This window comes from Astatotilapia calliptera, chromosome 1 (genome assembly GCF_964374335.1).
Source record: "Astatotilapia calliptera chromosome 1, fAstCal68.1, whole genome shotgun sequence".
Taxonomy (NCBI): domain Eukaryota; kingdom Metazoa; phylum Chordata; class Actinopteri; order Cichliformes; family Cichlidae; genus Astatotilapia; species Astatotilapia calliptera.
In genome coordinates, this window is record NC_137422.1 from 9758820 (window position 1) to 9878904 (window position 120085).

A 120085-nucleotide genomic window follows, 5' to 3' on the forward strand; every position below is an offset into this window, starting at 1 on the left:
TTTGACTACATGCCAACACATTGCATTACTTTTTTTCCCCTCTCAGTTCTTAATATAAACTTGCTTGCAACCTATGAGAAGAGCTAATATATATATTTTTTATCCTTACCTTTTTCTTCTCTTATGCTCTCTTGCAACATGTGTCACAAAACTCACTTTTATGATTGGCCTGTTGCTTCTTATAACACACTTTGAAAGACCTGTGGCTTCAGATATTTATGCATTTAAGTGCTAAGGTGTCTTAGAAAGAAATGACAAACTCAAATCTGATGGCACCGTATTTTATTTTAAACCTTGTTTTTTATTCAGCTTTTCTTTAAATTTTTTAATCGAATTAAAAAACACTCAACACCAAAGGATCTAATTTAAAAAAATTGGGGGTTTTGTGGCCCAGCATCCAAAGGTCAAAATGACCATTATACATACCATGTCCCATTTTCATGGGAAAAAAAATTATAAATAAAATGTGAACAGGCTATTCTGTCTGACCTACATACTGATAATATTGGAGCCTTTATGAACCATAAAAAAGCAGAACTCATTTTTTTTTTTTTTAAACTTAGAGTATTTCACTTGCATACTAGATACAATAACCATTGTCTTTATTGACTGGGCACTAACTTGAATCAACCTAATTTTGACATTGGTTTCCTCAAGATTGCTTGACCTTATATTAAAACTGGATGTACCTTTGTTGCCCCCAGGAGCTGCTGACGCTGGCAGCTTTCTATTCACTTTAGAGTTCATTTACATTTACAGTCTGCACACTCATTTCACCAGCTGATTTTTTTTATTCTCCTTCCACAAAGGGGCTTTAGTGTAATATGCATGCACAGAAATGCCACTTTAATTATCTGGAACTGCTGTAATGGTCCATTAAGGTTCATCCTCCTACACTGCTCACTGTGATCACTGAATACTAACAAAATAAAATGAAATAAATAAAGCAGAATGCCTTGGAGGTTTTATTTCTGGGGAGTTTTTACTGAGTCGCATGACAAAAAAAGTCAAAGAAGAAAGGCAAGGCTCACCGCTGGACACCAGTCTTAACAACCTTAACCACTGCATTTATAATACAGGTAATATTATACTAAAACCAGAGAGTAAAACAAAAGTAAGTCTGCGTGTTCCTCAGGATCACACTGGCTGTTTCTGTTCATCCAAAGGACACATTTTTGTTGTGTTACAATTTCCTCAAAAGTAATTATCACATACGTATAAAGTTGACCCCTGAAATTCGCAGCAAAAATTAAACAGCAAAAGATAACAAAATGAAAAACAAAGAAGGCTAGGTGAGATAGCTACACAGTTTGTAAACAGCAAAGAATGCTGGACTGCATCTGCTGGAGATCCAAGAAGGAAAGATGAATAATGTTCTCGGATTGGCTACTTTGAAACTTCCCGCCTTGAGTGCAGGAGTATCACGTTTTCCTCCATGTTTGCTTTGTGTTCTCTCTACAGTGCTAAAAAATGTATACATATTATATTTTATATGGAATATTTAGCTGAATTTACATTAATATTTATTAAGTACATTTAAATTTGTAATTTATTTATGAATAATATTGTTCTTAATAATTTAGTGTTAAAATTCATGGAAATTTATATATTGCCACAAAAAAGCTATAAAACAATTACAGAGGATATTTGCCGTTTCCGCAAAGTTCCTGGAGCTACTCAGGAACAATTATTAGAACAATTATTAGTCTAGGTTCTAAAGAAAATTCAAACTTTCAACTGCGACTTTGCGGGAGTGGAAAAAGTTGAATTAAACCATTAACCCCACCACAAAGAAGTAATGGTACTTAAATCATTTTTAAACTACTGTTTGGTCAAATATTTGTAATTGACCTTGTTTGTGTTTTTGACATTTTTTTTTACCACTTTTGCAGGTTTGCAGCTTTTAAGACGACGAGGTGGTTACTTAGCATTCGAATGCCTTGTTCCTCCCTCACACAGTGTTGTGCATCTTGATTGGTGCTAGTATCCAAAAAAGCAACACTGCAGGTGACACACTTTTAACATCTGGCCTCCAGGAGGCTGCCACCATGGGTCATGTTTGCTGTGCCAAGAGATTTTGAGGCACTACAAAGTCACAAACTATGCAGATTTCTGAAAATATGATGGAAACAACAATGTAAAGGATTTATTAGGAAACGACTTAAAACTGGTTGATGTCATGAGACAGCAAGTCTCAGAGTTTTTCCTTTTTACCCTTATTTTCAGGCTTATTGTAATACCTCCCTTAGTTTATTTGCTTTTAAATAAAATACCTGACATTTGTTCTTGGTAAACACTAAAATTACAGACTAGCCTAGTGACATGTATCCCCAAATTGTTCTACAGGAAATTACTCTTTTTGACTTTTTGACAGAAAAAAACAAAAATTGCTCACTGCACTGAGAAAATGCTCATCACATCGATAAGGGCCATAATATTAGTATAATGAATACTTGTGCATTTTTTAAACTAATACATTTTGTTGTAATTTCCTTAAGAATTAGTATGCAAGACTTGAGTCAATGACTTTCTTTTCTTTTTAAAAGATATGAGCTAGCATCGCTGCCATCCCTAAGGTGATTGGCTATTAACTGAGTGCCACAGTAGGTGTGTGGGTTTTCACCAGCTGCTCCTGTTTCCTCCCACAGTCTAAAGATGTGTTAGTTGAAATAGTGATTCTAAATTGCCCCCAGGTGTAGATGTGAATGTGAGTGGTTGCCTATAGCTCACAACCAGAGATTTGGACACCACAATATAACCCTGGATGGATGGATGGATGGATGGATGGATGGTCAGATGGTCACTTCATTCTTTATCATGTGATGGTGTTTTTCACAACATATTCAGATGTGTGGTGTAATCAGAAAGCTCTACGACACCCCAAAAGGCAGATACCTCACTGAAACATGGCTGATTCTTTGTGTCAGTCTCCTTGTACGCCTGGGGACCACTACAAAGGTTCTTACTACTCCCTGTTCAGATCATTTGCAAGTGTGCACAGCACCACCTCCATTGTGTCAAAACAGCCTTGAGATCCTTTAATGTGAACCTGTAGTTGTTGGGCACCAGACCTGGCATTTATGGAGAGCAGCAAGCTGTCTTTTTCAGTTTGGGGCTTTTTATCTGACATAACTTGATCTTATATTTGTTAGCAACCTTGGCTAAAATTAAAGTGAAATAAAGTTATTGTGCTGTCAACACTGAGTGTGAGGAGAATCTTTAGACTTTCCTGTTCATGTCACAAAGTCCCACCAGACTATTCTGACCAGGTCAACCCCTCAAAGAAAATACCAGGGACTTCAGTTTGCACGAATGAGCAGAGAGGGCTTTTCCTGTCTGTTGGGATACAGGTAGCATGCTCTACTTGATGCTAATAAGGCAGTCCCTGAGCCTGTCTTTAATAGAATTTAGTCTATACGTGACAAGAATTTGTCACTCTTCAAAGTCATGCATTTAGTTGCAAAGATAGTCTCCTGTTCATCAACTGCTATGGCAGAGATGCAAAAAAGTCAAGCACACTCAGCCTTTGCTCTCTGCGTGGGCTTCATCTTGTGGATATCTGTCTCTTTGGGGGCGGCCATTTTAATATTCAAACCAAGCAGAGAGAACAAGTGCAGAGGGACAGCGGCCATTTGAATAATTGAAGAGGCTCCGTAGAGCTAGAGGATCCTCTCTCTCTTTCTTTCTCTTTCTCTCACCATATTTCCCCTTCCGTGTTTTTTTCTTCCAGCCCAGCTTCTTGAAGTTTGTCCCAGAAAGCAGTCTGGGACTTGTGCTACCACAGCAGCCGAGCCAACATCCCAATAGACTGATGGGAAAAGATAGAAAGGAAGGAAGATGAGGGAAAAAAAGAGATGTCTCACAGAGGGAAAGAAATATAGAGGCCAAACTTGTTTTGACAGATAAGTGGCTATGGACCAAAATGAGGGATAAAAAGAATCAACTAAAGCCATCTCTGCCCATAATTTGTTAAACACTTTCACATAGCTTTTCCCATCTGTGTCCTTCAATTTGTCTGACAGACTTTAAAGCCAGTATCTCTAAATAAGCCAGTGAGCAGTATCCTCTTTCTCTTCCCCCAAAAAAGAAAGAAAGAAAAAGTCTCTGTGAAGCTCTACGAAGCACATTTAGATTCTTACTGTCCTTTATCGTTTCATCATATCTCAAGCAGAAACTCGGAAATTTCATTCAACTAAATTGTTCTCTCAATTATGTGTTTGTAGCAAAAGGGCTGTCAGGATTACCTTCAGAAGCAATTTTTATTTATTTATTACTGGATGAAGCTCCACATTTAAAATATGTGTCACACATCTTTTTCTGTGTTAGACAAGAGCTTTCCATGACTTTAACCAAGTGCTGTGACTGACTAAAAAGGTCCATAAAAAGGCACCGAAGGAAGATATACTGTATAATCAGATATTTTAGTTGAAAGAAACTGCACATTACAACTTGTCAAATACCTGAATGTAAGTATTTAATGGGACTCTGTGCAATGCCTATTTATTCAAAAGCTTTTAGAACCACCTTTAGCACCAATCATTTTAAGCAATCATTTTCTGTATGATTTATTAGTCTCTCACATCAGTGTGGAGGAATTTTGGAGTCGTCTTCTTTACAATTTTGATTCAGTCCATTTAGATTTCTATGCATTCATTCATACACAGTTCTCTTAAGGTTCTGCCATAGCCTGTCAACTGGGTTGAGGATTGGACTTTGACTGGTGCTAGTGCAACAACTATATTCTTTTATTTTTTAGTACTGATTTGCTGCTGTGCTTGATTGTTGTCCTGCTGCATGGCACATTTTTGACCAAGCTTCAGCTGTCAGATCCGTGGCTTCACATTTGAATACTTTGGAATACAGAGGGATTCATGGAAGACTGAAAATCATCCCAAAGCATTACCTCTCCACCACCATGGTTGACAGGTGCTATTTTTGCTGATAAACTTTGATTTTCATCAGATGTGACCCTATGCATTATGACCAAACATCTCCACTTTGATCTCATCGGTCTAAATGACATTGCTCCAGAAGTCTTGTGTTTTATTCTGATGCAACATTACAATCCTACACTGTGCTGCCATTTTCTCTTCAGAGAGAAACAAATCATACTTCATCTATTTTCTTCTTTCTGAAATCAGGGTTGTTAGCTGCCATAAGGTGAGAGGCAGATGAGAGCTTCTTTTTTTCCAACTGGACTGTCATGACATTTAACATGCTAACTGAGGCTTATAAAGTGTGACTTGTAGCTTTTGGGTTTTTTGCAGCTTCTCCGAGCACTGACGGTCCGACCTTGGTTTGAATTTGCTGGATCGTTAATTCCTGCCTGGAAAGATTATGGCACTGTATTAACATATACCCGAATGCTCCAGACCAGCAAACTGCCAAAACTTCTGCTTTTTTAGTGGCGATCACACTAGCTGATGATCACTTAATCAAGAGCATTTGATTAGCAGCACTCGGTTGTACTTACCCTCTGAACTCTTACGGGAGCAGCTATGGTGTGTTTTTCATAGAACTGCAGAGAGTTGCATAAAGACTTCGTTTTTCATATGGCTGCAATTATCAAAGTGTCCAATACATAATTATGGAAAGTTTGATAATTATTTTCATAGAAATAATTAGATAATTAGCTGCAAAGAAGTTATATTTATATGAGAGACAGGGTTGTACTTTACATTAATACTGTTTCAAATGCCAGAAAAATGATACCTATTGTGATATTGTGTAAGTAAGAGCCCTTTTGGAATGAATATGTTACATTTTGAAAGCTACAGATTATAGAACGCTCAAATTACATGTACTGACATATAGTATCCCAGCTGTTTTAGGCTGATTAGTTTGTCTGAAAAAAGGCTAAAAGAAGGATGACAGATTTACATTTCTTTAAATCCTTCAGAAAAATATAAAGGCACATACACCTGGTCTCAGAAGTCTCCAACCATGCCTTTTGCATGGAAAATAGAAGTAAGAGAAGCTGTCAAACTGTCAAATAGGCTTCTAACGCAGTATGTTGATTTACCACCCAGAAGCCATTTGTGGGCTGAAAGTCTTTGGCACTGACACTAAGTATTGCTGTTGTTCAGATTTAAATAAGACATACAGTATATTTATATTGTCCTTGTATGAAAAACATTCTAATGAGGGAGTACATAGTTAAGGCAGCATGTGGTTGACATTGATTTGATTGTACAGATCTGCTGAGGTTTTGTTTTTAGCAACAAAGGTTGTGCACCCCACCTCCCCACCCCAGTTCCCTCCACCTTTATTTTTAATTTTTTCTGCTCAAGAGAGCTCAAGGAATTAAAATTCATATTTCATCAAAGCATGAACAAAATGCTGATAACAGAAAATATTTCTGAATGCATCTTTAGTTAGAAGACTGAAATGTCTCTGAGTTTTATGATTGTTGCCAGTTTGGTATTACTGCAGTGCTGTGTAGGAGAATTATACTAAAGTAAGTCGCAATTGTGGCTCAGTATATGTAATGCGAAACTAAAAGGTCCAGTTTTGTGCACCTGGATCTGACTTTACATGAGGCTATGAAAATGAACTAAGGTAAGAGTCCCACTAATTTAGCTCCTCAGAACAGGATTATGTTTAATCAAAGTGAAATTGGCATGTGTTCTAACAAGCTACCGTTTTAGTTATGCATGAAGAGGCAAGTTCTGACTTTCACAGATGTGGAAACTAAAATGTTTTATGAGAGTGCTGAAAATGTTTCTGGTTCACCGACTAAAGTCAGATAGATGTTAACAGATTCAAAAATAGCGCATATGGAACCAGTAATTTTAAATTGTTTTCTAAATTAAGACTTACTGTGGCTAATTATGTCTGACACATTCATTCATGGTTACCGTGTACACTGATGGCTGCTAGATAATTGTTTCCAGCCCTTTTCAGTCACATAAGAAATAAAAGATGTAGTATGATTTAGCTAACACAACTAGTACATGACAAATTAGCTAAATTACAAGATTCCAAAGGTTATAAAAATCATGGATCCAACAAGATGTATGAATAAGGTGCTGGGTACTATGATCCAGTGTTATGAAATGACTCGGTTATCACTGGCATAGACTGTAGAAGTAAAAAAATATGCTGGTTATGCTGGTTAGTCCAACATTTAGACTGAAACATCTTAACATTTAATGGACTGTCATGAATATTTTACAGATATTGAGGTTCCAAAGATGATAGATTGATCTGACTTTGGTGATTCACTGTCTTTTCCTGTAGCAGCACGCAGTGTTACAGTGCAGGATGGACTGCATCAGCAGCTGTTGGATGGATCGCCATATAAGTAAGTAAGATAACCTTTATTAGTCCCACACGTGGGAAATTTGTTTTGTCACAGCAGGAAGTGGACAGTGCAAAAGTATATATATATATATATATATATACTCTGGTGCAGAAATGTCCAATACCCCAATCTGATTATAGCACCATTATCAGCTCAAACTTTTAATGTGTCTAATTTCTTGGTTCATCTAACAGTTTATTTTTCTTCACAAGCGCTAACACACCATCACAGAACCTTAATGACGATATTGCAGAAATGCAAGCAGTTCACCTGCTCTGACTGGATTTTTTAAAAATATTTTCAAGAATCGAAATCATTATGTTCAGGTTTGAACTGGACAAGTGGTTTGATTAATCAATAAAGAACTGAGTATTTATCAATAAGGAAGCTGAACTCATAGAGTGCAACTGTGACTTGTATAATAGCAGTTGAGAGCAATGCCTAAAATACCAGTCCAAAATCCCTTTTAGTTACTCTTTTGATGTGCTGACAGTGAAGACCGTAGCACACAATTCACCTCATTTTCATACCCATCAAGCCGTTCAGTTATGCTTTATGAAAGTGTCACTGTTTTGTGTTTCTTTAAAAATGCATCCATGTTTTTCCCCCGCAACCACCACCACCACCTCTCTGTAGATAAGCTGTCACTATTTACTTTAAACATAGATTCTCTCACAGCTCTCATTCGATTTGTTGTGTGATCAAAACAACATGTAATACAATACCATTATGACTAATTTATATTCATCTTTGTTCTTTCTCCCTCTCTCTCTCTCTCTCTCCCTGTCTTTCTCAATCTCATAAAACAGCCTGGCTTCAGTGACCAGGAGCCGCTCTGTCACGTAGCTGACTTGTGGTTCATTATGTCATCTAATGAGACAGGCGGTTCATCTCAGATCAAATGAAACCACACTCACTTCTGTCTGTCTGTAGGTCTGAAAGTCACTAAAGCTCCTTGCCTACTATCCTAGCCTATATTTCATCTTATCACTATTGGCAGTTAGGACTCAGTAAATCAGTAAGAAGATGACATTGATGGGAATGATGAAAAGATATATATGTGTGTGTGTAGATATGTGTACTGACTTTAACATGGTGGTCAATTCAGATTCTTTCTGCACTTTTTATGTGGAAGAAAGCTGGTAGGATGTGCACATGTTGAACGGTTGAATGTGGGTTTATTTGTGGATGCAGACCGTTTTGGATGACTGAATAGAGCATAACGCCTGTAGGTGGCAACCATAGGCTACCTCATCAACAACTGAATCACACGTGCGCGCGTACCGACGCACACACACACACACACACACACACACACACACACGCAGAGACACACAAACACACACACGTACACGGAGACATTAGACCTGGGCTTGCGTTAATGCTATTGATCCCTGATAATTAACGACCGCTGTGTGATTTAAATGGGCAGATGGACGCGCAGGCAAAGTGGTCAAAGTTAAAGTGGTCCCTAGGCGATTTTTGGGAACACGCTCTCGCCCACACGTGCCCGCACCTGCATACACTTAGTAGCCTAGCTACACGCGCACACACGTGATTCGCTCACACGCACGCGCGCGAGCCAGATCTGTGCCTGGAGACCGTGATCTCAACGTGCTCACTATTCCAGTCATGGACTGCAGCGAGCGGGGGGACCATTAGGAGACGGTGGGCAAGAAAAAAAAGGCGCTTTATTTGCAACACACGGAGGATGTTGGTGCTGTCTCACCACCCGGATCGGACACATGCTCCCTGACAAGCGGAATTATTACTAATAGCTGCGCTTATGTAATCAATGCGCCGGGTTGCTGTGTGTGTGTATGTGGGGAGGGGGAAATAGCACCCTGTAGAATCTTCCCATTTGACTTAATAGAGAATACTGTATGCCATATGCTCTTAGAGGAGCCTATGACAACCCATTTGTCCTGATGCGACGCCTGTGATGGTCGCGGTGGGACGGATATCCTTAATTTTATCCAATAGGCGTCCTCAGGTTTTCTTTTTTCTTTTTTCTTTTTTTTTTTGTAGGACGGTTCTGCACCCCGTTCGTTCTGCGCTGACCTTATCAGCAACGCTTTAAATGGGTAATTGTTAACTGTCAGGTGTTTCCACTGGTTTTGTTCATCTTTATTAAAAATTCACAGCCAAACAGGCATATCTGTAAGAATCAGTCCACTTTTTTTCTTTTCTCTCTCTCTCTCTCTCTCTCTCTCTTTTGTGCGTTTCCCCCCCTTTCTCCCCCCTTCTCTCTCTCTTTTGGTCGAATTTGGTTTGGCGATTTTCAAAGAGGAAACCACCGGTGGGAGTCAGTTTTGGACTGTGACTCGTCTGGAGAGGAAGAGGGGGCCTATTCGGACTTGACCATCTAAAACTCTGCAGGATTTCCTCCTCTCAAGTCCAGAGGAATACCTTCAAGTCCAGGGGGCTACTGCTGGTCCTCTTGAGCGTTTTTCCCCCGCTCGCTCATTGGCGCTCGTTGCATCCGAGGGAATGGTAGCCGCACCGCAGATCCACGCAACTCTTTCTGAATGTTTGGCATTTTTCGCTGGCGAACATTTTGACTTGTGATCGAGAAAAGACGCGGACTGCAGCAGCCTCTAATCCCTTTCACATGGAGATTTGTGCCTCGGTCGTACTGCAAATCTTGAAAACGGGGACCAGGGCCCTGCTGCTTTTTCATTCGATCAACCTCAATTTCTTTTATTCGAGAAAATGCGTAAGTATTTCACTGAATTCACTCCAATACAGCCCGTTTGGTGTGATGTGGTGCTGTGCATCCCCATGTAGACTAATCTCCCATCGCCATTTAACCCGCAATTTGGTTTGCTGGCAGACTTCAATGTAAGGAAAGCTACTTTTTAAATATTCTTTCATACGTCCTTCTTTTCTTTCTTTCTCTATGGGTTACGGTAGCTGTCGCATTCTCTTTCGGGTGTGAGCGATTGTGTGCGTTCTGGATTTGTGTGTGTGTCTGTGTGTGTGAGACATATGGGCTATATAGAGAGAGGGATAAAGATAGATAGGAAAGGGGGTTGAGGAGATGTGGGGGTAACTGATGCACCAAATCGTGTGTTTGAGCGCTCGGTAGACACCGTGAGTCTGTGTAGTCTCCGTTGCCAATAGGACATTAAAGCTAGAAAAAGGCCGACGTCATATGGTAATTCAAATTCAGTTCAGGTATTCTCAGCATACACGTTTGCAGCAAAAAGGGCGCCGGATTGGCCAGGTGGGCTGGCTGGTCCAGTCGAAGGGCGCTTTGAGTTGGAGGTTTGAGTCATGCTTTATTGTATAAAATATGCTCGTTTATGTTTTTTGTTCTTTTCCCTGTGCTTATACTGGTGACCCAGTGTATCTCAAACCAAGCAACTCGTGAGTGATACAGCTCAAGCAGAAAATAGGTTTTGATTCTCCCCCTAACACAGCCTGAGCAGGTCAGAGAAAGTATAGAGCAGCATTTTAAAATCTAAGCTGTCAAATCTTGAAGGACTTGTTGGGTTTAAGTAGCTTTAGTAATGCAGTCTTCAAAGAGAAAGCAAATTGAATAGGAGCTGTCCATCAGTGGGAGGTGCTGAAAATGCCCTGATGCTGAAAATACATGTGTGTTGGTTGAAATAGGCACATGGAGCTGGCATTGTTGGTGCAGGCATCAGCTAAAAGCAGTCCACTTAAACCTGAACCGGTTCCCTCTCAACTACACTCATCCACATTCACTTCTGGCGATTTTACAGCATGCCTGTAAAATGAAGGACACGGGCTGAGTGTGAATGAGTCTGTGATTCAGGGTTGGTTAACACAAATTTGCATGCACATATAGGCAGAGCCTTCCCATTATACGATACCTCATATGTGCTGTTGTTTGATGTAACATTTTTCACGAGTAGACACTTAAATAGGCTTTTCTGGTAAGCACTGGTGCAGTTGTTCTTTATGATCAGTAGGTTGCTAAAGAGTCAGGTTGTTGCAAGTGTACTTCCCAGCATGTAGTTTATACAAACCTGCTTACCAGAAAGTTGACTCAGTGTTGAAGTATAAGCAAAAAGGAACACCTATACTTAGCATAAAGACAACATGTCATGTCTTGAAATCATTACAATGCAACTACCTCGTTGCAAGAAACATGGGTCAGGCAAATGTTAATTTTTTTTTCTGTCACCCCTTTTCTTAAAGTTACTAAAGTTTTGAAAGCAAAGTGTTTCTTTCTTTGTTGTATTTTTCCATTTCATAATTTGTTAGTTGTTTTCAGTGAGCCACAGGAATGCAGTTCGCCCTGTTTAGCACCTGGAATACAGAGCTGTGCAACTATTACATTTGAAGAATGGGGTTTGACATTGTATTGCTGAATTAAGCAAGAACTGTCCTAGAAGGCATATGTTGCTCTAACACCTGTATGTATCCTTCACTGCTAAAATGCATTTCCAGATGTGCACATTAACCATGCCATCGCAACTTGATTGTGATGGTATTTGTTCATTCAGTACAAGTTTTTTTTTCTTTGTAAATTCCAGTTTTAACTTGGCGTTGTAGATGAAACAACACCACATTCATCGACAGCATTTTTTTTTAATCTGAAATTTGAAATCTCTCCTGCCATTTTTAATATTTCTCAGTTTCAATATTTGACATGTCATGTTTTACTATTGCCAGTCAAATGGGGTTCAGATGATTTCCAAATCCCTCCTTTCTTTTCCCATCTGTTCTTCAAACAGCGTTCCCAACTATTTTGAAATCTGGGTTATTGTAGAGTATACAGTTTGCCCTCTATACTTTAAATATATATATACATACCGTACTCCTTTCTAAGTGATTTGCAACAGTTGTTTTACAGTTTTAAAATTCAAGTTCCTCCATGTGTAGTTCTGTTTGTGAAATCTGGAGATACCCTGTTATTGGAGTGTGCTGTAAGTGCTAAAATTAAGGCCACACACAAGTAAGTGTCTCAATAGGGCATTGGGCCACCTGAGGAGTAACAGCGAGCTCTTAGTTTCTGAAAAAAAAGGAAACCTGAAGCTCAGCTGGAGAGTTGTGAGTATTTCCCACCAGAAGTTCATATGAACCTTAAAGATGGTCAGCATCATTTTTATGGGAAAAGCTGTAGTGCTGTGTTTGGTTTCAGTGCTCGAAAGCAATGAATGGGGGGGGGGGGGGGAGTCTTAGGTTGTCCTGCAGATTTGGGTTTATCACCTTGTGTATTCCTCGGTTATGAGGCCAGAAACACCCAAAGCACGAGAAATATGATCACCCCGACAAGCATTGTCAGTTCTGGCATTTACCTGCCTACTAAGGGACCAAATGGACATAAAGCATGCCAAGACCAGTCACCAGAGCAGCTCTGACAGAAGCCTTCGCTGTAGGAAATAAGCACTTGGGTGAATAAATTTCTTTTCATGCATGTCACGCATGCATGAAACCACTGGTTCAAAACAGGGTGAACGGTGACTCATCTAACCACCTCAGATCTTTTTTTTTTCTCTCCTCGTTAAAGCGATGCATTTGTTCTCATCCAACCTGCTGCATAAAAGAGCTTGTTTGTAATAAGGAGTTTACGTGATTCAGATTCACCGTCACTTCCCTCCTTAAATATCGTTTTGCTAAGCTGCCTCCTTACTCCCCCAACAAACATTTGCAGCAGGTTGAATCATGTTGCCTCGCCTGTGTGGGGTTTTTTTTCTCTCCTTGCTTTTGGAAACGGTGGACACAGCGGAGGCACGCGTGTCTCTGTTTTGCTCAGGCGCTTGTGTTGTTTCACAGTTTTCTCTTTGCATTTTCCAATTTTCAAACTTCATTAAGTCAACTAATGTACATTACAGAAACTCCACAATCTATCCACTGATTAAATGTTTTTTTTCTTTAAGCCACAGGAACCAAAATAATGAGCAACTGGGTCTGCCCATGGTTGCTACACGCAGCACTAAGCATGGTAGGATGTTAATCACGGAGTAATTTGAAGGACCAGTCGCACACACCCAAAAACACACAAACACGTGTGGAATAAATGTCTTCTTTTTTTTTTCTCCAGTCTTTTAGATGTTAAATGTCCAGTCATCCAAACTAGGATTCCTAATTAATTCCCCCAAATCCTCAGGTTATGGGTCAACCCCACAAAGTTCAATCTGATTTCAGCATGACATTTTCAAGACATTTTCAAGACTCTGAAGCTGAAGCTACTGCGGTAGATTAATGCCTGTTTTTAAAGCCTTTTTCTTTCAACTCGACAACGGCAAGAAAATAAAAATAAAAAATTGCTGATTCATTTTCAAATGACTATCTTCTCCATTACACTTAAGCTTCTGGCAATTGATGGAGTCAGTCAGTGTTTTTGAGGAATACGTTTTGTTGTTTCATCAATTTATATCGTCGCCTTGCCCGTCTGCATATATCTCTGCTTGATATGGGAATCATTTATGGCTGAGCTCCTGTCTGGGTAAAGTGAAAAAAACACACACACAGCACAGTCCGCCCCAGGGCTTTGTGTTATATCTTAAATAATACAGAAGGATTGTTTGCTTTTCTATATGTATATTTAAAGCACGTATCCGTGTGACGTAAATATGTAAGTGGGTCGCGGCTGGAGATTAGAATGACTTCCAGCCAGCTCCATTTTGATAGATTGCACTCTGTATCTTTCCAGTAGTACCTCCACAAAACATGTGTTTGTGTCGAGTCAAGAGACAAGGCTGATCTGAGCGAGTTGGACTGCTCGGGTGTGAAAGAGTCCAACGCATGCCAGGCTGGAGAGAGACTTAGTATTCACTGTAGCAGCTTAAGTTATGCCTTTGTGCACCAGAAAGGGGATTATTCAGCGAATCCTGCTCTGTGTCATTCACAAGTCTGCATTTCTAAATCAACAAATATTAGTGTGGTGATGTATGAAGACGCTGCATCTGCGTGTGTGCCTGTAGAACTAACTGCCTGCTCATTACGGCTGCTTGTGGCTTATGTAGAACGGCGGCGTTGAGGCCTGCAAAAAATAAAAAAATAAAAAATCATAACTTATGGCACAAATGTTGTAATTGTTTTGACTGTGGCTGTCGGTGCCTTATTTCACCATCTGTGTTGTGTGCCATGTGTCTGCAGTGGCCTGCAGCAGGAGCCAGCCATCAACTCCATTGAGAGCCTCTGATAGAAAGAGTATGTTCGGGCTACGGGTACCATGTTTCTGCCTGCTAGCAGCAATGAGCCGCTTTCTCGAAATGACATAATGACCTTTACAAATTCTGCTACAGGTTTCTAACAATCTACATATATACAGGTAAAGCTTAAGTCAACATTGTTTTCTGTGATATGAGACGCAGCTGAATTCCACCTCCTGCTGCTGAAGAATACATAATCACCGTAAATAATGCCCTAAAGGCAATTATGGCTTTTATTCAGCTACTTTACTGCTTTATTTATTTATTCATTTAAAAAAAAAGTTTCATAAGTATATGTAATTCTGTACAAATCAAGTAAAGGCACATCACAGCAGCCTACAAGAAAGCACAGAACTCTGGAAGTCATTGGAGATGTTTATGGGAATTTGCAGCGATGTTCTCATTAGTGTGTTTATTTCACATCTAGTCCCAAGATGATGAAATTAACCAGTTCGTCAAATTAATTTTTTTTAATACTCTGTATTTTATTACACTACCAGTTAGCATAGCGTAAAACGTTTTATTGTTCAAACAGCTCTCCCTCAGCACACAGCAGGTAACTTTAAGACCAACCGTAGTCATTAAAATTTGAAAGAGAACCATACATCTAAGAAAATCCAGCTACATTTGGGCCAGTTTTGTTCAAGATATCTGGGCCTCTACAGACTTGAAAACTGCTGAATGAATACTTCATGTTATTTGTCTGGAAAACCTTGAGACTGTTGGAGTGTGATTTTATGTGTGTGTTTATGTCTCATAGTAAAGGTAACTTTATTTTACCTTTTTATTGCTGAAATTGAAACTGGTTATTAGATGTGATAATAGATTTAAAATAGTAATGAACTGCAAGAGTATTCAGAGGACACACCTTCTTCTAAAGATTACAAAGTTTTTGGCAATTTTAAGGAAAGTGATTGGATTTAGCACCAAATTCTAATGGGTGCTATTAAGGATGACCAAACTAAATCCAATCCAGAGAGCGTACACGTTAATGTTCCCAGCTTGTATGTTAAGTAAAAACATGTGCTAGAGTCTGTTTCTATGATGCTGATGCAATATTCAGTGTCGATCTTTTTAAAAATGAAATTAAAAAATGTAAACCTTCTAATAGTCTATAGTCATTCCAAATGGACTAAAATATTTCATTCTCATTTCAGTTTTACTTTTGATGATAAGGGCTACTAAAAATCAAAAATCCTCTATCTGGAATTATTAGAATATTTCCTAAAATCAACCACAGAAGGACTTACAAAACAGAAATGTCCACCTCGTAGAAACTATGCTCATTTATACTTGGTTGGGGTTCCTTTACCATGAGTTACTGCATCAGTGAGATGCAGCATTGAGGCAATCAGCTTGTGGCACTGCTGTGGCTCTACTGAAGCCCACTAGGCTGGCAAATCAAGCGCAATAACAACATGGTCAGCAAAACATTTTCGGCCCCGTGGGCAGCAGCAGAGTCCTGCAGGAAGAGGGAACCAGGCATCTTCATGAAGTTTATCAGCAGATGGAAGCATGAAGTGCTGCATTGACTTTGGACTTGAGAAAACACAGTGAACAACCACCACCAACACCAGCAGATGACATCGCGCCCCAACTCATCACAGACTGCGGAAACCTCCCACTGGACTTGAGACGCCTTGGATTCGGTTCCTCTCCATTCTTCCTACAGAATTCTAGGCCCTTCATTTCAAAATGAGACACAAAATTTACTTTTCATCTGACAAGAGGACTTCCTTTCTGTAACTATTTAACCCACGTAACGCACTTCTGATGTTGTCTCTTGTTCAGGAGTGGTACAGCAATCAGACTTTTGTCTCTTGAAGATACCAGTGCGTGGTGACTTTCAATGAACTGAACCTGTCACTCGTCATGACTCTCTCCCAGGTTCTTGAATTGACTTTTGTGACTGCGGTCACACCTCTTGTTTGTGCACGTTTTCCCACCACATTCAACTTTCCATTACTATGTTTTGATACAGCGCTCGCTGAACAGTCAACCTTTTCAGCCATGACCTTCTGTGACTTAACCTCCTTGTGGAGGGTGTTGGCGATCAGGACAACTCCCACATGAGTGTGGTTGCATGTATTGAAGTAGACAAATATTTTCAGAGAGGGAATTTTTGATTTTCTTGCGCTATGAGACACACTCATCAAAATTAAAATAAAAGCCTTTTTTAGGGCTTAAATATGATGTGCAACCCAACATAACCTGGCCACCCCACTGCTGTTTCCTCCATCAAGTTTCATTCATTTCAGCCGAGTAGTTTGCAAATAATCTTGCAGCCAGATGGAAAATCATCACATAATAAAATAAAATACAGTATTCAGAAAGAGAACAACTCATTTGTTAATGTGATTGAGGTGATGTAGTGTTGTAATCTGTTTAAATTGCTAGTGCTAATCTATAAAGAATTCATTAACTCCTTTGTCTTTTGAAGCTTTATTGGAAGCGGTTGAGCAAAAAAAAAAAAAAAATAAGGAGAAACACATCAGGACACCAGCTGAAAATTAAATCAGGGACTCTATGTTTTTGCTTATTTGACATGTGCCCTAAGGAGTTAACTGTTAGGTCAACCTAAAACCTATGTTCTGAATATTAAACACTATTCTAGGATGTGTTTGAAGGTAAGGCTTAGTAGAAGACAGCAACTGTAATTTGAAAAACTAGAGTCATGGGAGGGGGGAAAAGTGTGGAAATATTTAGAATCTTGTAAATTTTGGCCATATTTTTGGCAGTAAATGATGCTAAGAGGAGTCTGGAACATAGTGAGAATATGAAGTGCATGCACTGCATATTTCTGGCCTGAAGTGAAGCAAAAGCTTTTTCTATTACTACATGGTATCTATGAATACATGAAGTATGACTACATGAAGTATTGCACCAGTGAAGACCTTTGCCTCACTATCAGTCATTTTTCTCCCCAGTGTTCATCACACTGCAATCTGTATGTCAACACATTGTACAAAAAGCCAAACAATCACATATGTTGGTCCTAAAAGAAAAGTCTGAGTTTATTATGATTGAACCGCTGGAGATTATTAATGGTTATTCATCCTGATAGTTGCCAGGATCTTTCAGTCTCAGGCCAAAGTGATGCAGCCCAAAAAAATCTTCTGTGTTAAGCAAAGGTATTTAGTCAGAGCCCATCGTTTTATGTCATAAGAAATTTGTGGTTTGGCTCATAGTGCTAATTAGACTGAAAATCACAGAGGTCAGAGAAGACAGACTCAAGTCCCACGCACAAGTTTGTACCTGGATCCATGCTTCAAAACACAGCTAGATAGCAGAAGCCAAAGTAGACCAAAGCGAGCCGTTGGAGTATTCTGCCATTTGATGTATCAAGTTTAGACCAAGTGGAGGTGAAAGCAAGCCCTTGGAAGGGCTTTGCCTCAAAGTGCGGGCAAATCTCATTGTCTGCTTATCAGCCTCAAATTTACTCCGCCTTACTGAGATATTGCCTTGGAGAATTAGGGATAATAGCTGAAGTGATGACTGTCATGATGAGTCTCTATCTCTCTCATGTCTAATACACCCTCGTCTTTCCGGCTCCGTCTTTCAAACTTTCCCTTATTTATCTAATTCCCCACATATTAATATACATTTTATCTCCTGCCAGTTCTTTTGGCTCAGATGTACTTGATGAAAATAGCTGAGCGTTACTTAATTCATGCGTGCCTGGGTTTTCATGTTACAACTCACAAGGAGCAGACAGTGATTCATGATACAATAAGGGGGTGTAAGAATTAAATCAATATCTAGTTCATTAATGCTTTGGCAAAAGGCTCAGATTGTAGTTGCTGGAATACACTAGATTGGCTTAATTGGCAAAAATGAAACCCCAGTAACTGGCGCCAAGTCAAACACTACTAAACTGAGAAGGGAATCTTGTAGGGATGACAAGATTGCCTGTTTCGCTTGTGTCGCTTGGAGTTGCCTCTCCAACCCCTCCCCACCAATCCCACCACTTTTGTTTTTTACGACAACACTTCTTTTCACCAACACGGTTTTCCAGGGTTGAACAAAGCTGGGAGAACATCATGTTCCCTTGTTGCCTCGCACTAATGCATTATTGGTGAACCTCATTGTTTGCGACAAGAGCATTTTGTCCTTCACATTCAAAGGAAAGGAAAGAGAAAAGCCTCTCATGTTGCTTTTCTTTGTGTCTTGTATCCTCAATTATAACACAAAGTCTCTTTCATTTGTTATGAAATGTATTAAGACTTTGCTAAGTATCCAAAGGATACTTAGGATAAAGGATAGTTGTAAAACAATTTGATCTTTTCCTCGTTCCATGTGTCCTGTAATCTTTTTACATCAGTACAGATGGGGACATCCCAGTCATTTTTCTTGCTGTTTTTATTCCAATAGTGTGTTTCCAGTGTTCCTTTGACATTCAGCACAAGTGCATGCATAGCTCATATCAGCTCATATCGCTGCGCAATTGGTCAAATTTGTCATTAAATGTAGTAAATCTGCTTATTGTAACTATGCAATTAGTAAATATCTTTCATTTTCAACAAAAAAAACAAGTATCCTACAAATGTTTTGTATCACTTTCAGTGGAAAGAGAACTGACAGTCTGACCTTGACGTGGTTTAGAATTAAGCCCCTCCTTTGCTCCGGTTTGATTAAAATTTTCTCAGCACCAGCAGCAAGTAGCACCACTCTTGGTGACCACCTATAAATCACGGTGAAATATAGCACTGAGCAGTAAATGTATGCGCCAAAACCATAGCACAGGTGCTCTCAGAAATAATGTCACCGGCAGCTTTGGTTACTCCCTTAATCCAAATGAGTATTTTGTGTGAGCTGCTTCAGAAGGTGGTTGTCAGGCAGGTTGTTATGAGCAACTTTCCATGGTTCCTGTGTAGTGTTGGGCATGTCAGTTGTGTTTGCCTCTTCATGTAATCTCAAACTGACTCCATGTTGAGAGCGGGGCTCTGTGGGGGTAGTGCCATCTGTTGCAGGACTCCTTGGTCTTGTCAGTGAATGTTTAAAATGTGTATTTCTTTTAACATTATGGCTTTAATTTGGAGTTACCAGGACACCAAAATAAATTGGGACCTCACTGTATTCCTCCAATAAAAGAGGAATACAGGAAAAAAATCTCCGAAATATAATCATTGCTGACCGCTCTGAAAATACTGAGATTAGTGAAGGACATTTTGACAGCAACACTACGTGTGCACTCCTTCATGAGAGTCTACCTTAATTTTCTGCCTGTGTGTGGATGTAAAAGAACAAAAACCAAAATGCATGACAGATAAAATTAAAACTATCCACTCTCTATTTTTCAGGGCGATCACAGAGATCTCAAACACTGGCATCTTGTCAGCATTTAGGCGATATACAAAATGATGTGCACGGGTTATTACTACTTGGGTTAAGCGAAAACAGTATTCTTCATGTGAACCTTTTAGATACATTGCCAAGAATCTACTTCTAAGTGCTTCTCAGCTGCTTCTGTCGCTGCAAATGTGTGTTACACAGTTGAAGCAAAAACACTGCAAGCTCGCCCAACCAGCTCCCGCTGTACGGACTTTAATTATCCGTGCTGGAAAAATAGTGACACGAGCTGAGGTGGAGACCCGAGTCTTTATCGTTTTCACACCTCAGTTATGAATATGATCAACAACGCGAGCCAATTAATTTTGTAAAGGAAGAAGGCACTGCTTGACTACAGTACCTACCACATGTTTTGCAGTTATTTTACTTAACAAGTCCTCTTAGCCCCTGTGATATAAAGACTGGGATCGGCTCCAAGTCCCCCTCCTCATGACCCTGAGCTGGATAAGCGGTTAAGAAAATTGGTGGAAGGATGGCAGTCCTCTAATCTGATTGGGTAAAAATGCTTCTTTGCGCCAAGATACAATGTCTGTTCTGACACGAAAAGTAAGCAGAGTAAACAACTAGATCATCAAGTCAGGTCTGAAAATATCTGATCATGTTTTCTTGTAAATCAAAATCAAAAGGAATGCGAAGGTTGTGTAGGTTGGTTCACGCCATTAACTGAGTGAGCAGTTTCTGTGATAAATGCCAAAGGAGACTGAATTTCAGTTTCACGCGTTTCTTTGGGAACATATGGTAGTAAATTGAATGTTTTTCAGATAAAATAAGCAAACGGGCAAAGAAAAAGACAAAGCTCTAGTCTCTTAAATTTGCGTTTGGTAATTTCCACAATCCCATATTGCTATAAGTTTATCACACAGACAACTCGTATAATGACATATAATGACAGAAATGCACCAAGACCAAAACTAGGATGCAATTTACTTCACGGTAACTGTTGCTATGAGCCAGGCAAACTCTACCAGTATCCCCCATTCCTGTTTCTCATTCTTGTGTAGTGAGGATATGTAGACTATGTATCATGAGTCATTTAATATAGCGTAGAGCAGCTAGGCTAAGGGGCATATGGCCATGTTGGAGCACAGCCATCCGGCTTAAGGCGGGGTAAACGGATGGGCAGGGATTGCTGGTGCATTAGCATTTCAGCTCTGCATCGTGTTTCAGTGTTGTTTCTCCAGTGAGCTTGCTGTTTATCCAACAGCAGTAAATAAAACATTACAATCATATTTTTGCTCCGTGATCATCAAAGTTGGTGGTAAGGAATTGGGACTGTCACACACTGCAAAAGCCACTTGTCTGTGACTGCAGAGGAGACAGACAGAAAGGAGAGACAAATGGAGTGGGGAGAGTGCTTGCGTTCCTCTAAAATATCCCTGGTCGACAACGGATGCTGTGTTCACACGTTATTCGCGGACAGTTTGTACCAGCACTAACATTCTGCTGAAGCTGTGATCGGCCACGACTGGCCAAACGCGGTGGAGAAAATGCTTCCGCAGAGCTCGAGAGCCGACGACGGACTATGTGTGTGTCGACTGTTGATTATGGGGAGAGCCTGTGGTTCCATCTATTTCATATTCATGAGCCAAATGGTGCGCGTTGTAATATTCATGGACAAATTAGACGTTCAAAACACCAGTGTGAGCGAGGCCGTATGCAGAATGCTCTCACTTGAACTTCTTCCACCTTATCCTGACCCATCGATTTCCATTTCGCTCCTTTCCATCACCGATCCTGGTGCTGGGTGCTGGGTTCCTCTCAAGAACGTGCTGAACATATTCCATAGATTATTTTTATTGTAGTACAAAATTCCAGGCCGTTGTCTTCACAGAGATACGTTTCCATTGTCTACTAGCACTGGCGAAGCAAAACCACTCTTTTTCTTTTAAGGAATAATATATCCTGTTTACTGTACGATAGGTTGAGAGCGGACTGGCTTGTAAGAGACCAGCTTTGTTCTGCCTCTCTGATCAGCTGGCTTGCTAGCAGTTGGGAGGGAGCAACAGAAGTGTGTCCAATCAAGCTGAGCCCTGTTTTAAAAGGCCCTGCAGTCCTTCGGCAGAGGCCGCATTTATGACCCAAAATCGAGGAGACGAGCCTGGCCCTCTTCCAAGCCCCTCGAGCTCGTGTATATTGTTTGAGCATATCCAGAGGAAAGTGCAACACTGCAAGGAGGCCTCATGAGACACCTGTGCATGTGTAACTGGCTGTGCGTGTGTGTGCGTGTGCGTGTGTGGATAACGAATCTCAGTCTCAAACCTTATAACGATAGCAGTCACATCGCTAAAGTCTAATGATAAAAGCGGGTGAAGAGTGCAAATAGTACCAGGGTTCATTTTTTACCAAGAGCTATTTTACAAGGTCAAGAGAAAGGAAAAAAGTGCACATCCAAAGTGACAAGAAAAAAAAAACATTATTGCCATTCCCTAATAAATACAGTCTGCTCACTGTTGATAGAAATTGCATTTGACTTGACAATCAAATTAAAAAGCCACTCATTTGCATCAGCTTAATGGGAACCTACAGTCATTTTGTGATTACAGTCCAGTTAGTCTATTACTGTAATGGTGCGGATTTATAGCAGATTTTGCCCATTAGGTGATCAGAGCATTTCATACCACGGTGGGTCTCATCTAATTTAGGGCAGATCCCTAAACTGAGGGTCAAGATCACAACTCAGTTGATTGTGTGCCTGAAATCTATTTTCACTGACCTGTCTGTACATAGATTAGGTCAGTAGTGATTATAAACTTAACCATACTAACGGAGACCAGAAATAATACCTGAAGAGCACTTAGTGTCCTTAAAGTTCTAAATTTTACTCGAGAAATTCTTCTGCTTCACATCATCATTCCTCAAGATTCACCTTTTTAAACACGATACAAGAAATGCGGCTGCCAAAATAGCACAGATTTACCTAAAGTGTTTTTGTGTTGTGTGTGTCTGTGTGTGTGTTGTTGTACTGTAATAGTTTGTTTTCCTTAGGGTGGATTCATGCCAACGTGCCCCACAATTTTATCTTGCTCATGGTGATCAATAGGCATTAGCTTGAGACAAGTGTTTTCTCAAGCAGGTTGTTCACTGAGTGATTGGCATGTCTCTGCTCCTTCACCTACACATCATCATGAACCCTTCTACATCTGACTGAGCAAACACACTTCTCAACCTGAATGAATGAGCGTAACACTCACCGAGCTGTCAGTGCACTTTGCTTCTGGAGTTTAGACTCAAAAATCATTGCAGCTGTTCCGGAGCTTGAAAATTATCCATCAAGGTCTGCTTCTGGATCGGTCTGAGGTGGACTAAAAAGCCCCACTGTTACCTCGCAGGCACAAAGTCCTGGGATCAGTACTCCTAAATAGCAGAGATTAATCAAAGGTAGACTCACGCCCTCCAGAGATAAAGTTTCTGTAATGTGGTACTGCAGCAGCTCACAAAGTTTGGAATTTTCCAGAGTAGGATCAGGCTGTGATCAGTTTTATCCAATCCATACCAGCAACATATATTTGATAGCCTATACGTTTTTGCACCCTATTTTACTGGAGCTGCTTTATCTTTACAGACACATCATGGTCTGATTCATAAATGTGAGTTTATTAGCTCAACCTGTCAGTGTGACGTTCATAAAAGAAACTATACCAGGCAACAAAGAAACAGTTGCTGTAATTGTACTGTATTAACCTGAGAGAAGGTATTAAATATTTTTGCTAATAAAAAGAGCTGAGAAAAAGAGCTACTTTTAATATGAAATCCTAAGCTAACAGCACAGTTATATCAACAATCAGTTACCACAAACAATCTGTGGTTCTAACCCAGCCCAGTTTTGACATGCCTTGACTCACACCATTATGTAAACACAATTTTGCAGCATATCTGATGTTTGACACGTTAATCTGCTCATTGCATTCATCATTTTTGATGTGTTTTATAGAAATCCATTACCATTGCTCCATTATAGTCTGTGTGCTCCAGTCTTTTCTCTCTTCTCAATTGCCTGCCTTATCTTGGTTGGGCTGAGTTAGGTGTTTTTCAGTCTTAAATCTTTTAGCAAAAACTAGGACTGCAAGATAGAATCTGGCTTTGTGGAGCTAGATCAAATACTAGCTCGGGTGCTCTCAGTAACAAAGGTGTTTTTTGTCATTCTAAATACAGCATATGATGCAAATGCAGCTCTATCTGAAATTATTTTCTTTCATGCCTCTTTTGCCGTTTTCTTTTTGCAATGACATGTAATAAGTCTCAAACCAATTTGCACCCGTCTTTATCCTTAAGTCTCAAGCTACAGACTTTAATCAAACAAGCATATGCTGCCTATGCGGTTGCCTTTGCTGCATCAGATAGTAGAATAATTCAGTGATTCCCAACAAGGGGTACAAGGATCCCAAGAGCTACTGCTTCAGTAGCTGGGGAATACGTGGAAAGATAATTAATGATCTGAACAAGTTTGAGTGGAAAAGTTAACAATTAACAGAGAACCAAAAGGAAAGAAATGGCATTATTAGCTCCTAATAATGGTTGTTATTGTCAGATCATAGGATAGAGAATACATAATTTGTTGAATAAGCATAATATTTAATTGCTGAAATGCAGTATCTAGCTAAAATTCTGAATTTGCTACTTTGCTGGGGTTTTGTCAAAAATATGACCAACAGCTGAATTGTTAGCTAACAATGCAAATTATTAGCTAAATGTTAAATGGGTTCGCCAGTTTAAGTGTCTTGAAATAAGAAGCTGTTAAGAGCCTTGTAAAAACACTATGGCTGTAGAATGAGTAACCTGAAATCAGTGCAGATCCAGGATGAAAATGTATTCGGTTGAAACACGTGAACACGAAAGATAGCGGAAACATGAAAGATAGTTTGGGTGCGTTACATGAAATAAGGTTCAGAACCAATTTCACAATGGAAAACAACTCACTTAATGCATCCAATTTATTAAATTATAGAGTAGAGGCATTTTCATATGCATCTTTGAATGGACACAGTCTCTGAATTGCAAGATAGAGATGTTGTAAGATACAGCGAATTGGATTTTACACAACAAAGACCTAATCTATCATAGGCAGAGGATGTGGCAGTGGACTAAAAGATGTGCAACAGGAGGGATAATTCAATTATTGAAAATCTTGTGGGCTCTTCCCTCTGCTTTTCCCCACGGTGTTCAAGGTTAATTGTCATAAGTTCAGGCCGGTCTTCCACCAAAGCACGAGGGAGGGGACCAGAGGATAGACAGTAGACCAAAATTCAATTTTATTAGGACGATTGCGCATTCAAGCAATATTTTCCATTAGGCATTGATTGTTCAGTGCAGACTACCTCTAGGCAGCTTCAAAGAGTTTCTCCAATTTTCTACATAAGTTACTGCTTGTTCCCTCGTCTCGCTGACATCACAGCTAATAGGAAAACCAATGTGACACATTTACTGAAGAACTAAGCGTTAGTAAAAGGTTATATGAAATGTCTTCTGAACCTCAGCTTAGGCTTTTGGCTGTGAGATTAACAAAGGTGTTTGGCATTGCAAAGCCACTGTAGATAGATAAAGGCCATTTCAGACACATGCATGTTAGCTTGTCTCAGTCATTTAGAGGATTGCTTGTGTAATGCCATCTGTATTCTGGGGATGAACATCCACTTTTACACCACGATGGGGAGAGGAGCAATATCGACTTCGGCCAACATCTTTTGCTTTCCCTTTATCTTACATTCACTCACCCACTAGTTAGTTCAAATTATGACAGACGTCTGGGTACATTCATTGTAGAAACAGCGGACATACAGTAAAACAACATTAAGCATTTGTGAACGCAGAATGTCAACTGCTATAAAGCAGACAATAGCAGGCCGCAAACACTTTGTTTTTTCTCAGTTATGGACTGAGGTGTACAATTAAAGAAAAAAGAAGACAAATAAAAATAAATCCAAAATGCGTCAGTGCAATGTGTCAGGCAGAAACAGTACTTTAATTATTACATAACCCTAAAGCTGCTTTCACACAGGACGTGGCATGCCTTGCTCTGCTTTTGCTTGGTTCAGTGAGGAAGGCAATCAGAACCATGCAAAATAAGCAGCGTTTGCAAAACTTTCAGTGGGCTGTCATTCTGCTTTTTGTGCCTCTTTCCCTCAGTACTTTCAGAGCTTTAATATAGAGGAAGGTACTGTAAAGAACACATAACAAATCTAAGCTGCATTTATACAAACTGTCTGCTTTCAGCAAGTGATACGAGTGGCAAAACACCTGAAGTATCTACTTGGATGGAAACCTATTTCCGAGAAAGGTTTTTCCTTCTGAAGTCTTGATAGAAATTCAGGCTTATTTTGTTTATTACAGTAAGTTGCGACAGATGAAATTATCCTTTGTTTTATATTTGTGCTCCATTTTGCATTTTCTTCCTGCTGGAGTTTTGATGCTACCTTCTCTTGTCTGTGCATGCAGTCAAAACGATGGGCAGCAGTCCAGTACAGCTGTGTTGAGCTTTAGCAGTACAGCCCAAGAGCTGCTGAACTCTTGGAATACAAAAAGGTGAATTTTCTTCCTGAAACATTTTCTTAATCTAGTATGTTTTTTTTTTCTTAGACTTCAGACACGCAGAGACTGACTGGTTGGCAACCATGTACCAGTCACTATCACAAGGAAAAATTATATATTCTTTGACTGACTGGCGAATGGTTATTGGGGATTGCTTGATTGTAAAATTAATTGCAAAGACGTATATCGTGCAACACTAAATCCTCCTTGCAGTTGCTTTAGTCACTAGCAAAATGCCACAGTCCCCTGTAGTTTTCATGGAAGATGCCAACTATTCTCCCAGCAGTAGTGAAACTGTAAAAAGTCTGACACAAACCAAAAGCTGAAAGGAGTTAGCAAGTATTTTCAGGCAAGTAGTTGTCTTCCACACAAACTACAGGCAACTGCAGTAACCTGGTAGTGACCAAAGCAATCATACCGAGGTGTTTGGTGCCCCACTTTCTTTGAGACTAGTTGCACTTAGCAACTGCCTGCAATCTCCAGCAAAACATCTTTCATACACAGGTCTTCCTACTGGTCCCTTGCCCTTATATATGCATCAATTTAAACAACTGTGGGCAGCTGTTTTGATAAAACAAAACAAAAAATATGATCTATAAATAATAGTGCTGTCAGTGGTAATCTCGTTAAAATTACGTTAATGAGCTAACCATGCTAACGCGTTTTGACGCCATGCAGCCCCACGCATGGGGCAATCCGCGCTAACTCGCTTAATGCTGACAGCACTAATAAATAAACATTAAAAAATCTTCAGATTAATTGATAATTATATTTGAAAAGTATGGGGAATCGTGCACATCATGATGTTTTACCTGTTTTTCTGTGGTAACATATTTGTGTACCGTAAGACACAGCCAGCCGTTTCCATCCAAGCTTTGAAACTACACAATTCCCCAGTCTATTATTGCTATTAGTGGCTACTGATGATGTACAATATGACCTATTATCTGCATATATTAACTAACATTAATTATTTCACATGTTCAGAAAACGCATGTTTGCTAACATTTTCTGCATTCAGTAGGGTTCACAGCGACCAGCACAAACCTGTTTCCAAAAATATACAAATAGAAACCAGACAGCCTTTTAAAATCCCACGAAAGGTTCATAAAAGGAAAAAAAAAACAGGTTTGCAAATTTTGCACAGTATAATAAGTAATTTTCTGCTTTGAGCAGTCAAAGCAGTTTCTCTGTGCTCATATTAGCAGCTTTTTGTTAGCCACAGCCAGTTTTTGTTAGTAGAACTTGGGATTGCCATCAAGCTCCGTATTAGGCTTTTTTCCCATTTAGCCAGTCTTAAAAATACATTTACAGCTAAACAAGAGCAATTGTATTGTTTGTTTTATCGACAGCATACTGGAAATGGTGTATCACATCGCTAAAAGGCTCTGACCATTAGATTTGTACAGATCCTGACTTTTTTGTGATTTCATCTTGACCTTCTCTATTATCATGTCATCAGATACACGACGAAGACATTCTGCGTGGCAGTCATATCCTCACTCCAGAACAATTTGTAAAGAGCAGAATTGAGCAGTTTGTAAAAGTGCGTTCACAAACACACACACACATGCACAGCACAAACAAAGGTCTGCTGTGTCTCTGGTGCCTGTCAGGTCGAGTGGTGGTGGTGATGACACTAATGACAGCGGTGAAGGTTGGAGGCTGCTCAGGATTTAAGATGTGACACCTGTCATCACTGTAATGATGAAGTAGTACGGTCCATGATACAGATCTATGATGCCTCCATGTACAAACTGCTGTTATTGATGCTAAATTGTTTCTGAAACACTTTATGTGTCTATATGTGATGACTTTTTTTTGGGGGGGGGGGGGGGTTTCCTTCCATTTTATTTTGGCAGCAGCTTGGTGATAAATGATCATGGCTTTGTCCAAAAAAACAAACGGGACTAGCCTTGTTTGTTCCTCAATGTCCTGTCTCATCCTCAAGTGCTTTTCATCTACGAAACTCAATGCGAGTCCTCCACTTTTGGATTCCACACAGTCATTTCCATGTTTAGCAACTCATGTATCTCCATCATTATCCTTTGTAACGTTGCCGCAGGTGCTCGGTCTTTCTGCCTGTTCCAAACTAGCTGCTGCTTCTGGTCTGAGGGAAGCATAAGCTTGTAATTTTTATAATTTGTGTTTTTGTTTTTTTTTACATGAACTGTGGCTCAATAGACACTTTTTCTTCCACCAATCTGATTTATTATTTCAGGTGACCGGTTTACCTGGGATATGATTAACTGTTGTCTGGTGTTTACTTGGATGGATAGACATGCACTACAGCGGAAAGGTGCGATGTGCGGAAAAGTGATGAATATGTTCTGATTCATTTTCATCTTCTTATCACTGTCTGGTCAACTCCCTAAAGATATCTATCGCCCCTTGAGTGCAGTCGTTGTCGCTCTCGTGTCACTTTTAATTTGATGAGAGTTTGTATTTAAAACTCAACAGAGGAGCAGTTTAGATAAGAAGCTACTACTTTTGAGTAAAGGGCAGAAGCATGCATCCCTGCAGCATGTACAACAAGGCAGCAAGGATGTACATTTGAGCCTAAACTGTCCCTATTCTGACTGAGGTTTTTCTTTTGGGGCACTTTTATTGTGTTTGGGCTTTTAACGTGATTAGAAACTAATTATTAGGACCTATAGCGAATCACTACTAAGTGCTTTTAACACCAAATGTTAATGTTTTCATGACCCGGATATATAGTGAATCACTAATGTATGCATAAGGTGTCAGTAGAAAACAGCACACACTGAAATTACTTTAAATTCTGTTATCTTTTAACAAGTGCTGGGGTTCAAAGAAATATTGCATTACACACATTACCTGTTTTTTACTTTTTTTTACTAACAAAAGTAATTTATTACACTAGTTATATTACTTTTGCATTACTTAGCATCTTCATTTCTGTGATTGCCAATTAACAGTCTAACAGTGCTTTTCATATGCCCACACATCTGCATAAATCCCTCTCCTCATAAGGAAAACATTCAAAAGATAGTTCTTTTAGTAGCCTTCAAGTTCAAGTACTAACATAAAGCTGACAGCAAAGACAGTGGTAAACAGCCAATAGGGCACTTCACAGGAAAAAAAGTGGCTCTGCAGCAAGGGTGAGTATGGGCTGTCTTCTCTGCAGTAGTGACCTGTTGCACACCAGGACTAATCTGCTTGCTTTGTTGGCAGGTTGGGCAGCAGACCATATGAACTAAACAGATAACCAAACAGGGCATTCAGCTCAAGTTACTTTGCTATTCCCAAAAAATAAAATAAATAAAACACTTACGGTACACTTGTACACGCTATGCGAAATTAAAACCATGCACTCATAGTGCACTCCCCGATAAATCTAGGCAGAATTATAAAAGTGCATAAATATCTTCCTTAGATTACAGCGGCAAAGCAGGAAGCAAACAGAAGAGAGATTTTCTCTAAGTGCAGAAGTGGAATAACCACACACTACTGCAGTTGACTGTGAGTGCATGATATCCTCAATACGTTTTTGTTATGCAGTGTTCCAGCAGGGTCATTTTTAAAACTAGCTGCACAAGCTGATGAATGACCTCCTTTTAGTTTCAGAGAGACATGAGGGGTACTTCCCAAAGTCTGACCTGCACAGGCCCATCTGCTAAGTGTCCTCATCAGTCATGCTGGTTACCACAATGGCTGCAGAAGCGCTAAACTACTGTGTGCTGATTAATTAAATTGAGCATGTACTACAGTAACTTACAGGTGATATGGATGTTCAAGTTTTTTAATAGCAAATTGTATCAATTAGTGTAACTTACAGTTAAGGTATATCAGTTAGATGTCCGCTGAGGGGGCACAGTAATGCTGTTGGTTGGGCCCAGCTTGAGCATTACTGTCATGGTGCCATGGTGTCTCACTGCTAGCTTTGCAACAGAGTGTATAAAAGAAATTACAATGTTGCTTTTTACAGACCATATTTTCTAGGGGTGCAACGATACACAAAATTCACGGTTCGGTTCGGTTCGATACTTTGGTGTCACGGTTTGATATTTTTTCGATACAAAAAAATGTTCATGCATTTTTTATTTGTCATTTATTAAAATTATAAATATATATTTTAACTCAAAAGTACAGTTTTTAAATTTAACCCTAACCCTTGTGCGTGTTTTTTATTTTGACAGCGAATGCGCACCTGCGGACGACTTATGTGCAGCCCTGGTTATTTAGCTCATCATATTGCAGCCACAGAAATTCTTTTGTCCATGAAACCATAAAGCTGCACTTTCTTTTTGCCTTATAGTCTGATTTGTCATAACTTCTCCGTTTTGTGGTAAGCTTTTCTTTGGCTGTCACTTCTTCACCCTGACCTGTCTTATTTGGCTCAGCAGAACTGAAATGCTTTTACACACGCACTCACATAAGCTCAGCGATTCTCTGCGCGATCAACCTCTCACATGTTTAAGCTTGCTGCGGGAGATTTCACTTGTCATGTTTGCATAGTAAGCTAACGATTAATAAGACGATGTTAGAGGAATTGGTGCACAAATTATCATCACTCACAGATCAGTGCTGTCGCTCTCTATACACAGTTCGCACGATTGCAAAGTGAAAGCAAAAAAACAAGCGCAAATTCAAACGCGACTTCAATATGTCACATATTGACAGTGGCTCACCGATGCCAATGACATAATTACCCAGCTACATTTCCGAAAGAATGCAAAAGCATTGATATATATTTTTCCTACAATAGCCCGACGGGCAGGGCAGAGATAGATTTTGGTAGCCCGACTGAAAAATCGCTAGCTCCGGGACGTCGGGCTAGCGATATTGCAAGCCCTGTATCTGATTGAGGAATCACTCATCTTTGGAAAAGAGAGTTTATTACAGAGAAATGTCTCTTTCCAAAATAAAAGCTATACTATCTGCTTCTTCTGGGCTATATTCTCAGCAGCATAAGGAGAATCATGTGCTAACAGCTGTCTAAATGACTCGGCTAAAGTTAGCATGCTTGCTTTTTTTTTGTCTTTGCACTAGGATGATGTCGGCGTAAATGTGCAGTCATATTCGTTGTGTTCCCACTAGTGCTTTCAGGTTAATCTTGTTGAAATGACCTTAACGCCACAACACAGCAAATCTCCGTTAACGAGCTACCGCCGATAGCCCCGTGCATGGGGCTAGACGGCCAACACGTTAACGAGCTAACTGCACTAACACACTAGTTCACACCAATGTAATTGAGCATTGCGTGGCACATCCAACATACTGTTTTACTTTAGTCCATGACTCGCTTACCTTCAGGGTAGAGCTGGGCGATAGAACGATAACGATATGTATCGCGATATAACTTTTACTCGATAGAGAAATTACGCTATCGCGATAGACCTCGCCGCTCTTGTCCTAGCAGAGCGCAGAGCCGAACCAATCACAGCCGCAGCGTCACGTCGCGTGACTTGTTACGTACAGCACAAGTGCCAAGCCGCACGTGTGTTTGTTTGGGAAGCAGCCAGCGGGTAATGGAGCCAGCGCGTAATGGAGGAAATGAGTGTGCCGACTAGAAAAATCAACCGAGCGTGACCGAAGAGAAAACAGATGATGGTTCCAATGCCGGAGAGATTGTCAAACGGAAGAGCCATAGAAATTCCGTAGTGTGAAGGTATTTCGGCTATTTCAAGTCTGACAAAAACAGAGTAGCGTGCACTGTAAATTGTGCCGAAAGCAAGTCTGGAAATACAATAAACTGGTGCATGCGTCACACTGTGCGCCACGTTATTGTTTCGGTGAAATGAATTTCTACAATACTGTTACTTCTACTCTCTGCAGTGTTTAAATGCTTACATATACACACACACAGTTACTGTCTGTCCACACATACGACTCGGTTCTGCTTCTATGCCCCAGCTTTGTTTACTTTTTCCCACCGAGGCTTCTAGACTTCTGATTGGCCAACATTTCGGCACGGTTAGGAATCTAGCGCCACCTGCTGCTTTGGCATGTTCATAGCAGCGTTTTCCTTCATTTCTGCCTTTATGTGTGGACGGGATTATTTTTTAAAACGAAAACGGAAAATCTCCGTTTTCAAAAATACCCGTGTACGTGTGGACGTAGCCTCAGTCTCTGACTGGAAGCGCTAATTCGTCATTCGGCTTTTGTCAGACTAAAGTAACTGTTAAAACTGTTTGAAAAGCTCAGCTATACAACAAGGAGAGATTGAGAATTTCCTTTTAGTTCTCAGTTTATTTGATATTGACAAAAGTTAGTCAGTTTTGTCTGTTCTTCTGTAAAACAAACTAAGATTTATTTTTAGAATTAATATTTTGTTTCTAAGTGGAATTGACAATTTAGTCTGTTTCGTTTGTTCTATTTTGAAACTTAAACGCTTTAGCGGCTGCCTTTTGTGTAGTTTGCAATATTTGCCTTTATTTATCTGAAAAAGTCTCATGTTCCTTAAGTACATCTACCCTGTTGAACTTATTATGGGAAATAAATATTTAAATAAAAACAAGCTGCTGATTATTTCACATTTTACTTGTGAGCAACGGCACATTTAAATCTTACAAATATAGTTATTTGGCTTATATCGTGATAGATATCGTTATCGCCTGAAATGAAAAAAACATATCGTGATATGAAAAAATCTCATATCGCCCAGCTCTACTTCAGGGTCATACGTCACATGAAAACCAAAATAATTCCAAACGCCAGATCTGAATGAGGTTCAATTTGCCTGTTGCAAGGAGAGCTTAACTTCTGTCTCGCTAGCTTGCCCTGCGCTCTTCCTTCTGACTATGCTGTCTGTGTTGAGCGCTCAGTGGATCTGCGCTCGACAGTGCAGCCTAGGCGGAGTAGTCGAACGCAGATTCACTGAGCGCTCAACACAGACAGCATCGTCAGAAGGAAAATTTATAAAATAAATTACAAATGTTGTATTGTTCGATACATATGCGTACCGAACCGAAAGCACTGTATCGAACGGTTCAATATCGATACGAATATCGTTGCACCCCTAATATTTTCATAGCACATAATTGTTGATTGTTTCTGAACTGAGCCTCACAGTTTGGTCTTCACCGACAGAATCTTGTCCCTTCATGCAATGAATTAGAATTAACGCCGTAACGCTGTCACTCCTCCGCAGTTGTAGATTGCTCGGTCAAGCAAATGATCTGCAAGTGGGCATAAACAGGCATGTGAGATCATTTGTTTCTATCCCGCATCATAGAGATAATTGAAGAACTTATCTAGTTCAAGTAGCAACATATTTGTGGTTGGAGCATTAAATGACTGCATTTCTAACAAATGTAACGTGATTACAGAAATGCATCACTTTGGAATGTAATACACGCAAAAGTTGCTGAGCAGTCAGAGATTGTTGATCACTTTCATTTAGAATGGATTTGTGGTAAGTTATTATCAATTTCTGTCATTATTACTGATTTACAAACACACAGTATGCATGGATATAGATACACAGACTTTAGCAATGGTATGGGGCTTGCGCATTAATATTCTGATAAGACTCTGCATCGATTGTCACAGTCGATCAGTCTGGTCTCATAATTGAGGAGTTTGAGGAATGCACACGCATACACTTGCACGAGCTACCCACAGCAAGGTTTTTAAATGTAGTCAACAGCTAATAATAAGAAAAAAGAAGCTCGAGGTCATGCCCGCTGATCTTAAACACCTGCCAGAGAGACAATTAGTCTTAAGCTTGGAATAAACAGGCACTTCACAGACCCACACGTACTGTAGAATTATTTTGACATCAACCTTTACCACTGCTGTCAGAACGAGGCCAAAACAAGCAACTTTGTTGTTCAAATATAGCTCAAACTTTTTTTTTCTTTTTCCACTCCCACGCAGACTGAGCTGGGGAATGATCAGCATGCCCTATTTCAGTCTGCTATTAATTGACATGACATTATTTTGATCTTGCAGCGCTTTCAACGTCCAAAAAACACAAAAAAAGAAAAAAAGAAAAGTTGTTTTTTAATGGAGTTTTTAATGTGTTTTCTATCGAGTCTTGAGAAATGTTGAATTTATAACTCAAACGCAGTAAATAATCGTCTGTTCATATATAAACTTTTTTTTTCTGGGTATCTTATGCAACACATTTACATATTTCTATTTTGGATGCATTCTCACCTCAGACAGATGTCACCCTGTGTCCTTAAATGCACCAAGAGAGTCCTGACACCTAGTCGCAGCCTGCACCTAAGCATGATTTATAAAAGCCTGAAGCCACCAGTACTAAAAAACAGTGCTTTTAAATATTGTACATAGAAAACCAGTCTATCATGGTTCTTTCCATTTTGGAGCGGGCTCTGATTTTAATTACTATACATGGTGAATTAGCTAATGAATAATGAATGGATTCCTCACACTAAGTGCTCTGACTGCTAATGCACTTGCGGTTCGCTCACTCTACAACCCCCTCACACACGGCCAATGTTGCTTTCTGATTCTGTCTCTCTCTTTTTTCTTTCCTTTTTTTTTTCTACCCCCTTCTCCCAAGTCTGATTCACACACACACAATTTCTTCCCATCTCTGCTTTTCTCACTCTCACTGAGATTTGATTAGATTTTCTTCTGTAAGGAATTATTTAGTGATGAGAGTAGAGAATGAGAAGGAGACAGAGAAATGCTTCAGGATAGAGGGAGGCAGATAGTGGTTCTCAGGGGAGTGTGGGAGAAGGAGAAAGGTGCTTCGAGGAAAGAGAGTGAAAAAACACTAGGATTAAGGTGCACTGGAGCTGCAGATATGCAGACAGAGACCAAGAAAGACAATGTCCTCCATGTGCTCTTTTGGTAAGAAGAAAAAAACACAAATATGTGTCTTAAATAGTAGGAAAATGGATGTAACACTGAGTCATACAAGCAGAGGATTACTGTGTGCTATTTTTACACTGATGGTGATAATACATAAACTGCATTTTTGTGTGTTTTCCACATGTCTGCATGAGCTTCTTCCATGTGCTTCAGTTTCCGCATGCAGTCCAAAGGCGTTAGGTCATGTTAGGTGACCTAGAGACTCTAAAGTGCCTGTAGGTGCGAATGTGTTTCTCTGTCTATATGTGTTAGCACTGTGATAGACTGGCAGCCTGTCCATCATGGTTCTCACCCATGCATGATGGGACTCACTTCAACTCCCTTAGGCACTTAATGCAACAAGTGTACAGAAAATGGCGTCATCTGTTTCATGGTTTTGCCCCCCCCGCATAACAAAATATTCCCTAGAACGTTTGGTTATAAAAAGTTTCTGACGCTGTTTCAAAAGACTGGGCACAATGGAAACACACAAAAAGGCAAAAAAGAGTCAATAGTTTTAGTAACACATGGTCTTGTCATTACAGCTTCATCTAGTGCCTGTTGTTGTAATAGGTTACGGTGTTGCTGACTGATATCAGAATTAATTCTCTGAGTTTTGATTTTTCATCTCGAAGATAGTTTTGAATCACAGCTGGCATCTGTTTTAGACACACACACAAAATCAAACAATAACACTGACCTACCAAGTACAACAAAAACAAGTAATGAATTTTAGCAGCTATGTGGACATAAAAGCTAAAAGGAAAAACATTATATGCAGGAAACCAAAAGCAACAGCAGATAACCAGAAACACAACCACACAGAATGCTTAAGTTGCTCCAAATCTGCTAAATAAATAAGCTATTGTTGGTTTTCAAGCAAATTTATCATTACCATTTATCAAAAAAGATTGGGAGTTTATGGTTAGATTATTATTGATCTCCTGTATCGATCTATCATAAAAGTGGCACCATCTAAACACAATGCATGTTCAAGCATTTGGAGATGTACTGATTCCTCATAGACCAACGTATTACTTGTTCTCAGGAAATCTGGTGATAATTAGGATTCAATTATTTAGTTTTGTAATTATGCCAATCCAGTGACAAATCATTTTAGAGCTTTAGAGATTATTAAGGTGGTCAACCTGCAGCTGTCATGTTCTTGTCAGCTAGCAGCAAATGCATTTCTAAAGTCAGTGGGGAATTTGCTGTGTCTCCAGCATAATATTATACTGTATAGGCCAACTGTAAGCCTACAGCTGACTGACATAAACTGCAGTCATAAAATTCATCCATATATTTTTCTAGCATCATGAATAATTAAGAGGGCAAAGTACACATTTGTTAACAAATGCAAAGACAAATAGTGTGTCAAGTGGCTACATGGCTGATTCAAACAATCTCACATCAAAGGGTTGAATAACAAGCTACTCAGATGAGCAATAATCAGCATCACAGTGGCTGGACAGCTTTGCCTCGGGGTGACCAGGATTTAATATAAATAATATCAAACACGTAAAGATGACCCAAGGCCATTTCAACTTTGGAAATGCGCATGGCCCATCACTGGTTAATGCGTGTCGGTTAACAACTGTTGCACTTTACAGGTTAACTTAATGTCCAAGATAGAGTGCCATAATTTCATATGCTTCTTAACTCAACGTAAATGTTATTGTTATCACTATAGTGACATAAGGCCAAGCATTAGGTATATTAAATATGTTATATCACAAAAAGCCATGAAAAGAAAGCAATACAATCAGTAGGAAAAGTTTTGTCTCCCCATTAAATGTCTCCTGTGTCAGTTTGTGTATTACATTCATAACTTTGTTCATTTTCATCTGTAGATACATTTTTTTTCTTTAAAGATAAGATTGGAATAAAACTGAATAGAATTTCAAATGAGCAGATATCACATTTGTTTGTGATTGTGGCGCTGTGTCGGCACCAAAGATGCAAAAGAGGAAACAGATAGCGAGGACAAACAAGGACAAACTCATTCGGAAACATGTTTTTGAGGAGATACTAATTTCTGACACAGCACCAATTTGTAACAGCTTATTAGCATACCAGCTGAAACTTCTCACCATGAACAAATAATGAAAGAAAAACATGATGGACTGCCATCTGCATCCTGTCAACACCGGCTACACGCAATCAATCAGCCATCAGAAAGTGCTAACACAGTCCTTTACCTAACACAACCACAACTAGTCTGTTCAGCAAAAGGCTGGATATATGAAATAAGTTAACATGTCCTCAACCACCTTAAAAAAGGAGGCAGCAATCTTTAGAATCCAGCAATCCTAATCCAACATGGTAAATCCCAAGTGACCATATAATATATGGCTCATGAGTATTTGTCATCCTATTGGTACATCTGGGCCTTTGTGCAACACTTTGTGCACAGTGTAGATCCACTTTTTACAGAATAGTTGACTGCCACTTGAATAACAGCATTTTCCCCGCTTTGATTTCTGCCTGACTGTAAGACGGTCTCCCACCAAGCGCAATGCATTCACTGCTGAATTATCAAAGCAGATTAACATAGAGGGAAGAAAAGAGAAGGCAGAAGAGGGGAGGAAAAAAAATCTAAATCATTCCACTGAGAAAATGTCTGCTCTTCAGCTTTCATTTATTGAGTCCAAATATATTGGATGGCGGTTATTTTTAAACAGACCTTAATCCTCTGCTCACCCTTCACTGTGAGGTAGATAATTATAGTAATCTGGTCGAAGGGAATTTAATTTCCAAGCTGAAGATCGTTGCAGTGGGATGGACTAGCTGCTTTATGAAAGGAATTTAGTGTTCTATAATATCAACAGCTACACATATGCAAAACGCAGCATTGTTCAGGGTCTATTTTTGCAATTATGATATATTAATTAGCACTAATGGTGGCAGGTACCCATATGTGACCACAACGCACATGGCAGGTATATACTTTGAGAGAAATCACTGAAAATTACCCATTGTTCTTTCTGTTCTGTATAGAGGACTAGATTGCCTTTAAACTAAGACAACCGCATAGCGCTCTCCTAATATTCACTTTAAAGGAAAATCAAACCTCCACTAAGCTTCTCTCATGTTGAAAATTTCTTTGAAGATATTCCAAGTAGAAGAGATTTGAGATGGCCCTTCCACTGTAACCACACAGGGAAGTGCTTGTATTGCACATGTACTTGTCCTGCCCTTGAGCAAGTCAGTGATTCCCCACAGACTTGCTGCCAGCTCCAGGGGCGTTTTCTGTGAAGATGACCCTACACTCCGACCTCCCTGGGGGGAGCAAAGTGAAAAGAGAGCTTCACTGCAGGGATCAATAGAAGTATCACGCTGTTGTCACTTTATTCAAGTCAGTTAAGCAATTTAAGAAAGAAGGGCTTAGCTTGCGCTTAATCCTTGACCAAGATATGCACACATAATTTTTTCTGTAACTAGTACGGGATTTAGTGCAAAAACAGTAAACATGTGATTTACATTTTCCATGTTCTCTTCTCACAAAGTTGTGGTATTTTGTTTCATGCCTGCATTCTTCTCTTTGCTGAAATATTTAATTGTGTAATGTTGTATAAACAGCCGACTTACAGCCTCGCAGGTGCACATTGCATGCATCTATCATGGAAGCATGTAGATAATTGGATGCGTGTCCACTTTAGAATATTCAGATGATGAAGCCCATTAAATATACAGTACATATGTTTCCTTGTAGCTTTCATCTTGGACATTTTCTAAGAGTCCAAACATGATAATGAGTGCCTGAGTCTGCCCCCAGAGTGCATGCAGATCTGAGCCCAACCAAAGTCTCACACGGAAGTAATTCACCACTCTTGAATCAAAGCCGTTAAATCCTCTTTAAATTTTTTAACAAAGTTCTGTTCAAAATTATATATTAATGCTAGTCAGGAGTTGTGTGTCAGCTAAGGCACGTCAAGAGGAGCAATTTATTTCTGTTTGTTTCTATGATTTCTTTATTCTTCTCTCTGAATGAAAGCTTACTGTGTGACGGTTTGTTGAGTGAACATGAAAACACTGCAGCCATAAAGATGCAAATGTAGTTTAAAATTTGATCCATAGCTGATGCATGTTATTGTATTTAAATGCAATCTAGGTATAATAACAGACATTAAAAACCAGAGAGAGAGAGAGAACCACTATTAGAGAACTTCTTCAAAAATCAGAGTGCTTTCTTTTTAAAACCACCAAAACATTAAACCTCATCCAGTTGTTTAGCAGGCATATCGCTATTGTAGTGAACATGTGTCAAAATTCCAAAAGAGGTTGACATTTGAAAATCTTTCATATAATCTCCTATACTGTATGCAAACCCTTATTTTATTTGCAATAGAACACAGAAAATGTATCAAATTTAAACTGAGAAAAATCACCATTTTCAGAGAAATATTTGCTCATTTTGATTTTGATGGCACAAATACAAGACCAGTTTCTGGACTGGGGAGAGGAACATTGTCCCTTTCTTGTCTGATATTCTGACTCCTCAGCAGTCCTGGGTCTTCTTTGTTACATTTTTTGTTTTATGATGAGCCAAATGTTTTCAGTAGGCAAAAGGTAGGCACTGCAAGAAGGGCCGTTCAACACCCAGGCTCTTCAGTTTTGAAGCCCTGTTGTTGTAATAGCTGCAGTATTTAATGTACAATTCCATTTCCAGAAAAATATGTTTATGTGAAATCTGTGAATACCTTTCAGCATTGATGGTGCCTTTCCAAATGTGCCAGGTGCCAAGCTAATAGAGACAAATGCACCCATATACCATCAGAGATGTGGGCTTTTGAACTGAGCACTGATAACAAGCCGGATGGTCCCTCTCCTCTTTAGCTCAGAAAGCAGTGCCCATGTTTTGTTCACAAACATTGATTTCTGTAAGTGTTCCTGAGCCCATGTAGTGATTTTCATGACAGAATCATGACTGTTTTAATGCAGTTCTGCCTGAGGGCTCAAAGATCACGGACATCCAATATCGATTTTCAGCCTTGTCTCTTACACATAAAGATTTGTTCAGATTCTCTGAATATTTTGATATTATGTACTGTAGCTAATTCTTCACAACTTTATGGAATATTATTAAGAATGTGTTCACAATTTGTAGATGCAGTTTTCTGTCCACCTTTACTTCTGAGAAATTACCTATCAAAGATGCTCTTTTTATACCCAGTCATGTTACTGACTTGTTGCCAACTAACCTGATTAGCTGCAAAATGTAAAATTCCTCCAGCTGTCTTTCTAGTACCTTACATGTCCTTACATGTCCAGCCTTTTCTTGCCCCGTATGAACTTTTTTGAGATGTTGCACTGTCATCAAATTCAAAATGAGCTAAAATATTTTATAAAATAAGTTGTATTGTGAATAAAGCATTTTTTAATACTGAATACTGAATAGTTTTACAAGATATGTCTGTTATTTTGGGGGTGTGATCATGGTATTATTCCTAAACCTAAATGAAGCCATGATTTCATGAAGCTGTACGTAGTTAAAAATCTAAAATCTAACCTGCAGGGTTATATTTTGAGGGAGAATCCGTAAATGTTTTAAGCATTTTTAAACAGATCTTATGATTTGATACATTCAGTTCAGTTCAGCTGGACAACTAAGACTTGAAACTTATAAATTGCAGAAAAGGAATACAATTAAAGTTTGGAGAGTAGTGAGTAATTATCCACATCCAGAGCTGGTGGTGGATGCTGGGGTGGCGCAGGGATTGAAATCCAAGGCAGTCACCCCACTTGAGTGTCACTGATGTGTCAAAGGGACAGACAGGGAATATTCATCATCTATACACCGCTGTTTTGGAGGGGAATATTTGGTATATAACACATGGCGAGTGAGACGTGTTAGGTGTGTGTGCTAGGCATGCTTTGCTCCATTTGTGGCTTTTGACCCATTCATTTCAAAAGAAGGTTGGTTTTGTCGGCTCAGAATAACTGCCCAGAGGCTTTCCCAAGATCGATGGCAAGACTTGCTTATAGAATGGCTTGGATAATAATCTCTAGTAGGGAGTAAAAAAAGAGGCATATATTCAGTGGCATCTTTTCAGTCCTGCTACTGCTGTTTTGACATAGTGGTTTTAGGCGTTTGTGGGTCTGTGAGCAGTTACTTTTTTGTAATATTGATGTTTTATTCCATCAATTAAAACAAAAATAACTATATCAAATCTGGGCGTCTTTTTTAAGAGTGGTGTTTCTATGAAAATATCTTTAAATCTAACAGAATAGCTGTGATTCTACACAAAGCCATAGATTTTAAAGACTATTCTACAATTATACACTATTAAAGTAAACTAAATAGTAATTGTGTGCCCACATATATTCTAACTAGCATTTTCTGCTAAAAAAAAAAAAGAACAAAAAAACGTGAGACCAATAATAAGACCAATCTCAATACCAACTGTGCCTCAGGATAGGGACCTGTGACCACATAATGGTCTCGGCTTTTCGCTTATTAGAGATGTGTGAATGACTCCTCACATACCCACAGACAAAGGCCAGAATCCATGGAAGGGATTTCGAATGAAAGACAGTAGCACACTGATGGGAAGCAATCTTAAACAAAAGAACAAAAGACTGGCCCACGTATAGTGTCATCTGTTGTCGCTATCCTTTTGCCCCAGTGTGAACACAAAAGCTCCCGAGAGAACTGCCTGCAACTTCTGCTATTCAGTCAATTTGCAAACTAGAATGGCCGGAATTCATTGGCAAAGAGCTGTGACTGAACAGAAGACACTTCAGTGAACTAATCCCTTCAAGCACTCTGCATTTTGGAGGGAGTGGCAACCTGCCAAGACTGGCCAATGAAGCTACATCGCTATTGTGTCATTTTTAATGCAACACTGTTGTCTTTCTCAATACTAACAATGAATGGCAGCATTTTAGAGGCATTAGAATACCACTATATTAGTGATTTCCCACTGTGAGGTAGAAATCTCAAGGATTCTGGTAAATTGCAAACTTTATCCATGTCTGTAAATATTCGCACTTTACAGCGTTACATAATTAAAACACAGTTTCCTGGCCCTCTGCCTTGAGCCTACAAACCTAAAAGAAATTGCGTTCACTTAAAACATTTGGAAATGCATACAGTGTAACAAGAGCATCACTGTAATGTGAAACCTTTTTAATGGTTCCTCTTTTAAATGAAGAAACAAAATCATTCTGTATTCTTTTGCTGGTAGCACAACTTCTCTCCTTACTACATCACTGCTCACACAAAGAAATCTTATGTCATACTGTACTAATAAAGGAATATATGAGGTTTGTGCAGATCCTTATTCAGTCACCAATGCTGGCTGTGTGTAGTCAGCCAACCTAGCACAGACTGCTACCTTCCTTTATGCACAGCATGTGGAGAGAATCTGCTTCTTCACAGTTTTCTGGTTACCAAATCTATTTTTTTCCAGTGAGAATGTTAATCCATATGTGTGCAACCAAGTATCAAGACTGACACCACTGCTTGAGTCATACTAACATACTGCACTGTGCCATGTTTTCATTTAGTTTAATCATCCCCGACTCTGCCCCGATGCCCTTCCACCTACAGTTGGCCAGTCCTGCAGATCTCTCTTTAGAAGCGCAGTCATGGGAGCAGATTGGTGGGTTAGACAAGTGACACGAATACTAAGAGCGCCCTCATATTCAGTCAGTCTGCCACCTAGGGCATCCTGTCTTAATCCCTTTGCAGAGACCAGACAGAGCCTTGGCAGAGTGCATTTGAACATGGAGGTCCCTGCAGATTATTTAGCTCATGTAATTATTATAATGGAGGCAGCATAAGGTAATACGTGAATAGGAATTGAATTATCACTTGAAAGGTGTTTCTTTACCCTCTTGCTTGGCACATGTTAGCAATCTTCCTCTACTTACCTGAAACTGTCCCTTTCTGCAGAAGGGACAGGGACAGAGCCGTGACCCAACCAAGGTTCATGTTTTTGAACTGATTGTGGCTCAAGAGTTGGCAGTTCGTCTTGTAATCGGAAGGTTGCCAGTTCGAGCCCTGCCTCCGACAGTCTCGGTCGTTGTGTCCTTGGGCAAGACACTTCACCCGTTGCCTACTGGTGGTGGTCAGAGGGCCCGGTGGCGCTAGTGTCCGGCAGCCTCTCCTCTGTCAGTGCGCCCCAGGGCAGCTGTGGCTACAATGTAGCTTGCCATCACCAGTGTGTGAATGGGTGGATGACTGAATGTAGTGTAAAGTGCTTTGGGGTCCATAGGGACTAAGTAAAGCGCTATACAAACACAGGCCATTTACCATTTTGTTACTTTGTATACATTTATTTAGTTGAGTTAGTATAGTTAGTTATGTGAGCCCACTGAATAACATTTATTGACATAATGGAGTCCTATCATCATCATATGGACCGATGTCAATTAAAAATACCACTGTGGCTTATACTTGTTTTCAGTTCTAAAACCCTGTCATACCTCCTGTAGTCGATGTGAAAGGCACATACAAAACTCTATATAACAGGACACTGTTTAACAACCACAACAGGCATTGTGGTTACATGAATAACTGCTGCAGTTAACAACAGTCACAGAAGCAATCTTTCTTAAGGCCTTTAGACACTGGACGCGGACTGTTCTTAATGCAGTCATTCACTCTGACTGATTTCACTGGACCAATTTGCGCCATTTATTTTTTTCGGCCCAAGCTGGATTTGTCAGTTCCAAATAAACTCATATAACCAATCATACCACTGCATTTGGCAACAAGTGCGCGCTTAGCTCAAAACACGCACCATTACTGAAGACACAAATACCTCAGACACACAGCTAGATATTGCTCCGGGTCATTTGGGTCTCTGAAATAATTTCTCTACCTCTTTAGATGCGGTCCCAACTCTGCCATCAAGTTCAAACTGCCCCACTGACATCCTGAAATATGTGTGTCTGTGATCCTGGATCAGACCGTGAAATTCTTCCTGCTGCTTTTGAGAACTGGATGAATGCAGAATTTCTATTTCTTCTGTTTCTTGTTTAGAAACATGTATTATTAACATATGCTTAGAATAATGTTTATGATTAGGGATGGGTATTGATAAGATTTTAACGATTCCGATTCCATTTTCGATTCTGTTTAACGATTCGATTCCTTATCGATTCTCTTATCGATTATTTTTTTTAAAAAGGAGAACACTAAAGTCGATTAGCTTAGAACTGTGTTTTATATCTTCTCTTTGAACAAGATAGAAATTTAGGAGTAACATGGCCTTACAAACTCAACAGTGAGATCTTAAGAGATTCACAGCCTACGGCTCTTCAATGGGGTGTCACAGGGTCCCCAGGAAAAAAAATGTATATGTAAAATAATAAAATAAATATTCTCCTGTAGCAATAACAAAGTTTAACATAAATTATTCTGTAGCAATTACACAAGAATATCCAGTAATGTCCCTGCCTACAATTAAACACATTCACTTACCAAAGTGAAATCGGGGGCATCTGCTGCGGCAAATGGGTGCAAGCCTTTGACCACAAACTTAGACACTGCTGGGTGACATTCGTCTATCCTGGCCTGAAAGGAGACGCTACCGGTAGACTGCAGCGAGAACTGCCAGCATCTGAGCCAGCCAGACTCTGTCTCTCTCATCATGGTTATCTAAATGCAACGCACAGTAATAGCAGGTTTTGTAATAAGGTAAATCGCGCTAACATAATATGCAATGCTAATTGATTAGTTACCTGCAGTATTAACGGGAGAGGACGTGGAAACGCTACCGCTGCTGCTGGGTTGAGCTTCGCTAGTCCGGAGCGGATCAAAAACACGACATTCGTTGAAAGCAATCGCGTGTTTTTTGAGCAAATCCTTTTGCATATTCGTAGTGTTTCCTCCCTTTGATGAAATCTCTACTTTGCAAGTATTGCACATTGCCCTGTTGTCATCCTTTCTCATAAAGTGTAACCAAACTTTTGAGCGTTTGTGCCGCTCAGGCGCCGTGTTTCCTACTGGGTAAAAGACGCTACTCAACGTGATGACGTCATTCGGGGCGACTGGAATCGATAAGGGAATCGTTTTTAAAAGTGGCAAATGATTCCAAGGAATTGAAACAGTGGGAACCGGTTCTCAACAAGAACCGGTTTTCGATACCCATCCCTATTTATGATTATTGCTGTGAATGAGCTAATGAGCTGCAAGACTTTTAATTTTTTATCTTAAATCTTTGTGTAACTTTGATACACAGAGGATTTACATTTCAAAACTCCTCTTATACAACACGTAACAAATTTATTAGACCACCACCCAGTTTTAAGTTTATACCGCATATATATACATATATATATAATTATTATTATTAAGATGCTTAATTACAGTTATTTACTTGCATTCCTGAACAGAAAAATTTGTTTTAATGGTTGCATGTTATACTTGATTAATTTCTGAGTACTCAGAGGAGCCCAGTGTACCGTCTCAAAATTGAGTATAGAACTGTGTGACTGAGTTCAGGGAGTTTAGTCATTTTTAATTTTAAAAACATTTTTGACAGATTTTAATGTTTGTGTTTTCTTGTTTTTATAACAGGTAAATTTGACACGCGATACAAAATCTCATCATATCAGTTATTTTACGGCACTTTCAGAACTGCAGTTGCAAAGTGAATTATGCTAATGCAAACAAATTGTGGACAGACCAGAACTCATACACCAATCATCAGTCTATAGGAAAAAAAGGGCTGGTTTCCTGATAACTGTTATCACATTCCTCACAAGAAACAACAGATTAATTAGAATTTTCTTTTGTTCTGTTTTCAGAAATAATATCACCACACATTGCCTGATGGCAAAGGAAAGTGTCCCTATATGTTTCTGTCCCCACAGTGATTGTCTGTCTAACTATAATTCCAGATGGCAGTTTGATTGGTTTCAATTCTGCCTTTCTTTTAATTTAATCTCTTCTATCACAGACTGGAGAAAATGAGCCTGGTCATAAAAATACGTGATGATTTTCAATAATATGATGCCATCTGGGAGCACCGCTCCCCCTGAAGGGATGGCAGAGGTTAAGCTTTGGGTCAGAGGGTCAACTGTACCACCTTTGCTCTCGTGAGACTGAGATTGTTGTCCGTTTCCATTTTGTGCACGGAGCAATCAAAGCTTGCTTAGATGGTTATAGATTAGATTTTACCTACATTCACCAAAACACTGGTGACATTTATGCAAGGGTAGAATAGAATAGAATAGAATAGAATAGAATAGAATAGAATAGAATAAAAAAAGCCCTTTATTGTTACTGTACATGTACAACAACATTGTGGATTATTATAATTGTGGTTATTATTGTTGACTAAAACAGGTTGTGAAAAATATGTATAAAAAAGTATAAAAATTAACACAAATAAAGACTTAAACTAAATCTTAACACTTTCAGATAATGAACCAAAAAAACCAAAGAGAAATAAAACTAATGATAAAATGCAGTCGTACTACAACTTTGTATCTGCGTTAATGAATTACTATATTTGTAGTGCCCTCGTGACCTTGAACGTCAGTAGATGGATAGGTTAATAGATTCCTCGGGTTTTGTGTGTTAAGTCAATGTGTTTGCAAGCTTGTTTTGATTTTTCTTCTCCATAGAGGCCAAAACCAATCAATCAATGCTGCTTTAGGATGAAAAAGGGGTCAGTGTGAACACATTTAACTTTAATAAGTCTAGAGTGCTCCTGCAGTCATCATAACATCCTTTACCCTATGGCTACATAGAGTCATTCCATCTAACGCCCTGTGCTCGTATCTCCACATAAGACTAGGAAGAAAATCAAAGCTTAACCTTCTACTACTACTTTTTTTCATGTCTAAAGCAAATCTGCAACTAAATGTGCTTCTAACACAATGTGAATGATGTGAATCCCATGCAATCAGAAACACATTACCTCAAACCTACTTTAAAATGTTATTTTGTGGCTTCATATCGTCATGGAGTGCAGTTTTTTTTTCCGGGATGTTTCTTCCATCACCTGCCCGTTCCACCAAATATATTTACATTTTGCTTAACTCAGATGTGTGTCTGCCCTGTTCTGTTCTGGCCATTTTACTCATGATCTTGAAGGTAATCCAGAATAAAGGGTGTAAAGAAATAATCAACATCAAAATGTGCTCTTTCTGTTTTCATGACTCTGACTTCACTGTATTGGGAGGAGTGGATTGGAAGTCAGAGCAAAGAGCTGCTTGGTCAACAACTGACCCAGCCAGGGTGGTGGGTGACAGATGTGGTGCTAAGCAATACATGCAACATCTTCAGCAAGGCCATATCCTAGATACAAGGTTTAAAAATCGCTACATCAAGCAAGCTAGAAATTATACCAAAAAACATATTGGATCAAACCAATAGAGTGAAAAATGTTCAAGAAAACATTTCTCTTTCAGTGCTGAGACACAACCAGCCGTCATTTCCGTTCCTCTTGTAAGAACAGCATATGACTGATAAGTCAGCAGCACCCGGCAGCATGTGTAGATTTATTTCCCTAACACCAGCACTGAGAGCACCGAGGCCAAAATGGAGGAAGGCGAATTGCCTTTCTTTCAGGTTAAGCGAAAACTGGAGAGTGAAGCACTTCCAGTCTGCATGTCAGTGATGGCCGCTGGTTATGATGGCCTTCAGTGCCAGATTTTAAAGCTGCCCCCCCTCCTCCCCTCCTTATACCCTCTGGGACAAAAAATGCATGCCAGCGTGCACACGCACTGCAGCAAAGAGAGAAATGTTTTATTATGTTGGATTTAAAAGTCTAGTAGTCTTCCTACTGACAATATGTAGTGGCACAAACACAGTCACGCTTGCAAAAATCTAATTACTAACTCAACATAACAAGTAATTATTTTCAGGATGTTTACATATACGTATAGGCTACTAATGTTTATGTCTGATCAGCATAAGAACACTTCAGGCACAACACTGGATGCCTCACTGGATATTAGCACACATTTCACACTGTATTCCAGTCATTTATCAAATGGGTCATTGTTTTAATTATTATTTAAGCTAAATATCACTTTTTTCAGTTCACAGTTTTATTTATGACATGTTAGAAAGTAAAGAACATTGTCCAGACCCAAATGTTCTGTGGTCAGCTTGTTTTAGATGTTAGTATTGTTTTAAATGATCAAAGTATTCATTAATCAGTTGTCACTCAAAATATTTTGGATGACTACTGAAGAAAATTTGACATGTTTAATTTATTAGATAATTTGCAGAAAGAACATAAATCATAACAGATTACAATTCTGCAAATAATTCATATACATGTAGAGAAAACAGTCACAGTAGGTATTGTCATTGTAGTTTTAACAGTCCACTCTTGATCACTGTTTGAGTAAGGTTTGCAAATCAAAGAAATGTTTCTGTATGTGCAAATGGTGAAAACTTTAAACAGTAAAATTTTACAGATATATCATTACTCGTCCTTGGAATGTGTGGAAGATATTTATGAAAATGTAAATTTCAAGTTCAAGTTCAAAGTTTATTCGTCACATGCAGTGGCAGATTGCCCTGCAGTGGAATGACCCCCCCGAATTTCTAAATCCATATCATCCTTGTTTAGCATACTGATGTGTGTTATGTTGCTTATGGGGTGCAGGTTGTTGTATACAAAGCATATGCTAATGTAACACTTTAATAATATGGCACTTTCAAACTGTTTGAGACTTTCAAACACTGTTTGTTTTGTCCATGTCTAAGGCACATTGTCTATGCTCAGGTCTTCCAAGACCCAGATGGCCTGTGAGGTTACACAGCAGCACAAACGATGTTAAAAGCAAGAGATGCAACAAACGTATGCAAATACAATGAATCACTAATGCATTGAATGAATTAAGAAGATGATATTCAGTTCATCAGACAGCCCTGTCCGTGGCCACGGGCGTCTTTTATCCAGCACAATGAGATACTTGCCACATTTCATATCACTCCATATTTTATCCACTCTATCAATTTCATATAGACCAGATCAACTGCAAATGGCTGATTAGTAATTGTCTAATGAACAATGTGACTTCGTTTTTGGTTTGACTCACTCTTCCCTAATGCAGTAAGTTAATAATGCAATAATATAGAAGACAGTTTTTTTTATTGTTCTTTCAGCTGGCTTTAGTTATTGTACCATTACATTTAATAAAGAAAAACTGAAAGTGTAAATAACACACAAAGTGAAATCAGCTGTGGGAAATCAGTGTGATGATCTTAAGACAAACATGAGATCGACACAGCGCTTAATGAATGTGAGCTTTTATTTTTTAATTTTTTTTTGTGGAAAAGTGGAAATGCAAATGTGCACAACAATTCAAAGTTCCCCCTTACAACTCAGAGGGGAACAGCTGCCAACAAATGCAAATGATCCGTAATGAAACGTTTCTTGTTGCATTTCATCCTCAAAGATTCCCGTCAGTTTGATTTGTGCTGAGAACTTTTAACATATTTATTCTCATATTCACTAATTTAGACTACAAAAGAGATTATTTTTTCCAAGTAGTACTAAATTTCTTGACTGGAAAGCATTCAGTGTCTAGACATCTGTGCCAAGCTTGCTTCCCCAGCGTGTGGAAATGTCCGCTATAACACATTTTCCTAGTCAGAGTAAAATGTTGTTGTTTCAAGTGTGCAACACTGACAGACTCTAATCATCTGACATTGTAATTTAAATGCTCTCCTTGCTGTGTACACCTTGATTGAGACATATGTTACCCTAGCACTTTTCCAACAAACTCATTATAACAAATGCATTTGGCAAATCACTGTGGTGTCACACACAATGCCAGTGGCGGCTGGTGCAGAAGTAAGGGTGGGTGTGTTTTTATGTTGCTGGCAGGATTTTAGATGTAAGCAGCCACTGCTTTTAGTGAGTCTGAATACATGTTGAGCGAGCCTAGATGAAATTAATCCATGCAGTGTTGCAGCAACAAAGGCAGGAAGGATGTTGGTAGCGTTTTCCTTTCCTTATGCAATATATGTCCCATCTCTTCATGGAATGAGACATCCTGTGCTGATAAAACTGGTTTTAGATCAAGTGCTTTATGAATAAGGCATGTGACCGAAAAGTACAATTGCTCCAGGAGTGGCAATGACATGCTCTTTTCTTTAAGCATTCAAGTGGAAGTGCAAACTGTGATGTTTTATTGACAGCAAATAATCAGTATTAGTGTGTTTGCCATGTCTGACATTTTCTTCTCTTAGGTGGCAGTGCAGGGTTGTTGTAATTCCAGCCGAACAAAATGAGCTCCTGCCAGTGGGAGGCCTTATTCGATCTGATTCCCCAGCAGAGGCACGTCTCTCCACAGCCTCACTACATCACAGCTATCATGACAGACTGGCTGGTGCAAAACCAAGCCACATGTAGACTCATTGCTACTGATTAAGTCAGCCACTCATCCTCACCGGAGAACATTTCCGCCTCAGTTAACAATTTTTTACAGTTTAGAAAACACCTGTCATAATATACTTGTTTCTCCTTGCTCGTGGGTTGATGGAAAGAGATGATTAACAGATAACTTCACTTGGAAGAGCCAGGAAGAGACAAGGAGAATACTTAAATCTAAGGAACCAGTAGGCAAGGTTAATGTTTTTTGCAAAAGTCAAGAGTGCTTTGCTGTTGGTGAACCCATTAAGTGCAGTGAAGGATGACGTGTGTATCACTTAACAGCAGAGGTTGACACAATGTTGCCAAACCTATACTTTCTCCACATGTCGGGTAGGTTTGTTATACTGCATGTACAACTTTATTGTAGGGTACCATCTTTGGGGGGCAGAGTTGCAATAACATCATATCCACACTGCAGTGTAAAAGTGGGAGGTACAGGCTGTGCTGTGCTGTATGTGTATGAATCTTGTGGTCTATTTTTATCTTCAGCATGCTCAGGCATATTCTTAAAGTAGATCTATTGGGTGACTGGATTAATATAATCCAATTTAATCTAATCAAAGATAGCAGAGTAACGAGTTTCTTGTTAGTCATTTGATTTTGGATGTAAGAAATTTTGCTATAGTTATTTAATGACAGTATAAGACCTCTTCACACTCTTGAGCCATACATTGGATCATAATAAAATGTAAACAGGGCTGGAACGCTGCTTTAAATGAAGAAAAAGTAGTAATTGTGTAACACTTTTTTAAAGCCTTACTTAAAGATCATTTTCAAGCTTTGGAGTAAAAACAAAATTAAATTAAATGAAACCTGCTGCGTATCATATAACCTATAGCACATTTTTAACCAAGAAGAAATTGATTTTTTTTACATACCTTTTTTTAGTAGTGTTTTGGACAGAAAGTAATTTTAACTGTCGTTCATATAGTGTGTTTGACAGTGCCGTGCCATATTCACTGAGCATAATGCCTTGGTGTTACTGACTTGTCTTCCACTGAAAAAAAAAATGACTCCAGTGGATTGCACTTCTTTTGAAATTTTTATGACTAAGGCTTTTTATTCTATTAAATAATTTCTGTCTTATGATGCCAATGAGAAGGGGGCTTACAAGAAATTTGCAGGTCGGGCTCTGATGGGATGCAGATACTAAGTTCTCATTTTCCATTTTCAGTCTCCTGTGTAGATGTGTCGGCTTCTGTGAAGCTTGAAAATCTGGGACAGTCCAGAGTTAAGGAGCTAAAAAAATACTTGTGTTTCAATACACAAATGAGTAATACTGACAATTAATTTAGGCTTTGAATTCTTGATCTTGTTGTTTCATTATTCTCTGCACAATGTACTGTATAAATTTATTCAACAATTCAGTCCAAATGCCAAAAAAGAATGAAAAACAAATGCCTATTACAATTTCTCAGAGCTTGAAGTTCCACCTTTGTGCCATTTATTTCATGTGACCAAACAGTCTAAATATACAAAGATATTGGGTTTGCCTTCATACATGATAACAACATGTGCAATGTATTGCCGGCTACTTTTCCTGGTACTTAATGTTATTCTTTTTTGCTTCTTCTCGTTACAGAGAACACAAACAGCGGATGAACTATGAATGCTGAACACAATGATCTCTTCCCTCCAGCGCCAGACAATGAGAGGTCGTAGGCTGAAGGGGGCACTATCCAACCCCCTCTTTGTGCTGCTTTTGGCCCTTCAGATCCTGGTGGTGGCTGGGCTGGTTCGTGCTCAGACCTGTCCTTCCGTCTGCTCATGCAGTAACCAGTTCAGCAAAGTCATATGCACGCGCCGCAGTCTAAGGGATGTTCCAGATGGCATTTCTACCAACACTCGCTACCTGAACCTCCAGGATAACCTCATTCAGGTAATCAAGGTGGACAGTTTTAAACATCTGCGCCATCTGGAGATCCTACAACTGAGCAAGAACCACATCCGCAGCATTGAAATTGGCGCCTTCAATGGGCTGGCCAGCCTCAACACCTTGGAGCTCTTTGATAATCGGCTCACGACAATCCCCAATGGAGCATTCGAGTACTTGTCCAAGCTGAAAGAATTGTGGCTAAGAAACAACCCCATCGAAAGTATACCATCTTATGCCTTCAACCGGGTCCCCTCGCTTCGAAGGCTGGATCTAGGTGAGCTCAAACGTCTCTCCTATATTTCTGACGGGGCTTTCAAGGACTTGAGCAATCTCCGCTACCTGAACCTGGGAATGTGCAATCTCAAAGAGATCCCCAATATCTTACCTTTGGTAAGGCTTGAAGAGCTAGAAATGTCAGGTAACCAGCTTTCTGTTATAAAGCCCAGTTCATTTACAGGGCTAGTGAACCTCCAGAAGCTGTGGATGATGCATGCCCAGATTCAAACTATTGAGAGGAATTCCTTTGACGATCTTCAGTCACTGGTAGAGCTCAACCTGGCTCATAACAATCTTACATTTCTACCCCATGACCTCTTCACACCGTTACATCGCTTAGAGCGGGTCCACCTCCATCACAATCCTTGGAATTGCAACTGTGATATTCTGTGGCTCAGCTGGTGGCTGAAGGAAACTGTACCAGCCAATACCAGCTGCTGTGCACGTTGCCATACTCCCTCAGCGTTGAAAGGTCGCTACATTGGAGAACTGGACCACAGCTACTTTCAGTGTGATGTCCCTGTTATTGTGGAGCCACCCAGTGACTTGAATGTGACCGAAGGCATGGGTGCAGAGCTTAAATGTCGTACAAGCTCGGTGACCTCCATCAGCTGGCTCACACCAAACGGCTCACTGGTGACTCACGGGGCCTACAAAGTGCGTTTGTCTGTCCTCAATGATGGGACGCTGAACTTTACTAGCGTCACAATGCAGGACACTGGGACTTACACCTGTATGGTTAGCAACACAGCAGGCAACATTTCTGCCTCCGCTGTGCTTAATGTCACTTCTTTGGACAGCAGTGGGGTGACCTATTTTACCACAGTCACAGTTGAGACCACTGACATGATGGGGGAGGATAGCCAAACACCACTTCCCCCATTTGGCTGGGTGTCTTCCTCAACAACAAAAGGTACTCCTGTTTCCACAAGGACCACAGAGCGGACTTACACCATTCCAGTTCTTGATCCGGAGGGAGAGGGATCCCTGGATGAGGTGATGAAAACCACTAAGATTATCATTGGCTGCTTCGTGGCCATCACACTCATGGCTGCTGTTCTGCTGGTTATTTTCTACAAGATGAGGAAGCAACACAACCAGCAGGATCCCGATGGCCCTGCCTCCTCCATGGAGGTCATTACCGTTGAAGAAGAGCTGGCAGGTGTTGCTGCCATGGAGAGACACCTATCGCTGCCCCCTCTGGAGCACTACAACCACTACAACACCTACAAGAGCTCTTATCACCATCCTCCTATGCTCAGTACCATACACAGCTCAGCCACACAGGAACCTTTACTGATTCAAGCTTGCTCAAAAGACAATGTACAAGAGACCCAAATCTGATTTTAAATTTGACTAAATGTCCAGCATCAGCCGTTACACACTTGGAGTACAATGGACCAAAACGCAAAGATAAAAGAAATTGAATGCCATTGACTTCACAGAGTTGATGTCAATTATGGCGATTAGTCAGCATTTGGCAAAGGGACGACATATGAAACTTTAAAAAGTGTCTTTACAAAAACAAAGATTATTTATTAAAAATATGTCTAGTGGCTAAATGAAGAAAAACAATTTGTGATAGCTTTTTAGCTCACTTTATTTCTCTCTCTCTCTCTATCTCTCTGTGTAATACCGCACAAGGGAAAGAATGGTTTGCTAAAACGGAAACTGAAAGGTATCAAATGCAGCATTCACTATTTCCATTGGCCTTAAACTCTAATGCAATGCTCTTCATTCACTACTTACATTTTATCTGATAACACGGTTTATTGAAGGACAATGCCCAAGTATTTACAAGCATTTATTTAGTAGTGCAGCACACCAGTTCCAATTTGAAGGAAGTTTATGAAACGTGAAAACATAAAATGACTTTTTCTTTTCCTCGCCATGCTATTCTAGCTGTCACTCAACACAAAATTAGATCTTTTAATGGCACGGCTCTGGATGATATCACAGCGAAGCCAGCGTGCCTGAGGAGCAAAGCTGCCAAATGAGTAAATGTGCATTTCCCCTGTGGCTTCTAAACAACAGCCATATATCCTTCACTTTAATTAAGATTAAGGTCTTGCTCCCACTCCTCCTCCTACTTTTTCTTTACACTCTTGACGCTTTACCTTGACTGTCTTTTTTTTCCGCCTTCACCTCCCCCTCCCTCTTCATACCCCCATGAATTCTCCATGTTGCCGTTTTACCCTCTGTCTTCTTTCTCCTCACTTTCTTCTCCTCCATGTCCTCTTGCTTCTTTGTCTTGCTGTCGCGTAGCTCGGGCACGTTCCTCACCCCTCGCCATGTCTCATTTGTCTCGCTTTATCTACCGGCATGTGCCGCACGATGGCAGAATATTGCTTAGGAAAATGACGGGAAGCATAAGGCTGTGGTCTGTAGCCTCCCTGTTAACCCAGTAATGATCTACGTCCACTCAGTGTCGCATTACCTTGCCATCACCCCAGGGTCACACAAGCTCAGGCGCTGATAGTCCATCTGTTAGAACAGATAAAGAGGCAAATGAGGCTGCTTTGTAATGTAGTGTGACCCTGTCAGACTAAAGCAGACGGAGCTAACATAGTCAGTGAAGCAGCTAGGAACCTGCAACAAAATAAGGGGAGATGGGTTATAGCTCATTAATCTGTATCAGCAGTTCATTTGCAGGCTAACAGAGGAAAGCTGATAAGGAAACAGCACGAGACTTTTTCACTTTCCCTTTACCCAACATCTAACAGGGGGTAGAGGCCTTTGATATTGAAGCGACCCCCACTCGGCTTTTTTTCTTCGAGGAAAACAAACACACACACTCTCTTTGATGATGCATCATTTATAGACCATCAAAACATTGTCTCTCCTGTAGTCTGTTTACGCTCCGTTTTTTCATTTAGTCTTTCAACGGAGAAGGCTTAAGGAAAGGGGAAGGTAGAATTGAAAAGTGAAGAACAGCAGTTGGGTAGAGGGAGTCAGACCTATAATGGTCACGAGGGGTCTTCAAACAGAGATATTGCAGATATGAAGAGAGAGGAGTGAAAAAATAGATAAGAAATAAGGAGGAAAAACTAGCCATCAGCCTGTCGCCATGGAAACAGTGACCTTGTACAGAAAGTAAGAGGAGGTAGATATGCCTTTCGCTTTGGTGTCTGTGCAACAAGCATATTTTAATGTGTCCCACTGGCCACTTCACAAATACATCTAATCATCGACAAAACTGGCAAAATGAAACGTAGTCTTATATTTACAGATGGCTCTGGACGGGATATGACCCACACATGATGTCTCTGCGTTTGAGTTATTTAGTGTAAATCGTCACATGATGTAACCAAAAAAAAAAAAAACAGTTGACAATATAGCTGTCCAGGCAGTTCCGCTTGCCTTTTTAGCTTTCATCTCTGTGAGGTCTGCTAGAAGTATGAGGGGAACGGAGTGCTGAATATTCAGAAACCTCTCCCGCTCTCGCTCTCTCTAAATGAATTCTTTTGTTTTCTACAATAGCAGTTAGATGGCGAATAACAAACATGACGGAAAATATGCATTTAAAGACTTGGTTATGAGAGAGAATCAGTAACTTGTTCCCCGTCAGGGTTGGAATTTATTGATTGGTAATGCCAGTGAGTGAACCATTCTTTCCCTTTCCACTGTTTCATTTTTTTTCAGTGCTCAATTCCTTTTCAATGCTTTTGGTGGCTTAATGATTCAATGTTGACGCTGGCTACAGTGAAAAAAACAAGGTTCAGATTTTTTTTTATATATATACTTGGGTCGAGGGTTGTGAGTTATTCAGAATGAATGGAATGTCTCTGTATTGGTATTTACTTTAGTTGGACAGTGTAAGATTGAAGATCCTTGAAAGCCAGAATGGATTTAGGACTGAATGCAGAATGTTGGACTTGAAATACCAGCAGAGTGAGCTTGATTTTTGTGCAAAATCCTTAGCCAAGGTGATTCCAATTCTTGTGTGTTATTCTGCCAACTGTCCATGTATGGGGAGGGATACTTATATGTTGGGGACATTCTCTCTCATTTTCAGAGAGAGTATTCATCACACGGTTAAATTTCTACAAAAGGAAAAAAAAATATTTTCAAAAACACATTGCAAAAAAGAAAAAAAAATCAGATCATAATTTTACATGTGCTTCGATTGTTTAAAAAAATGACAAAAAAGACAAAAGAAAAAAATAACAAGAGACTGTGCTTGTAAGGAGTCCAACTAATTTCCCTGAGGATGATGTTCAATTATTGATACATGAGATTGTAGTTCATACTGTACATGAATACAAATAAAAATTGCAATTCTTTTTTTTTTCAATAGATTCCATGGATATATTATTACCAGACATCTTGTCACCATTTTTGCTGTCTTTGTCCCATTTGCACATGAACACATGTAAAGAAAGACTCGAACAAAAGCGATTGCTAAGCAGCTCAAAGAAGTCTGAACTGACAAGAATGCGCTGGAGAAAAAAAACCCCCCAAAACTAAAAAGTACTGTAGCTTATTTTATGAGGTCAGAGGATGGAAGGGGATCTGTTTAAAAGGAAGTGCTTTTTCTGCATTATACATAGCCTTTTGGATTCTTTTATCTAATATGAATCATCCCATCTGTCTGACAGAATCATTTGATTCACGCTGTCAAATCTGAGAATTCCTTAACCAATAGCGCAATAGGCTATTCCTGCTCTCTCTGCTGACTCAATGTGGTGAATAAAGGATCTCACAGAACCTTAGAGAGTCAGAAGAATACGCTAACAATAGCCTGCGCTACTCTCACTGGCACTTTAAAATGTATTTAATGTCAAATCCGTTAAACCAAATCTCCACCAGAAACAATCGTGGTTGGTGTGAAAAATTACAACAATTCAGTGAAGAGACCGCTTGTCATTATGACACCCACAAATAGCACAAAATGGCTTACAGTCACAACTGCCTTTGGGATTGCTCCATTTCATTCACAAAGTGCTTCTGATATGGCTGCTCACGTTGTGGTGCAGGAGTCATTCAGACAGGCTTGTACGATTCATCTCGAAAGCTAGAATGTCTTTTCTGAGATTATAATTGATTCATTCACCTAATGATTAATTTATTGAGGTGAAACACTCAGATACAGTGAAATGATTTCAAATCCAGTTCTGAAACTGAAAAGTGACCCCATTAATTTCCAGGTTATGTATACTGTATGAAGGCCATTACTTTTTCTTTTTTTTTTTCAAAAACAGTGAAACAGATGATCATTAATTGAAGTGTGGTTTAAAAAACAGAATACACATGCTGTGAAAACAGGGCTTTATTTTTCACCACACTTGGCTGAGCTCTTTGTCCAAAATTAGGGGAGATTCAGTACGTTGAGCTTAACGAGGAGGACTGCTCCCCTCTTGCTGGTGATGTGTGTGTGGTGCATTCACGGTCTTCTAAAATTGACAGTCTGTTGAAGAGCATTTACAAAAACACTTTGAGTGAAAGAAAATCCTGGAAAACCTCACTATGCTTTCAAGGATAGCCTTTGGTTTTATTTGTTTTGGTTTTTTTAAGAACCTTCTGTTTTGTAGTCAATAGTCCAGCCTTAGATGTTGAAGATAGCTGTGGTAAATACAGAAAAAGTAAATGCACAGCCACACAACTAGTGTGCGTAATGCACAGAACAGCTTGCAGATAAAAGGAAAAAACACACACACACATACACACACCCAAGGTTGCCTCAGTGTGACCATGCTTTGCCATGGGACACAGGTAAATAAGTTAATTAAATATGAGACACCAAGGCCCCTCTAGGTTCATTAAGCACCAACATACTCCTTGGTGGTTAATTAATCCAGGCATGTCTTGAGGAGCCACATTATAATCGATCCTTAATGGTCACTTTAATCTTTCTTTCAGTGCTTGATAAATATCATAAGAAATGTTTTTCTTCTTCAAGGTGATATTGACATAATAGGATAGCCAATTATAAAAATCCCACATCTTTGACACCTGCTGTCAGAGGATCCAGTGGCTTTGTTATCCTGCAAGGACGCATTTTGATTTGGTTACTGAGACAACTTGTCCACCTTAGGCTTCATAGAGACCTAGAAACCATTTAGTGACTTGTGTATGTGTACTCCCTGTTGGGTTGGTGAGTAGTTTTTCCACCTTTGCAATGGGAAATTGGTTGCAAATAAGGTACTGCACCAAAATTCTCTTTGCAGTTGCTTTGATTGCTAACAGATTGCCATGTTCACTCATAGCCTGCATGGACGATACCAGCTGGTCTGCCAACACTTGCTGACTAACTTAGCAGTAGTGAAACTTGAAAAAGTGCCATGCCAACCAGAAGAAGCCAATCGTTGCCTGGCCAAGTAAAAGTATGGCTGACCACAGGAATCTGTTAGCAACCAAAACAATTCCGAGGAGATTTTAGGTGCAAAGGCAGCTGATTTCACCAAGCAACAGGAAACAACCTCAAGCAACTACTTGCTGGTCAAGGAATGCAAATGTTTCCCTTGAAACCAGTGGTAACCAGGCAGTCGCCAAATAGTCTTTAGTCCCGTGTACCTGGGGCCTTAGGGGAAATGTTAACTGCAAATCAATGCAGAGTTGTTCTGGGTGATTACCTGATGCTTATGATTAAATCTTTCAGATGGAATGTTCTCTTCAAATATGACAATGTCCCCATCCATCACTAAACGGTTCAATGAGTGTGAAATAGATGTGAGTCGCACTGTAGCTTTTGCACTCACCAGTGCTTAGCACAGTTAAATACTTCTGGATTTTGGATATTAGACTGACATTTGAGACAGCATTCATCACCACTATTACTGCCAACATCAACACACCTAATTAGAGAGTATTTTTTGTTGTTGTTGTAGTTGTTGTTGTTTTAGAAAAATGCGTTCAATCTGCCAGCTCTAATTCCAAGAAATATTCGAGTTGTTCTAGTGGATCATAATGGTCCGACGCTATCTTCATTTTCCCTTGAATTTTTTTTTATCCCTTTTTACAGAATGTAAAAAAGAATGTAAAGAGAGCTCAACAGTTATAATCAGTGCTTTCCTAAAAACATCTTCACCTTCATCCTAATCTCTCAATTATAATAGAAGACGACTTAACTACTCCTTTCTTTCCAAGGAGGTATAACCATATATGTTGATGGTATAAAGGTTATGGGTATCTAGGTCATGGTTCTTTTAAACACTGACATTTCTTTTTAAAATAAATGATTAATAGTACTGTTTAGTTATGGTAAAACATAATGGTTTGACAAATGGCCTAAACATAACTTTTACACTGTTGAATAGGGAGAGATAAGCAAGTATCAGATAGAACTTTATTAATCCCTCGGGTGGGTTCCTCTGGGAAATTCGATTTCCAAAAAAGCACAGCACCGACAGAAGTTACAGAGTTACAGAATATTATATATATATATATATATATATATATATATATATATATATATATATATATATATATATATATATATATATATATAATACACACACACACACACACACACACACACATATATATATATAAATACAGAGACAATATAAATAAAATATACGAAGGGGATAAATAGAATAAATAGGAATAAAAATAAAAATACAAGTGAATTGCACATTTCAAGTATTGAGTCTATTGCACCGTTGACTATTTACAAAAGTATTGCACAAAAGGTATTGCACAGTGGGGTGAAGAGGCACTACAGCTTAGTTGTTCCCCCCTCCTTTGTCCTCCTGTTTCCCCTCCCTCTCCCCTCCAGGGAGGAGTTAAACAGTCTGATGGCGTGTGGGACAAAGGAGTTTTTAAGTCTGTTAGTTCTTGTCTTTGGGAGAAGCAACCTGTCACTGAACAGACTCTTCTGGTTGTTAATGGCCGTGTGCAGAGGATGTCTGGCATTGTCCATAATGTCCATCAGTTTCTTTAATGTCCTTTTCTCTGCCACTGTCACCAGAGTGTCCAGCTTCATGCCGACCACAGAGCTAGCCCTCCTGATCAGTTTCTCCAGCCTGGATGAGTCCTTCTTTGCTGTGCTGCTCCCCCAGCACACCACAGCATAGAAAAGTACTCCAGCAACCACCGACTGGTAAAACATCCTCAGGAGCTTCCTGCAGATGTTAAAAGACCTCAACCTCCTGAGGAAGTACAGTCGGCTTTGGGCTTTTTTATACAGGTGCTCTGTGTTGCATGACCAGTCCACTATTAAAGTTTTGATTATAATGGCATTTTTCTTTTCCTTTTGATTATGAACCCAAGTTCCAGTTTCACTTTGGCTTTCCATTCTCCTCTGAGCCAGGACATCTTTAAACAAGTGATCATTTATTTTTTATTGCCTGAGGGAAAGTGTTCACACATTTTCTGCTGCAGAGTTTGTGTGAAAGCTGTCTCACGTCATGTGCCCATTGACCCGTAACAAACTGAGACCAGTTACCATAAGATTACATAGAGGGGGAGAGGAAGAAGGGCAAAACTGGTATGTCTGACATTTGTAATTGCTTTAGCTCCACAAATGAAATTATTTTTATTTCTCAGGAGATATTTTTTATGATAAACAGCCAGTTTTGTGAAGTGGGCTCACTGCATTCTTCTAGAGCATGCTGCATAAGTGTTTCATTTTTGTGAGGTTGTGCAAAAACAGATTTTGTGGTAATGAAGAAACAATGTTTTTATCTATTTAAATTCAGTTCACAGAAAGAATACAGTGCATCTGGAAAGTGTTTCTCTTCACGTTATACATTTTAGCATGTTACAGCCTCATTCCACAAAGGACCAAATTCATTTTTCACCTCAAAATTCCAAACTCAATACATCATAATGACAAAGGAAAAAGGTTTACTTTAAATTCTTGCAAATGAAATGTTTTTAAAGTATCCACGGCCTCAATATGTTGTTAAAGCACCTTTGTCAGCAGTTACAGCCTGAAGTCTTTTTGAGTGGGATGTTACAAACCTGGTGCACCTATTTTTTGGGCAATTTCTCCCATTCTCTTTCATAGAACTCCTCAAGCTCCATCACCTTGGATGGGGAGGGTAGGTGACCAGACATTTTCAGATCTCTCCAGAGATGTTTAATCAGGTTCAAGTTTGGGATCTGGATGGGCATCTCAAAGGCATTCAGTTGCCGAAGCCACTCCTCTGTTATGACAGTGTCCACAGTGCTCTGGAGCAGGTTATCATCAAGGATGTCTGTGCATGCGTTCATGGATTTTACCTCCACCCTGTCTCTCGCAGTTCCTGCTTCTGAAAAACATCTCCACAGCATGATGTGGCCACCACCATGCTTCACTGTAGTGATGGTATTGGCTAGTTGATGAGGGGGTGCCTGGTATTCTTTATGGTATATTCTTCATCAGACCAGGGAAATTTCTCATGGTTCTAAAAGTTCTTAAGGTGCCTTTTGGCAAACTCCAGATGGGCTTTCATTGCCTTTTATTGAGGATTGGCTTCTGTTTGATCACTCTACCATACAGACCTGATTTGTGGAGTTCAAAAGAAATTAATGCAGTAAGGAAGTAAGTTTATTTATTAAGTGCTTTACATAGACAGGCAGTCACAAAGCGCTGTACACAAAAGGCTAAAATAAACAGAAAGTTAGGTACCAAAATAGACAGTATAGACAATACAAAAGTTTAAATGTAATACAGTAAGATTAACAAGTAATTTAAGATAAAACAATTGATCAATTTTAAATAAATAATCAACAGAAGGCCTGTTTAAACAGAAAAGCTGTCCTTCTGGAAGGTTCTCCTCTCTCCAACCAGAAATGCTGGAGCTCTGTGAGAGGGACCATGGCGCTTCCCTGATTAAAGCCCTTCTACTCTGACTGCTCAGATTGTCCAGGCAGTCAGCTCTAGGAAGAGTCCTGGTCCTGAGTCATTCACAGATGATGAGACCACTGAGTTCATTGGGTCTTTCAATGCTGCACAACGTTTCTGCACCCTTCCCTGTGCCTTGATACAATCCTATCTCAGTGGTCTACAGACAATTCCTTGGATTTCATGGCTTGCTTTGTGCACTGATACTGTCAGTTATAGGACCTTATACAGACAGGTGTGTGCTTTTCCAATTCATGGTCAGTCAATGAATTTACCACAGGTAGGTTCCAATCAAGTTGCAGAAACATCTGATGATGAAGCTGATCAGCAGAAACAGGGTGGACCTGAGCTCAATTTTGAGCATAATGGCAAAGGTTGTGAATACTTATGCATATTATTTTTTAAAAATTTGCAAGAATCTCAAGAAATCGTTTTTCCCTTTGTCATTATGGGATATTATGTGTAGAAATTCAAGGTGAAAATGAAATTTATATATTTTGGAATAAGGCCCCAACATGAAAAAAGGTGGAACAAGTGAAGCACCGTGAATATTTGTAGATGCACTGTACATAACAAACAAATCACTTCCATTAAAATTCAGAGTGAGAATAACTTGTCAGAGCTGGTGTTTGGGAACAAGGTTTATCTAACATTAGCAGCATATTGTTATGTCTTTGATAAAGTAGTCAGGCTGAAGGCTCGTGTTATCTCACGCGCACTCGTTTTCTTTCGGCACAGTGTGAGGGTCCCTTTTGTCTTTTGCTGATTTTTTGTTGACCTCCTGTGCTCACTGTGTTGTTTCTCGGAACAAAACCAAAATGTCTAGCACAGGAACTCAGAAAATAGTCCAACACAAAATGTCCATGAAAAGCACAGGGGCCCTGGAAACCATTCAAAACAAAACAGGCGGGCCAAGAACAACCATGGGTTGCAGGGAATAGAGTCCAGAAACATAGTTCAGGGGGCCGACCCCGGTCCCGACAGTACAGGAGCCAAGGGGAAAGCATTTCAGGGGGCCGATCGTGCGGACGGCAACGGCGGTGACGGGGAAACAGTTCTGGGGGCCGACCTCGACGGCGATGACGTCCAGCTGGTGGCCCGGAAAGTGGCCGGCGATTCCGAGGTGCAGAACGTGGCATGGGCGGCGGCGTGGCAGCTGCAGGACCAGACGAGGCCGACGCAGAAGCAGAGGCTGGACCAGGCGAAGCTGAAGCAGAAGCCGAAGCTGGAGCAGGCAAAGCCGAAGCCGAAGCTGCAGCCGAAGCTGGACCAGGCGAAGCTGAAGCAGAAGCTGAAGCTGAACCAGGCGAAGCTGAAGCAGAAGCCGAAGCTGGACCAGGAGAAGCCGAAGCCGCAGGTGGTGGAACAGAAGGAGGCTGGACGGGCTCCTCGGGCCCCCCAGCTGACATGACGTGAAGTGGTGTGGCTGCTGCAGGGTGCCGGGTAGGCACACCCGGGCATCCAGCAGCAGACGCAGGATGAACAGTTATGGAGGCCCCTGGCTGGACCAGGAGCAGAGCTGCCACCTGGGCAGGGAGCAGAGCTGCTAACTGCGGTAAAGGCTAAGGAAAAACAGGCTATTGAGGCATAAGTCCACACAGAGAGAGAGCAGGTGAAAAACAGTCCATAGTGCTTACTATCTTAGCACAGGAGTCCATGAAGTGAGCAGTGTTAATGACCACCAGTTCTGAGCCAGCAGTCTTTAGGTTCTCAGAGTCTGCATCAGTTTTAATTGGCTTAAAGGCAAATGGCCCAGTCTCTGTAGTCACAGGAGGAGTCAACATAAGCTTGTTGGACCTAATCAATGGCAGTGTAAGGCTCAGAGGGGCTGGTTCAGCCATACGAAAAACAAGAATTACCACCTGACTCAAAAAAACAAGACAAGACCATTAGGGTGAGGCTCCTGGACAAACATTAAATACTCAGGTATGGATCTAACTAATGGCATGTTAATAGCATGACTGTGATATGTTGGCCAGACACATTTGCTTGAACCCACACCCGCAGTGATCTGTGGCTTCAGAGTGATAACTATATGGAGTGGAGCAGGTGACACTTCAGGCTGTGAGTGAGTGGTAACACCATTGTTCAAGGTCAAAATCTTATCTAGTGATGAGTTCACAGAGACAGGAGAAAATGGTGTCACATTAACCCTGATCTCAGCCTCCATCTCCTGATTGGAGGTAATGGTGCTGGAGCAAAACAGTTCAAAATCACCCTGTTTATTACCTTCAGGAAGACAGAATTCATGTTGTGACGTTACACAGTCCAGGTTACCATGATCTGCATTTATGTTTTCATCTTGACGGATTAACGTGAGTTCATGATCGGCATTCACCGTTTTCAGTTCATTAAACACAAGAGTAGCAGGGAAAACAGGATCACTAGTCATGTCACACTTTAATTCATGATTCGCCAACTCTGCAATATCCTTGCTTACTGTGGCTTCAGAGGGCCCCGGAGGTGAGAAAACACATTTCTTGAGGTCCGGCTCAGACAGAGACACACCTGTTGGCCCATCAAAGAAGGGTGTGGCTTGGGAGCCGGTCAGCTCTGGTACATTTGAACCTTTATTTTGAACATGGTCTTCAGACATGACCTTCACCAGTGACTGAGTTATACTATCATTACCTTCATTAAGTGACTGGTGGAGGAGCTGAGCCGACTCAGGAAGGAAGACATTTGCCACAGATAGTTTAGACTTGGATGTAACCTCAGACATGGTAAAAGACACAAAAGGAAACACCTCCATCCCACTACTCACACTATTAACATGAGAATCAGTGGAAGTCTCTTTCAGTCTATGTGTAGATTCTGAGGTCCCTACAAGATTGAGTGAATTATTCATGATTGACTGAGAAGAAATGTCTCTAGACTGTGGCTTGGTTAATAGTTCATTACTAGCCATATCTCCAGCTAAGTCTGTATTTACTTCACACTCCTTCCACTCAGAGGTAACTTGGGGTGACAGAACACCTTCACTCACCTCCGAGTGTTGGGCGGTGTGACGGCGACGCGAACGCCGCTTTTTCTTGGCTGTGGACCTCGTTGAAGTAGACGGTGGAGCCTCTTGCAGCGTCGCAGAGGCTGGGGAGGTGAGTGTTGGCGGAGCAGTAGGTGGGAGCTCCTGGCAACTCCGGGGGCCCCCAAGAGCCAGGCGTGTACTGTGGAAAATCTCCTCATAGTTAGGAGTGAGCCGCGGCTTCCACCGGAGCTCCTTCTCTAGCTGAGCACATGTGGCTCACTGCCGCTCCACAAGATCCAATTCCATGATCTCCACAGCATCTTCCTGTCGCACTGTGGAGGGCGAGACATGCCGTAGCGACGCGCGACGGCGACGTGAACGTCACTTCCCTTTTGAAGCGATCGTGGACGAAACTTGGATCTCTGTGGCGGCCGGCTCCTCGTCCTCCGACCACATCCATGCCAGATAGGAAGCAGGAGACGAGTAGTCCGATCGAGGCGGTGAGGGTGGGCAGCAGGTCTGAGGCGGGGCGGCTGCCGAGAGCTCCTCCTCAGAGATGAGCCAGGGCTTCTAACAGAGCTCTTCCTCCCTATATGTCCGTAACACCTGCTGCCGCTCTTCCTCACCAAAGTCTATTGCATCTGACATTTCCGTGCGCCGCATTGTGCAGTCAGACGGTGGCGAAGATGCGGAAGCCGATGAAGCGTGAGCCGATGGTGTGTCGGCGGTGAGCCTCACTGTTCCGACTCTGACTGCTTCTGGCTCGCGAGGCAGTGGGTAAACAGCGCAACAGCATGGCTCTGGTGACAAAGCACGCACACAGGGCAGCTGCTGTTGCTGGCGGAGTTGGAGAGTGAAGACGAGAAACTCTTCCCGTTCCTCCTCTCTGCAGCCATTTGCTGCATAGCGACTCCACTGTCTGGATGATCTCCTTCTCTTGTGTCGCTGGGTCTGGCATGGTCGCGTCGTACTGTCACGGTCTGTGGAGACAGGCCGTGCGGTGGTGTGTGTGTGGTGGACCCAGGTGCGAACACAGGTGAGGAGACGGGAGTGAATTTAAACTGAAAGCGAGCCTTTATTACGGCTGATGACATAGAGGCTAAACAAGGCAGAAGCACAGTGACTAAACTTAACTATAACTAAACCGGGAAACTGATACTGCAACAACCTAGAAAGACTCTCACCAAAGACTCTCAGATTTACTCTCACCAATAGAAAATTCTGAAATTTTCATGGCATTGACCTTAACATACACAGAAACCATGCCATGACCTTAAAAAAAGCAACCACAGTTACTTGGACATTGATCTAAAGACAACATGAAGTCAACAGTACTTTACAGCAGCCAAAATGTGCGCCATATTAGTTTCTTTTTCTCTCTTTTTATTTAAAATGTAAATGATTTTGCTTAAAAGACACATGACTCCCGGACTCGGATTCTTTGGGCTGTTTGCTTAAAGGTGGAAGCATTTCCTTTAAGAAAAGCTCTGCTGAGGTGTTGAGGGAGTCTAGCTCTAAGAGACAAGAGAGCCAGGTTAAACAGACCACCAGCAAGCTGTGAAACAGATGGTTTCCCACTTGACTGCTGTTGTCCATAATCAAGCATCTAATAACACCTGTTACACTTATGAAAGGCAGTTGGAGAGACAAGAGGAAAGGTTGAATGCACAGCCTGAAAGGTGTGGCTCGGACAAAAATCCTCTTATAGGATAACTTCTGCACTGCGCTGGAGTCTCAGATGCCTAAAGCGCGTCTACACAGTAGGATAAGTGTGAGCGACGTGTTAGCAGAGCAGCAGCAGCAGCAGCAGCAGCATGGTGCTCTGTGTGTGTCTAAACAGGAAGCAGGCAGAGTATTGTTGTGTAGGTCACCCATGTTTTAGGAGTGCCCAGAGCCTGAAAGAGAATCACTGCAAAACTAAGTCTAAGTGTGAAGATGGGCCTTGGATGTGCTTTATAGGTAGATACTGCAGGACAAGCAAAACTTGATCCATGCACAGCTTGTGTCGACGGCTGGATTGTTTAAAACTGGTGCGTATATGTTCTATCAGACATGCTTTTGAGAATTACGACAAAAAAAAAAAATGTGGCTGAACCACAAACCATGTGTTATTGTATTATCGGCTATCAGCTTTTTATTATTTGTTATTTGTTATTTCGCAATAAATTATCCACTAAACAGGAAATGTTCAATGAGTACTACTTGAGAGAAAAACTATGGCTTTAAGGGTTTGCTATCACACCACTAACAGTCCATGGAAAGCAGATGTATGCTAAGGGCTAGAATTGCATGTTGAGGAACCGATGGTCATTCCTTGCAATTCCTTGGCGTCTCACATGGTTTTGGCAGCTTTTGTGCTCAAAGTTGCTGCAGACATTTGTTTGCACAGACTGGCTAACAGAGCCAGCCAAGTATCTTCTGATTTTATGAGGGAGAAAAGAGGAAAATAGTCATGTGGCCTCAAAGTGTATGTGTGCCTTGTGCATTGTGTATGCCTAAGGTACCAGATGCTTTTTTATTGGGTTTGATTAATATGCTAGTTAATGGATAATTTATTACCAGGTTTGACAGAAGCAAACTGCTGAAAAAATACTTGAGCAAGAGGGAGAAAAAAAACACATTAAAAGGTAACAGCGTTTTATCTTTAAAGGCTTATGTTACAGCAGAGACACCGTTTATGTGCTGTTGTGATATTCAGTTACTGCTGAATGTGTTTGCTGTCATCACACATACCGCAGAGACATGGAAGAAAAACAAGTTAGAGACCTGATTATGGTAACATATCTGTTCTATTACACCAGGCGTATAGGGATGTAAAGTCCTCGCGTGAAATTTAAAGGTAAAAGAAACTGTTGCGTGTTGGCAGCACAGTCCTGGAGTGCCTTCCTCAAGACAACCAGCGATGAATCAAAGAATCCTAATGTTGATTTCAGGAAACTTGCTCACGCAGCAGAGGCATGTGGTTTCCACCTGAAAGTGTTACACTCTCCAAAGCCTGTTCGACTCACGTGGGCAGAAAACCTAAAATATGTTTTGCAGTTCCAGAAACGGAGCAAGGGAGAGCTTAAAAGCAGCATGCTGATGTCAGCCATTATTGCCCTTTGGGTTGGAAGAAGACATCTGTTTTCCTTAATCTTTAGTGGTCTGTGTGGTTGCTTCTGCAAAAAACTAACAAAAAACTAACAAACAAAAAAGCCTGATGAAAATCGAACAAGGTCACTTATTATCTGATTAAATAATAATCATAATAAATGTCTTTATATATGACTTCTCAACTGTAAAGCACCAAAAGAATTGCAGCATATCCCGTTGAAGATCATGTGCTGCGGTATCTTGGATATTTCATTCTTTCTGTGAGGGAGTAGAAGGAACTTGGCCTCGCTAATTGGTGATGACAAATTGGAAGCAAGTCACACATGACGAGATTGACACATTATGTGGAGGACACACTGCAGTAAGACCTCACATGTTGTGCTGACAAATCAGAGAGCCATGTACCCAATTATATATAAACACATCGAGTAGATGTACATTTAAGACTGAAGTGTGTGTGTGTGTGTGTGTGTGTGTGTGTGTGTGTGTGTGTGTGTGTGTGTGTGTGTGTGTGTGTGTATCATTTTGCTGGTGTTGCAGCTTTGGCATGGTTTCAAGCAGCACAGGCACAGCTGTACTAGTGCAGTGTGTATCTAGGTTATTATATAGAAAAAGCTACAGAGAGCTCTATGAAAGCTGAGAGCAGAGAGCTGTAGTGCTGAATAAGGTTTACCTTTATCTGTAAGGAAAAAAAGAAAGGCTTCCTCTGGTTGAAGCTTTCAAATGTGATTTTACAGCTTCTCTCTTTTCCTTTCATATCAGTGTCAACTTAGTATTTGGAGATTTTGTGTTGATTGGTTAAAATAGGTGATCTGATTGCTTTGGGCCCTGGTGCATTTTCACAGGAATTTATGACCATGTCTGACATTTCACTGAGTAGAATTATCTGATTAATTAACAGTTGTTACTCACAGGGTTAGGCGTGTGTTTTGGCAAATGCTCAGGGCTGTATGTTTGTGGTTTTAAGAGCCTTACACAGTTGGTGGAAGAGTATGACTGCTGCCTCACCGGTGGCTGCTGTGAGCTCAGATGCACCAGAAGTGACTTGTGCTAAACAGGTGGTTACCTGCTTTGGCAGAGGCGACTGGCAGAGGCAGCGATATCCTCTGCCCTTTTCCGTGCTTTGATGAGCTGGCAGCAGACCACCTGACTGTTCAGCCGTTCAAATGACAAGCTGCTGCTTCACTCCAGCACTTCTAATGTAAGAGTGTTAATCTAGCGGTGCCAACCACCAGATTGTCCCAGTTGTTTATAATGCTATGAAGGCAAAGCCAAAATGAATTATCGATTAGCACCCCCGCTCTTACATGTACTTGATAAATGCCAGACTATTGGTTCAGTAAACGGTGTACCTGTGCACCGTATGCAAGGTTAACAGCAGAATGAAAAACTGTGCACAGTTGTATTCTGCTGAATTGCAGAAGCTGCAAAGACACGTGTGTAAGACACGAGTCCTTTTGCTTGCATTAGTGTATTCTTCAACCTTCCATATTTAAAGATAGAGTTTTTTGTTGTCTATAGCTGGCTATCACTGATGCCAGGGAAACTGACATGACCTTAATATGGTCATCTCATGCTCCCAGCTCTGACTATGAGTACAGCTGCTTTCAAACCTTCTGTTTGCCACAGGCAACCAATTAGAAGTATGTTCACTCAGAGGAAGGACTGCTTTAAAGGAGAAGAGCTTACACACATTAGAATAGTGTAAAACTGAATTACACAAAGAAACTATTTAGAGTTGCGGAATTAAAATGTGGATCAAAATAAGCATAACAGGTCAACTTTAGATACCAAGGATGATTTTATCATTTGCCCTTGATGACAAAAGCAAAGCTGCCTATACTTTTTAATGACTTACGCTAGAAATGTGAAATAGTCAGGCTGGCACTGCCTGGGAATCCTTGAACACCTTCTGTTAGATGAATTAAAACATTTGAGAAATGGCTGCCTTGTCGAGACTTAAAAGAAATCTGCAGAATCTCAAAAATCTATTCAAAGCCTGGCAGGCAGCTATGTTCAGGCATAAGACCTTCGAGACTGTCCTCTTAGGTCCAACATGGCCGCCAGAAAGAAAACTCCCAGAACCACGGGGAGGAAGAGGAAGAGCTGCGAGCTGGAGGTTTTGGTGCACAGTGAAAACAAGAGGTGGGCTGGAGAACAAAAGATTAGAGAAGAAAAGACGAAGAAGGTGATAAAACCTCACACCAGATGTCAAATATTAGCGAGATGAAAATTGTGTTGCCCTTCTTCTTAGGCTGTAAAAGGACCAGACTGGCTGAATCAGCTGTTTTTTGCAGTTCAATCTCTAATGCAGATCTGGCAATTATTTTTATTATTTGACAACCAGTACAAACAGTATTTGCTTGAAAATATGTGACCTCTGCTTTCACCATTTAAATTTGTATTGTTATTTTTATTATTACTACTATTGTTATTATTATTATTACAATGCCTCATTATCTGTAGGGAAATAAAAAAATATGACTTGAATTATGAAAACTTTATGCTCTAATCTTTCAGTTTTAGCTACCAGAGAAGCACACATTGCTCCTTAACATGTGACTACAGTCGCACCATATGCCCCAGTAACTTCCACTTGCCATAGATTGCCATTTAGGTTTGGGGTAATCAAATTGCACTTACACTGAAAAATGTTTTTGCACCACACATTGAAATTCACCTAAATTACTCCACGATGCAACATCTAATAGCCTATTCACTCACTGCTGAATACTGTTTTTTATGTAAATATTAATTTTCTAATGCAGCCATGAGTTGTTGCCTAGCAACAGCTGCTGTAAGTGGAAGAAGACAGATGAGTGGTGGGAGGACAGACGGCGGACAGAATTTTTAAAAGGCTATGCAGGAATCCATAGAATATCCGATAAAATGTAGTTTCATTGGGGAAGTTTTGTGAAGAGGACCCACTATGAATGAAAACCTCAAAGGTAAAGAAAACACACACACACAATAATAAGGGTTAAGTGTTGGTCTCTAAAATAATATGAACACTGTCTGGATGGTTATTTGAAAAATTTTATGTAATATGTAATGCATGACGAATGATTTTCTTAAAAGAACACTACACAAGTTACAATTCATAAGAATCTGGACTCTGGCAGTTTGTGTGCTGTTTCATTCACTGTTTGAGTTGTGTGAGTGAGATCTTGCTCCCATTGCTAGGATATTTGCTAAACTAAATGGTGTGTGTCTCCCAGACACTACTTTTGACAGGCAGAAGCAGTTTTAACTAAACAGCACCATATGCCGCCATGGGAAACTAAAGTGGTAAGTAATAATACTAGATAAAAATAAATAATTCCCCTCTCACCTCTGCGGGTGGTCTATCCTTCAAGCTCGGGTCCTCTACCAGAGGCCTGGGAGCTTGAGGGTCCTGCGCAGTATCTTAGCTGTTCCTAGGACTGCGCTCTTCTGGACAGAGATCTCCGATGTTGTTCCCGGGATCTGCTGGAGCCACTCGCCTAGCTTGGGAGTCACCGCACCTAGTGCTCCGATTCCCACTGGGACCACTGTTACCTTCACCCTCCACATCTTCTCTACCTCTTCTCTGAGCCCTTAGTACTTCTCAAGCTTCTCGTGTTCCTTCTTCCTGATGTTGCTGTATGGCAGCAAAAATTACACAATATTCAGAATATTCACAATTTTCTGAATATTCAGAATCTAAATCTTGTGATAGAAATGTATCACCACTCTCAGATGACATTAACAATTCTTTGCTGTTATTTAACTGGGTTTTTTAACCTGCTGTGTTAAGTTTTGGCACATCCATGCTTTTATAATGTGGCTCTAATCCAAAAGTGAAAGTATCACTGGGGAGACTGGGGAGTGATCTGTAGAGAATTGTACTAATGGTTTATTCATTAACCACTAAAATCGTTCATGGAATACTTACTTTACATTAAAGAAAGGGGACAGTGCCACTCAGGATATACTGTACAGTGCTACTGTAAATCCATATGCATGATACCAAAATAATCCCCTCACAGCTAGAGAGAGCAGATGAGTGAATGCACAGAAGACGGAGAGTGAGCAAAGGGGGAAGTGGGATCAGAACACAGTGTTCACCTCCAGAACCTGGAGTAAGCACTTTTCTTGTGTTAGAGTGTGGAGCCATGCCAAGCTCTAACCAAAGACCTCATCACCTTTTGAAAGGATTACATGCTTTGACATTTTGACATTTGTATACATACACATTGCATCTCCCTTTTCTTTTCTGCATCTCTCTGTGGTTTTGTTTCCTGCCAAGTGCACATGCAAAGCTAGGGTTCAGTGTCCAGTTGGATTAAAATGTGCCTGTTTGTTATTTGGGTTATTTAATATATAAATCTACATACCAATTAAATGCTATGCCATTTTGACATGCTGTACATATGATCAAACAAACTGATCCTGATTAAACAAAAGGAAGATGAGTGCAGTCTCATTTATTAAACACTTGATGGTATGGCTGATTCAGTATTAAACCGATAAAACATTGCTGGACTTAATAATTCACAGTGGCAACTTGAAAACTTAAAACCCTAGTTTTAGAACCTTTTTATGAAAAACAAAAACTGAAATTTTTATCTGCAAATGTATTCAGACCCATTACTGTCTCCAAACTATGGTCAGGTGCATCCTGTTTGCTTTAATTATCCTTGAGATGTGTCTACAACTTGATTAGAGTGCTTCTGTGCTACTTTGAACTGATTGGACAGAGTTTAGGCATTCAAATACTTGTCTATATTTTATCCCATTTCACCGCATTCATTTCAGCTCACTTCAGTTCAATTAACTTCCACAGCACCAGTTCACATTCGTTGTCTGAAGGCACTTTATATTGTAAGGTAAATACCCCACAGTTATAGAAAGAGAACCAGTGACTCAGACAATCCCCTGTGACCAAATGCTTGGTGACTGTGACTGGCCCAGTAAAAACTCAGACTTAAAACCCTCACATAGCATCAGCTAAAAGACCCGATGCTGTTATTACAGACACTACCCATCCACAGACCATGAGAGAAACTGCCAGAAAGAATGGGATGAGCTGCACAAATCCAGGTGTGCAAAGCTTGTTGAGTCTTAAACCTGTAATTACTGCCAAAGGAGCTTCTACAAAGTACTGAATAAAGAGCTTGAATACTTACATAAATGAGAGATTTCATTTCCTGACTTTTAATGCAGAACACAATAGTGCACAAAAAAACTCCTATCAGTTTATCTCTTTTGGGGTTGCATCAGGAAGGCATCTGTCGTAAAACTCTGCCAAATCAAACATACTCGGCTACCTGCTGTGGCAATCCCTTGTGACAATGGAGCAGCCAAAAGGAGCGCTTCCTTGTATACATACTTTAAATGTAACATGGTTGTTTGTGCCAAACAGACTGGTCTGAATATTTCTAAAATTGCAGCTGTACTGGAATCTCTCCTCCGCAGCCACCCTGAGGTTTTACAGAGAATGGTCCAAACAAGAGAAAATATTCAGTGAGCTGCAGATCACTAGGTGAAAATGCCTCGTTGATGCCAGAAATCAGAGGTGAATGACTAGTCTGCTTTGAGCTGATGGGAGGATAACAGCAACTCAAATAACCACTCACTACAAGGCACACAGAAGAGCACATCGAACCTTGAGGCAGATGGGCTACAGAACAGGCATAAGAGCACGACACCTGTGCCACTACTGTCAGCTAAGAACAGGACACTGAGGCTACAGTTCACTAAATCTGGACAACAGAAGCTTGGAAATGGCTGTGTGGTCTCATGAGTCTTGATTTCAGCTATATTCAGATGGAAGGGTCAGAATTTGGCCTAAATAACATAAAAGCATGGATCCAATCCCCTTGTATCAGCTGTTCTAGCTAGTGCTAGTGTTGTAATGATGTAAGGCTGTTTTATTGGCACACTATGACTACAATGCGCCCTTCTTCTGATGGATGACTGATTCAAGCAGAATAAAATGCTATGTCATAAAGTTCAAATCATCTCAAACTGGAAACATGACAGTAAGATCGGTGTACACGAATCCAAAGTCAACTGATCTCAGTCCTATAGAGCACCTGTGAGATGTGGTGGAGCTGGAAATTCACATCATAGATGAGAATAGGTACAGGAGTAATTCGGTTCAATTCCATTTTATTTATATACTGTGGAGGTATGTAATAACGACAGGAGAGGTCTCTGTGTCTCACTCCAACTTTATTAACTGACTCTCAGAACTTCACATATATTGAGCACCAAAATCTCCACCCCAACACTTCCGTTCAACTTGGGTGTGAGTGGAGCCACCTGGTGGTCCGCCACAATACCACCAAATTACCTCAGGCAGGAATTTGGGAAGGAAGTTTAGTTACTGCTGCTCTTAACAGAGATCTTATCCATATCTGTATCATGCATCAGGGTCAGCAACAGTCACCTGAGGCTTGTGTAGGTACTTTGTTTACTTTCGTAATTTTACTAAGAAAACAGTGGAAAACATGAGTTTGAGAGATGTTTTGGCTGAGATAATTATTTATCACCTCCTGTTTACTGTTTTTACAGCACATGTGTACACATCTGGGGGTCCACAGTTACTGTAACTAAAATAGCTTGGCATGCTGCTTTTACTGTCAAGTGCTAAGTAATGAGACAATCGTTTGCATACATGAATCATGTTTTTCATTTAATTCCATGTCTTGGAATTAAATGATTTAGCGTTAATTCCAGCTATCAAAATTATTTTTTGCCCTTGACAGATTTTACTGCATGTGACCAGCACTTCCCCACTGAATTCTTCGTGCCTCATGTGCGCACATGAAGGATACTGGTTTGAAGTGCAGGATATGAAAGATTCTCTGTAGAATTAATTAAACACCATGTTTCCAAAGAGTTCATATTCACATAATAGAGTGAACCAGTTAATAAGCACTTCACTTGACCTGACCTGCTGCCGCCTGCTCTGTAACAGGTGCAACATCTGTGCCACTGCCACAAGTGGCCATAAAGGTCTTTATCAGCCTTCATCACCTCCAGTCTCTTTGGCTTCCAGTCCCCCTCATTTTCACTTGGAAGCACTACAACTAACAATGCACGCCTGAAGCGAGAACACAATTAACACTTGAAGGGGGATGCAACAGAAAGCTTTAAACAACACGTTTTCACAAGCTTGCTTTACATGCAAACTTTGGCAAACCAGCAATTAAAAGATAAGAAGACTGAAGTATTACACAAAAGGCAGTGGCTTCGTACAGTGTGGACACTCCTGCTTTTTTAAAAATTATTTTTAAGAGGCTGGACTACTCAAGCGAGAACACCTGTATGTGACTAACAAGTATACTTGTAACAGTTGTTCACACTACTTGAGCTGATCATTACTATTCTGTCAAAGAGACATGTGAGAGGCAAAAACTTAAAAAAAGAACAATAAAACTTCACAGTTTCTGATTAAAGAGACAGTAGTTTATTCATCTGAAAAGCAGCGGGATATTAAAGTTAATATTGCGGAAGTGAATTTCCAGAAAAGCCGAATAGGATTGCACAAAGCTTGATATTGTTTTAAAAGGCGTCAATAGTAATTTTCTTTCTTTATTTTATAGCAAACTGAAAGGGACTGCCTCCCTATGGGACCAACCAGCAGCCAAAAAATGAAACAGAAAAGGCACTAAGGCTTAAATTTATGCAAAAATTAAGGACTACACGCCTTTCAGTGACAGCTGATATTACGTTTCTCTTTTTATTATTCAATCTAAAGAGGTACTTAGCTGTTATGTTTTTACAGGAAGTGGATTTTGGATTTTGCATGCATTTTGCATATGATAGTAAATTAACGGTTTACTTTAAAAAAAACACATTTAATTTGCTATTTTCATATTAAGTCCATCTTTTAATCTGAAAAAAAAAGATTCACTATTCCTTTTATTTGTCTCGTTATTTCTGTAAGACAATTTGCATTCATTCATCTCTGATTGAATGTTACGCAAAATATATTGCCTTATGTTGCTTTTCTACAATGGTGTTTAATGTTATTATAGCTGATTAACACTAAACTGTATTCTAAATCTTGGTGAGAAGAAAATTTTTTTGGTGAACTGAAATAAAAAATAAAACCTAGGGTTCTGGGACAAAGAGAACTAACTGAAATGACAGTGTGTACTCTTCGGTGCAATTGTTTATTGAGACATTTAAGGTCTGCAAGACTCGGAGCAAACTGCCGTTACAAAGTATAGTATAGTATAGTTCAATTCAATTCAATTTTATTTATATAGCGCCAAATCACAACTATAGTATAGTGAAAAACACTATACTATAGTATAGTATAGTGTTTTTCAGCCTCTCAAATCTGCCCCAAAAGATACCCTTCCCATTACAATAAGTAAAAAAAATGTTGTAAAAGCAATTCATTTTGCTTCTCACTTTATGTAGATCCAATGATGCTGTAATTTAGAGCAATAACAATTTTATGATGTAACACTCAGAAAAGCGGTGTTAAATCACACCACAGCCCCATTACAGCCTGTTTTTTGCAGTCAAAAAACAGGGCAGATAAAAAGTCTTTGTGGTCCTATGCAACACAGCTTGATCATCTAATTAAGAATTAAGAAGGAACTATGTTAGTATTCAATGCTGTTTCCTTCCCGTGTTTCTAAGAAATCTTAAGTTACACTTGTGCAGCTTGCATATGCTACACTGTTACAAAAAACATCTTAAAAAAACGGTAATATTCCGGCAGCTGGGGCGCCAAAATACTACCATAAAATAACAGAAAACAACTTCCTCATAAAAATACAGTTATTTTCAGTAATGAAAATAGAGTTTGTTGTGCTAATTTTACATGGGATTCTGCCTTAGGAACATTTTAACATGATCAAACAATGAAATTTCCTATAAACAAGGTCAATGAATGTGGCAATATGAATCATAATACGTAAATGTACAGAAATATACAGTTAACAGTTGAAAGTAATGCGAAAGTGGCCACTTTCATGAGTAATCACATATAAGTTTTTACTATTTCTTTTCTGTATGGGTATAATTAGCACAGCGTGGCCGTGCAATGTTTTATATGTTTTTTTTAGTTTTTATTCCTATTAATTATATTTTCACTTGTTACCTCTGAATTATTGAATCAGACCTAGATGACATGACATTTTCAGCACAATTATAATTCAAATACTCCTTTAATTATTGATTATTCTCATTAATTTTTGATCATTTTATATATTTTTCCATAGTATTACATTTGGATTTAACAGATAATTCTCTCACATAACAGACAAATATTTGTGAAATTATGATACATTTCTGAATGTATTTTTACAATCTAAATATGCATATGTACCAAAAAATATATTTAAAAAAACAAGTAAATTGTGTTTTACTATATGTACAATGATGTTATGTTATTTTACCTTTGACATGTAAAATCAGTCTACTTATGTAAATTTCATGATATTCTAGAAAGACAGTACAAAACTGTAAAATATACAGTAAGATACTTTGACATTACTATTTTTTGGAACAGTGTAAATTTCAGCATAAATTAAAAGATCAGTTACTGACAGGTTTATGCACATCAAAGAACAACCTCTGCATCTTCCTCCATTCCTCCCTGAATGTAACCTCCACAAGCAGGGAGAACCTGAAGTAGATAAACTGCGCATTTAGAAACTAAGGTCCACCCTCTTCAGGGATATTATAGAGGTGTAATTCTATACAGCCAATATAATACAATCAATCACTGCCTCCTTCATAACTGCCTGGCTCCCCAAATGCTTCTGCCAAGTGCAAGAACAAACTGCAGTGTATCCTAAGTGGAAAAACTGTGACTCTCCTTCTGCTGAAAATACACATCACTTTAGTGCAAACGGGGAGGTTCTGTTTCCTCAAACAATGAATATGTTTCTATGAGTTTATTTATTATTACAATACCAACTATCATTTAAATGAATAAACAAACAGAATAAAACAAAGGAAGAACTAACTAAATTTTAAATATTCTTATAAATCATTGTTTTGTTTTTTCCCAGCTGAGCCATAGTGAAAATTTGCATATACGTTTAATCACCCCCCCCCCCCCCCCCACAAAAAAAAAGAAAAAAAAGAAAAAGAAATGGTTTGAAGGACATTGTTCATTAAGCATCCATAAGTATGCAGTAAGCCCCTAGTTTGGGTAGCTTAAAAAGAGGCACAACTAGAGAGCATCTTCCAACCGGGTTACACCAGCTGCACTGCTTATCAAAATGCTGATATTTCAACCCATTAATGGTCAGTAGTCATTAGTTATTAGGTTAGTACTCCGTTCTTATAAATTAGCCTTTCAAAATGGTCTTTGTGATGTTTCCCACTACACTAGGAAATTCGTGGATCACATTTTTTTCCATGAAGACACTTAGATACAGACAGACAGACTCACAAGGTGAAAACAATATCAGCTACGTGATCACGGCTGGTGAAAATAATATATTGATGATTAGCGGTAACGAATGCCGTCCTTAGCCACCAGACTCAGACTGAAGGTGAAAACTAAATTGAGTGTGTTGCTGTGGGCAGCAACCACACACACGCTGCATTAAAGTGAGACAAGCTGCAATGTTAAAGCTTCAAAGTAAATCCAGGGGTATCTACAGCACCTCAAAATGAATTTAACAGTACTTAGCAGGATGACCTCCTCGCTTTTAAGAAATCTCAAAAGGTTTACTCGTTATATAGCACGATATTCCCCAGTACAACTTCAAGATTGTGTTTGGCCATTTTATCTTCACATTCTTACTTGAGAAACGCTCTGAAACTTTTGTTTTAGAGCGTTTTTGTTTGTTTAACATTTAAACCTATTTTCTGCACATTCCAGCGCAAAAATTATTTTTTTTTTTTTGTGTTAACACTCACTCTTTCAAATAGATGCAAGTAAAACACAGCAGAAAAGAAATAAAGTCAAAGACTAGCGGTCCTTTTGCTCTATTTTCACCTGTAAAGCAGGAGTTGGGTAGGCGGAGGTTTACCCTGGTGCAGGTGTGCCACAGCGGTCAGTGGAAAAATCCTTGAGTTTCTCTGGGAATTTCCCATTATGTGGTAGCGCACTCGGTGCTTGCTTGGAAGTTTAGGGGTTTTTTTTCCACTGTAAAAAGAAGTTTTCTTCCCACGCACGATGGACACTAATGTTTTGGTCACTTTTTATAGAATCAAACTCAAAGTAAGGTCAGTACTTCCACGCTTTAAACGCTGCACGCTCATACTCTCTCCCGCACTTGATATATCATCCATTGTTGATCTGTACACAGCTGTTGTCACAAACGTTGCACTCGCTTACGTCACTGTCATGAGACGCAAAAAAATCACGGTTTTAGTAACGCAGCGATCCTACAGGAAAGTAACGGTAATCTATAATTATAATAACCACTGCAGCCAATAGGAGTGCCTGACGAGCCCAGTTGTAAGCAGAGATGGGCAGTAACGAGTAACGCGTTACTGTAATCTGATTACTTTTTTCGAGTAACGAGTAAAGTAAGGGATTACTATTGCAAAAACGGTAATTGGATTACCGTTACTTTCCCGTAGGAACACTGCGTTACTGCGTTACTAAAACCGTGATTTTTTGCGAGAATGTCTCACGACAGTGACGTAAGCGAGTGCGCCGTTTGTGACAACAGCTGTGTGCAGATCAACAATGGATCACATATCGATTGTGGGAGAGAGTATGAGCGTGCAGCGTTTAAAGCGTGGAAGTACTGACCTTACTTTGAGTTTGATTCCATAAAAAGTGACAAAAACATTAGCGTCCGTTGTGCGTGGGAAGAAAACTTCTTTTTACAACGAAAAAAACCCCTAAACTTCCAAACAAGCTCCGAGTGCGCACCGACGTAATGGGAAACTCACAGAGAAAGTCGCGGATTCTTCAACTGACCGCGGCACACCTGCACCAGGGTAAACCTCCGCCTACCGCAGTGCTGCTTAATAGGTGAAAATAAAGCAACAGGACCGCTGAGTCTTTGACTTTATTTATGTTCTGCTGTGTTTTACTTGCATCTATTTGAAAGAGTGAGTGTAAACACAAAAAATATTTTATTTTATGTGCTGGAATGTGCAGAAAATAGGTTTAAATGTTAAACTAATTTATTCAAGTCAGAGAACGTTGCATATAATTAAATTTTTGCTTGATGCATAAAGTTAAAAGATTAAAACTGATAAAACAAGTTAAAAAAAAGAGATTTTTCCATTTGATGACATTTTGTATGATGGATTATGTAGAAAAAGTAGAATTGGGCTGAAAGATCTATCGCTTTATCACCTCTTCAGGTTGTAAATCGGCTCCTCGATGGAGCCTGCTTGTCCTGTCTTGTCTTATCTTGTTTTTATTAAGTAGGCTTACCTTTTTCTGGTTCGCCTGGTTTTATTCTATTTTATTCTGGACTGTTGCTCGTACCCACGCTTCTGTGATTGGGCTGAAGCAACCCTCTGCCTGAGTGTCGTGCTGGGACTTTAAATCGCCTTGGTTGCCGGTCCTAGCCGGTGGGGAGCCAGACCGGCTTGCGACTGAGAATAATTACTACCAGCACGAGTGGTAGTTTGACCCATGAGGTGGGTGTTTGAGTGTGTGATTTCTTTTATTAAAGTGTGTTTTAGTTTTTTGATCTGTAGCGAGCCTGACGCTCGGTGTCCTTTTATTTTTTAACATTTTTCTGTGTTTTATTTCAGTGAACGGAGGACATGCCAGTGGCCCTGGGACTTCAGGTGGTGGGTCGTTTTCACACTTTCTTTTGTACAGCACCGGGTGGGCTGCAGTGATTCTTTTTGTGATTTTCTTTTGGTTCCACGGCTGCTGGTAAGTCCAAGTTCCATGGTTGTTTTATTTTCACTTTAGGACACTGTCAACAATGATGCTACATCTTCCATCCATCCATCCATCTTCATCCGCTTTATCCGAGGCCGGGTCGTGGGGGCAGCAGCCTAAGCAAAGAGGCCCAGACCTCCCTCTCCCCAGCCACCACCTCCAGCTTATCCGGGGGAATACCAAGGAGTTCCCAGGCCAGCCGAGAGATATAATCTCTCCAGCATGTCCTGGGTCTGCCCCGGGGCCTCCTCCCGGTTGGACATGCCTGGAACACCTCACCCAGGAGGCGCCCAGGGGGCATCCTTGTCAGATGCCCGAACATCCTCAGCTGGCTCCTTTCGATGTGGAGCAGCAGCTGCTCTACTCTGAGCCCCTCCCGGATGGCCGAACTTCTCACCCTATCTCTAAGGGAGAGGCCAGCCACCCTTTGGAGGAAGCTCATTTCTGCCACATCATCCGCAAAAATCAGAGATGAGATTCTGAGGCCACCAAAGCGAAAGCCCTCCGCCACTTGGCTGCGCCTAGAAATCCTGTCCATAAAAATTATGAACAGAACCGGAGACAAAGGGCAGCCCTGGCGGAGCCCATCGCCCACCGGGAACGAGTCCGACTTATTGCCAGCAATGCGAACCAAGCTCTTACAACGGTTGTATAGGGATCGAATGGCCCGTAGCAATGGGCCAGACACCCCATACTCCCGCAACACCTCCCACAAGACACCCCGAGGGACACGGTCGAATGCCTTCTCCAAGTCCACAAAACACATGTAGACTGGTTGGGCGAACTCCCATGCACCCTCAAGTATCCTCGAGAGGATAAAGAGCTGGTCCAGTGTTCCGCGACCAGGACGAAAACCGCATTGTTCCTCCTGTATCCGAGGTTCGACTAGCAGACGAACTCTCCTTTCCAGCACCCTGGCATAGACTTTCCCAGGGAGGCTGAGGAGTGTGATCCCCCTGTAGTTGGAACACACCCTCCGGTCCACAGGTACTGCCCCTGATCTCCACGCAACATTGCAGAGGCGTGTCAACCAGGACAGCCCTACAACGTCCAGAGCCTTCAGGAACTCGGGGCGGACCTCATCAACACCAGGGGCTCTGCCACCAAAGAGTTGTTTAACTGCCTCAGTGACCTCGCCGCCGGAAATTGGCGGGTCATTCCCCTCATCCCCAGACTCTGCTTCCTCCTCGGAAGACGTGTCAGTGGGATTAAGGAGGTCCTCGAAGTATTCCTTCCACCGCCTGACAATTTTCTCAGTCAACGTCAGCAGCGCTCCGCCAGCACTATACACAGTGCAGGTAGAGCACCGCTTTCCCCTCCTGAGACGCCTGACGGTTTGCCAGAATCTCTTCGAGGCAGTCCGCAAGTCTTTTTCCATGGCCTCTCCGAACTCCTCCCACACCCGAGTTTTTGCTTCAGCCACTGCCCGAGCCGCATTCCGCTTGGCCTGTCGATACCTGTCGGCTGCCTCCGGAGTCCCACAGGCTAACCAAGCCCGATAGGACTCCTTCTTCAGCCTGGTGGCTCCCTTCACCTCTGGTGTCCACCATTTGGTTCGGGGATTACCACCACGGCAGGCACCAACCACCTTGCGGCCGCAGCTCAATGCAGCAGCTTCGGCAATGGAGACACTGAACATGGTCCATTCGGACTCAATGTCCCCAGTCTCCCTCGGAATGCTGTTGAAGCTCTGCCGGAGGTGTACGTTGAAGATCTCGCGGACTGGGGCCTCTGCTAGACGTTCCCAGCACACCCTCACTACGCGTTTAGGTGCACCGGGTCTGTCCAGCATCCTCCCCCGCCACCTGATCCAACTCACCACCAGGTGGTGATCAGTTGACAGCTCAGCCCCTCTCTTTACCCGAGTGTCCAGAACATATGGTCGCAGGTCTGGTGATACGATTACAAAATCGATCATCGACCTACGGCCTAGAGCGTCCTGGTGCCACGTGCACTTATGGACACTCTTATGTTCGAACAGGGTGTTCGTTATGGCCAAACTGTGATTAGCACAGAAGTCCAATAACAAAGCACCGCTCGGGTTCAGATCAGGGAGGCCGTTCCTCCCAATCACGCCCCTCCAGGTCTCGCTGTCGTTACCCACGTGAGCATTGAAGTCTCCCAGCAGGACAACAGAGTCTCCAGGTGGAGCACCTTCCAGCACCCCCCCCCCTCCCCCCCAGGGACTCTAGGAAGGCTGGGTACTCTGAACTGCCACTCGGTGCATAAGCGCAGATGACAGTCAGGACCCATTCCCCGACCCTAAGGCACAGGGAACAAACCCTCTCGTCCACCGGGAAAAACCCCAACGTACCGGCAGCAAGCCGAGGGGATATTAGAATACCCACCCCAGCCCGCCGCCTCTCACCAGGGGCAACTCCAGACTGAGACAGAGTCCAGCCCCTCTCCAGGAGACTGGTTCCAGAGCCCAAGCCATGCGTAGAGGTGAGCCCGACTATATCTAGCCGGTACCTCTCAACCTCACGCACTAACTCTGGCTCCTTCCCCACCAGAGAGGTGACATTCCATGTCCCTATTGCCAGTCTTGGCAGCCGGGGGTCAGTCCGCCAGGGCCTCCGCTCCTGGCTGCCACCCGACACACAATGCACCCGACCCCTATGGCGCCTCCTGCGGGTGGTGGGCCTGCGGGAGGATGGGCCCATGTCTCCTCTTCGGGCTGTGCCCGGCCGGGCCCCATGGACTAAGGCCCGGCCACCAGACGCTCGCCCTCGGGCACCCTCCCCGGGCCTGGCTCCAGGGCAGGGCCCCGGTAAACTGTTCCCCCTAAGGGTCTTCTGAATCGCTCTTTGTCTGGTCCCTCACCCAGGACCAATTTGCCATGGGAGACCCTACCAGGGGGCAAAAGCCCCCAGACAACATAGCCCCTGGGATCCCTGGGACACACAAACCCCTCCACCACGATAAGGTAGCGATTCAAGGAGGAGTGCTACATCTTGGTTTTTAATATTTTATTTATTTTTACTATAAATAAAACTTTTAATATTGGAGCCAACCTGCCTCAGTGTGCATCCTTGAATCTGTGCGGCCTCCTTTTATTCCTTTGATCCATTTTTCTTAAATATATTTCCTGGGTGTGAAATTCCCCTAGGTGGCGCCCCTCCGACAGCCAAACCCATCTGTTCTCTGATTGGATTGTTACATTTGTGATTGACATGACATTGACCAATCAGATGAAGGGTAGAAAAATAGGGTCAAAAATCCGTACTTGTAACTTGCAGGGTTTTTTTTTCTAAGTCCACACACAAATCTTTTTTACGCACACACAAATCTTTTTTACACATACAAATCTTTTTTACGCACACACAAATTCTTTTTACACATACAAATCCTTTTTACACATACAAATCTTTTTTACGCACACACAAATTCTTTTTACACATACAAATCTTTTTTACGCACACACAAATCTTTTTTACACATACAAATCTTTTTTACGCACACACAAATCTTTTTTACACATACAAATCTTTTTTACGCACACACAAATTCTTTTTACACATACAAATCTTTTTTACAAGTACAAAATATTTATGACCACATTTTGAGCCCATAACTTTCTGAATCCTTTATCATCTGCAACTGAAAATAGTTGTGGATGATCACAATAACTTTCTAATGTGATGTTTTTGTCCCTGGCTCTCTTTCTCTCTCATTCCCTCTGGCTCTGCTCCTGCGCTACTGTGTGTAACTACCGCCCCTCCCCTCCAGCACAAGGCTGGCGTGCGGAGTGAAGCGAAAAGAAGTGCAAGAGAGAGGGTGAGAGAGGGGGAAAAAAAAAAAACAACAACCCACAGCTCCCAATAAGGAGCCGGCTCACGTTGTTCACTTCAACGAGTCGGCTCTAAGAGCCGCTTCGTTCACGACTGACACATCACCAGAGGTGGGTCGAGTATCCAAAAAATTTACTCAAGTAAGAGTAGTATTACTTTAAAACATTATTACTCAAGTAAAAGTGAAAAGTAGTCTTCAAAAAAGTTACTCGAGTAAGAGTAAGAATACTTGATGAAAAGACTACTCAAGTAGCGAGTAACCGTTTGAAATGTCCGATTTATTTTATAAATAAATGCTATCAGACAAACAAAAGTAAAGAAATATACAAATTTTAGTATTTTCAAAAGGAATATATGTAAAAAGGTCAACAAAATAAGGCACAACAATTCTAATATCAGATTTTCACAACATTTTTCAAACAAGCTTTTTTTCACCAATACCTACAGTAAATAATAAATATATAAACAGTGCAAACAATTTCCAGTGACAAGATATGCTGTGAACTTTAGATTCATTTTTGCTCCAAATGGCACAGCAGCCACAGAGAAAACAGAACGAGGCATCTTCAACGCATGTACATACAAGGCAGCTCAGTTTACCATAAATTGTATGGGTGTGCATCTATTTCTGCATATTTAGCAAAAATTTACCATTTCTTAACTCAGTGAGGTGATGGTTAAGCTTCAGCAGCAGTTTGCTCTCAAGGTTCTTTCTGTGAAGCTGTAACTGTTTAGCAGTGAACAGGAGTCCTGCATGACTGAGAAGTCCTTCACAAGCTCCAGATGCAGGAAGAGCTGTATTGATTTTGATCAACAGCTTCTTGATGTGAGGAACGCCATGCAATAGATCCACACCTCCAGTGAATGGACATGAAAGGTACCTCTCCAGCTCCCCTGCTTCTGGCTTTCCTGACCCCATGGATCCATCATCTTTGTCGGTTAGGCTGCTGTTTGCGCTGGCCTCATTCAGCTCTGTTTCTAGGTGATGTCTGAAGTTGAGACCTGTGGAAAGATATATGGTTTTCAAAAGAATTAGGTCTGGTCATTATAGTGCTGTATACAATGCAAAGCTGCAGATGTTTGGCAAGAAGATTTGATCACACTAGAGAGATTTTTTTACTAACTCTTGTAGAAAAACAAAGTCTTGTCATTCATATCCCGCACAAACAGTTTGCAATGAATTCCAGATTAAGTTTAAAATAAGAATGCGTGCAAGGCTAAGCAGTGCTAGCCAATAGATCTTCCTGTTTGGCTGTTACTCTGGGAAAAGACTAGAAAGACGGTGATGGAAGCGTGACTGGAGCTGCGATGTAGCCTATATAATATTTCTGTTGTTCAAACTTGAAAGGTATATTAATAGAACAATATACTTTTCACTTTTCTATTTTTCTTTTGCCTGGGTGGCAGCTCTACGCTTCTGTATCCAAGGCTTTTCAATGTGACCTCAGAAAATTATCACGACTACAACAACCATGAAAAGAGTTGGATGGACATTGCTGCTCAATTGCAGCTGCCTGGTCAATGTTTTTCATTAGTAATTTAGCAAAGTTGACGGTGGTGGTGTGTGTGTGTAAGACAGAGAGGGAGAGACAGATTTTGTATGATAAGCTTCATGTTATGGACGCACAGTTTGAGCACTCAGGTCGCATCAGAGCATCAGGCCGTATAGTGTGAGACCCTGCATCGTGGCCTATGAACTTCTAACCCCTGCTATTCAATTGTACAGTTTGAGCAGGAGCTGAATAAAGCGACTGAAAAAAATCAGTGTTTGTCACGGCGAGTGGGATGAGCCGTGTGGAGGAAATGAAGGAGGATCCAAACGCAGGCAGTAGTGGAGAAGTGAGGGTGGTTTATTGAGCACAAAATAAGGACAAACAGCAAATGGAGCTCGAACTAAACTATATTGGGATACAACTAAACTATAGCGCAGAAACCAGAACATGAACATGAAGCAGGGCGAGCAGAGGCAGACGATGGTAGACAGCAGGGTGAACACACGAGCGAGACACGGTGGTTACACAGACGGACCAGCAGCTACAATGACGGAGGACACAACTTAAATACACACAGAGAAACACGGGCATTACACACAGGTGGTGGACACAGGAATCAGTAAGATGAGACAGAGGTAAAACTGAACACACTCACATGAGACGCAGACCTTCACAATAAAACATCACACGCAGGCTCGTGTGACAGACATCGAGAGACAGACAGGAAATGACATATGAAACTAAACCCACATCTTAAACCCAGATAAACAGAAACATGGAACTCTAATAATAGACATCATAATCATCACCATAACACGACAAGAGAACAAGAACACAATCCCTGATGCAAACTTAAATCAAAACACAATAAACTCAAAATACTGGGTCCAACGGACCCAGAACCGTGACAGTGTTTGCCCAGCTTAATGCAGACTGTTTAAACTAAACAAGCTGGTGTTTCACATAAACCCTATCAGCCGCAGTATTGCCTTCTGTTTTAACAGTTAAAGCAGTAGAGACGAGCTGTTTGCATGTGCGTGGAACTCTAGCGTCATTAATCATGCTAGCTGTTAGCTTATAGCTGATGCTAGCTAACCAGCGAGCACTTAAAAGGACAGCCGAAGCTGCACAAAACACCCACAAACGTCTCACTACAACGTAGCGCCGGAAATATGACTCGCAGCTTGAGCTCGACACAGCTGCTGTAACATAAGACTGTCATCCAGCTAACCACAGCTAAAAAGATATTTAGAGAAAACTTACCCTTTCCTCAGGTTACACGAGTTGAGTTGTTTCACGCTGAAAAGTTTGTTTGTTTTGGCTCTCACTGAAGACACCAACGCTGAAGACATAGCTGTTCTTTTGTACTGCTTTTAAGCAAAACATTCTTTGTATGTGAGGCCAAGGGTGTTCATCCTCTTCAGCTCTAGCATAGACGAGTGGCTCTGCCATGTTTTTATGGGTTTCTTCTTTCCGTGTGTCCGCTATTTTGAAATACTTGGGCCGCTCTGCCCGCCACAATTTCAAACTGGTCATGTGACTGCGTGGCCACATCTGATTGGTAAAAAAGTTACCGGAAACTCCACTGGCGGCATGTTACCTAATGTGTTAAACTAATTATTTTTTAAAAAGTAACGAGTCAAATTTTGCAAATTTTGCAAATGTAGCGGAGTAAAAGTACAGTTTCTTCTCCACAAATGTACTCAAGTAAAAGTAAAAAGTATCGTGCAAAAAAAGGTACTTTAAAAGTAACGTTTTTTTCAAAAACTTACTCAAGTAAATGTAACAGAGTAAATGTAACTTGTTACTACCTACCTCTGCACATCACTAGTCCAGACGTCTTTCAGAGTGGCTGCTCTCTGCAGTTTTACCAACTGACCCAAATTTGAGTGGCTGATCGACGAGTGGATGTGACGAGAGCTGGGCCTCTGACTGCTGTCTTCAGCAGTTTTCAGCTGAAGAGCATAGATTCAAAGCCAGAAAGTAGTGAAACAGGTGAGACTCAGGCTGTGCATTGTATTTTTGTTGCTCTGAGTGTGACTGTCAAGTTCTACTCTTAATATCATGAGTTATCTGAGAGATAAAATGCAGTTGAAATGATAGAATAGAATTCAACTTTATTGTCATTGCACAGGTACAGGGCAACGAAATGCAGTTTGCATCCATCCAGAAGTGCTTTAGTGATATAGATATATTACAATATATATTAACAATAATGTAGATATGTAATATGATTTGTATGTCAGTGTGCTATTTGGTGTGAGCCCACTGAAAATGCAAGAGCTTTTTGGCCAAACCAAAACATCTTTTCCCAACGCCTGGGCCACTGGTGAAGTTTGCATCCTTGCAAATTTATCCACTACCCATAAATGAAAATCAAGCTGAAGAGTCACTGTTTGAACCACTGGAGGTGATCTGTTGTTTATTACTGGGCCACAGGTTCACTGAAAGTTATAGCAGCTGCCTGGCCCAGAGAGTCCAGAGATAAACAGAAATATAACCTCTTTGATCACATTTATATTCTTGAGGGTACATTTTATGTCAGTTTAAAATCTAAAAGAACCAACTAGATATGGGGGGAAAAAAGTCCAACTGTACTCATTCCTCCTCGTAAATAAATGCAAGCCATTTATTTAAATGCAGGCCATTTATTTACCATAAATATATAGTACAATCCCAAAAAGTTGATTCTGTTCATCTAGACATACCTTTTTCAGTGGGAGAAAGCCATTTGGACGTAACGTTTTCAGCAGGTCAAATGTTTCATCACTTATACAAGTGACTTCTTCAGTTTCAGCTGACTGCAGGTTTTCCCAACCTTATAAACAGTATGTTTGCATAATGACTGAAACTAGTACTACTTGCATACGATGGGCTGTGAGGTCAGGTTCGTGATCATTAATATGCAGATTATTGTTAGTATTGCTCAGCAACCATTAATCGAAGACCACTGATCAATGGCCATGAGTACCCTTCACAGAGAGTTGGGGAATGGCTGCAATCACAGCATTGTAAGATGGTGACAGATGTACCCTTAGGCCCCCTCCTCAATTCAGAGATGGTCTTTCCCTTTTCACATAAATGGCCTCCTTGACTACGCGCTCAAACCAGCTTTCCTCATCATTGAAAGAGTGTCCACTGGCCTGTAGGTGTGAATAGACTGCTGAGTCCTGGCCTTATGAGGTAGCTCTTTTGTGTAATGCCATCCACTTGGGCAGAGGTTGTTTGGGTTCCCTGATGTATAAATCCTGGCAATCCTCCTGGCACTTAACAGCGTACACTATATTACTCTGTTTGTGACAGGGGACCGAATCGTTGGGTTGGACCAATTTTTGGTGCAGCATGTTTTGGAGTTTGAAAACCACAGAGATGTGGTTGTTAAAGAAAATGTGTCCCAACTGTCCCCATACTCCTGACACATAAGAGATCAATAAGGGTTTTCACTTAGGCAGCATTTGTTCTTCTGTCCTGGATCGGCTGGAGCTTTCTTTAGGTGCCTTCCCAGCTTTGGAAAATGTCCAATTGGGATAACCACATTTACTCAGGGCCCTCATGATATGATGTTCTTCTGCTTCCATGGTTGCTAAATCTGTGAGGATGGTGCTCTCTGTTAGAGCTGGGCAGTGTTGGGTAAGTTACTTTAAAATAGTAACTTAGTTACATTACTAGTTACTTCTCTCAAAAGTAACTCAGTTACTTCAAGTTACTCGTTACTTTCAAAGTAACTAGTTACTAGGGAAAGTAACTTTGGTTTTACTCAGAATTCTCTTGTTAATGTGTTTCTTCCATAACTTTGCCAGTCTTCTAGCTTGCTTACTTGCCACAAGTGCACTGTGCCACCTACCAATAGAAAGGAAAAGATAATGTGCATATTTCCACGAGAGAAATCCCACGCCTGGACCGTCATTGACTGCTGCCATGATTCTAGCCTACGTCACAGCGTCATGTGCGCCTTTTACATCCAACACAAAAACTGCAGTCGTGGTGCTTTCGATTGTACTCAGAACTCGGAAATTCTGCCTTCTGAATAGGAAGATGTAGGTAACACCAGACTGCAGATGAGCTGCATACAGGCTGGACTGGGACAGAAAATTGGCCTGGACATTTTGACTAGAGACCGGCCCACCATTATAGGAAAAATCATAAAGCCTTTGAATGAAAATAAACACTGTTGTGACAGTGATGTTCACTGTTTTGATGGTATATATGCATCAATCTATCAATCGTTTGTTGTAAGATTCAGATAATTATTTTTTTTAAAGCTAGACATTTTAAATGAGAATAAGAAAGAAAAGTATTTCTTTGTGCCCCCCTCTCCCTGTTAATGCCCTACCTGGCCCCCTGGCAACACTTTGCTAGATCCGCACCTGCACAGTTACCAGCTGTCAGCTACCTAAAAAAGGATCCTGGGGTTATTTGTCTCTCAGAAACAGTTCATAACTTCACTTCAACTCATTCATGTCACCTAAAAGGTAAACCTGTTTCTCCATCACCTGTTCAGCTCTGATGATCCAGTAAGGACATCTCCTGGTTTCATCTTCATGTTTCCCTCTCACCAGATAACCAAACCATATCATGACCAGCAGCTTTTTTGCAGCTGTGGCTCCAGCAAACATCAGCTGATACTAGAAATTAATATTAAATAAATTCTAACAACAGCTGATCAAGCTAAAACATGCTGCTGTTGTTTAGCGCGACATCCGCTGGTTTCCTCTTTCAGTGCAAAGTGAGCGATAAACAAACAAGAGAGCCGATCAGCTGATCATTGATCAGTTTCATGACTGAAGTAGAAACGGGAGAGGGAGGGGGGAGAATGAAAGAAGAAGAGGCAGCTGTGCAGCAAAGACACAGAATAACTCCAGCTTTGTGCCTTTTTCATTGTAGCTGAATTACGGGACAAACTGTTCCTTTTCACCTCAATAAGAAACGCGTAATATTTTCTCTGAATACCAGACGGGACGGTTGGCAACTCTAATAACTTATGAACAAAATAAAGTTCAACATCATTAACATTATAGCACCACCCAGCTGTATAGAAACTCCGTCATGCTAGCTAGCACGCAGTACGGGAAAAGTCAGCATAACGAAAATAAACTCCACCTAAACTTGGTTCATATCTGACCCAGAGAGACTGCAGGTCATAACTTCTTACCTGAAGTTCAGTTCACACTTGGACCGGCGGCCGCTTCGAGTCTCTTTTCCTTCTGCGTCCCCTTTCCTTCATCCACCTGCTGGCCTCCACCACTTGCTAATGTTACTGAATCTGTGGAAGCTCCGCGATAGCCACCACACGAAGTAATGAGTAACGACCCTATCTAAATCCCAGTAACGACTAACGCGTTCCTGATTTTGGCATAATAACTAGTTACCGTGCTCGTTACCACAATAATAACGTAGTTACTGTAACGCGTTACTTAATAACGCGTTAGTCCCAACACTGGAGCTGGGCGATATAAGAATTTTTTTTTTCATATCACGATATGTTTTTCATTTCAGGCGATAACGATATATCACGATATAAGCCAAATAACTATATTTGTAAGATTTAAATGTGCTGTTGCTCACAAGTAAAATGTGAAATAATCAGCAGCTTGTTTTGATTTAAATATGTATTTCCCATAATAAGTTCAACAGGGTAGATGTACTTAAGGAACAAGAGACTAATATTGGCAAATATTGCAAACTACACAAAAGGCAGACGCTAAAGTGTTTAAGTTTCAAAATAGAACAAACAAAACAGGCTACTAAATTGTCAATTCCACTTCAATTCTTTTACAGAAAAACCGACAAAATTGACTGACTTTTGTCAATATCAAACAAACTGAGAACTAAAAGGAAATTCTCACTCTCCTTGTTGTATAGCTTAGCTTTTCAAACAGTTTCAACAGTTACTTTAGTCTGACAAAAGCTGAATGACGAATTAGCACTTTCAGTCAGAGATTGAGCATGTATTGTATTTCCAGACTTGCTTTCGGCACAATTTACAGTGCGCGCTACTGTTTTTTTTTCTCAGACTTGAAATAGCCGAAATACCTTCACACTACGGAACTTCTATGGCTCTTTCGTTCGACAATCTCTCCGGCATTGGAACCATCATCTCTTTTCTCTTCGGTAACCTTCGGTCACGCTCTCGGTTGATTTTTCTCTAGTCGGCACACTCATTTCCTCCATATTACCCAGGCGGCACAGCAGCTGGCTGCTTCCCAAACAAATACACATGTGCGGCTTGGCACTTGTGCTGTACGTAACAAGTCACGTGATGTGACGCTGCGGCTGTGATTGGTTCGGCTCTGCGCTACTTAATTTGGATTGGCTGTTTTTTTTTGTTTTTTATGGTAAATGGACAAGAGAGATGAGGCCTATCGCAATAGTTTAACTTTTCTATCGAGAAAAAGTTATTTCGCAATACATATCGTTATCGTTCTATCGCCCAGCTCTACTCTCTGTTGTAGTGTCCTGATGACACCCAGTTTGTGCTCCAGTGGGTGATGAGAGTGAAAACCTTAAATACCGATCCATATGCATTGGTTTACATATCAACTTTAAGTGTCCCCCATTACTGAAGGAAATCTCACAGTCTAAGAAGGTTAACCTGCCACTTTTCATATCCTCCCTGGTATACTTGGTGTGTTGGTCAACCGAGTTGTGGTACATCCTGTGATTAAATTTTCACCCAGGTATCATCCGCATACCTGAACCAATGACTCAGTGGTATTCCAGGGTGGGATAACAGAGCCATCTTTTCCACTTCCTCCATGTACAAGTTGGCCCCAATGGCTGAAACTGGGGAACTCGTGGTACATTGCTGAGGTCCTGTAATTTCCTACCTCCCCTGCTTCAGTGACTGGAACTCAAGTAAAGAGACGTGTAATATCTCATGAGACTGTGGTTTCATCTTCCACCATTATGACATCTTTCACCTTCACAGCCCATTGCTCCTCAGTGGTGCTAGATTCAGTCACTATGCAAATATACTGTTTATAATGTTGGGGAAACCTGCATTAAGCTGAGACTGAAGAAGTCGCTTGGATGAGTGATGAAACATTTGACCCACTTAAAACATTACATCCAAATAGCCAGAATCAACTTTTTGGGATTTCCTTAACTGGATGACTGAACTAGTGATGCGCGAATCATGAACGAATCGTTCAATACCCGAGAATCACTTTACTGACTCATGAATCATGATTCACAAGCCCAACTGACTCATCCCTGTTACTGTTAGCAGCAATGTATCTAGCTTATAATTAAAATTGTGGCGAAAAACACAACATCCAGTATCTTAACAAAAAAAATTCTGCTCTGAACTGGAAGAAAAAACCCTGAGTAGAAGCTCACATCAAGAAAATAGCTCCTCGGTTCACAGTAGCGTCGCTCTGCTAACATGCTAACAGCACATTTGAGCTACTCACCCCCTCCCTTCCTGTGCTGAATCGTAAGCGTAAGCGAATCACCCAGGACTCGCTCACCCCCTCCCTCCTGTGCTGAATCAGAGCAAACGAATCACTCACTCACTAACCCCCTCCCTCCTGTGCTGAATCATAGAGCGAACGAATCACTCACTCACCCCCTCCCTCCTGGCTCACAGCTTCTTCTTCTTCTTGGTTGGCAACCAATGTTAAGGCGCATTACCGCCCCAGGCTCACATTTCAGTTGACATTTAGATGAGGAAATATATATTTAACACATTTAAGGAAAATACTAATAAAATAAACAAAATAAATGTTTATTAAGCAATTTTGATAGGAAATTGCTTAATTTTAGAAATGTTTCTGCTCTTTTTTTGCTCTATAAAATAGTTGTTTGTTTTTTTTAGAATCATTCATCTTAGCACTAGGATTTACATGAAAAGAGAAACTAAGTTTGAGTGAAAATGTACATTTTTTGCACTCTCTGGTCAACTGACTCAGTGAAGCGAATGACTCAAAAACCCAATTCACTTTGGTGAGTGACTCATTAAAACTCGATTTAGTAAAAAGAATCTAATTTACCATCACTAGACTGAACATGCATCAAGACATAATAATAATAATAATGGATACTTTATTGATCCCCATGGGGAAATTACTTGTTTTTTCTCTGCATTTGACCCATTCACTCAGTGAAGCAGTGGGCAGCCCACTAAACAGGCGCCCGGGGAGCAGTGTGTAGGGACGGTACCTTGCTCAGGGGTACCTCAGGGTAGCCGTTAAGTGGATTCGAACCGCCGACCTTCCGATCATGGGGTGACCACTTTACCTACTGAGCTATCCCTGCCCTATATAATATACAATATAATCAATTTTTTAAAAACGAAAGTAATTGCCTTTAAAAACTGGAAAGTGAGGCTTTTAGCAAAGATTACATGAAGGCAGATTAAGCACTGACTCAAAATTAACCATAGTGCTTATATAATAAAAAAAAAAAAAAGTCAGCCACATCAGTCACTTACTGACATATTTTTAATAGTTCTTAGCGTATTCCTCAGTAAGTCTCTATGTTTTTAGATACACCTGCAGACAGAACAATACAGAAGTCCCTTGGGGATATCTTTTAAAGTGAACTAGATTTAAAAACTAGTTTATGCTAGCTCAGGTTTTAGATTAAACTTTGGACGTATTTACTGATGTTTGATGGGGGTCGTATGTGTTTTGTGTGATTCTGTATCTTTTTTTTCCTGTGCTACTGTTATCACTGTAACAAAATCGACTTCTCTGGTGTTAACAGTTCCAGAGTTCCAGTTTCTTCTTAACACTTTAGCTGTGCCACTAAGTTGAAGTGTACCATCGATCCAAGACACATTTACAGGCCAGCAGAAGGACAGCTGTGGTTTAAAGATTCACACATACCTGCTCTGCTGCTGTTATCTAATTACAGTCACACTGGTATTACAGCCATCTGAATCTTTTCAGTACAAACACTATAATTTCTTTGCCAATATGTCTGTGTTCCTCCATTAATGCTTTGCCAGTAAAAACATCCCGAGCTTCTCTTAACAAAAAGAGCATGTTTTTGAACACATTCACTGCATTTTTAACTGCTGAGAATATACATACTGTTCATCTGCAGTCTGTGAATTTTTGAATTTATAATTGACTACACATGTGAAGCACTTTTAATGCATTGCATATTAGATATGACGGATAATATCAATCTGCAATTATTATTTAAAAAAGCAATAATGTCCTGTGCTGTGCTAAGACTCACAAATAATACGTAATCTTGACTACAGTGTTTAGTCAGAGTAGAATTATAGCGTAACTTTGATTATCTTATCTATCAACATAACACTGGTCCATGATATTTAACTCTGTGGATGTTATGTCAGTATTTTATCCAATAGTCTGCATGTGCACAGCCTGACTGTGCCTACCTTCAGTCAGTGTTGGGTGTAACACATTCCTGCAATTATGTTTCAGTAACGCAGTAATGTAATGCTTTACTGTGCTAAATTCAGTAATCACATTACAATTACAATTTGTAATGCAACTAACAGCAACATTACTTCAGCTATCAGTGTTCCAAGTGGATTGAAAACATGTGCTGGAGGAGGACAATGGTGGAACAATACAGCGATACACTTTTTAAGGAGTGGAGATGTGGAAATTACTTTTATTTTTGTTGCACAATATAATAAAAGTGAAAGTATAAACTGCATCCAGGACAGAAACTTCTGCATTGTACTGCTAACACAACTTTAGCTCTTTGCATCTGCACAGACAGCATGCTAGCAGAAGTTAGCCAAGAACACAGAGTCTTTTTAAAGTTGAGTGCATGATGACCCCAGCCCAGCAGCCAGGCCCTGATCTTCAAAGGCAGTGATGAGCAGTCAGGCTGCAGCCTCTGTTCTTCATGTTTCTGAGGTAGAATCACCTTGGCGATAGCTTTGAAGTCTCTTTGGCCTGCTTTTAATTATTGCTTTGTGTTGTTGGCTTTGTTTTCCTATCTAAAAACTAAAAGAAAGCTCATACATGTGTTCTCATTAAGATAGGGATTTGTGTTGGTGTGTGGTACTGTAGCCTGAAGGTTTATATTGTTAACTGATAATTTTGTGACAGTGCATTTCGGGCTATTTTATGGAGTAACCAGAAAGCAATGTAACAAGTAGTGTAACAAATTACTTTAATTAACTAACATACTGCATTACTTTTAAGAAAAGTCAAGAGTATATATTACTTTTCTAGAGTAACAACCCCAACACTGCCTATGGTGTATCTGACATACCAGTTTTGGTGTTGTGTTATGTGGACATAATTATGTTTGTCCAGGATCAACTTTGCATCTGACCAATCATGTTGTTATGATGTCTTTGCTTTGGAATGTGGAGGAAAAATTAAAATAAAATAAAATAATTTTATATATAGTAAGCATAGTAATAGTAATAGTTGTATATCATCAAGTTAGGTTTCCTCTTAGCCAAAGTTAGTTACACATGTTGATTTGCAAGTTACAGTTTTTACTAGCACAGCTAACTTCTTGACTAATGCTAATTGAACGAACAGACAATTGCTAATATTATTATGATGACAACACCAACAAGTGGATATCAGATTCTGACCTACACAGTGTACATTGCATACAAGCATGCAGGAGAGCTGCTAACAGCCACCAGTGTTAGTGTTCCTAATCATGAAAGGCAGCCTTAGAAACTTCACATTTTTCTAGGGAAACAATTATTGGCATAAACTATTACAATTGATGGCAAATAGTGTGTCAGTAATGAGAGCCTCAGTCCATCTTCTCAAATGTAGTTCTTTCAGGCAGTAAACACGTAGTGGTCTATATGTTGCTCAAATTGAAATTCAAATATGAATCAGAATGTGTGGATTGTTTGTTTATCATGTTTTTTTTAATTATTATTGTTATCTACAGTTTGTTGTATTTTTTTTTCTGGCTATGAAATTATTAAAGCCTGTTCTCCAAGCTCATTGCAGTTGCAACACCATACAGAGTGGCATTTATTTTAATATATCAGATAATAACACAGAGAGAATCTTCAAAACCCTTTAGGAATAAAGCAGAAGCGACTGCCTTTTGCTTTGCACTATGATGGTAACATTTATTGCGCTGTCATTTAGAAATGATTTGAAGACTGCTACTGCACTTTGTACTTTTCTACATACTTTCTCTCTTATAGTCACTCAAATTCAGTATTTTTTGTGCCTGTCATGTACTACAGAGAGACATAGCGACGCCATTTTGGTACAGTTTATTATAAAACTTATAAGAGCTGAGGGGAACAAAGGGCTAAAAGGACATGAGGCCTAAACTGAAATAAAATAAAATAAATAATAATAATAAAAAAAAGATCAAACAAAGTATTTGAAGCTAAGATGTTTTGGGCTCTTTGAATGAAAAGTTTACATCCAACTGAAAGCCTCAGTTGCCTAAAACAGACAGCCTGAGCTTTTTCTGGTGGGCTCCACTAACTAAGATAAGGATGTAATGTTGAAAATGGCTGACTTCCAAGAGATGAGTGAAGTAAGCTGAGCCGGAAGATGTGATTTAACGGGTAAGTGTGAAACTCGGAGAGTCACTCTTTCAGAAGGCTGACTATTACTGTTGCACTCAGAGAACGGCGAGGGTACCCGGACATAATGGTTTTTGTCACGCGATGGGGTGCAGACACACTTTGACAATTTGCATGCCATTAAAATTATTGGTTAAAAACAGATTTGACAGAGCAGATTTGTGCTGCTCAAAGCTGTATCAAGTTCCATTTCTTCTCAATGAAAACCTTTGGTTGATTTTTTTTACTTTTTTTTTTACTTTTGTATTACTAATTTACCCATGGGCAGTGGTTTCCAAAGAGTGTGTATTACATTTTTTTAATCTGCCCTGTAAAAAATAAATAAATAAATAAATAAAAGTCATAATTTTATCTGCTGTGTATTTCTCAAATTGAGTGTTTATAAAGTGGCTACATTCAGGCCACAGGGTATGTTTTTATGTGGGTGGCGAAATGAACATCAAATTTCTATTATCCCAATATCAGAATCGCTGTTTATTTCATAGCTCACGATTGCTCGTTTTAGCAGGTAGCGCTTTGGCTTTCCAGCCCAGTGCCCACAGAGGAATGTGGAGTTTGTCAATCAGGGTTCACAAATATCTCCTGCTCTTGATCACGATGCGCGAGTCCGAAAGGTATCCAGGCACGCTGAGGTGGAGGAACGTGTGTGAGGGGAAAACCTTGTCTTGTCAGCACCAGTAAAAGTCTGCAGCTTTCTAAGAGTGCGTCAATCAATGTGAGGCACAGCTGACAGGGTCAACTGATCTGTTATGCAGCATGTGCACTTTTCAGGCAGACCCATGGGATGTGCCAAGGGTAGCTTAAGAACAGCCTTGCTGTTCACAAGACTGCCAATGACCTCTAAATCTCATCTGCTTTTCCTGCAAATTCCATATATGCTGTAACTAAACACAGTTTGGTGCACAGGTTTAAACTTACAGTCAGCAAAAAAAAGTAGACTTGTATTTAATGGATTAAAATATCTGCATGTCTAATCAAGATATTTCCAGGGCACTGTTTACTGACATCTTAACATCTTAATCTGACATCTTTTTATTTTTCAATTTTTTAAATCCTAGAGTTGGAATTCATGAAATAGACCTCAGTGAAAATCCAGCCTTATATTTCAAAGTGCATAGAAAATTGATCTTATCATTAAAGCATGTGTAGTCAACCAGCTTTCACTTATGCAGCTTGAACACACGCACTGCCATTGAAATCTAGTTTACTGGCGTGATGTTGTTGTTTTTTTTAATCCTTCTACTGTACAACCTAGTTTGTGGGTTTACAGTTACATTTAAGTGGGTCAACAAAAAAGTTTGGGGAACTCAAGTTACTAAAGGCTTAGAGCAACACACAGGCAGAGGAGGAAGGCAAACAGCTTACTCCCCTATCTTTCTCCACTCTCACCCACACTGGATTAAAGGGAGATAGGGAGGTTGGGCACGGAAATGAAATGATTTATTTAAGACAGGTTGCTCCACCACGAGTAAGCAGTGTCCCTGGGGATATCCTGATTTCTCTACATTGCTCTCTCACTCCATCCCTCTCTCACTCGCAGCACATGCCCGCACATTTTACATACGCATTTCAACGAGAAAGAAGTAATAAAGATGCAAAATAGAGTGCAATGTGATAATCCATGATGAATGTGTCTGCCGGGTTGTTATAGTCAGCTCATTCTGACTTATTTACTGTCGTTGTGATTTATTTTCATGCTGCCACACACTCTCCAGGTTTGAAATCTTGCTTGAGTGGCTTAATGTGTGTCTGAATGAAATTAAGCCTATGTGCATATATGTTTTCTATGCAGATGTAATGATTATTCTAATATGGGCAGATGATGACATGAGTTGTCTGTGTGCATGTTATTATTGTTATTTTTTTAATCTATGCATATTTTTGTCGCACCGACGTGTTTATGCTACAGATGTTTCCTCTAGGAAGAGTTGCATGCTCCGCAACTCGTTTTGCAAAATCTACACAGTTGTTTGCGGACTCTAACTGGCAGTCTGGTTTGTGTGCACGCATTTAGCAAATTGCAATATGGCATTTCAGTTTCCATTTTACAGGTTCTGCTGCAGACACATAGCACCGTTTCACAATACCACGAATTATTTTCATAAAACTGCCATTACTGAAACATCCTGCAGAGCTGCTTTTTCAGTGAGAACAACAAGTTAAAAGCAGATCTCACAAGCCATTACGGTCAGAACAGTGCAGATTTATGAATCTGGAGTCTCTAGTAAAACAGAGCACAACCCAGACAACAAAACACCTACGACTTAATGCATTCAAAACACTAGGAACACCAAGAAATGGAAATTAATAGCTGCACAGTACACTCTGTACATCCTGTAAGCATCAAAGTCTGTCTCATTCACTACCAGGTATAAGGCTTTGATCACAAATGACAACATAAACCTTTAATATTCAACTTGACTTTCCGCATATGCTCTGTGCCTCTGAAATGCTGCACGTCTACTCGTTCTAAGCCTATTTAGCCACAAGTGACCTCCTAGCAGACGATCCTAGTGTGTATCTGCTACTGTCCCACCAGAAGTGTTGCCTTTGGTCCTGTTATCGCTAATTCTTAATTGTATTAGAGATTTTGTGCAAATTGCAGACACAGTTGTTAATTGGTTTATGTTTCATATCTCAGAGATAGGTTGTCCTCGCTTTCAGCAGTCACTCTATAACCTCCTCAGAACCATTTAACTGCACTGTATTTTCAAAGGTTTTCTTCCTACACTTGATGAACCGGAGACATTGAGAGATTTCAGAAACATTTTGCTTTTTTTTTTTTTTTTAATGATGCATCAAATGTTGGTGAAGTGGGCCTATACTGGAAAAGCAATATGGATGGCTCAAGGTCAGAGGGTAGATATTTCTAATTTGGTCGTGTCAGATGTACAGCTATGGCTGTAACCCTCCTTTCCAAATCTTGTGTTTGCAAGGGGCAGCCAATAAGAAGAAGGATGACTTAAAAGGGAGGGGGAAGGGAACAGCTCGGTTCAGGCAGAGGATGAATTGAGGGACTGCACCAAGGCTCCGTGTAAGATAAATAAAGAATATTTAGAAATCTGAATAATGCAAAGCTACTCTGGTAGAGTCCAACGATCAATCCATGGAAGAGGAAATTAGCATAATAGGTTTCCTCCTCTTTCAGTCATCAAACTGAAGTCTGATATAATTAAATCTATATGGAAATCGTGGCATACTAGCAGATATGTGGGCAAAACGGTTGTTATTAACGCTAATTTAGAAATCTTTCTTTCTTTCAGACAAAGTTGTTTTTCCCCTCTCGTCTGTGTCATTAAGTACAGTATCGTGCTTGGCATCTATTGGAGCAGAAGATGATTTATTAACAAGCATGTATAGAAGAAGCTTTTGTCTTCAATCTGATTATTCTACCAGGTACCGTGTAGCAGCTGCGTTTTGTAGTCCAAAAATGTTCTCTTTGCAAAGTGAGTTCATTTCTAGTGCATGCATTAACTGATTTTTTGGCTGCTTATGTCCTGTAACATTAGCATTAATTCAGAGTTTGTGGCCCTCGGTTGAAATATAATATTTACTGTCCTTTTTTCCTCTGTTAAACTCTCTGAAATAATTTTATAGTTCCTTGCTTCGTGTGTGTGTTTTTTAATTGGATAAACCCTAAGCAGCAAGAAGCAATAACCTGATGATGGTCATATAAAATAGAACTGAAATTGCTAAGGTGTTCTTTATATTTAAGTACACTACTTGAAGAACCCCTTCACACTAAACAAATTCATGTTGCCTATCCTTTTTATAAAAACAAATGGACATTTTTGTTGGGTGTAAGTAGGGGTGGGCGATATAAACGATATACGATAGAAACGATATAAATTTGGCCAACGATAGAGATTTTGACTGTATCGCTCTATCGCGATAGCGCATGTTGATGATGTCATCATGCTGCGCTTGTTTTGGTCTGAAGCATCGCAGCGGCTAAAACCATTATCATCTGCAAATTATGCCGGGCGACAGTCATAGCAAAGAGATGAAGCACTTTTGAAATATGGGGAAAGCCAAAAACTGTGCTTCCTCCACTTCCGTAACATTGATTCATTAATGTTGAATTCTCTCGCAGCTGCTCTATTCCCATGTTGTTGCAGTATATTAATGACTAACCTTGTATTGTGGATGGATTATCTCAGTTGTTCTCCTGACTGAAGTTTGGCCCATGTATAGCATCCTGCTATGCGATTGCATTTGTCCCTAACCACCAGAATCCCTCACGTTAACTTTTATCGAGTGGAAAAAAGTTGGCATTCATCCTCCAGCTTCACTGTGCTAATGTTATGCTAACATAGCTGTGTTGCTAGCAATCACGTAGCACAACATTATATACCAGGTAGTCCAACTTCAGTAACCCTGCAAACGCCACTGCTGTTTAGTTTTCTGTCTTCATTTATGTTGGAAGTGATAGCAGAGCTGTACGTTTTAATTCGTTTCAAAACTCTCTGAGTCAGAACATGGTATGAAATGTTTAGTTGTAAACTAGCGAGCTAACTTCCTGTTACCTTCTAACTCCGTTAAATTTAATAAATTCTGTTTTCATGGATGCATGGATGTAAAACTTAATTGTTACACCCGATAAAGCAGAAACACTGATGATTTAATTAAAGATGAAAGAATTTAGACCGTTTTTAACTCTCAGTGTTTGTTTGACTTTGGGACCTGAAGTGGACGGAGTTTTGGACCCAGATTACTCCACGAAGCTCCTCACTACGGCAGCCGTTATGCTCTGACAATCCATTAAGCAGTGCGGCTTACTAAAGTTGTACTAAAACATTTTTTAACAGATTTCTGCACACCCAAATTGGTTCGAGGTCAGTAAGCACAACCAGAATTCATACTCTCGATTTTTGAGAAAATTAAAGGATTGATTTTAAGTGTGCCTTATAGTGCGGAAAATACGTTATACAGAACAAAGGAATATATCGCGATCTATATCGTTACCGCACGTGCTTCAAATTATATCGCGATATGAAATTTAGGCCATATCGCCCAACCCTAGGTGTAAGGATCTGAATGAAGTGTGTGTACAGTAACACTTTACACTGTAAAGAAGAAAAGGAAACGATCAGCATTATCACTTGAGTGTCAGGGGAGGATTGTCTGGGAACTGAAGGCAGAAATGACAGAACAGTTACATGCCACAGCCAGTGGAGCTGCCAAACTGCAAGACTTAACACAGTAGGATTTAACTGTTGGCAACCTCAGCTCTCCTTCCAAGGCAAAGGATTTCCTTGTTGTAAATGTTAAATCCAAAGGTTTGCAATGAGAAGTTATTCATGCATAAAACAGTGTCACACTGTTGGAATAATCTCATGTGCAGATTGTGTATATTTAAAATATGTATAAAGAGAGGTATGGAGAAATTCTTCATGTACAATGTATTTTTAAAAGTGTACTATAGGGGATATTTGTTTATACATCACTTGGCATTTAATTATCAGTTATTATTAATCTCTGACTCTCCTCCCACCTCCCCTTCCCAACCTGTAGCGGCAGATGGCTGCCCCTCCCTGAGCCTTCAGGTTTCTTCCTGTTAAAAGGGGTTGTTTGATTGTTGGGGTTTTCTCTGTAATATTTTAGGGTCTTTACTAGGGATGGGTGCCGGTGGTACCGGTTCTGACATAAATGGTAGTAACCAGACCGAAAAGCAGCGCACATTTCGGTGCTTTATTTCGGTGCTTTTTTTTCCCCTGATGTGTCATAAACTTTGGATTCTAGCCAATCATTTTAACTTTGCAAGGATAGTAGGCGGGCCCAGGTACATTCGTTCTTTTAGAGCAGAGCTACAGATTACAAATGCCCAAGGCGAAGCGGTCAAAAGTCTGGCTGTACTTAACAGCAAAAGATGCAAACTCAGCAGCCTGCAACAAGTGCTTTAAGGTGATACTGTGCAAAGGAGGAAACACCTCGAATCTGATGAAACACCTGGTGACGCATAGTGTTTTTTTAAAAGCCCAGAAATGCACCGTATTTGATAGCTTGCTGCAAGACTGAGCACCGAGCACATCTACTGCAGGTGTGGTACCTGTTATCAGACCCGGAGTTAGCAACATCCCCCAAGAACCCGAAGAGGAGAGTCCTGGCCCCTAGCCCTGCCAGTGTAGCTGAAATGATGATGGATGGATGATGATAGTAGCAGCAGCCGTTCTTCTCTGCGTGAGTAGCTTAATGTTGTTCTTGTGTAATTTACGTTGAGTACGCTAACCACGTTATTAAATTAATGCATGTAAGGTGAACTCGCACACAGTCATAGTTACATGCGGCTGTCTTAGTAAGTAAGTAAGTAAGTAAACTTTATTTATTAAGCGCTTTTCACAAACAGACAATCACAAAGCGCTGTACACAAATATTAAAATAAACAATAAAATCAGTAGACATTATATGCAGTGTAAAAGATCAAATATAAATAATGTAAAAAAATAAAATAAAATATGTAGATCAACAGAAGGCTTGTTTGAACAGAGGAGTTTTTAACTGTTTTTTAAAAGAATCCACAGAGTCAAGCAAACGTAATTGTAGTGGTAAACTGTTCCACAGCCTTGGTGCAACAGACTGAAAGGCTCTGTCCCCTTTTGTCTTCAGTCGTGTACGGGGAACAACTAAGAGATTCTGAGTCTGCGAGCGGAGATGACGAGCAGCAGTGTATTTTATAAGAAGCTTGGATAAGTAATCTGGAGCCTGGCCATTTAGTGCTCTGTATGTTAAAACAAGAATTTTAAAGCGAATTCTAAACTCTATTGGGAGCCAATGTAAAGAATATAAGATGGGAGTGATGTGAACACGCTTGGTAGAGCGAGTTAGTAGTCTGACTGCTGCGTTTTGTATTGTCTGAAGGCGAGAGAGAGATGATTTATCCAAGCTAGTAAAAAGGGAATTACAGTAATCTAAGCGTGATGACCCAAATGCATGAATGAGTTTTTCCAGTTCAGCTGAGGAAACCATATGTTGCAGTTTAGATATGTTTCTTAAATGATAGAAACAGGAACGAGACAAAGATTTTACATGAGAGTCAAGGCCCAAGGTCTTCTTGTTTGACGGCAGACACTACCTTCACCCTGGCCAAAAAAGCTAAAATGACCAAAGAAAAAGTGGAAAACAGCTAAACATGAGAGGTTTTTGGACAAAGTTTGTGTTCTCCTTTCTTTAAGCACCGGTTTGAGCACCGTTTAAGCACCGGCACCGTTTCAAAAGTACCGGTTTGGTACTGGTTTTCGGATAAAACCTAAACGATACCCATCCCTAGTCTTTACCTTAAAACATAAAGCACTGTGTTTAATTGAACTCACAAGGAATTGCTATCTTTAGCTTATATAGCAAAAAAAGGCTTTAGTTTTTTCAAAAACATAAACATGAAATGTTGGTTTTCAAGACCAACAGGTATTCCAGCTGAAATAAGTGGAGATTAAAAGAGAGCGGCAAATTTCTTCATCAAAAAGTCTTTATTCTGGATACTTTTTTGAATGCTTCTCTTCTGAAAGTAAGGCACATTAACCTCATGCCCAGTAGCTCCACGACAGAGCCTTTTTTTCTTTTTTTTTTTTTTTTGGCCTGTCCCGTTTGGCTCTTTTGCCATCAGAATTGTTGTCTAAAGGCAAAGAAAGATGCCCAACGGATTTACTTTACCGAACTGACCATCCCAGCCTTGCCGTAATGGTCCATTTGATTCACCTTTTATTGTTTATTTTATTTTCACTTAATGAATACGGGACAGACTTGACTGGGGGAAAGAAGGGGAGAAAGAAAGAGGGAAAGAGAAACAGCTGAGAAAAAGGACGGGGGAGAAGGGCAAAAGACAAAAACCAACAGAACGGGCAGAGAAAAAAAAATGCATATATCAATCACCTGGATCACCTGCTGAGAAAGAAAAAAGAAAGCAAGCAGAAGAGAACAAGAGTAATAGAATAAACAACATCACAATGATATATGGGAATATGACAGTAAATACTAAATGTTAAACATTATTGTGCAGCACATAAGATCAACAGAACACAGTGTGCTTTGAGGTAGGAGCCAAAAAGGGTGTAGTTTGTGGGTGTGATCACCCGTGTGTACACCTGTGAGCATGGACGCGCTTGTTTTTTGTTTTTTTAAAAGGTTCCTTCATGTAATAATCTGCTAGAGGGTGTGGGGGGGGCCACAGCCCCGTCCTCCAGGGCGTGAAGCAGGTGTGGAGGAGATCAAAACTCCAGACATCCAGAGGCCCCCAGAACACAAGAGACCAAGGAAGACCAACAGAGGGGCAGCTGCGCCACTGTCCCGGAAAGAGCTGAGGAGAGTCCCAGATGAGGGCTCACTCAGCAGCCGTGGAGCAGAAGCCAGGGGGAGTTGCAGTGACGCGCCCGTGAGCTCCGCCGGCAGCCAGCTGCGCCTGAGTGACCGAGCCCCAGGCCGAGAGGCCGGGGGCACCCCACCTCCGAAGTGGCCCGAGCGAGCCCCAGGCTCCAGGCCCCGATAAGCGGCCGCCAATGAGTGAGCCGGTGTGTACCTGGACGCCCATCCCCGGACACAAAGAACCACCAACGCACCGATGTCTGAGGGGGTCCGCCACTGGCAGGGGAAGTGGTGGTAGGGGGAGATAGGCCTCCAAACCTTGGAGGGCCTGAGATGTCCCCAGAGAGGATATAGACACAGACATACAGGCACACACAGATACAAACATCCATTCCCACCCTCATGCTCTCATATGCACTTACTCCACACTCAACCAACGTGGAGACAGACATAAAGAGACGTTGTACTCACGATCACACTCCCCAAGCGTACTCTACAAACCGGGTCTAGGTGCCCCCGCCCCTGGAGGGGGGAACTGCACCCAGACCCAGGTGGTGTTTCCCTTTTCCCTGCGGTGGGGGGAGGCAGACCGCCCCGACTCCGCAGCAGCAGGAAGGCTCCACACTCCAGACCGCAGTCGGACGGCCAACTCCTCCTCCTAGTCCTAGCCCCCCTGCTCCAGCAGGTCGCAGAGAACGGGGGTGAGAGAAGACTCCGAACCTCCCTCCACCCGCTCATTGTAATGTTGATGCATGTGTGTTCTAAGGTGCATTTAAAACCCAGGAGGGCTTGGAGCTACCTGCCAGAGAGCAGCAGGTAAGCGCATGGTCCCTCCTGCTAGCCCTCAATGTCTACGTGTATTTAAAATTGAGAGGTGGGCAACGATGCCAGGGGTGGGGTGTACACCCTGATGGTACTTTGGACTCCGTGTATCGTGCCCACCCCCAAGATCCTATATGTATGTGTAATGAGAGTGTGAGTAATGTGAATGTCTAAGTTGTGGGATAAAATTGAGGCAGAGGCAGCCAGAAGGGGACAGAGGGGGGGGGGGGGGGGGGGGGGTAGCCTCCTCTGCACCCTGGTGACATACCCCTACTCCAAGGCCCTGCATGTGTGGGTGGTTGTGGTGGAGCGGGAAGAGGGAGGCAGCTGGAGATGGGGAGGGAAGGAAGGGAGGGGCAAGTGACCCCTCCCTGGGGCCAGCTCCCCCGCTGACCCCAGTAGGCACTCCCATACTCCGCGACCCGCCAGGGAAAGGGGGCCCAGGCCCATCCAGACCGGGCCCAGTGCAGCAGCGCCGCCCGGCCCCACAGAGCCCGGGACAGTCCACCCAACCCCACCGCAGAGAAAACTGCACCCACCCCACCATCCACTCATCTTCCAGACTACATAAGACAATAAACACCCAGGCTGAGATCTTCCTCCACCTCTCCTGTATCTCCCCCTCCTGCAGAGGGAGCTCCTGAGGAGAGGAAAGCTCCTGCAAGATGTGACAATCTCCCCCACCAGTTGAAGAGCCCCCCAGGTGGCTCGACGCACCGGCGGCACCCTGCTCCAGGGCTGGGCCCCCATGCACCCACCCGCCCACAACCCCGGCAACACACCAACCAGGACCCAAGCCCCCGAGGCCCGGTCCGGGTCCCAGCCCAGAGACGGAGCGCCCCCAGAACCTCACGCCCATCCCGGACCCACCCAGGGGCAGCCAGGCTACAGAGCCTTTTTTTCAAGGCCACTGAGCTGCTTCATAGTTAGGCAGGACAGTAAAAGCTTCTCTCAGAGCAATCTGAGCTGTTCTTTAGTGTTTCATCTTTCAAAATCCTGCAGCCTTTCTACTTTACAAAACAGTGCTTTTTTTACCCTTTCACCCTTGATTTTAACCCAGATTGCAGGCCAACCTGAGCTAGCAGGATGTTTTCTGTGGCATCAACCTACTGTACTAGATTATTCACATTAAAATTGCAAAGGAAAAAAGGGCATTTCTATTGTACTGACAAGATATCCATTGGTTTTATGTGAAAACTTGAAACTGAGGCTTAAATTAGCTTTAACCTGTGTAGGTTTAAACAGAATCCACAATGTGTTTGGGCTGGCTTTTTATAACCAATCAAAACTCTCCATCATCTATGCCTGCTTACACCCCCAAATAGTATGAGTCAACTGCAGCACCTAACACACAGCTGCTCTCCTAAATCTGCATTAAGAGCACTAGCAACCGCATCTCTATGTGACTTCCTAGTGGTCTGTTTGAGTCTGCTGACTCACAGCTGCAGAGCTAGTAGAGCTGCAGGAATGTGGAGGACAAATAAAAAGTACGGCAGACTTTTATTCTATTTTTAATGAAAGAAAAACGTCTATGACTGATTAGGATCTGACCACATCTTCAGCAGCTGTTTTCAGCGCTTTGTGCTACAGAATTGCAAACAAAGAAAAGATGGAAAAATGATCTCCTACTATTCTTCAGCACGACAGGAGAGCATGTGTATTAATATGTTAACAGGAAAAGTAAAGGTTCCTACTTTAGATGGATCAAGAAGCACCTGAAGGACTAAATGGCCACACTATAACAATGTAAAATCATAAACACTAATCTACGTTATAGTCATGGAGGGCTGGAGCCTTATACAGATCACACTAGGAAAGATGTGCAGAGCACCCTGATCAGGACTCCAGTCCATCTCAAATTTACCAGAAAGACAGACACTCACATTGAGACCTTCTGCAATTTTTTTCCCTTTATTAGACTCAACTGAACTAATATGCGTGTGTTTGCACTGTGGGAGGAAACCAGAGCACCACAGACTAAGAACAAATCAGGTCAACACAGAAAGACCTCAGATGGACCAAGCTGCAGCATCTGGGACTCAGCTCATCTATGTGTCACTGGATCTCCAACTTCCTACCTGGCAGACCACAGGCAGTAAGGATGGGCGGACATGTCTAAGCCTCCACCACTCTCAGCACTGGAGCCCCCCAGGGATGTGTTCTGAGCCCCCTGCTGTACTCTCTGTACACATATGACTGCGTGGCCACTACCAGCTCCACCACCATCATCAAGTTTGCTGACGACACCGTCGTGGTGGGCCTGATCTCTGATAACAACGAGACGGCCTGAAGGAGATTAGGAATCTGGAGAACTGGTGCCAGAGGAACAACCTCCTTCTAAACGTCAGTAAGACAAAGGAGCTGATAGTGGACTTCAGCACTAAGCAGGAGAGGAACTATCAGACCCCTGTCATCCACGAGTGCCCAGTGGAGAGAGTGGACAGCTTCAAATACCTCGGAGTTCACATCACGCAGGACCTGTCATGGTCCTGTCACATCAACACCGTGGTGAAAAAGGCCCGTCAGCGTCTCTACCACCTCAGATGCTTGAGAAACTTCCAACTGCCCTCCAAGGTGCTCAGGAACTTTTTCTCGTGCACCATAGAGAGCATCCTGACGGGAAACATCTTAACCTGGTTCGGGAACAGCACCATGCAGGACAGACGAGCTCTACAGAGGGTTGTGCGGTCAGCTGAGCGCACCATCTGCTCCGAGCTCCCTGACCTGCACTCAGTCTACAGCAGGCGGTGCTGGACCAAGGCCAGGAAGATCGTGAAGGACCTCAGCCATCCCAACAACGGACTGTTCTCTCTGCTGAGGTCAGGAAAGCGATTCCGCTCCCTGAAGACCAACACAGAGAGACTGAGGAGGAGCTTCTTCCCGCAGGCGATACGGTCTCTCAATCACACCACCACACAGTACTGACCCACACATACAGTTCTTACACACACACCGGACATTCTGGACATTGTTTTCACTTCATCACTTAAATCACTTTAAGCATATTTGCACTGCACAAGACATAATGTGGATTGCACAACACTGGACATTATATTCTTCATTTCCAGTTAATACTTGTACAGCTGCTGTTATTGTGTATATATATATTTATATTTCTTCATACATTCTTATATAGTTCTATACTGTGTATTGTGTATTTTGTTGTACAGTTATCTTATTTTAAACTTTAATTTATATATTTTATCTTATTCTTTCCCAGTTAAATTTACCCTTCATTCTAAATTGTGTTGTACAGTTATTTCATTTTTAACCTTAATTTATATTTTTGTCACGGTTCTGGGTCCGTTGGACCCAGTATTTTGAGTTTATTATGTTTTGGTTTATTTCTGCTTCATGGATTGTTTTCTTCTCGTAGTGATGATGATGATTATTATTGTTTCTGTTTATCCGTGCTTAAGGATTTGTTCTCAGTTATATCTCACGTTTAGTTTAGTTCAGATTCCATGTGTCATTCTGTCTGTCTCTCAGTGTAAAGTCTGCATGCTTGTTTTGTAATTCATGTTTCCTGTTTTATTGTGAAAGTCTTTGTCTTATGTTAGTGTGTGCAGCTTAGCTCCCCCGTCTCGTTAGCCCTGATCTCTCCCAGCTGTGTCTCCCTCCTGTTGCCGATTCCCCCGTTACTACCCTGTGTATATAAGCCCTGTGTTTTCCCATGCTCAGTGTCGCGTCGTACCCTCAGAATTATGCCTGTGTGTCCTTGGTCTCAGTGGTCCATCCTCACTCCATGTTTGTTTTTCTGCCAGCAATAAAGCTGAGGTTTTTTGAGTTTCAATTCTGTGTTTGAGTCCTGCATTTGGATCCTCATCTCTGCCTGCCCGCACACAGAGCCCTGACAGAACGACGCGACCAGTAATGGATCCAGCGGACTCACCGTGGAAGCGCAGCTCCCGTTTTGACGGGACTCGGCTAGCGCTTGGAGGGCCTCCGTGCTGCCGTTCCTCGCTGGCAGCCTACCCTTCGGCCCACTCGTCTGCTTCCTCCCCGCGGACGCCCAGGTCTCGCAGAAAACGCTCCAGCCGGTCCCGGGAGGATTACTACGAGCCTGCAAGCAATCAGCTCACGCCTGCACAAGCCTTTTACAAGATGTTAGGGATTATTATCGTGCCGCCTGACTCACCCAGCATTTCCACATCACAGCAGGAGCAGCCACAGCAGAGTCCTCCCTCGTCACATTCCGCCAGCGCCGCTCCCTCTTCAACAGGGAGGCAGCGAACACGCAGCCAGCACTCACAGCTCCAGCAGGAGCCTGGGATTCAGCTCAAACAACCGCCTAGGGTGAGTGACAGAGTCTCCCTTCATTCGCCTTTTTTGTCAAGGGATAGACAGACTGTTTCCCCCAAAGCTGCGAACGCCAGCTACATGAACACTACAGCTCGTGTTTCTCCGGTTTGGGAAAATAAGAGTTTTCGTTTTAAGAATGACTATTTTCCCATTGGTTCAGAAGACTGTGCGCCTGATGTTTTTTCAGATCCAGGAGTTAAGACTGTTCCGTCTGGATCTGTTTATTCTGGAGCTATGTTTATTCAGTCAGCTGCCCGTCCGCTTTCAGCTCAGTCCCCTGCTCAGCAGCCGTCTGTAGCTCAGTCTCCAGTGTCACCTGCTCAGCAGCCACCTGTAGCTCAGTGTCCTGTGTTTCCTGCTCAGAAGCCGCCTGTAGCCCAGACACCAACTCCACCACCACCATTTTCGCCTCAAGCTCAGTTAGCCGCCCGGCCTCAAGCTCAGTTAGCCGCCCGGCCTCAAGCTCAGTTAGCCGCCCGGCCTCAAGCTCAGTTAGCCGCCCGGCCTCAAGCTCAGTTAGCCGCCCGGCCTCAAGCTCAGTTAGCCGCCCGGCCTCAAGCTCAGTCTCCAATTCCACCACCGTCGTCATCCCAACCATTGTTTCAGTCACCCTCAGTTCAGCCTCCTGTTCAGCAGCCACTAGCCCTGCACCCTGTGTCACTTACAACAAGCTCAGTCAAATCAATCTAAAAGGAACTGTGTTTCATCAGTTTGTTCTAAGCAGAGCAACAAACCTCATGATAATGTAATCATTCCTAAAAAGCTGGCCAGTTCAGAGACTGTGACGCGCTCCAGGGCCTCCCCAGAGGCTGAGTTTCAGCCCTCAGCCTACTCTGGACCCCTGGAGGCTAGGAACCCAGCTGAGGACTGCACCCGGCTGTCACTGCCTGAGCAGAGTCAATGCTCTGGGCGGCTGAAGTCTGCTATGTGTTTGCCAGAGGCCCGTGCGCCTGCTGGTCCTGTTCTGTCCCTGCCAGAGGCCCGTGCGCCTGCTGGTCCTGTTCTGTCCCTGCCAGAGGCCCGTGCGCCTGCTGGTTCTGTTCTGTCCCTGCCAGAGGCCCGTGCGCCTGCTGGTTTTGTCCTGTGTGTTCCAGGGGCCCCTGTGCCCACTGGTCCTGAGACTGTTCTCGCTGGGGGGCCCGAGGAGCCCGTCCAGCCTTCTGCCTCGTCAGCTGGGGGGCCCGAGGAGCCCGTCCAGCCTTCTGCCTCGTCAGCTGGGGGGCCCGAGGAGCCCGTCCAGCCTTCAGCTGCGGTCTCATCATCCTCGCCCGCTGCGGTCTCATCATCAGCATCATCATCAGCATCATCATCTTCGTCTGGTCCAGCCTCCGTGTCAGCATCCTCATCACCTGCTTCGCCTGGCCCAGCTTCCGTGTCAGCATCCTCATCACCTGCTTCGCCTGGCCCAGCTTCCGTGTCAGCATCCTCATCATCTGCTTCGCCTGGCCCAGCTTCCGTGTCAGCATCCTCATCACCTGCTTCGCCTGGCCCAGCTTCCGTGTCAGCATCCTCATCACCTGCTTCGCCTGGCCCAGCTTCCGTGTCAGCATCCTCATCACCTGCTTCGCCTGGCCCAGCTTCAGCATCCTCATGACCTGCTTCGCCTGGCCCAGCTTCAGCATCCTCATGACCTGCTTCGCCTGGCCCAGCTTCAGCATCCTCATCACCTGCTTCGCCTGGCCCAGCTTCAGCATCCTCATCACCTGCTTCGCCTGGCCCAGCTTCAGCATCCTCATCACCTGCTTCGTCTGGTCCAGCCTCCGTGTCTCCATCCTCGCCTGGTCCAGCCTCCGTGTCTCCATCCTCGCCTGGTCCAGCCTCCGTGTCTCCATCCTCGCCAGCTGCAGCCTCCGTGTCTCCATCCTCGCCAGCTGCAGCCTCCGTGTCTCCATCCTCGCCAGCTGCAGCCTCCGTGTCTCCATCCTCGCCAGCTGCAGCCTCCGTGTCTCCATCCTCGCCAGCTGCAGCCTCCGTGTCTCCATCCTCGCCAGCTGCAGCCTCCGTGTCTCCATCCTCGCCAGCTGCAGCCTCCGTGTCTCATCCTCGCCAGCTGCAGCCTCCGTGTCTCCACCCACGCCAGCTGCAGCCTCCGTGTCTCCACCCACGCCAGCTGCAGCCTCCGTGTCTCCACCCACGCCAGCTGCAGCCTCCGTGTCTCCACCCACGCCAGCTGCAGCCTCCGTGTCTCCACCCACGCCAGCTGCAGCCTCCGTGTCTCCACCCACGCCAGCTGCAGCCTCCGTGTCTCCACCCACGCCAGCTGCAGCCTCCGTGTCTCCACCCACGCCAGCTGCAGCCTCCGTGTCTCCACCCACGCCGTCGCCAGCTGCAGCCTCCGTGTCTCCACCCACGCCGTCGCCTGGTCCAGCCTCCGCATCCGCTTCAGCGTCGTTTGGCCCAGCTCCCGCATCACCAGCTTCGTTTGGCCCCGCCTCTGCATCAGCCTCACCTGGTTCGGCCCCGCCTCTGCATCAGCCTCACCTGGTTCAGCCTCCGCATTCGCTTCAGCGTCGCCTGGCCCAGCTTCGGCTTCAGCCTCTGCCTCATCTGATCCAACCTCCGCTTCGCCTGGGGCTGCAGGGGCCACGCAGCCTTCGGGTCCCCTCCTACCACCTCCACATTGTCGGTCATCTGCCAGGCCGCTTGTTGGGCATCATCACCACCGTGGCCGCCCTCCGGACTTCTGTTGCCGCCACTGCCTTCCGCGTGGCCGGCCTCCAGGCTTGCATTCCCGCCGCCGTTGCCATCCGCACGGTCGGCCCCCAGAACTGCTTCCTCGCCACCGTTGCCGTCCGCACGGTCGGCCTCCAGAACTGTTCGCACGTCGCCACCGTTGCTGTGTGCACGGTCGGCCCCCTGGACTTTTTTGTAGACTCTTGGTGAGCTCTGGTTTCGTTTTGTTTTTGATATGCTTTCCTGCGTTTTTTGGACTCTGGTGCTCCTTGTTTTTTTTTTTTGTTTTTTTTTGCTTGGGCCTGTCCCTCCATCCTGGACCCCCTCCGCCCGCCCTGGCCTGGTGCTTTGTTGTGCTTTTTTTTTTTTTTTTTTTTTTTGTTTGGGGCTGTCGGGAGCCAGCCCTTAGAGAGGGGGGTGCTGTCACGGTTCTGGGTCCGTTGGACCCAGTATTTTGAGTTTATTATGTTTTGGTTTATTTCTGCTTCATGGATTGTTTTCTTCTCGTAGTGATGATGATGATTATTATTGTTTCTGTTTATCCGTGCTTAAGGATTTGTTCTCAGTTATATCTCACGTTTAGTTTAGTTCAGATTCCATGTGTCATTCTGTCTGTCTCTCAGTGTAAAGTCTGCATGCTTGTTTTGTAATTCATGTTTCCTGTTTTATTGTGAAAGTCTTTGTCTTATGTTAGTGTGTGCAGCTTAGCTCCCCCGTCTCGTTAGCCCTGATCTCTCCCAGCTGTGTCTCCCTCCTGTTGCCGATTCCCCCGTTACTACCCTGTGTATATAAGCCCTGTGTTTTCCCATGCTCAGTGTCGCGTCGTACCCTCAGAATTATGCCTGTGTGTCCTTGGTCTCAGTGTTCCATCCTCACTCCATGTTTGTTTTTCTGCCAGCAATAAAGCTGAGGTTTTTTGAGTTTCAATTCTGTGTTTGAGTCCTGCATTTGGATCCTCATCTCTGCCTGCCCGCACACAGAGCCCTGACAATTTTATTCCTTCCTAGTTAAATTGACCCTTTTTAATTTTTCACATTTATTTCCTATCTTATTCATAGCCTTTTTTTTTTTTTTAGGTCACGAGCAGTTGTCTAAGCAATTCACTGCATATCGTACTGTGTATGACTGTGTACGTGACAAATAAAATTTGAATTTGATGACTAGAAGGTTTAAACCCAAAAGCTTCTAGCTGTGAGATGACACTTCAAGCCACTCTATCAACTTTCCATAGAATTTTAAATATAATTTTCCTTAAAATTAACCGTGTAATGACTCATTGAAAAACTGGCAATTCCTGAAAGATAATTCACAAGGTGTTAGTGGCCCCAGTGAAGTAAAGGCAAGAATAAACAACTTTTAGAATTATACTTCACACTTAGATTTTTTTTTTTTTTTAATTATGTAATTGTTATCCACCCATCCACTTATGCTTTTCCAGTTCAGAAGTACACCCTGGCCAGTCTGTCATAGAGACAGACAAAAATTCACACCAACAGCCAGTCCACTAGTTATTCTAGCAAGTGTGTCTTTGGACTGTGAGAGGAAGCCAGAGTACCAGGAGGGAACCTACACAAGCCACATGGACACCATTCAAACTCCACAGAGAAAGGCTCCAGCTGGTCAGTGGATTCTTGCAGCAACGGTGCTAACCACTACACCCATGTAATTGCTAGTTCATTATATTTTTGCAAAAGTACTAATTTCCACGGTGGTGTTTTGTTTGAACCCACCAGGTTCAAACAATCAATTTCTATCCAAATCTGGTGCCTGTGAGTTCAAAACTGGTCAGTATTTTTTTACTAATATTCATAACTAAGAAAAGATATTCAGAAATCTGCTCTCCCTGCTCTACCTAAAAGTGCCTGAAGAGCCTTTTATTATGGTTACCTTTTAATCCTCAAGTACACCTCAAGGCTTCCTGGATTCAAAGCAAGTTTAAGAGAGCATGCATCAAGTCTCTATCTTTTCTGTTGAAAACTAAAAAGAACTAAGACTTAATACCCAGGCCTATTCATTCTGCATAAAAAAAAAGGTCATTTGAAACTAATTTAACCTCATAGGACCTCTTGTCCACATATATGGACATCACATTTTGGGTTATTTAGACTAAAATACTTAATTTTGCTCTACATGAATATCCTCATATGTGGCTCTTATTTTTCTTAAAAACAAAAATAAGGTAAAAAAAAAAACACAAATCTGGTAATTCTTTGTTTTTACATTCATCGGGCCCCAATATGCCCAAATATCAAAGAGAAATTAAAAATGCATGTCGTGGAAGAGTTCAGGTCTTAGGAGGTTAAGAGAAATAGAAACAGTGTTTACATGGTGCACTTCCAATTAAGAAATTGCAATCTATTGCTAGTGTAATCTGCAGAGCTGTTTAACTGATAAACACTTTATTGGCGAAATATGTAGTTTAGTCAGACAACTTGTATTTGAAATGGCTGATTTTGAGTTTTACAGCAGCAGAATAGTTAGGACTTGGCATCTAGGCTCCCTACCTGCACACATGATACACATAGAAATTGGGAAGTGATAAGTTAACGTTCCCCTGGAGTCTACAGGTGAATGCTGGGATGGTGAAGGGTTTGAAACAGCAGGCAGGGATGTAGGGCAGCAGGACAGACATATCAGAGGAAGAGATGGGAAATTATGCAGCTTAAAGAAAAACTACCGTAGTAGGTTTGTGTCTATGACATGGGAAGATGTGGGGAATTAGCTTTGCTTAGACATGTGCAAACAGCAGTCATCAGGAAAGCTTATATGGAATTTAAATTTTTCAAATAAAAATGATAATAATAATAATAATAATAATAACATGATAGAACTGGCAGAGCTAAACCAACTGATCTTTCTTTTTGAAAATATACCCACAGGTCGTGTCCAAATTCATGGGCTGCATCCTCCTGAGGCCGTATTTGTAGACCGATTACGTCACAGCGACGCGCCAAAGGCTGTCCAAATTCGTAGACTCCTCTGAATGCAGCCGACAAATACGTCCTCCTTTTCCCCGAATTTGAAGGATGGGTCGGGTGTGGCCTTCGTGGCCCACCATATCCCAGAATTCATAGCGCGGCCCAGCCAAACTCCAGTTTCCAACAATGGCGGCCGCTACTAAGTTTTAAAATTACTCATACTAATCTTTCTGGGTCACAAAATAAACTTTTAACATATTTTCAGGGGAGAAAGTAGCTGTGCAAACATCAAATATCTGCTCGGTTTATCAAGATATCGCATATTTGCAAAAGTGCTTCGACATTTTCGGAGACGTCTGCTACCCACCAGCTCGATAGCTAGCCGCGAGCTCGAGGGTTACTGATGCGGCCGAGGACGGCACAACTCCCGGCACATCATTTTCAGATCACCGCAGACTTTCGCTGCTCAGGTTAAACGTAATATATAAGTCACTTAGACAACCTAAAAATTTTATTGTTGGGCTTTTTTCAGTGTTTTATTTGTTCGTGAGTAAATCGGTTTGGCTGAGATTAAAGTTATTAGATTAGATAAAATAAAACTTGGTTTTTACACAGCTGACTAAACGTCAAACAGAAAACTGATTAAACAGAAGTATGAGACAGTCGAGAATTTACGCCAGTGTCCTGTTATATTTTAGATAGCAAGGAGCAGACGGCTGAGTTTAATAAACTCCACCGAGACAGCGGTGACGCTAATCAGAAGGCTAGACCGTCCAATTTCACGGCCTACCCGACCTTCTGAGGACCCGGCCCACGTAGACCGCAAAGGCCAGGTCCTCAGGAGGATGCAGCCCATGAATTTGGACACGACCACAGTATCGAAATCCAACAGTGATGTCACCATAGCCTGATCACTGTTTATGCTGGTGCTAAGATACACTAAACTGGTGTTACATCAGTGCAGATTTGATAGTAGAACAAGTCAAAACAGGAAGCACGTGGATTACTGCGTTTGTTTGTTTTTTCAGCATTTTGTTCAATCTTTATTTATAAAGCATTTTTTCATACAAAAAAAAAAATCTAATCTTTCAACTTGTTACAAAGTCACCATCTCTCCATAATCTGAGAATCTTTGAGCTCTGTTACTGATGTAATATGGTCATACCTTCTAGAGGTGACCATACGCTGGTGGATGTACCTTATATGTCTGAGAAGTGAAGTCACTGTGGAACCTGCATTCTTGCCAATAACCTGCAGCAGGTCACCTCTGTGTTGACAGAAAGAAGCCCAGGCTGTCTATAAGCTACAAATGATCCTCGACTCTTCTAATCTGATCTCATTCCTTTAGTTTATAGTCTCAGTGACTACTGATGCCCGTGAGAAAACAAAAAGGATGGTATTTTAGAGTATGCTATAACGTGTGACCATCATTTTCCTTTCCCTGCATCCTCCAAAAATTCACATTTTTTCCAGCTTATCTTCCTGCCTGTTTTGCCACTAAGTTATAATGACAAATGTCCGGTGGAGTTATGCACAATACACCAAAACACTCATTAGCCCACATAGGGCTGGGCGATATATCGAGTTTTTTAAAAATATCGATATATTTTCATACAAGATATAAGATGTGACAATATCGTTTATATCGATATAGTCTATGTTACGTTATAATTATACGTGTGGAGCCGCAGGTTTGCCTCTCTTTCGTCCACTTTTGTCTCTACGCAACGTTACTCGGCCTCGCCTCTCCTTCACTGAACACAACTCCCCCTCCCCCATAGCTTCACCTGCAGGCAATGACAAGATGAAAGAGGAAAATCTCCGTTAGTGAGTTACCGCGGATCGCCCCGTGCATGGGGCTGGACAGTGTCAACGTGTTAGCGAGCTAACCGCGCTAACGAGCTAACCGCGCTAACGACATGCAGCCCGGAGGGGCTGCACGCCCTAAAATCCTTTCATTTTCTCAAAAATCGACAGCGCGCCTTATGTATGAATTCTGGTTGTGCTTACTGACCGCGAACCGATTTTATGTGGTACACAGCGCTCAGCAATCTGTCAAAAAATGTTTTAATATGACTTTGCTAAGCTACGGAGCTGCACCGCTTGATGGATTGTCGGAGGATTACGGCTACCGAGGAGGAGCCTCGCGGAGTGATACGTACTGTGCTTCAATGTAATATTACCATACTGTGTGTGTATAAGGACCACAAATGGCACCTGTTCAGAGACGTGGTGCAGCTGTGAAATCTGTCTCTTTGTTATTACGCTCAGCGTCTATTAGTTTACATTTTGACTGCACAATTATGAGCTTTTTGTTATGCACAAAAACAACATTGTTTTCTTTTATTTATGGACCATGATTATTTAATAAATGCTGATAATTTATTTTTGAGTAATTTCTTCATGTACATCTACGCTGTATGTAAATAAAAGTGCCCGTGTGACATCTGGGACACAGTGTGACTAAGAACTCTCTTTTTGTTCTTAACTTAAAACTTTAAAAAAAATATCGAGATATATATCTTATATCGCCATCCAGCTAAAAAATATCGAGATATGAATTTTGGGTCATATTACCCAGCCCTAAGCCCACAGAGTGTTTGCTTTTGATGGGTTTGAAAATCGTACCTCTTTGGATTTCTAAATGCCATAGTTTACCTTACCAGTGTGATGCAAACCAAACCCAAAGGCGATTCAACAATCTTCAGACACACACACACACACACACACACATATATATATATATATATATATATATATATATATATATATATATATATATATATATATATATATATATATATATATTTACACACATGCTACAGGCTTCTTTTCCTGGCAAGGGAGTGCTCACTTAGCATAGCGACACAGTGCAAAGATTGGAAAGTCAGCAAGTGGGAAACTTGTGCTATGGAATGAGAGGACGTTTGATGTTAACAGAAAACTCTGTTCAGGCACTTTGCTGTTAAGACTGATTGGCACTCGAGAGATTGCATCGAATTAGATTCTATTTTAGGACAGATGGTTTCCACATAGTATTTATCTGAAGTGTGT

At 41.4% G+C, this 120085-nt stretch overlaps 1 protein-coding gene across 1 annotated transcript; it reads left to right on the plus strand.

The window, feature by feature from the left end:
* The first annotated feature begins 8695 nt into the window (after window positions 1–8695).
* Window positions 8696–56893, plus strand: lrrc4cb (leucine rich repeat containing 4C, genome duplicate b). The gene is made up of 2 exons (XM_026160870.2): window positions 8696–10019; window positions 52030–56893. Exon 2 carries the CDS (start codon window positions 52057–52059, stop codon window positions 53941–53943), a length of 1887 nt encoding a protein of 628 aa, XP_026016655.1. The 5' UTR covers window positions 8696–10019; window positions 52030–52056; the 3' UTR covers window positions 53944–56893.
* The last annotated feature ends 63192 nt before the right edge of the window (window positions 56894–120085 follow it).

Coding starts and splice junctions, on each gene's coding strand:
- lrrc4cb (XM_026160870.2), top strand. CDS start 52,057: ATGCTGAACACAATGATCTCTTCCCTCCAGCGCCAGACAATGAGAGGT.